This window comes from Hydractinia symbiolongicarpus, chromosome 13 (genome assembly GCF_029227915.1).
Source record: "Hydractinia symbiolongicarpus strain clone_291-10 chromosome 13, HSymV2.1, whole genome shotgun sequence".
NCBI classification, from domain to species: Eukaryota; Metazoa; Cnidaria; class Hydrozoa; order Anthoathecata; family Hydractiniidae; genus Hydractinia; species Hydractinia symbiolongicarpus.
The window spans coordinates 21,774,236-21,916,698 of record NC_079887.1 but is presented as its reverse complement, the minus strand read 5'-3'; the positions used below and the strand labels follow the sequence as shown (position 1 = coordinate 21,916,698).

At 36.1% G+C, this 142,463-nt stretch overlaps 16 protein-coding genes across 22 annotated transcripts; 6 read left to right on the top strand and 10 right to left on the bottom strand.

Annotated features, from left to right (window-relative positions):
• Positions 1-29,703: 29,703 nt before the first annotated feature.
• LOC130623222 (putative uncharacterized protein DDB_G0271606) lies at positions 29,704-31,797 on the top strand. Its single transcript, XM_057438699.1, has 2 exons — positions 29,704-30,964; positions 31,181-31,797. Exons 1-2 carry the CDS (start codon positions 30,376-30,378, stop codon positions 31,795-31,797), a joined length of 1,206 nt encoding a protein of 401 aa, XP_057294682.1. The 5' UTR covers positions 29,704-30,375.
• Positions 31,798-32,362: 565 nt separating this feature from the next.
• LOC130623221 (uncharacterized) lies at positions 32,363-33,094 on the bottom strand. Its single transcript, XM_057438698.1, has one exon. The coding sequence runs from the start codon at positions 33,092-33,094 to the stop codon at positions 32,363-32,365; it is 732 nt and encodes a 243-aa protein (XP_057294681.1).
• Positions 33,095-33,985: 891 nt separating this feature from the next.
• LOC130623219 (uncharacterized) lies at positions 33,986-34,618 on the bottom strand. Its single transcript, XM_057438697.1, has one exon. It carries the CDS (start codon positions 34,616-34,618, stop codon positions 33,986-33,988), a length of 633 nt encoding a protein of 210 aa, XP_057294680.1.
• A 2,135-nt stretch (positions 34,619-36,753) lies between these two features.
• On the top strand, positions 36,754-37,493 carry LOC130623821 (uncharacterized). Its single transcript, XM_057439347.1, has 2 exons — positions 36,754-36,874; positions 37,070-37,493. Exons 1-2 carry the CDS (start codon positions 36,788-36,790, stop codon positions 37,304-37,306), a joined length of 324 nt encoding a protein of 107 aa, XP_057295330.1. The 5' UTR covers positions 36,754-36,787; the 3' UTR covers positions 37,307-37,493.
• Positions 37,494-44,827: 7,334 nt separating this feature from the next.
• On the bottom strand, positions 44,828-46,082 carry LOC130624012 (uncharacterized). Its single transcript, XM_057439568.1, has 3 exons — positions 45,409-46,082; positions 45,193-45,328; positions 44,828-45,122 (listed from the first exon to the last, which is right to left on the bottom strand). The coding sequence occupies exons 1-3, from the start codon at positions 45,656-45,658 to the stop codon at positions 44,903-44,905; spliced, it is 606 nt and encodes a 201-aa protein (XP_057295551.1). The 5' UTR covers positions 45,659-46,082; the 3' UTR covers positions 44,828-44,902.
• A 3,988-nt stretch (positions 46,083-50,070) lies between these two features.
• Positions 50,071-52,549, bottom strand: LOC130624315 (piggyBac transposable element-derived protein 3-like). Its single transcript, XM_057439901.1, has 2 exons — positions 52,491-52,549; positions 50,071-52,167 (listed from the first exon to the last, which is right to left on the bottom strand). Exons 1-2 carry the CDS (start codon positions 52,519-52,521, stop codon positions 50,348-50,350), a joined length of 1,851 nt encoding a protein of 616 aa, XP_057295884.1. The 5' UTR covers positions 52,522-52,549; the 3' UTR covers positions 50,071-50,347.
• Positions 52,550-52,653: 104 nt separating this feature from the next.
• Positions 52,654-87,341, top strand: LOC130624313 (52 kDa repressor of the inhibitor of the protein kinase-like). 6 transcript variants are annotated; one of them, XM_057439898.1, is made up of 3 exons: positions 52,654-56,501; positions 78,836-78,982; positions 86,709-87,341. In XM_057439898.1, the coding sequence occupies exon 1, from the start codon at positions 53,399-53,401 to the stop codon at positions 55,559-55,561; it is 2,163 nt and encodes a 720-aa protein (XP_057295881.1). In that variant the 5' UTR covers positions 52,654-53,398; the 3' UTR covers positions 55,562-56,501; positions 78,836-78,982; positions 86,709-87,341. The 6 variants fall into 6 exon arrangements, with proteins under 6 accessions (XP_057295881.1, XP_057295880.1, XP_057295882.1 ...); XM_057439897.1 differs by having other exon boundaries at positions 86,696-87,341; XM_057439899.1 differs by having other exon boundaries at positions 78,836-78,994; positions 86,778-87,341.
• LOC130624317 (uncharacterized) lies at positions 67,991-69,086 on the bottom strand. Its single transcript, XM_057439903.1, has 3 exons — positions 68,605-69,086; positions 68,389-68,524; positions 67,991-68,318 (listed from the first exon to the last, which is right to left on the bottom strand). Exons 1-3 carry the CDS (start codon positions 68,852-68,854, stop codon positions 68,099-68,101), a joined length of 606 nt encoding a protein of 201 aa, XP_057295886.1. The 5' UTR covers positions 68,855-69,086; the 3' UTR covers positions 67,991-68,098.
• On the bottom strand, positions 73,536-75,748 carry LOC130624316 (piggyBac transposable element-derived protein 3-like). Its single transcript, XM_057439902.1, has 2 exons — positions 75,688-75,748; positions 73,536-75,364 (listed from the first exon to the last, which is right to left on the bottom strand). The coding sequence occupies exon 2, from the start codon at positions 74,806-74,808 to the stop codon at positions 73,546-73,548; it is 1,263 nt and encodes a 420-aa protein (XP_057295885.1). The 5' UTR covers positions 74,809-75,364; positions 75,688-75,748; the 3' UTR covers positions 73,536-73,545.
• LOC130623217 (piggyBac transposable element-derived protein 3-like) lies at positions 80,791-82,974 on the bottom strand. Its single transcript, XM_057438696.1, has 2 exons — positions 82,933-82,974; positions 80,791-82,609 (listed from the first exon to the last, which is right to left on the bottom strand). Exon 2 carries the CDS (start codon positions 82,051-82,053, stop codon positions 80,791-80,793), a length of 1,263 nt encoding a protein of 420 aa, XP_057294679.1. The 5' UTR covers positions 82,054-82,609; positions 82,933-82,974.
• LOC130624312 (52 kDa repressor of the inhibitor of the protein kinase-like) lies at positions 83,100-86,301 on the top strand. Its single transcript, XM_057439894.1, has 2 exons — positions 83,100-83,170; positions 83,418-86,301. Exon 2 carries the CDS (start codon positions 83,841-83,843, stop codon positions 86,073-86,075), a length of 2,235 nt encoding a protein of 744 aa, XP_057295877.1. The 5' UTR covers positions 83,100-83,170; positions 83,418-83,840; the 3' UTR covers positions 86,076-86,301.
• Positions 87,342-89,307: 1,966 nt separating the features above from the next.
• LOC130623791 (uncharacterized) lies at positions 89,308-90,875 on the bottom strand. 2 transcript variants are annotated; one of them, XM_057439313.1, is made up of 2 exons: positions 89,751-90,875; positions 89,308-89,649 (listed from the first exon to the last, which is right to left on the bottom strand). In XM_057439313.1, exon 1 carries the CDS (start codon positions 90,148-90,150, stop codon positions 89,800-89,802), a length of 351 nt encoding a protein of 116 aa, XP_057295296.1. In that variant the 5' UTR covers positions 90,151-90,875; the 3' UTR covers positions 89,308-89,649; positions 89,751-89,799. Both variants share the same exon structure in this region; 1 of them encodes a protein (XP_057295296.1).
• A 12,952-nt stretch (positions 90,876-103,827) lies between these two features.
• LOC130623216 (uncharacterized) lies at positions 103,828-108,181 on the top strand. Its single transcript, XM_057438695.1, has 5 exons — positions 103,828-103,886; positions 104,382-104,391; positions 104,744-104,875; positions 104,962-105,691; positions 105,808-108,181. The coding sequence occupies exons 1-5, from the start codon at positions 103,828-103,830 to the stop codon at positions 106,845-106,847; spliced, it is 1,971 nt and encodes a 656-aa protein (XP_057294678.1). The 3' UTR covers positions 106,848-108,181.
• Positions 106,868-107,920, bottom strand: LOC130623759 (P2X purinoceptor 7-like). The gene is made up of 3 exons (XM_057439276.1): positions 107,632-107,920; positions 107,126-107,246; positions 106,868-107,031 (listed from the first exon to the last, which is right to left on the bottom strand). The coding sequence occupies exons 1-3, from the start codon at positions 107,918-107,920 to the stop codon at positions 106,875-106,877; spliced, it is 567 nt and encodes a 188-aa protein (XP_057295259.1). The 3' UTR covers positions 106,868-106,874.
• Positions 108,182-108,627: 446 nt separating the features above from the next.
• LOC130623215 (uncharacterized) lies at positions 108,628-109,207 on the top strand. The gene is made up of 3 exons (XM_057438694.1): positions 108,628-108,694; positions 108,847-108,901; positions 108,994-109,207. The coding sequence occupies exons 1-3, from the start codon at positions 108,628-108,630 to the stop codon at positions 109,205-109,207; spliced, it is 336 nt and encodes a 111-aa protein (XP_057294677.1).
• A 24,743-nt stretch (positions 109,208-133,950) lies between these two features.
• On the bottom strand, positions 133,951-136,462 carry LOC130624187 (uncharacterized). The gene is made up of 2 exons (XM_057439754.1): positions 135,985-136,462; positions 133,951-135,910 (listed from the first exon to the last, which is right to left on the bottom strand). Exon 2 carries the CDS (start codon positions 135,760-135,762, stop codon positions 134,017-134,019), a length of 1,746 nt encoding a protein of 581 aa, XP_057295737.1. The 5' UTR covers positions 135,763-135,910; positions 135,985-136,462; the 3' UTR covers positions 133,951-134,016.
• Between the last annotated feature and the right edge of the window lie 6,001 nt (positions 136,463-142,463).

Below are 142,463 nucleotides of genomic sequence, written 5' to 3'. Positions count from 1 at the left end.
GGAGATGTGAAAGAAATAAGGTATACACACTATATGTATACGCTATATGTATACACACCATCCGGATAAACTATCTGAGTTCATCACTAACATATTGCCGCACGTAGTGTAGTGGGTTCGTTTGCGGCTCCCAGTTCTGGGGACCGCGGATCGAATCCCGCTCACTGCTTGGGAGTATAGTGATGAACAAAGTAGTTCTTCTTCAATAAGAAATAAGGTGTTGGTCGTTGCTCCTCCTTACTATCAGTAAAGTTCCAGAATCAATGCATGGGTACAAAAAAAATCCAAAAGGCCTTGATCGACGTGGTGGTGGGGCTGTGGTAACATTTAATTTGAAATAGCGTGCTATGATTTGACTTATACAAGAACTTTGGAGTACTTGGTGGAAGCATTTAGGAAAGGACTAGAAAAATTAAGTTTTAAAGAAATTGCGGAAAAATTGCATAAACGAAGATATATTATGTTTTAAAGTTGCGTTTTTATAGCTTTCCTTTTCGCTCTGTGTGTGTATTTACTTATTTAATATTATCATAGAGTTATTTACTCCCCTGATCGGGAGAGTGGTAAAGAATAAAACCTCGATCGAGTGAGCAAGTGAAAAAGTTTAAAATTTGCGCTGCTCTCCCAATCGAGTGGCTATTTACTACCTCGATCGGGTGATTACCCGCCAAGCTTTGCGCTATCACAATGGGGTGACTGCGGTCCGATCAAGGTAGAGTTTGCTTCATTACTAACTTTACTGCAAATAAAACACCCTAACGATATAAAAATGCGAAACTAACACGTTTATTTTTTAGCGCGAAAAAAATATGTCGATGAAAAGAAAACGTGGTGGATTTTTTAAGAAATGATTGATTTAAAAGCGAAAAAAAAGATAAAGCATAGTGACTATGAAAAATTATTAAAAACTGGAATGGTTGAAAAAGAGACACATTATATATGTAAACCGTGTTTTTCAGAAGTATTGTATAAAAAAAAGATGGAGAAGTAGTTCTCGATGAGGAAATAAGCGAAGATAATAACGACGAAAATAACATGGATGATTTCCTTACATTAGGGGAAACATTAAATAAAATGGTTAGAGGTGACATCAAAACCCTTCCAGGTGACAAATTGAAGTCTATTACTGAAGTTAATAGTTACAACCCAATTCAGCAGCTGCGTGGCTGTCCACAGGAACTTGTGCATTTGTTGTGTAGCATATGTGAAATACATCTTAATACAGCCAGCATACCAAAAGTAAAAGTAGTTGCAAAAGCAGTTGAAATTTTATACTACTGCATCATTAGTTTTGCCAAATCACTTTGTAGAGAACTTGGTGAGTTATTCCTTCACCAACTGTAAATCGTATCTGAACTTCATGGGGTATAGATGTCCAGGTGGTGCCTACAAGTACATTTGCAATTGGCTAGAAGAGCAAGTAAAGAACAGCTCCAATTTCCAACAGGTTTAGTGAAGTCGGTATTTGACAATAACCAAAAAGTAGGAAGGACATACCTTATTTCAGGAACAAACATCGTTCCAACAAGTGTAATAACGAGTCATCTATGGGTAACTTTGGACGAGAAAAGCAGAATTCAAGAGATGAGCTGCTACCAACCGAGTGAGTGGGCAATGTCTAAGGTTACCGATGATCAGAAAAAAGCATCAATGCGATCTTTGACAGTTACAAGTGATCAGTTCAGAAGCACTATGGATGCTTTTATTTAGAAATGTTTAGATGTGGTGAGTAGTCAACATGAGGATTCAACCACTGATTTTGTTGATTTAATTTTGGCAAATGAGGCAGAGATTCAAAACCAAAAGACATGCACAAAAAGTGGATGCGAATCATATGTGACGTACCGTATCTGTCGAAACTGTGGAGGCAAGAAGTAAGGGAGAATACCGACCAGCAAAGTCGCCAGTTGGCAGCTGACAACTAGTCAAATATGGATCCCTATTTTGCGTTTGCGGATTACACCCCAGTTTTGCCGGATAAAAAATGTCAAGCAGGTGAATCTGATTTTATTAACCCCATCGGGTATCATAACATCATCAAAGTTCTTGGTATTAAGCAATATGGAACGGGCGTCAGGGAGTGGCTGTTGGTAGAGTGCGATGGATTACCATACAATTTGATCAGGGAGATAATTATTAATGTATGGAAGCGTTAAGAATGCGTCACGTGCTACTACGGTATTACTGCTTTCCAGGGCCACAGATGCTACATTCTAAACAAAGTGATACATGTCCGTGAGTTCGACTGGTTCTCGTTTGCGGATTGTTACACCTGGAGATGAATCTAGGAAGATCTTTTACAAAATTAAATTCGGATGTCTTCATGGGAAGAATTGGTATCGTTCTCGGTTTCCAATCACCAAAATCTCAGGCGTATTTAAGAAAAGGCACTAAGCATCACAAGCTATGGCATATGTTAAAAATTTTGTACACTTCGTTCATGCTGGAGCTGGTTGTACCTTATATTAAAGAACGCAATTCTTCAAATACTTATCCTGTGAGGCATATTGGGGTTGGTGTGAAAACATTTCCGATATTAATTTCCTATACATGCAAAAGACGACCCAAACTTATTTGTACACTTTGATGAAGCTACGATCAGGTGAGTTTCAATTTAACGTTTGACAGACAGACAGATTTTTATTTTTTCTAGGCGTTGGAAAGTGTAACTCCGCATAAATTAACGATACTGCGTCTAAGCTGTCCCAACTGATTTATGGAAGAAACCATCCTATCTACCAAAACATACCTTATTTCAATGCATTAGATCGTATATTGATGCCACAAGAATTGCGTGAAGTCTTAGGAAAGTTTGTATCCGGGTCAAAGACAATGACAATTGGAAAATGCCAGGGTGGAGATGCCATGCTGGAAGAACTTAACAAAGAATCAAAATCTTGTTTAAAAATGGCAGGAATTCCTGGTGATGATCAGTGGCTTCGTGTGTTTCGCAATATTGACGGTTTGAACGTGGTAAGCTTGTTTTTTTGTCTAGCGATTTGATCAATTTCTCTAATATTGCGAAAGCAAACACGATATATTTTTATCAATGCTAGAGTGAAGAGTGAATCGATCAAACTCATGCCGGTTTATGTCACAATGGAAAAAGAACAAGAGGGCAACAAGATGGAAAAGAAATCTATCACTGAATTCGAAGTTTGCATATTTAAAAAAAGTCCTTACTCTCTGTCGAAAAGGAAGAATTACAAGAGGAAATTTATATGAAAACTGTCAAAAATAAGAAAAAAGTTGATTACATAAAGTTCTTCTATGAGGTTTACGAAATGTTAGAAAATAAGAGGCTGATGACACAGAGGAACAATGAACAAAAAAACATATTTTATATATATACTTACGTTTTTTCTCTTAGAAAAGCTCTTGCGGGCTTGAGCATCTTCAATGTATCTCCCAATTATTGGGCCTCGATGATGTTCACCTTTTTTAATATTTTTTACTAAAAAAAAAACAAACTTACTTAATAATTACTTTGCAACATTTTTGCTGGCGCCTTCAGCTCAAAAAATTACATATAGATAGATGGATGGATGGATGGATAGATAGATTAACTTAATCCTTAACTTTCCGCCAAAAGCACATGATCATATACATTTTCTTAATCTGCGCTTTAAACTCTGCACATCAGAGGCAACGCGAAAACAAGTTTCAAACTTTTTACTGCCGATGTCATTAAAATTCAAATAGAGGTTCTTTTCCATTGTAATCCTGCATAAAGTAAATTTTTCTACGGGCTTTATCAATTATCTATGATAATAAGGTGACAAAACAGCAAGCTGTAATGATAATACTTGTCCAAGGACGGGTGGTTATGGCTATGTAGAGGTTGTACCCTCTGAAGATTCCGAATTAATCTGAAATCTTCCTTGTTGCGAGGATTTGGCGAAATATACATTGACCACTTTGACTAACATAAAAGTAACAGAGTACACAAGTACCAAGAAAAACAAACTACGAATACAAATAATTGTGCACAGAAGACAAACAATAAAAACAAGCGATTCAAACTAAATCAAAGAGTACATGAAATAAATAAAACTTATTATACAGTGAATATCCTTAACCGAATGAATTTTAAAGAAATTCATAAGGAATTCGTAGGTACAAAAAGAAAAGCAGGCAACGATCTGTGCGCCAGAATACTAAGTGTCTGTGTATAGGATTATGTACTTTTGAAAAACGGTTGCAGAGTTATTGAAGTTTAAAGGTTATTTAAAGACCTTTGATGTGGCCGAAATTTTCTGTGAAATCGCCGAAAAAGTATTTCTTAATTTTTAACTGCATAGACGTTACGGCACGGCGTAAATGTATTTACACTGACGTGATTAAATAACAATAGTGAAATTATTACGTTGCACTTTTAAGTTTAAGGCTAAAAAACTTGGAAATGGTTGGAGATAACTGACGTCATGTCAGGGTTGATGACGTCATAAAAACATTAAAACCCTAACATCTCTGTAACTGTTTGTCAAAAGTACATGATACTATACAATTCCCTGATCAGCGTTTCAAGCTCTATACGATAAAGGCAACATGAATGCAACGTTTTTGTACTTTTGTAGGTCCTTGACGTCAACAAACATTTTTAATCCTCTTATCTCCTTAACCATTCGTCAAAAACATATAATCCTATAGATTTTCTTCGTCAGCGTTTTAAGCTCTGTAAAGTAGAGGTAACGGGTGAAATGTTTTTAAAACATATTGTTGGGGTAGCGAAAGGTCATTGTTCACGTCATCAAAATTCAAATAATGGATCTTTTTCATCGTTACTCCGTCAAGTGGATTTTTTTACTGGCTTTATCAACAAGTTGTAAAAAGAGAAAAATTAAATGTACCTATCGAGAGGGATGATCCTGCTTTTGAATAAGTTGAATTAAATTTGAGTAATCATGATTTTGACAAAACTGTATTTGTAAAAAGGAACTCTAGATTAAAGACTATCGAGAGGGATGATCCCGCTGTTGAATAAGTTGAATTAAATTTGAGTAATTATGATTTTGACAAAACTGTATTTGTAAAAAGGAACTCTAGATTAAAGACTCATTGGGTAAGCTGAATCCACTAATTGGGAGGATTGAATATCAATTTTTCGTGAAAGTGTTGACAGTGGTAAATATTTCTTCAACTTTATTAACCTGTTTGTTCGTTTCTTCAGTGGTAAAAAATATTTTCCTACATACTCCGATAAAAGATAATAAGAAAATAATTTACAAACAGGTGGCAAGCCACCGCAATGATGAACTCAACCTGTTATGTCTTTGGAAACAAGCTAGAAGGTTGTACTCCTCTAGAGAATATGCCTCTAAAAGCACAATTCTCCCTTTTTACAAGGAATTAATTAAAAAAATAAAATAAAAAGGACATTTGAAAAGATGAACAGAACTTTAACCAAGGGCAGGTAGGTTTCGACCCATATTTCTGAACCTAAGTACCCTGGATGTCTAGCTGGGTCACCTCGAAGAGGTCCGCGGACGGTCATCAGCAGAAAATAGACATCCCTATCTTCCTAAAATTAACTTTGACCACTTTCTGTTCAACTGTGCTATTCTTTGTTTTTAACTCAGGTAATAAGTGGAGTCGTTACTCTCCAAAGACAAGATCATGTGTGATCAAACCCCCCCCCCCCCCTGCTAATATTTTTATTTTTTTATCTGGGGTAACAAGTGGAGTCGTCACTCTCCAAAGACAAGACCTAGTATGATCAAACCCCCTTGCTAACTTAATTTTTATTTGATTTTGTTTTTTTTTGACTGTGGTAATAAGTGGAGTCGTCACTCTCCAAAGACAAGACTGAGTGTAGTCAAGCCCCCTTGCTGACTCATTCCGGTTAAAATATTCTTATCTCAGCTCTTCTAAAAAGAAAACATATGACTCGTGACTGTTAATAAGGCGGTCATCACAGAAAATTACTGCTCTATCGTTGCAATGTATCCACCTGTGTACCATTTGGTCGAAGGCTATGGTTGTGTAGTGACCATTATTTAAGTTGCCGCAATGGTTGATAATAGCCCTTAATTGAAAATTTTCACGAAATTTCACTTCTACATCTACGGGGAAAGGGTATGGAAAGGGTACCAGGGTAAGCAGTAATGCGAGAGGCAATTTTTGACACAAGGCCGTTGGCACTGAACGTTTTAGCTGTAAAATGAGATGGGAACCGAACGACACTACCTCTTTTTCAACTAGAGCAGTTTGATGAGCGTTGCAAACATGGCAGAAGTAGGCATTGGTGTCTGACAACTCCTCGCTTTCGAAGAAATTATCTGAGGAAGATTGTAACGTAGGGTGAAGAGAAAGTTGGATGCATGGTGCTATAACTTCTGAGGAGCTGGTAATATGACATGAATTGCAAGTGGTTGATGTCTTGATGCCAATACTAAAAAGACTTCCAAGAAATGGAAAGTCTAATTACAGACCAGGTAGGAGATATTCAAGAACCTCGGGGACGTCGTGCTGAGCAAAGATATTAAATGCACTTCCCTTCGCAGCTGAGATATGATGTTTCATGGCACGCAAAAAATGGGAGGGATCAACTGGACTTCTAGAAACAGCCAAACTTTGAAGAACACCTACAAATGCTTCGCCTAACTTTGAGGTTGTTTTGCTGACAGAAATGTCTTCTTTAACTTTTGGAAGGTTATAAAAACATTGTAGGATGGAGTTTGCATAACATGTGTTTCCGAAGTTTTTTAGACCGCTATTCCTAAAATCAGGGTTAGATGGCAATGCGACTGTTGTTTTGGAAGACCTTGTATCAAGTTTTGTGTGATTTGCAGGAGATTTTCTCAGGGGTTTTTGATTTCTTACATTCCATATTTGTAACAGAAGAAACTTCAGGAATGATTGAGGCCTTTTCAGGCTCAACCCAAGTGGTAGAATTTCGAGACATCCAGATGTAAAAAGAAGCACTTATGGAGGTAAAAGTTAGGGATTTTAATAGGGAACGTAAAGGCTTGTTAGGGAAACCAAGGCGACGAAAACAGGTCCTTACTGATTCTGAACAGAAACCTCTTGCACCCACCTCAATGGCAAAGAAATGCACGATCCATCCATTGTTTTTCATAGCATAACAAAGTGAAGAATATTTGCTTAGCTTTCGTTTGTGCCAATATTCCGTGTTCTCTTCACATGGACAAGTCAGTTCTAACACAATTACAGTTTTGGAAGAACTGGATATTAATAACACGTCTGGGCGTAGTTGTGTTATTGCAATGTATGGTGGAACAACCAAAACGGAATCTAAATCTGACAGTATTTTCCAATCGAAACCAAGGTGAAGAAAGCCTGGAGACTTTGTATGCCTCTTCTTAGATGGTGATTGACCGGCCGGAATGAAATTAACTTCGTTGCACTTGGAAACCTTAAGAGGTTCATATGATACCAAAAACTCTTTTAATGCCTTAACCAAAACTATTAAAACCGAGTCATGACGGTATGTGTATCTACCCTGCGTAAGGGAGGTCCTACAGGCACCCAATATGGGAGAGACATTTGAGGATGGTTTCTTGCACAGAATGCAACTTTTGTCTTTCTCAATTCCCCATCTCACAAGATTGGTTGGAGAGGAAAGGGTGTCGTAGGTTGCCCCTATACAAAAGGAAGTTAGACATTGTGGCAGTGAAAGAATTGTTCTCCAAGATAAATCATTTTTCACATAAGAGCACCATTTCGTCTAATTGCCTTGCAAATGCAACTGTACAGCTCTGGCATGGTAAATTTCTTCGTCATTTTTTTCAATGATATTGGAAACAAGCTTTCGGTAAGCATAAGTGCCTTTTGGTGGTATATTTTTGTGGTCTAAGAGCCCTAAGCCAGCTCGACCAGTCTGATGCAAACCTAAAATCCTTTTGAAATTGAGCTGACTATCCGCCGAAAGAACTGCCTCACTAACTTTCCAATTTCCAGCTTTCATTTTTTCCAATGATATTGGAAACAAGCTTTCGGTAAGCATAAGTGCCTTTTGGTGGTATATTTTTGTGGTCTAAGAGCCCTAAGCCAGCTCGACCAGTCTGATGCAAACCTAAAATCCTTTTGAAATTGAGCTGACTATCCGCCGAAAGAACTGCCTCACTAACTTTCCAATTTCCAGCTTTCAAATCTGGTACGCACTTAGACACACAAGGGTCGACAGAATCTCTTAGTAACAGACGTCCACTGATTTTGGCAGATTTGAGAACAGATGCAAGACTTTTCAGGGGAAGAGGACAAGGCGATGTCGAGGAATATAAGGAAATATTGGAAATTGAATGATGTAGTTTTAACCATTTCCTAATGAAAACAGAAAATCTTTGCTCTAGTTTTGTGACATGCCTACCCAATCAAGAGCTGTTGTACACCTGTTTAATAAATTTTGAGTACTTGGAATTGACGTGGACATTAAGAACATATCATCCATAAAAGCTTTTATTGGGGGTTGGTCTGGGATTTTGTTTTTATTACCTTCAGTATCAAGAAGGCTGGGGGTAACACACACATACTCAATAATAACGTTTATAGCTGCAAGAAATAGTATAATGGAAAGTGTACAGCCGATAAAAATTCCCCTACAGTGTTGATGCCAACTGGAAGGAGCAGAAGCCGAAAAAGACTTACTCCACAGGCTGTCGTAGTATAGCTGTATGAGCCTTATCCATGATTCTGGTACACCATAGCGTCTGAGAGCCATAAAAATCAGCTTGTGCGGAACTGAAGGGTTCGCATTAGCAATATCAAGCCATATTGCTGAAAGTGAAGAATGTTGTGCCTTCGCATTCTTAAGTGTGGACCAAACAATAGACATGTGTTCCCAGCAACCCGGAATTTTTTCCATACAACCTTTTTGAATGGAAGTATTAATGAAGTTGTTTTTCTTTATAATATGCGATTCTAACCCCTTGGAAATCAAACTAAAAAAGAGCTTTCCTTCAACATTCAGAAGAGCTATGGGGCGAAAATCCTTTATGTTGGATGGTCAAGGTGTGTTGTTTTTAGGTATATAAACTTCAGATGCAATTCTCCATTGCACAGGAACAAAAGACTTTTAGACAAGCTTGAAAAATGTTAAACAGAAACGATGCAATATGAGGACAATTCTTATATACTGTGTAAGGAATTTGGTTCAGCCCTGTAGAAAAAGCATTCCTACGAGAATGTAGGACAGCTTGGAAATCCTTGAACTTTAGCTTGGAAGAATCGAAAGCTGAGACTAGATTTGGTGGTGAAGGCAATCCAGGGAGATCAGAGAGGTATATGGCGTGAGGGATCGTTCAAGTTTGAATGTTTGTGTGAGTCCATTTTGTCCTGGGCAACTTCAAGTTTTATTGAACATTTGGGATCTAAAATATTTTTTCCAGCCTGATAAGGATTCTTAGAGAAAGCCCGGCGCGCATTCGATATTTTCCAACGTCTTTTCCTATTCCGCTCAATCCGAAGTAACCTTAACTTGGCCATTATATCATATAAAAGGTTTTGCATGTTGCTTTTCTCAACTGGGTCAGATGTGTTCTTAAGAGTTCGGAGTAGATTGTTCTTCTCGTTCACCAAACTGATGCTGCGTAAAGCTCTCCTGTTCAAACCTGATAGGTTGTGCTGGGGAAGTGACCTTACACCAAACAGGTGAGACGCATGGTAGTAAATTGTTGATTCCAACAGCTCCACTTTTTTGAATGAACGAGACTTAACAAAATTTTGAAGTGCTAATTCAATCAAATACTGTGGTGACACCTCCACAGTTAAATTTAATCCATGCTACTGATTATGGTAATATTGTGGTGTGTGTGGGAAGTTGATTAAAATCATGTCTACGGAGAAAAAATTATCGAATGCAAAAAACTGTTGTGTTGCAACGGCTGACGTACTATGTGACGAACTATACAAAATTGATGTCAGTGAACTTTCAAGATACACGAGAGTAGTTGGTTTTGATACCGATAAAGCTGAATTAACTCAGATGTTGATTGAAATTCGAGGTTTGACTATAGAAGTGGATACTGGACATAACTATCATTTAACTTGCTGTTTATTTGAATCACCAGGTTGTGTAGAAGAAGTCTTCTAGTTTAATTATTTTATTATGAAGGACATTTCGCTTATTGTACATTCTGTTTTATTAATTTAGTTTATATGCATTACCAGGTGTTGCGAAAGAAATGTTCTTTATAAGAACTAGCTCTGCTTTAAATGTCAGCACAACACAGGTTTGGTAATAGATTTTTATTTGTATACAAAACCAAAATGAGAATAATTGGGTTACTGTAATTTCATTTTTAATGACAAAATTTATCAACAAATTGATGGAGTGGCCATGGGTTCACCCTTAGGCCCCACATTTGCTAATGCTTTTTTGTGCTATCATGAACAAAACTGGTTGAACAATTGTCCAACAGAATTCAAGCTTGTCTACTTTAAAAGGTACGTTGACGATATTTTTGTGTTGTTTTTATCCCCGGACCACTTGCCAAAATTTAAAAATTACTTGAATAAATGCCATCCTAACATCCCTTTTACATCAGAGACGGAAAAGAGCAATAAATTATCTTTCCTTGACATATCCATTACCCGCGATGTGGACCGAAAGTTTATTACATCCATATATAGAAAGCCTACTTTTAGCGGAGTGTACACGCACTTCGATAGATTTATTCCTGAAAGCTATAAATTCGGCTTAATTTATACTTTGCTTCATCGTTGTTTTAAAATTTGTTCAAGTTGGTCAATTTTCCATCATGAGGTTATTAGAATCAAAGATATCTTTATTCGAAATGGTTATCCGGAACTATTTATTGACAAGGCCATAAAACACTTTTTTTCAATATCTCGCAAAACCAAAGAAGTCACCCACACAGCTAAGAAGAAAAACATTTTGATTGTTCTCCCTTTTTTAGGTAAAACATCTTTACAAACGAGAACGAAGTTAGAAAAACTTTTTAAATCTACTTTGATACCAATATTAGGACCAACAATGAGTATGTTTATTATTTTTTTTTTATTGACAATATATTTCGGATAAACATTATCCATCATCAGGTCTACAACGAAAGAGAATAAGTCACAGCCTGCGTATCAGTTTTCTAAAGAATTGTTTAAGAGCGAATATTATCCCAAAGTTTCTGAAGTTTCGAATACCAGAAAATGGTTGTTTCGACGATAGAATAGTAGAAGACTTTCAACTACGACTCTTGAGAAAGGAATTGTTTAAAGCTAAAGGTGAACAACAATCTGTTAACGAGAAACTGACGAAATCTAGAAACGCTTTAAAACAGAAAATCAACATAAAGCTTTTACCATCACTTATACTTCATATAAGAATTCATAACAGACTACATGAAAAAGAACATACTGACAAATTAAATGATAAACTCACTAGACTATCAAGTGAACAAGATAAACCGTTATTTAACGTTGATAACACTGTGATCTGTTACCAGTTAGACAAAAATCCGCCAAAATACGTTTTGGACACGTTAGCCCTGGGTCCGAGAAATGCTGTACTTGGAAAGTTTAATAAGAATGACGTTCTTACAGAGCTTGATGATCTGATTAGATTTTGCAGAGGACAAAAGGTGGAAGAAGATGTCATTACTGATATGAATATTAAAACACTAGCATATATCAAAAGATGCAGTAAACAAAAAGGATCCAGAAATTTGCAATTGACGAATAGATACCTTAAAGAGAATAACCTCGTTGCACTACCTTTCGATAAGGGCATCGGAATTTGCATCATGAAAGTAGAAACGTACAATAATAAAATGAGTGAAATCACCGATTTACCTCAATTTGAAAAACTCGTCGGAAGAAGGAAGAATGAGAAGCACCCAATGCTTAAAGAAGAAGAAAGAGTTTTATCCATGTTAAAGTTGTTGAAAGAAGATAATAAAATCTCGGACGCATTGTACGATAAGATGAAACCAGTAGGAAGCCAACCGCCACGTCTATATGGCCTAGCGAAGGTACATAAGAAAGATACACCAGAAAAAGGTAAAACTGTTCTTGAGAAAAATCAATATCCGAAAGCTTTCTATGACCCGATAATTAAAAGTACGATATCTAAGATTATGGAAAATAATGATAACGAGAATCCTGATGAAGAAAACGAGAAAGAAGAGTCTGAAGAGAAGATGATTTTCATTCAATATCGTGGGCGAGTTTCGGAGAAATTTGAAACTTCTATGAGAAAGTTGAATATTCCGTGCAAAATTATTTTCACATTGAAAAAGTTGAAAAGTTCTCTGCCTCCATTGAAACCTGTAATTGAAAAATGTTTCAAAAGTTGTTTGGTATACAAAATAGAATGTCCACGATGCAACTCGTGCTATGTCGGACAGACGAGCCGACATTTAATCAAACGACTTAAGGAACATAAAAGAACTGGTCCGGTGGGAAAGCATTTCGACGATTGCAATAATCTTTTAACAATGGAAAATGTATCAATTTTATGTTCATCAACACGGAACGTTTATCATTTAATGACTCTTGAGGCGACGAATATAGAAGCAGAGCATTGGTAATAAAAATTTAATTACCTTACTCTCTTCTAAACTCGTTTTGTTTTTAGATTTTCTTGTAAATTTGATTTGTTGTAGTGTGAGGTGTAGTTTACGTATGATATGTTGAATAATTTTATACTTGTTTTTAACTGTTTTTAACATTATTTATTTGCTTTTAGACCTGATGATGGATAATGTTTATCCGAAATATATTGTCAATAAAAAAAAATAATAAACATACTCATTGTTGGTCCTAATATTGGTATTTTATCGTGAAGCCACAATGTTTTTATCTTATTCGTTAAATCTACTTTGCATTGTTGTAAACTTTCTGTTGTTTTCAGAACTCACACCCGCTTATCTAACTTCTTCAGATTTAAAGACCTGTTGCCCAAAGAATTAAAGTCAGGCGTCATTTACAAATATAAGTGCAGTGGCTGCAACGCCACTTATATAGGTGAGACGTCGCGTCATCTTAAGGTTCGGGCAAGCGAGCACCTCGGAGTGTCTCCCTTAACAGGTAAGAAATCAACCTCATCTATTTGCACGGCAATTAAAGATCATCTTAAAGCCTGTCACACCACATCATCTCTTGCGATTTTAGTATACTCTCTAGAGGTAACAACCGGTATTTGCTAGAGATTAAAGAGAGTTTGTTCATAATGCGGGATAGTCCCCAGTTGAATAACAACATAAGATCTGCTCCATTGTATTTATACAATTAGTATTTAATCTGTAACTATGGTTGCTGTTAAACTTGTATATATCTAGGAGAACATTGTACGTTTTTGATTGCTTGAAAATGGGTGTGTGAACATCCGAAACGTCGCGAATAATGTAGTTTTTTTTTGTTGTCAATTATAGAAGGATTAGTATATTTTTATTTTCTTCAATGAGATTTGAAACAAGCTTTCGATAAGCATAACTACCTTTTGGTGGTATACTATTATGGTCTAAGCCAGCTCAACCAGTTTGATGCAAACTTAGAATCTTTTTTGAATTGTATCGACGAACTGCTTCACTAACTTTTTGATTTCCTGCCTTCAAATCTGTAACGCATTTATACACACAGGGATCGATGGAATCTCTCAAAGATAATTTTGGCAGATTTGAGAACAGATGTAATAAGGAAATGTTGGAAATTGAATGATGTAGTTTTAACATTTCTTAATGAAAACTTAGCAATCTTTCCTCCAGTTTTGTGATAGTAGATAGAGAAACTTCATAAATTAATAACGGGCAGCGAAGTTTAAGAATAAGCAGATGGTGCAAAAACCAAACTTTATGAAGCCTTTTTGTGAAAAGACTTGTCCATAGTCATAAGTTTGTCTTTAGGGTCATTTAAGAACTCTGGTATTGCAGCAGAATCAGACAACAATGAGTTTATTGTTCCGCCTAAAAACCTAATTGGATTAGAATGAATGGATGGGGTTTTCTCGCTGCCAACTGTGAACTTTAAACTACTTTCCTTTAGTAATGGCAATGCTGCGAGATATAGAAGGCCTAAACAAAAAGTATATCCAAATGAGAGCGGTTCCACATTTGTGTAATAAATTCTGAGTACTTGAAATTGATGTAGACATTATGAATATATTATCCATAAAGGCTTTTATTAGGGGTTGTTCTGGGATATTATTTTATCACCTTCAATAAAGGCATGGGGTAACACACATTTCAACAATAACGTTTATAGCTGCAAAGAATAGTATAATGTAAAGTGTACAGCCGATAAAAATTCCCCTACAATGTTGATGCCAACGTTAAGGAGTGAAAGCAGAAAAAGACTTACTCCAAAGGCTGTCGTAGTATAGGTCAATAAGCCCTATCCAGGGATATGGCACACCATAGCGTGACATAGATAGCGATAAAAATCAGCTTGTGCGGAACTAAAGGATATGCACTAGCAATATCAATCCACATGGCTGAAAGTGAAGAGTTTCGTGCTTTAGCATTCTAAAGTGTGAACCAGATAAGAGACGTGATCCCAGCAAACTTTTCCACGCAACCTTTTTGAATGGAAGTATTAATTTTTTTTATAATATGCGATTTTAACCGCCTGAAAATTAAACTAAAAAGAGCTTCCCTTCAACATTCAGAAAACCTATGGGGCCAAAATCCTTTATGTTAGATGGACAAGGTGAGTTCATTTTAGGTATGTAAACTTCTGATAAGACTTCTTTAGACAAGCTTGAAAAATGTTAAGTTAGAAAGCGAAAACACAAGGATTATTATTCAATATATATATTCGCTGAAAAAGTGTTTAAAAGCGCATGAACAACACATAGAGAGGAGACACTATAGTTTTGTTTTACTTGTAACAAGACAGACATACTTCCTAACACTTTCAGATCTAGCCGGCGTTGTTCAACTGAGATGAAAAGTAGGTTATTATGTCGCAGTGATAGATTGCATGGGATCGAGACACTCAATGATGCACAAGTAGGTTATTATGTCGCAGTGATAGATTGCATGGGATCGAGAAACTCAATGATGCACAAGTGTGCTGTTAAAAACGTCAAAAAACGTCACACCAGGATAGGTTGAATAATTTCACAGTTTGACGTCAGATGCCGCTAATTATATTCTGGAGATTAAAGAAAGTCTTTTTATTTAAAAAGACAAACCGATACTTAATAAAAATATAACTTTGGCTCCTTTGTACCTTTTTAATTAGGGTATTTATATTGCTTATTTCAATTATCAAAAAAAAGATACATACTTGTAATTTGATGTGATCATGGCTTGTGTTCAAGCCGAAAACATATATTTAAAAAATCCGTCGTATTTTGTTTAATTTTTAGACATTCACGTGGAAACAATTTACAATGTTACGTGTGTTGTATTATGTCAAAAACAAAACTGGCAGTAGAATTGTCGAACCAACTTCAAAAAAAGTTTAACCGAGAAAAATATTAAAACCACTATGGAAACAAGTATGCCAGCTGTGCCTTTCGTACTGAAGGCTGATATTGCAAATCCATTAAACTTAACAGGGTGGTCGAAATCTTTGGCACAAATGCCACACTTTACTGTGAAGAGATAAAAAAAACATATTCAAAAATCCACCGCAATAAAAAAACATTTCATACTGTGATAATGATCAATATATTGTCTTTATTCGTGTATGCAAAACACAATGCCTTGTTATTCTTAAAAGGTGTAGCAGCTGTTAAAGAAAGCAAACGCATGGTTATTTTTGGCTTTGAACAAAACCACAACTATTTATTATACGTATTGTCAATGCTCAGCAGGGAGCATTGAAACATGCTCTCATAAAACCTAAATGGGTTGTGAATAGAATATTAATGTTTACCGATGTGAAAGCTGGTACTTCTAAACCATGTGATTGGAATGTACTACAATCTAGACATAATTTAAAATATCCCTGTAATAGAATTGACAATCAAGTCACCAAATGCACAAAGAATAAAAATAGATAAAAATGATAATAGCGGCATATAAAAATATAAAAAAGGAATTGTTTCATCCTTATACGAGTCATTGTTTACGTTTTAATACGCTTTGTAATATGGAAAATAATTTACAAAGAGGTGGGTAGCCACCGCAATGATGAACTCAACCTGTTAGGTCATTGGAAATATGCTAGAGGTTTTGTACTCCTCTAGAGATAATGCCTCTAAAAGCACAATTCTCCCTTTTTTCAAGGAATTAATTAAAAAAATAAAATATAAATAAAAAGGACACAACACATTTGAAAAGATGAACAGAATTTAACTAAAGGCAGGTAGGTTTCGACCCATATTTCCGAACCTAAGTACCCTGGATATCTAGCTGGGTCACCTCGAAGAGGTCCACGGACGGTCATCAGCAGAAACTAGACATCCCTATCTTCCTAAAGTAAACTTTGACCACTTTCTGTTCAACTGTGCTATTCTTTGTTTTTAACTCAGGTAATAAGTGGAGTCGTCACTCTCCAAAGACAAGACCTAGTATGATCGAACCCCCTTGCTAACTTAATTTTTATTATTGACTGGGGTAATAAGTGGAGTCGTCACTTGTCCAAAGACAAGACTGAGTGTAGTCAAGCCTGCTTGCTGACTCATTCTGGTTAAAATATTCTTACCTCAGCTCTTCTAAAGAGAAAACATATGACTCGTGACTGTTAAGAAGGCGGTCATCACAGAAAATTACTGCACTGTGAACCTTTTGTTCGAAAGCTATGGTTGTGAAGTAACCATTATTTAAGTTGCCGCAATGGTTGATAATAGCCCTCAATTGAAAATTTTCACGAAATTTCACTTCTCCATCTACGGTGAAAGGGTATGGAAAGGGTACCAGGGTAAGCAGTAATACGAGAGGCAATTTTTGACACAAGGCCGTTGGCACTAGCAAAACGTTTTAGCTGTAAAATGAGATGGGAACCGCACGACACTACCTCCTTTTCAACAAGAGCAGTTTGATGAGCGTTGTAAACGTGGCAGAAGTAGGCATTAGTGTTTGTCAACTCCTCACTCTTAAAGAAATTATCTAAGGAAGATTGTAACGTTGGGTGCAGAGAAAGTTGGATGCATGGTGCTATAACTTCTGAGGAGCTAGTAATTTGACATGAATTGCAAGTGATTAATCTCTTAATGCCAATACTAAAAAGACTTCCAAGAAATGGAAAGTCTAATGACAGACCTAGTAGGATATATTTAAGAACCTCGGGCAAAGAGCAAAGATATTAAATGCACTTCTTTTCGCGGCTGAGATATGATGTTTCATAGCACGCAAAAAATAGGAGGGATCAACTGGACTTCTAGAAACAGCCAAACTTTGAAGAACACCTACAAATGCTTCGCCTACCTTTGAGGTGGTTTTGCTGACAGAAATGGCTTCTTTAACTTTTGGAAGGTTATAAAAACATTGTAAGAGTGAGTTTCCATAACATGTGTTTCACAAGTTTTCTAGACCGCTATTCCTAAAATCAGTGCTAGATGGCAATGCGACTGTTGTTTTAGGTTAACGAAGCGCTATACTGAAACTTGAAAGTGGGTGTACCCGAAAAGTTGTCAATGCGTTGTATTTATTTTTTTGTTCAATAGTCAAAGATTATTAAATTTGATAATAATCCCGAATATCCACTTGTTTCAATTTGGAGGTTAACTCATTCTAAGGCTAAAACAACTGAAACAATTTGCATACAAGATGAGCTACCAGTACGGATCTCGAAACATTTATCAAGGGACATCATATTTACAAAATTATCTGGACGCCACAACTAGACAAACTGTTGGTATCCATGGAACCAGATAATCCTGTGGACAAGTTTGCTGTAGCTATTATAAAGGACCAAAATGTTGTGGGCCTTTTAAAAACAGGCAAAACTGGAAGATTTGCAAAGACCGTGTTTTATTTCTTGCGTAGTGATCCATATTCAAAGTGTCATGTAAAGATCATTGGAAAAAGATGTAATCTTGGCGATGGGGAAGGTTTGCAAGTTCCCTGGACATATATATCCTGACAGGTGAAGTTTATTTCTATTATAAAAAACGAATTCTTTCCTTTAAAGTTCGAGTTATCCGAACGAATTGTCTGTGGGAGGACTCGAAAATGGTTCGAGTTAACCGAGCTTTGAGTTAACGAATGATTTTTATAAGAAAGTAATAGGGAAAGTTTAAGGGACCGGCAAAATAGTTTCAAATAAATAAAGTGGGAGTTATCTAAAGTGTACTGTATATCGATCTATATCTTGTCAATCATTGATTAATATAAAGCATTATAAGGTCCAAAAGATAAACATTCCCTTTTTTAAATCGAACGGAATTGACCATCGACTAGTAAACCAAAAAAAATGGACGGATGAAGAGATAGAGGCTGCTACGAAATTATTTGTGACAAGGGACTGTCTATCTTAGCCGCTTAACGTGAAACAGGAATATCAGGAAAAACCCTAACTAATAGAATTACTGGGAGGCACCCAGCTAAGATGGGCCACCCGAAGACGCTATGGCTGTGTACCATAGCAAAATGATCCAGAAAGGACTAAACATTTAACTTAGAAAACATTCAACTTAGAAAACGTTCCTGAGGTACTTGGTCGAATGAATTCAGAAAGAAGCATGCGAAGGATTTGACTGTGAGGAACCCAGATGAGCTGGATCGTGGACGTGCTAGAATGGCAAACGTGAAGGTGGTTCTTGAACATTATGCAAAATTAAAATCCTTGCTTGAAACCAGAACCTAGTAAACAAAGCCGCTAAGATTTTTGATATGGATAATTCTGCCTGAACTTGGAACTAAGAAAAGGCCAAAGTTGTTATTGGAAGGGACTCTAAGCATACATACTCGCAAGTTATTTCTCCAATGATTAGTTTTAAAAAGTCTTATCCCAGTGACAATTATGCAGAAAAGGGGACTAAAAATGTTTTGTTTGCCAAAAGTCCGAATGGATACATTGACGAGGAATCACTTGGTTCCAATGGCTTTTTGTTCCAGGGACAGAACATTTGGGAAAACGTGTTTTTATCTTCGACGTACATGGATCGCACCTAACGCCTTTTACAAAATACAACGCATACACAGAACAGTTATTGGATCTTAAATGAGCAATATTGGCCTACTCCTAGGGTGCCCTAATAAGAATAGGAGTAACTTCATCGCAATGCAGATATAACTAGCCTTATAAGACAGAGATGATCTGAAGAAAAGGAGGTTCTCTCCAAAGAAAAAAAGCCACTGGAGAACTTCTGTATTCTCCCCTTTACAGGGATGATCAAGTAATTGGGATAACATAATCAAGGCAGTCAAGGACGTATTCCGAATTCCAAGCCTACTACTTTGCATTGGCAGACCTCTTGAGCTATTTCTTGTACAAAGCGTGCATGGGGTGTTCGATCAAAAGAAAAAAAAACATCATTGATGATGCCAGGCTATTTTTAGACCTGTATTAAGAGTACTGGCATATTTATGCCAAACATGCTATTTCTACAATTGAGGCCAGAAAGGACAAGATATTGGTTAAATGCTCCCATTGACAGCCAATGTGCAAGAACTACGAGACTATTTGATCAAGGAGATAAGAAAATTAACAACCTTAGGGCGTGCCATGTCACTTTAAGAATGGACTTGGCTTCAAAAGCTAAATGCAAGACATGGCTGGGAGTGGACAAAGGTTTTAAAATCAGATTGGCTTCGATAAGATCAGTGGAAGTGACAGAAAGATACTGAGTCTCTCACCGCTCTTCCTGTACACTGGAAATGGTAAGCCCTTTCGTATTGTTGATTTTGTGTCTCGGCTGTGCCTCGTAAAAAAGTGGATAAATCTTAATAGTCAATGAATGGGAATGCAATGTCTGCTTATTATTCGATTATTATGTTGTAATACTTGACTGCGTACTATCTGAACAAACATATTTTACATATTTTGTCACATTCAACATAAAGATGGAAGGAAGAAGCACCGTTGTTTAATTTGCAAGCATACCAAGGCATGTCAAATTAAAACACAAAAAAGATCCGGGTTAAAAAAATATTAAGTATGTCAAACAAGCAAAAAGTACGGATATGTAAATCATCAACTATACTCCGTGCATTAATTGCCATGGTATATACAATAACAAAACCCTAATCAGTCATTTAAGTTTTTGTCACACAAGGAGAACGAATGGTGAACCTAGACTGTTATCACACTCCACAAATTTTAAAGCCACCAGAATACTTTTAAAAGAACAACTGGTTCGGGATGACAAGTTCAAAAAATTAAAAACTCAATTGCTTTCACGTATGGTGGAAGACGAAGTCATTGAAAATGACGAAGGTGTACTTTTATACAGATACACACTTTTGGAAAAGGGGAAAAAAGGGCCTTTAATGACATTTTCAGAAACTTGCATGGAATTGGTAGATTGATATTATCCTAAGAAAAGTACCTGGCATTCAGGATGGCAGTGCCTTTTGCACTAATCGACCCAAGTAATTGGGATAACATAATCAAGGCAGTCAAGGACGTAGCGCAACATAAAGGTGATAACGCTGTCCGAATCCCAAGCCTACTACTTCTCATTGGTAGACCCTTGAGCTATTTCTTGTACAAAGCGTGCATGGGGTGTTCGATCAAAAGAAAAAAAACATCATTGATGATGCCAGGCTATTTGTTAGACCTGTATCAAGAGTACCGGCATATTTATGCCAAACATGCTATTTCTACAATTGAGGCCAGAAAGGGCAAGATATTGCTCAAATGCTCCCATTGACAGCCAATGTGCAAGAACTACGAGACTATTTGCTCAAGGAGATAAGAAAATTAACAACCTTACGGCGTGCCATGTCACTTCAAGAATGGACTTGGCTTCAAAAGCTATTGTTGTGAGAATAGTAACATTTAATGCAAGACATGGCTGGGAGTGGACAAAGGTTTTAAAATCAGATTGGCTTCGATGCGATCAGTGGAAGAGACAGAAAGATATTGAGTCTCTCAGCGCTCTTCATGTACACTGGAAATGGTAAGCCCTTTCGTATTGTTGATTTTGTGTCTCGTCTTCGTCCTGTGGAGCATATAAAAAGGCATGAACTCGGCTGTGCCTCGTAAAAAAGTGGATAAATCTTAATAGTCAATGAATGGGAATGCAATATCTGCTTATTAGATTATTATGTTGAAATACTTGACTGCGTGCTATCTGAACAAACATATTTTACATATTTTGTCACATTTAACATAAAGATGGAAGGAAAAAGCACCGTTGTTTAATTTGCAAGCAATGAGTTTACAGCATACGAAGGCATCTCAAATTAACACACAAAAAAGATCCGGGTTGAAAAAATATTAAGTATGTCAAACAAGCAAAAAGTACGGATATGTCAATCATTAACTATACCCCGTGCATTAATTGCCATGGTATATACAATAACAAAACCCTAATCAGCCATTCAAGTTTTTGTCACACAAGGAAAACAAATGGTGAACCTTGAGTCTCGTCTTCGTCCTGTGGAGCAGGAGAAAGTTATTTCTACAGATTCTGGTTTGCACACTACGCTAATGTTGGCCATTGGTAATAAGAAGTCAAGACTAGAATCTGTTTTGATGAAACGATATAAAATAGCAAATTTACGAGTTTTTAGGAGTTATTGTCTTCTGCCAGATTGCCAACCTTCCGCCATGGTTTAGAGGCAGGTGTTCCCCTGGGTGTCATATCCTTATTGGGCGATTGAAAATTTAATAGCATGTTGTTTCTCTACCTCATCATGTCACTTCCTCAGTGGTTTTTTGCCTAAAAACGGATGGCATCACACGTTGCATGACTTGTTATTTATTTTACTTTGGACTCTCGGATTTTACATATTTTACGTTGTACGCTTTACTTGCTGTATATATTTTGTTACACTTATAAATATTACATAGAGATGTGTTTTTACCTTGCCTTCGTTGATGCCCAATATTATATGTTCTACTTTTATTTCATGCTATACATGTATTTTCAGCTATTACTATATATATATTTATGTATATATGTTTTGTAATTTTGTCCTATCTACAGCAATAAAACTGTACTCTGAGTTTAAGTAAGTGGAAAGATCCTCCGAAGGTTGTTCGATTGTCACAAAGGAAGGACTTAGGTTGGATATACTGTGGACTTTGTGTTAACATTTGATCATAGTCATAAGAAAAAGAGATAGTCTGGAAAAGAGAGCGCTATAACAATAGAAGCATTGTTTTGATCCTTTTGTGGCCGTAATTAAACTAGAACCCAGTTTTCTACAGGCACGGTAAATTAGAAATGGCGGTTTTTCTGGTTCAGATTACTCTTTTTTGTTGTAAACAAAGAATTTAATTTGATTTTTTTATTGATATGCCTGGAGATAATTGTTCAATATTTGGCTGTACAGTATCACGAAGAGCTAAGTACAAGGGAATAGCTATTTTTAAAGTCCCAACTAGTGATAATACGTTCGATTCCCAGTGGAGGAAAAAATTGATAGCTATTGTCACCAAAGATCGTGTGGTTGATAAAGCACTTCGTGACAGAATAGCAAATAAAAGGATCTTCATTTGTCAACGGCACTTTAATGAAAATCAATATTATCGTCATGAGAGCAGAGTTACATTGAATCCTGGTGAATTGCCTTGCCTCAATTTACCCATCAAAAGCATTCCTTCTTCTTCAGCCATAACAAAACCAAGGGAATCATCACAGTCAACTTTATTAAAGAGAGCTCAACATCCACCTCCAGAAATTAAAACACCTGAATATTTTGAATGTTATCAATCATTTTCTGAATTTTCTTCCCGTATTCAAAATCTCAGACTTGCCGAGTGGCAATATAATTATTCAGAGAACAATGTTCAATTTTATTTTAATGATGATATTCATATGGTACCAAAGTATGAGATTTATGTTGATACAAGTCTTCAGCTTAATGTCCGTGTGCTACTATGGAGTCTTCCTAAACAACATCAAATTTATAATATCTATGACCACTCAGTTAAAAATATCACAATTTCTAATTTGATTAGATACATTTCGGGTTTCTTTGTTTGTCCTGGTTTGCCAAGATCATTTTCTGGTAGTTGCATTGAACATACTGCACCTAAAAAATTTAACCCAACAATAGACATATTACCAAATCCTCTTTCTCAAACGAAATGGCATCGACCACCTTCCTGCCAATTATTAATTAACACTGAAGACAAATGTGAACCGTGTTTGAAAGCTGAATCTAGGGAAAAACTTAGTCTTCAAAGAAAACAAGACAATTTATCCACACCGGCTCATGATAAAGCTCCTGTTTCCTTAACATCTCCTGATCGTATAAAATTAAAACTTCAAAGTTATAGAATTGAGAACAAACAGTTAAAAGCTGACAAATTAAAGATGATGGAAGAAATCGTACAAAAGACAGTACCTGTTGATGATAGTTTGAGCAAAGATATGATGAATATCATGTCAAATGCAGATTACGAAAAGATGCCTGAATTTATGCAATTCTTTTGGAGTGAACAACAAAAATATCTTTCTTCATCAAAGACAGCTGTTAGATATCATCCTATGATTATCCGGTATTGTTTGGGTTTAGCTGCAAAATCGCCTTCGTTTTATGATGAAATTCGTTATGACGAGAAAACAAAAGCTGGTTTCGTTATTTTGCCCAGTCGTCGCCGATTAAGGGACTACAAAAACTATATACGACCACAACAAGGATTTAATAAAGATGTCATCTTAGAATTAAAAAAAATAGTGGAGAATTTTTCAGACATAGAACGATATGGTATTGTGTTAATGGATGAAATAAAAATACAAGAGAAATTAGTTTGGGATAAGCACACCGGTGACTTAATTGGATATGTGGACTTAGGCGATATGGAACTTAATTTGGCATCCCTTTAAAAATATGATGACATTGCATCACACATGCTGGTCTTTTTAAATTCGAAGTATTGTTAACCCCTTAAAATTCTCCCTTGCCAACTTTGCAACCACAAATGCTACATCTGTTCAGTTACTATTTACATTATTTTGGAAAGCTGTTGGCATATTGGAGGATAATTGTGGAATTAAAGTGGTTGGTGTTACAAGTGATGGCGCTTCTCCAAACCGCAGTATGTATCGGATGCATTTTAATATGACAAGAGTGGAAGATGTTAATGGAGACGTTGATGTAACCTATCGTACACTTAATGTGATGGCAACTGAAAAGAGATATATTTACTTCATATCCGACCCACCACATCTGATTAAAACTGCCAGAAACTCCTTAGCTAATTCAATGGCTGGAAGGTGCACAAGAAGTATGTGGAAAAATGGTAAATATCTGACATGGAATCACATATCAAAGCTTTTTTTTGATGATTTGGACTGTTGTCTCCACCTTGTTCCCAAAATCACAAATAACCATATTAAACTCACACCCTTTTCTGTGATGAATGTCCGACTAGCTGCACAGGTGTTAAGTGAATCAGTTTTTCATGCACTCCAAACATATGGACCACCAGAAGCAGAAGCTACTGCCACGTTTTGTATGATGATGGACAAGTTCTTTGATTGTTTGAACATCAGAAATACAAAAGAAGGCATCACTAAAGCAAAATCGTTTCTAAAACCATTCGAATCACAAGATGACGAGCGCTTTACATGGCTACTTGAAACATTTCTAAAATATTTTTCTGTTTGGAAGGACTCAATTGCCACAAGACCTGGAAATTTCACTGATAATGCCAAATCTAACATGTTCATCTCATGGCAAACATATGAAGGTATTAAAATCACAACATATTCATCGATCAAGCTTATTAAATATCTATTGTCACATGGTGTACCATATGTTCTTACAGAGCGCTTTTGCCAAGATCCACAGGAAAATTATTTCGGAAGACAACGATCAATGGGGCATAGAAAAGACAATCCTACTGTTAGAGATTTTGGATACAACGATAACACGGTTCGTACACAAAAAATATTCAGACCAATAGCTGGTAATTGTATTGCCAACGAAGCATTTCCCAAAATTGATGTTGAGTCTATGCCATGTCGTAAAAAAAAGAAATAATGAAGAAAATGATTAAGGCGCCGAGTCATCAACAAATCAAAGAAGAAGCAGCACACAAAAAACGGTTATTTTTATAGCCACACATCTTAAAAAACATTATTACTGGCTTCACCTTACTCTGTTTTTATGGTTCTGATGGTGAGTATGATTAGAAAAAATTCTGTGGGCCAGTATTCACAAATATAAGTTCCACATAAATTTTTGAGTCCCAATGGGCAAATATTTATCCAGCATTATTCTGAAGGTAGTATTTTGCAGCACACAATAAACTGAATGTGTATGAAATCATTTTCTGTAAGTTCCATACAAAAATACTTACTTTTAAAGGTTGAATATTTCCGTGTACTTCTCGTTCTTTCCAAAATAATGTTTTTTATAAGTTTGTAGCTATAAAAATAGCTGTTTTAACAAGTTTATAGTCTGTTGTTCAAGACTAATGTCCATGATCCAAAGTGCTTGATGCTTTTTTTACTTCAGTTCGCAACGATCGTGATTTTTTAGCCTTTGATTTAACATTGTGCCGTTGACATTTATCCTTCACAAGTGAATATACACGAACACGAATATACAACATGATAAGATGTTCCAGTAAATTCAAAGCTATCTCTTTACTAACTTCTTCAGTTGAAGCATTTTTTAATTTGTTGTAATTGCATAAAATTCTTGCATTATTTATGAGATATGATACCATTTTTTTACTGTCAATACTTCTATGCGTGGTGCTAGACTCTTGGCGGAAATGGGATTCAACTATGGAAAAAATTTCAAAAACTTCTGATGTTACTGTCCATAAGCCGCCTCGGTCTTTAATGCGAACTAGTGTATTGATTTCGGTATCGTGTTCCTGGTCAGTTGATTTACCAGCAATAAGTAGATGTATGCTTTGCAGATTCAAGATACTACGACTTTGTTTCGATCTACGTATACGTCTGTAAAGTGTTCCAAAAACATATCCTGTTAGATATTTAATAATTTGCTTTTCCTGTTAATTCGCTAACTCAAATCCTAGGATAACTGATGCTCTTTTTAATAAGTTTTTGAAAACAATATTCTCGGAAACACATTTGTAAAAAGAGGCATAAAATTTTTCGCTATTGTTTTTAAAACTGGCTACAACATCTTTAATAAATTCAAAGGTGTATCTAGCATCATCTAGTGTTGGCTTTTGAAACATCAAAAACCCCTTTCTCGTTTCTTCACTATAGCACTCATCTAGAGCTAGCTTGGAAGCACATTCTCCGATGTATTTCTTCAAGTATAGAGGGTGTAATTTATTTTCAGGCTTTTGGTGATGAGGTTCAGCCCCAGAAGTAGGGCCATGCTTGCTATTTTTATGTCTGGTTAAACCTCTTGATGTCTTGCATATTTTTTCGCACTGATCACATTTAAAACCCTCTTCTATGGAATCAGCAACAACCTCATCAACAATATCTGTTACAGGAACAGATAATTCTTTATCTTCCTCTAAAAGGTTGTCTTCGATAGCTGCAAGAATAGCATCGAAGTCATCACCATAAATAAAAGCGTCCGCTTCAGCCATTTTGTTCAAAATACGTCCCTGGTTGCTCCGGCCACCCCAATAATTTCATCATTGCGCCATAAAACAAAACAAACGTAAATAAACGGCCCGGGTACCCAGACTATCTCTTTTTCTGATGACTATGAATTGATCAAAAAAATATTATATTTAAAATTTTGTATCTATGTTCCAGACCCTTCTTCTAACAGGCAAAACTAAATAAAAACGTATGTTTTCTCTTGTAGAAGTCCAAATCGGTCCCTTGATTTAATAAACAAAGTATTTAAACAGCGGTATAAGTGAATTATATCTATTAGTTGGTAAGAATCGATCAATCAACAGCAAAAATCAGATTTTCCAATACCTAAAAACAAGGTTAAAAAAAAAATGTTTTTAATGCCAATGTTTAAATTGCAAAAACATATGGAAGATACGCAGTCTTAATTTCCGCCATTTCCCTTACGCATAGGTGAAATTATGAGTTGGACCAACTTGTTTGGCGTTTTGGGCACAAGACACTTAAGCTCTAGAGAACATGCCTCAAAATGCACAATTCTCCCTTTGTTAATTAAAAAAATATAGAAAAGTAAAAAGGACACAACACATATGAAAAGATGAGCAGAACTTAAACTAAGGGCAGGTGGGTTTCGACCCATATTTCTGAACCTAAGTACCCTGGATGTCTAGCTGGGTCACCTCGAAGAGGTCCGCGGACGGTCATCAGCAGAAACTAGACATCCCTATCTTCCTAAAGTAAACTTTGACCACTTTCTGGTCAACTGTGCTATTCTTTGTTTTTAACTCAGGTAATAAGTGGACTTGTTACTCTCCAAAGACAAGATAATGTGTGATCGAACCCCGCTGCTAATATTTTTCTTTTTTTCGATATCTAGTATTAGATTCTACTTCAGATTTTATTTTTAACATCCTATTACACTGCGTCGCTTTGCACTTACGTAATTTTGCGCCTGATAGTGGCGTGAATGCAATTTATATTTAGCTGGTGAAATTGTAACTACAGTGAAATTGTACCATGGTAAGCTATCTGGGTAACTGTATATACCATTTAGCACACTTACTCCTCGAAGTCCTAAAATTAAACGCCTCGTGCATTTTTACCCTAAGTTTACGCATAAACCTAAGGGGTGAGAAATTAGCAATCAAAATGCAAATCTATTTAAAGTCTAATAGAAACAAGTTTTTAGTCATTTCCCTTTTTAACTAGGCGCGTTTTGATGAATGAAAGTTGGTTAATTTGGCAGAAGCTGTAATTCTATTAAAAATTTGCTACACGATTATTTCTATTTTAAAGATATTTAAGCTAACGAGAAAAATCAAGTTGACCTAAATTCGCTTAAGTTTTTTTCCTTAAAGGCCGTTTTCCACTCAGCGGAAATTCCCGAGCGGGCAGGAAATTTGCAGCAAATGTGCCGAAAAAAAATCAATTCCGGCGGAAAAATTGTCTACGAGAAGGCGAAAATGAAAGTTCAAAATGTTGAACGTTTTTTTTTTTTTTTTTTTTTTTTTTTTTTTTTTTCCAATTTAGCCTTACATATATTTGCCACAAATAAATAAATAAACTTACAACAACACCAAAATAAAATAAAAAAGTTATTAACAATTTACAGGTCAACATGGTTTCACTTATAATTAACACACTTGATTATTCAGGATCGAATGAGTGATACAACATTTCCGAGTTCCATATCTGTCAGCTGGTGGTCCCGAGCGAAGGATCTGCAACCTCTCAGGCAAAGTAGTGTTGATCGCAGCAGACTAAAGGAAATTTTTGTTCTAATAAACTTCGTGGCTTCTGCGAATCTGATGTTTCTTTTTTCGGAAATCATTTCAGACAGTCTCTGATAAAATCGTTTACACTCTCTTCCCATACCACCGTTTGTTGCAAAAACAAGGGGAGTTAATGTTCCATTTTCTACTTGCATAACTCTTTCGTTGTATCCTCTCTTCTTCTCTTCTTCGTTTTTCTTGAAGCATTTGTCAAGAGAAAGACCCTTGTATCTCAGAGCGTTGAGGTCAAAGACCCGTACATCTAAAAATACTCGTTGACCAGGGGTCCAAAAACCGACTGCGCTGACGTCTAATCGTGCTTCCTGTGATAAAATACCGTTTTGATGGATTCTTTCACCGCTTAAACGTAACAGCAATGGTTCCTTTCTCACATCTTTACATACTTCCTCCAGTAATTTACCTGTAATATCTCGTATCTCATTGTGTCGTAAAGAGACGTAGCCACCTTTCTTGCATGATAGCGCATGTGTAACATTAAATTTGCTTCCACACACGCATTCTGATGGAAGTTTCGGGATTGTCCAATCGTATCGCAAACGTAGAGCGTCAAAAAACTGCTCCTTGTTCAGATCATAGTTCAGCTCTTTAATTGGTAAAGTTGTAAGCCAATTTGATACACCACTCTCCATATTTGACTCGTTCAATCGTGCAGCTTCAGGTGTCATACGTAATTGTAGATTTTTCAACTTTTCCAGATTTTGTTGTCTCCGGTTGTTTTTTACTGCCGTCAATGATACTATTTCTTCATCAACAACATTTTTACGAAGAATTTCGTTCTTCAAAGAAGCAGTTATGCTTTCTGAGTTTCGTAGCTCTGTGGGCGCTCGTTCAATGGGATTGATAATTCCCAAACCACCAAGTCGAGGAGGCAAAGACAGGAGTGTGCGTTCATCATCGTTTACAATGTGTCCACCAGTAATAGCAGGTAGCAATCGATGTCGTATGATTTCTTCAAGTGAATTCAGATACTTCTCAATCCCAGGTATTGTTCTGAGAAAGAATGAAAATTTGTGTTGATAACCACTTGTGTAACAGGCATAAGCAGCTTGTGGCTGTGATAGCGCAATATCTGAAAGTAAAGATATCTCCTTCACCCAGTTCGTTACCATTTTTTCACAGTACTCCTTCCTGAAGCTGTCACTTCCGATCGAGGCGCCAAGATGTCTTTCACCATCAGTACATATCTGGATATTCGTGCCCTCAAAAGTCGCTTTCGCCAGTTGTTCGTGTCCTGGTTTTACAATTAGGCAAGATTTGTGAGGTTGTGGATTGTAACCGAACAATGGTCCAATTTGCATCAATCTATCGTACCAAACTTTCAAATTTCTACATTTTCCACCTGCACTAACGTCATCAGCGAAAGCAGCAACAGTAGTTTAAAATATTTTGTCAGCCATCAGATTAAGTAGGGGTGTTAGACCAATTGCGTATATTGCCATCCCTAGCGGATCACCCTGCGTAGTACCCTCCTTGGATCTTATTTCTTTACTTCCAATGATGAAAAGCCTCGCATGAAATCTATAGCAATTGATGACATAACATGCAATAGTCGGGCAAACAATCTTGACGTTGTGCAGGAGTGCTTCTCTGTTGATACTATTGAAGGCATTTGCTGCATCAACAAGTAAAACAGCCTCTGTTTCTTCACTGTCAAATACCTCCCTCATCGCGTGGATTGCCGCTTCACTGCCAGACTTCTGACCCGAGCACATCTGAATTTCCGCACTTGATTTAAGGACGTCTTTCTGAAGAACTGCCATCACTACCTTGCCACATATTCTTCGCAAGACTTCTCCAACACCAATTGGTCTTACTCCAGGTTTTTTGTCTAGAGGTACGAGTCTGCAAGCAGTAAATGCTTCAAGCGATTGATCTTGAACATTTTCTATACATAACTTCTTTATAACGTTGGCTATAGCTCTTCTTAAATCCAAACCGCATTCACCAAAAACCTTTGAAGTTAAAGGCTTTCTCCATCCATCTGCGTCCATCCCAGAAGGCCCGGAACTTTTTCCGCCCGCCAAAAGAGACATTTGTTTTTTAACCAATCAGAATTCACCTCTGAGGAGAAGAAACTTCAAAATGGCGTCTGGATCTCTACCAAATGCTGTGACACGTTTCTACGAACAGCAGAAGCAACAACAACAACAGCAAGATCGTCAACAACTGAGACAAGAAGAGGGGAATGCTTTTATTCCCAGAGCAGCTACAGCTAGCAGCTTACAACAAACTTGGTTGCTGCAGCAACAACAACAACAACTTCAGCAACAACAACTTCAGCAACAACAACAGCAACTTGATGAACAACAAGAAGATGGCAACAATAATGCAGCTTTTCAGGAAGAAAGCTCCTACAACAGCGTCGAAACCGACCACTTGATAGAGAGCAACTTGAGATATGTTGAGCAATTACGCAGAGAGGCCCAAAATGTTGTCGATGATGAAACTCTGCTGCAACAACAACGACACCAATCTCAACAACAAACTGCTGTAGCACCAAATAATCTTTCTACAAGAGTAAGAGCATCAGTGGTAGATCCTGAAGTATTAATCGAACTAGTACGGCAATATCCATGTTTATGGAATACAAAGCTGAACGTGTACCGTGACCAAATTAAAAAGAAAAAAGCCTGGGAGATAATTTCGGCATCGTTAAATGGAGCTTTTACAGGTAATCCCATACTTTTGAACTTTTCTATCCACCTGGCTTCACTGTGACAGTTTGTTTTCATACATCAAGTAATTAGTGTGTTTGTATACATATATTTCCCTGGTGATCTTGAATACAGTATACATAATATGTGTTTTTGAATGAATAAAGTTGTTTTTGTGATTTACTTTATATACAACAAATGTTGCATATCTATTTTTATTTACTTCACTTCAGTTGATGTTTTGAAGAACAAGTGGAAACTTATTCGAGACAGTTATAGCCGTTGTATGCATAAACGAGAAGAACAAACGAGATCCGGTGCAGCTGTATCAAAGCTCGCAAAATGTAGAAATTTTGAGGCTCTTAGTTTTCTCAGAAGTGCAGTGTCATCAAACGAAAGTGATAGTAATGTGGATAATTCTTTAGCCAGCCCAGAGATGTCACTTCCAATCTCACAGCATTCAAATAAACAGTCAATTGATGATTCTTTAACTAGTCCAGAGGTGTCGAAAAGAAGATCAATTGAATCGGATGATGATGAAACTTCTTCGATAACATCCAGAACATCATCACGAACTGAACCGTATTACAAGCCAACATCCACTGCAACAAAACGAAAGAAAAAATTGGCCTCAGATGTCGATGTGATGTTGATCAATTCTTTGAAAGATGTCAGTGCTGTGTGCAGCAACATCAGTAAACCTGTCAAGCCAACACCAACCAATGTCAGAGAAGAAAAAAATGATGCTGATCATTTGTTTTGCATGAGTTTGATTCCTGTTTTGAAAAGTCTCCCAGCTGTGAAAAACAGACAAGCAAGATTGAAAATTCAAGAGATTTTTTCAAAATAGAGTTTGGGGAAGACCTACAGATGTAGATTTTGAACTAAAATGAGTCAATGTTTGGAAGTACCACCATTTCGGTTTAAATTTAAAAAAAAGTAACTTAAAATCCATGCATGAAATTGTGGCACTCCCAAATTTTTACAAACCTTAGTTTTAACTTCAGGGGAACTATCCCTTTGCATTCTTTGCACATAAAAAGCTGTCTTCGACTGTTCTAAAACATGATTAGTTGTATATATGAATAAAGGTGGTCAACTATGAAGTTGTACTTCTGAAAATTAATGAGTATGTGCCAATGTGTAATTTCTTTTTTTGATTTTAAGCAAGCTCAATCTTCCATATTTCGTGACCTGCAGAAAAGTAGGTCAGTTTGACTTTGTAGTCAAGAAATTTTGAAAGTCCTGAGTACCAATAGGTTCAATTCAAGTAGGTAGTGTAAGTTCAACGGACTTTCAAAATAAAATTAGGTTATTTTCTATCACTCTCCTTGCACGTGACAAACGATAGTTGAAAATTGTTTCTGATGAGTCGAGGACATTTCTGCGTGGGAATGGTCGCATCATGAATGTTTTCAGTGCGAATGCTTCATCAGCAACAAAGGTGAACGGGAACATTTTATTAGAGTGGTAGCCTGGTATCGCTCTTGGCGTTGGTATGTTAAGTAAATTATTATCAATTGCGTGTCCAAGTTGCTGCTAGTGTAAACTCCGCTATCACTCTGTCTACCATATTCTCCTACATCAACCAGTGTGAATTCATAGTTCGCATTACACACAGCGAGCAACACGATGCTATATGTTTTTTTATAATTGTAAAACATGGACCCGCTTCTCGGAGGAGCTTGTATAACGACGTGTTTCCCATCAATTGCACCAATGCAGTTCGGAAAGTTCCACGTATCTCTAAAATCATTAGCTATTTTTAACCATTTTTCCTTTGAGTTCGGAGCATCAAGATAACCTTTTTCTGACAAGACATTCCATAAAACCTGACAGGTTTCTCTGATAATTCTCCCAACAGTCGCTGGACTTATCCAAAATCGAGTGGCAAGTGAAATTTGAGCATCTCCCGTGGCTAAATAACGTAAAGTTGAACACAGTCGCTCGGCAAGAGATGTTGTTTCGCTTCTAAATGACGATTTTTTAATGAAAGGTCCAACCCAAGAAATCAAAGTTTCTAAAATATGGGGATGCATCCGGAAGGTTTGAAAAAAGTAAAAATGATCAAACATCATCATATCCTTTACCAAAATGTTGAATTCTCCTCTTCTCGCACGGTCCTTGAATAACTGCCTAACCCACATACTTTTTTTGTATTTTCCAATTCTTCCTCGAAATCTTCTTCTTAAAATGATCAAAATCAAGATTTTTTTTTTGCAACAACACAAGCTTGTTTATAGCAGCCATATTTGTTCATATTCATTGCCGTGCTTAAAATTTCCCGCTCAATGGAAATTGAAACTGAGAATCGCGCGGGCGGAAATTTCCTGCCCGCTCGGGAATTTCCGGCCTTAATTTGCACTTATATAAGTTAATAATGCCTATTCAAAGATTTAAAAATTCATCTCCGACACGAGGTAAACCATCCGTCATATTGTTTCATAAATTTCTTCACCCGTGAGTGCTCTGACGTCCCCTCTTAGAATATCGTAAATCATCTTCCGCACTGGAATTTTTTACTCAAACTTTACTAGTGAAATTCATTGGTGATGAGTATATTTACCCCGTGAAAATTTCAGGAAACTTTGAAAATGAATACTAACTTCGGTTGAGTAATCATCATTCAATTGCAATACCCAGAAGTTGTGAAACAAACAAAAAAATGAGCAACAGGGAAAATGTGGTAGGATTTCAATTTGAGCCTATCAGGCGAAATACTAAACCAAGTACTGACTCGGATTCCAGCTGGGAAAGCTGAGATGAGGATACTGATCAAGAAGAAGTCGCTGATAAAAACAGACACACAGAGTTTCTCACTCATAGAGTACTTTTTCTCTTATAAAAAACAAGCTGATCACAGAAAAACGTAGAGAATAAAAAAAATGTGCGTAATATAGTGCACGTGACAGTTCTACCATAAAATAATAGAACCACCGGTTCACAACTAAATAAAAGATAGCAAGTGAGCGTCACATATTTCAACACTCCCACTTGACGGTCACTCCGTCACGATAGTCATTTCGTCAATGTCAAATTCAATGTATCTTGGTCACTCCAAGTTCTAAGCGAAGCTTATCGAACTGTGGTCGAGGGAGTCCCTTTGTCAATAAATCGGCAATCATTTCCTGTGTTGGACAGTATTTCAGCGTAATCTCTTTGGTCGAGACAGCGTCGCGTATGTAATGGTACTTGATGTCAATGTGTTTTGTTCGTGAGTGATGTGCGGGGTTTTTCGCAAGAGCGATTGCACCTTGGTTGTCTTCAAAAATCGTAGTAGCATTTGCCTGTTTGAACCCCATACCATCAAGCAGGACTCGCAACCATACTGCCTCTTGTGTTGCACTGCATAATGAAACGTATTCAGCTTCGGTCGAGGAAAGTGCAACGATTGACTGACGTTTCGATTTCCATGAAATCGTGGAATTTCCGATTTGGAATACGTATCCGGAAGTCGATTTTCGTGTTACCACATCTCCAGCCCAATCAGCGTCGGCGAAGCCACGTAAACAGTTCATCGTTTCGTAAGCTTTACTCCCCTTGTACACCAAACCATAGTCGATGGTTCCTCTAACGTATAGGAGAACTCGTTTAACACCAACCCAATGTTGCTTTCCAGGTTTTGACATGTCTTGACTAAGCACTCCCACTGCAGCGGACAAGTCTAGCATCCAATGACAGATTGGTACTCTTTCAGATTGACTGGTTTTTCGTCATCTCTCAGCTTTTTGAACTTTGTGTTAGGTTCGAGTGGAGTAGCTTACTGGCTTGCAATCTTCCATTTCAAATCGTTTCAGCACAGATGATAAAAACGCGTGTTGGTCGATTGTAAGTACTCCATCCTTACGGTTTCGTTTGACGGCCATCCCAAGAATGTAGTGAACTTCCCCTTCGTCACCCATTTCGAAACGTTCACCTATCTGTTGCTTTTCGGAGAGGAGTTCTTTGTCGTACTTTGATGCAATCAGCAGGTCGTCGACGTATACAGCAATAAGGAGGATAACTTCCTGTCCGTCCTTGATGAATCGTTTGAGATAGATGCAAGGGTCAGCATCGTTTTGTATGTATCCTGATTCCTTGAGGTATTCGTCGATGGTTTTGTTCCAGCATCGTGCAGACTGTTTCAAGCCATAGACAGTTAGGGACAACTGCAAATTAGACTATTCCGCCTAAATAGGCTATGATAGACAAATTAGGCGAAATTTATCTCCTAACTAGGCTATCAGCACTAAATTTGCTTATTACAGTCTTCTGGTTCGTGGTCGCACCGATCTTTAAGGTTCAAAATGATCTAACAAACCTCCCACGGACGTAGAAGTATTATTTTCGTAAATGTTATGGTGCGTTTTTAAGATATTGCTTTTAGTTTGTTATGCCACTGATCCGCATGCGCACAACGTTTTTTTCCGGCGTGTTTTAAAAAACCGCCCAAATAGACTATTTTGATTTAAAAAAAGATGGCGGATGGGATAAACGCGCTTTGCAAATGTACTGATCACGACGTTTGGTATCTTTTCAAAATAAAAATAAATGTAATCCAGTTTATCATATAGAAAGAGCTAAAGTCAAATCTAGTGTAGTGGGTTATCTGCGGCTGCATAAATACATCCCAGATAGAGCTCTCTACCTCTGCAAAGCATGCATTTCAATGACTGAGTACATGATAAAAACGAAATCTGACGATGACAAAAATTGTCCATCAGCGTTCTTTGATGGTAACAGCATGGAGTATTTGATTGACAGATTAATTACTTTTTTGTCTGAAGCTATTATTGACATATCCGATACTAAATGGGTACTGCTGTTTTATTATCTTGGGAAGAGAGTTCTTGTTGTGATGGGCAACACTTAAGTAAAAGTTATAAAAACATATCATATTTGTGTGAACTTGATCCAAAGGAGTTTATATTCCAAAGGGAAAGCATTCTGGTGTCCTTTATAGAGGGAGTGTCAGGTCGAAACTTGAAAAATGAAGGGGATTCTGCCACAATATTTTATCTTGCATCGCTAATCGAGAATATATATTTCTTAGTAAATTTTAATTGGATACTTCCTCATTCATTTGTTTCTAATCTGATCCAGTCATGTATTTCGAAATCAAAAATTGTAACAACAATAAATGGAAAGATTTACCCAGCTGGTGGTTATTCATCGTACCTAACTTGGTTAAAAGATGTTGGTAGTGAAATGTTAAAAAACCCACCGGAGACGTAGAAACCTACTTTGACAACATAGGGAAGTATATAGTACGTAACCACCATATATCAAAGGAGAAATATTCAGGTGTAGATATTATAACGTCAACACTACACATTTGTTTACAAGGTGATCATGATTCAGTTATTTAAAAGTGAAACAAGTGACATAAGTAAACGCATCTCAGATTTACTAACTTTTCAGAAACGTCGATGTATAAATGAGGTAGGCTATTTTTCAAATACTCGTACTTTTTTGGTTTAACCTGTTTTAGAGATTTTAAACAGGTTCTGGAAATGTTGTGTATTGTTTGTCTTACCTTATTTGTTTTCTGTTTAATGTAGGAATGTGGAAAGACATATGACAGATGCAAACGAGTTTGTGATGTGTGTAGTTCAGTGGTAAAGAAAATCAATGAGGAACCTCAAAAATTAAGTCGAACAACCTCACTTGGTGAAAAATATCTAAACCTTGGAGAAAAATCGAGCTGTAACTACCCATTTATTCAGGTTGGAGAGCCCATATTATGTAATCCAAACAGTTACGACAACTTGAAAACTATCCTTACGCAGCTAAAAAGTTACCTAAACATTTCAAAAGACAGATTTTGGACATATTCGGGCTGTGATGGGCCACCTTATGTCATGACAAGTCGATTAATTGAGGCAGATAAATATGAATTTGATTGGATCACGTTGCTGCCAGGCTTGGGACATTTGAATATGAACCAGGTATGCAAACAATTTTTTTTAATAAGTGAAAGAAGATTTAACTGCTTCTAAAAGAAAATGCATCTTTTCTAAAAATATGTATATATATATAAATATATATTACAAGTATCATACATCATAAATATATTTTTTGTGTTTTTATAATATAATATAGATGTTACTAAATAATAATAAAATCAACTATTTCTCTTTTAGGTAAAAGGATACTTTAAGGTTCTTGACAACATATGTTTAGAGCCCCTGGGCCGAGATATCCTAAATTTCAAATCTCCAAAGGCATATTCATTCTTCAAAGACTGTAAAGACAACCACAAAGCATGGGAAGCTTTTGAGGTTTTTTTACATGGAACTATGTTAGAACAGTTTACAAATACTCTCAAGAAAGCGATAATGTTAGTGCTATGGGTTTCATGCAATGGCAACACAAAATAAATGCACCAACAGTTAAACTTATATTGCAGCTTGTTTTAACATACGGTTTGGGGATTTATACACAGAGAGTAGGGGACCGTAATAATGATATCATTATCAGTGATGCTGGTCGATATTCGTTTGATGACTGGTTCTTTGGCTTTAATCATCCGTATTACCGAGAAATCGAATACAGGGATTTGCAAAACAAAGCGATTTACCCACCTCAAGTAAAAGAACAGAGAGACAAAAATTCATCTTTTTCATTTACTAAGACAAAAGGCAGAAATCAAGGTGGGGATTTTTTGATGGAACAAAAAATTAAACGACAAAAGATGATGGCACCAAAAGGGAGTGTTGATAAAAGTACTTTGCAACGCATTTCTCGATGTGTAGATGCTTTTGATCGAATTTATGAGAACACATCAAATTTATTAGATTTAAAAGATGATGCAGGATCACGTAATATCATATTAGGTAATGAAATCATTCATCATATATATAAGTACATATATCAACAGAAATTTAAATTAAATTAAAAAATTGAAGAAATTAAAAAAAAACCTAAGAACACTCAATAAAATGACAAAAATTAACTTATCGCTTTAATTTTGATGCTGCCTTGACAATGTGTCTTTTCATATGAGTTGGACACCAAAAATCGCCAAACTTTTGAACATTTTGTTGGCTGAACCCAATGCATATTACATGCACCCAATATTTGCAATCTCTTGCACTACATCCAATCCAAGGGGAATCTAAGTCATTGTCAGTATTGTGTTTTTCATTACACATTTTACATGTATTTTCATCTATCTCGTTTTCTGTTACAGTAAGGGAAGAAGGTGTCAAAAAACTTAGTACATTGTCTAAATTTGTATTATTTCGTGTGGGTGTATGTTGTTCCATTTCTATCGAATTCAAAACAGTGGGTGGCTGATTCTGGGTTGAAGTTCGTGTTGAGTGCTGTGCAACTTTTTCTCAAAAATCAAAGCTGGGCATGTGCCATATAATTTTTTCACTTTCGATACTGCGTGTTGAAAGTCAACAGTGACATCATCACCTGTACACAACTTTAACAACGACATACTGTTTAGTATGCCATTCCGTCTTTTGTAGCAGCAGTCACTACGTGCTGCCTGGTCCACAACAAACTCTGTCCCACTTTTTCTTTTTTTTCCATCACTAAACCCAGGTTCAGCCACTCTTCTTTTATTTGCGTTGTTTACTTTGACTAGGTTTAGATTTTCATCAAATATATTTGCCATTTTATGTTTATACCTAATAAAATTCTATAAAACTCAATAATTACAGTGTTGTTACTTGTGTCACTCTTCCTATTTCAGAAATTACGTTAGTTACAGTGTCACAACTGTCTGTTTCAAAACAATACATGCACTCTAACTTAGGTCCTTTTCCTAATGTTGGATGGTCCCCGTGTAACATGCCACCTGTATAAAACGCTGTAGCCTGACGAATTTTTCCACTGTCAATAGCTGGTGAAAGTATCCCAGCAATAACTAAATAATAATAATAATAATAAATATTTAAAGTGGCTAGCCCAGAAAATCACAAAAACCTAAAGTTAGTGGATTGTTTCCACTGGGGGCCACTAGAACAAAAAAGAAACAAAAAATGATAAACCTTAGACTGCCTCAGCTCAATCAAACATAGTAACATTTATAATCTGTGAAAATTGAAAAGAAAAAGAATAAAAAACAAAAGTTAAAAAGTTAAAAAGTGATCTCCATTAGAATTTGCCAAATACATTAGAGATGGAAGTCTTAAACGAAAGCAGACTTCCATCACAGGTCACTTGGTCTGGAAGATTATTCCACACTTTTGCTGCTCTAAATGGGAAGGCTTTTTTGCCAAATTCCGTGTTGACCAAGGGAAGTGTGAACCTGTTTTTCGAAGCTCCTCTTGTTTGATGATTATGACAGCTTTTTGTCAAAAGGAATTTTGAGCGCATGTAATCAGGAGCAATGTGATTCATGGCTTTGAAAACTAATATGGCATCGTTTTTGATAAGTAAATTATTCATTGAATATTCCCTCTCTTTCCCAAGAAAGGTACGGACACATTTTAATCGTTTTTCTAGTTTTCCCAATCTACCTTGGGTGGCACAAGCCCATGCCGAGGAGCAGTAGTTGAAATATGGCATGACATGTGCATTAATTAAAAGGTTTTTTGTGTGAGGTGTTAAACAGGTTGCAATGGTTCTAATTTTAGAATATTTAATTAGTATTTTTCTATTTATGTCATTAATGTGCTTTTCCCATTGCATTTTTTGATCAAATGTTACCCCAAGATATTTAACTTTTTCGCTCCTCTTCAAAGGAATACCCGTATAGTTGATAGTTTTGTTCTCAACTTTTTTTAACTGGCTGTGGTTGCCGAAAAAGATTGTTTCAGTTTTGTCCGTATTAATAGTCATTTTGTTATTATTCAGCCAGAGGTCGACTTGCGAAAGTTCTAACTCGACCTGGGAGACAAGGGTATCCAAGTTTTTATAAGACGAAATAATTATTGTATCATCTGCATATAGATGGTGGTAGTTTGAATTGATGACAGATTTTAAGTCATCAATATACAAAAGAAAGAGCAGGGGCCCCAACACAGATCCCTGCGGCACCCCAAAAGCGTCTTCATGAAGCAGATCTGATCCTGTGTCGTTTACAAGAGTCAGCTGCATTCGGCCCGTTAAGTAGGACTCGAACCAGTCAAAGGCAGCATCTCTGATGCCAAAACACCATAGTTTTTTTAAGAAATTTTTATGATCAACAGTGTCAAAACCTTTTTTAAGGTCAATGAGCACAGCACAAACAAAGTTACGTTGGTCGAGCTCAGTAAGAATAAAATCAGAGACATCGACTACTGCAGTTTCTGTGGAAAAGAGTTTTAGAAATCCGGACTGTCTGTGATTCAGGAAGTTGTGCTCAGAAATAAAATGAGACATTTGCTCATGCACTAACTTTTCAAAAATTTTCATAGGAATTGGCAAAATAGATATAGGCCGATAATTAGTAGGATCTGTTTTATTGCCACTTTTAAAAATAGGCGAGACCCTTTTAGTCTTCCAACATTTAGGTACATAACCAGTACATAAAGATTTGTTGAAAAGACTTGATAAATAAATACTTAAAACTGACGAACCTGCTTTTAGCAGTCTTGAACCAATTCCGTCCAAGCCTGTAGCTTTATTAAGTTTTAGTGAACTAATTATTTTTTCGACACTTTTGGTCTCAATACGAGCCCACCGAAAATCGTGTCCGCTAACAGGTGGATTAACATAAGTAGTGTCAGAAGAAAATTTAGAGGCTAGTTTGGCACCAACACCGACAAAAAATGAATTGAATGTGTTGGAAATTTTTTTTGGGTGAGAAGTTTCTGTACCATCGTTTTGGACTACTCGTTTTATCGAGGTAGTATTGCCTGACTTATCAGGAACCAGTTTTTTTAGGGTTTTCCAAAGTTGTTTTGGCCGTTTTTGAAATTCCTGCAAAACGTCATTATAGTACTCGTTTTTAAGTCGATTTTTGAGACCTATTACCTGGTTCCTTTTTTGTTTGAAAGCTTCCCAGTCTATGATGGATTTTGTTTTTGATGCTTTCCGTTTCAAGAAGTCTCTTTCTTTGATGGCTATTATTAATTCATCAGTGACCCATGCCTCAACACGGCCAGAAAATCTATGTGTTTTGAAAGGGGCATGTTTGTCAGCCACTGTTTTAACATTTTTATTCAGTTTCTCACATGCTTCATCAAGGTCATCATAATTATTAAAATATGACCAGTCTAAATTCCTGAGGTCCTTCAGAAAAGCCTCTTCACTGAAGTTCTTGTAGCTACGAACCTTGCATGTTTTAGGTTCAAATTTTGACCTTTTGAATTTTCTGATCACATAAACTAAATTGTGATCACTGATGCCTAAATCCATGACACCAGTTTAGAAATACAAGAACTGTTAGAAAGTATCAAGTCTATAAGAGTGCTACTATTTTCAGTAACACGAGTTGGCTCCGTAATATGTTGTTTTAGGAAAAGAGTGGAGCATAATTCCTTTATTTTGGAGGAAAGAGCATATTTTGAAAGCATGTTACAGTTAAAATCTCCCAAGATAAAAACTTCTTTTTCTTTTGGGAGCTTGTTAAAACACTGTTTAAAATGAGTACACAGGTTTTCGGTACTCTGCAAATCACTACCTCCAGGTGGCCTGTAAACCCCACACACGTAAATAGGTTTAGTTTTTTTCAGGCACACTTTCACCCATAGTGATTCAACATTTTTGAAGTAAAGGTGTTTCAAAAGGTGGCTATCCAAGTTTTCATTAACAAAAATTACAACACCCCCACCTCGTCTATTCCGATCATTCCTATAACAAACATAGCCATCAATTTTACCGTCATTGTCAGTGATGGTGTCATCAAATTTGGTTTCACAGATGGAGAATACATCAAGTTTTGTTTGATGTAGCAGAAGTTTAACATAGTCTAGTTTGGATGACAGACCATCAATGTTGAGATGGGCCATTTTTAAGCCCTTCCAATTTCTGATTGCCTCAAAATCAAAGTTTTCATCAATAGTAATATTGATGTTGTCCGGAATTTCGTCACCAAATGACTCCTCATTAGCAAAGGGCAAATTTCGAGAAAAACAGGGACTGCAAACGAAAAAAAGTTTATCTTCAGGAGTCTTCATAAATTGTTGATATTTTTTTTATCAGAAATACGCTCACATTTTTTATGAGCCCATAATCCACACTTGTCACAAGAAAGTGCTTTGTGTGTTTTTGCCACAGGTTTTAAGCATGAAGAACAGGAATACTTAACAGGACCTGGGTTGAGGCAGATGTCCCCTGACAAGAGGATTAAAAAATAGAAATACTTGTGCCTGCTTGGCTTAAGTTTTGATAAAGCCATTAATTTTAATTGGAGAGTGAGCTGGCTTTCAGAAACTCTATTGCAGGCATCAAGTGAAGAGATAGAAAGAAACTCCTATCTAGTCGACTCATTTCATTGTTGTTGTGTGAGCTACTTTTGAACGAAGGTTTTGTATTGCTCAAAAATACAACAAACACAAAAATCAGTTTTAGCGTAAATGTGGGGTTTCCTACCTTGGTAAAGTTATTTTTAAGTCGTAGAGAGATCATTCTACGGTTATGTGCTCTTCCAAAACTATGTTTACAGGATCTGAGGCAAGCCCATTTCCTTACGATGTTACACAGAAGGAGCAGCAGGAACCCACAACACAGCAAGATAGATGGATAAAAAACTGACTGGGATAAAAACAATTTATTAACAAAGACAATAATTTAAAAACTTACAAAACAACAAATTAAAGAAATGAAAAGATATAAATGAAGTCAAGAAGGCAATACAATATATAATAAATCAAAAAGGACTTAGCTGTCAAAGCAGGAGCTCTTCAAGCTTTAGTCTTCTTTTTTCTTTCTTCGACTTAGCGCGCCAAGACCGGACCGTTTAGATACGTCCGACCCCAACGAGAGCTAAGCACGGAATGTGAACTTTTGGAACTCAGCCAACAGTACGCCCAGCTATGCGCCTAACAGTTTCTCCTGTGCGTTCTCTAACGACGATATCCAAAAGTTCGTGATTCAGTTCATGTATGGACTTTGAAAAATCTCTAGAGGGTTGCAACCTCTAACTATAGTAGAACCAGCTGTCATTAGACAAGAAATATCATTAGAGCTAGCTGTTTTGTCACCTCATCATCATTTAATTGCATTGCTGTCATATACAGTTTCTGGCTCCCGAACTAGTGTCATTGGCATTTCTATACCAATTCTAACTTGAAAATGATGATAACCATTTATCACACAAAACGCAATAAAAAACTCATGTTCGTGCTCACTGTGCCAAACTTGGCGAGTACGATACTCACAGTATCTATCAGCATACAACTTTCGTTCAGCATTGTCTAAACTAGCCATTTTTTAAGACGTGTATGTTACTTTCTAATAAGTTCAATAATAATGAAAAAGGAAACTTGTGGCGCGAAACCTTCAGTTTTTTTGCGGGAAAATAATATACTAGTTAGGCTATGATGTCCTAATTACGCTATCATAGACTAAATAAGCTATTTGGACAATCTCGCCCCGGACCTTGTTCTAGTCACATAGATATAATTTCTAGTCGATTGGAAACGAGTTTAGTTGGTGGGCACGTTTTCATGTATACATTTTATATCCGCCATGCAAATTCTATGAAATTTCACCTAAGCAAAGATGACTAAGTCAGCAAGTAGTACAGTAAAAATAATCGCGCGACCAACAAAGATTGCGAAGATATCGTCGATTAAAAAATTCCATCTCCTAAATAGACTTTTCTCTCTAAGTTAAGCTATTAAAAATCTCCTAATTTAGTTACTAGCTTATTTAGGAGAAATAGTCTAATTTGCAGTTGTCCCTAACTGATAGAGACTCTTTCGCAATCGACGGTTGCTTAACGAAAATCTCTTCCTCGAGATCTCCATTTAGGAATGCTGTTTTAACATCCATTCGGTGGAGGTTTAAATCAAGTTGATTGGCAATGGCTAGTACAGTACGAATAGAACTGTACTTTGCGACAGGTGAGAAAACTTCGTCATAGTTGACACCAAAAATTTACTACACGATTATTTCTATTTTAAAGATATTAAAGCTTACGAGAAAAATCAAGTTGACCTAAATTCGCTTAAGTTTTTTTCCTTAATTTGCACTTATAAGTTAATAATGCCTATTCAAAGATTTAAAGGGAATATAGCATGTTTTATAAATATTTGCATATAAAAACTTCATATAGCACGAAACAATAATTCAGCATTAATATATCTTAAAAAGTAATTCTTACGCACAATATTGTTCTTTAAAGTTTAACCTTCGCCACGAGAGTGGCCTTCTTCGACCGCCATGATAGTTTCTGATGAAAACACGATCAAGTGCGATATAGCATAATCGATTTACTGTGACGTAAGCAATTTTATAGAAAATACAGAAGCCTTCCTCTTCACACACACCGCACGCGAAGTTTGTTCTTAAACCTATTAATAATTTATAATAGAAACTTAGATTTATTTTATACAATTTAACCCCCGTCGATATATTTTAAAAACATTTATGCTCAAAAACTTTTTTTCGATATTTCTTAAAATGGCGTGGTGTGCTGCTGTAGGTTGTACTAATCATACGGCTAATAATCCCGAGAAAGTTCAAATGAAGATACGCGCAAAAAGTGGATACATGCTTTGCGGAGAAAAAATTTACCTAAAAGGGTCTTTGTTTGTTCAAAACATTTTGAAGAAAAATGCTTTGATCCAAGTTGGGACATGCAACACCAGATATTCCCGCAGATATACCTTGTTGACATACTCGGTAATATAATCACACGAGTTGAAGAAAATAGAAAGGTAACCACGGAAAAGCGCAGCAAACGTAAGCTCAGTTTGACTGTAGCACCATCAGAGAGAGAAGACCGTGAAGTTATCATTGAGCAATCAGCTAAGTATAGCAGATTAAAACTGTAGTGACTTTTTATTTTCTTAGCTTATATAATTATTTACATACTATTTTCATACATATATTATTTACATGGATATTTTACACGTATACTAATGAACGGTTTAGTCGCTTTCGTCTTCGTGAGCTGCAAATTGCCACACCATTTCAATCTCGGGAACATTCGTTCCTCCCTCTCTAAACCTAGTGTAATTACCACTTTCAGAAGGGAAGGCTGTTCTTATTTTAGCAACGACACAAGCAGGAATGACTCTCCGCACACCTCGTCCCAACCTAGTATGGATGAACCAACTAAACTGTCTGTACGATGCGTAGCGATATGATCTAAAATAGGTTATATATTTCATTTATGGATAATATAATATATTACATGTTCTTATATAACTCTACTTACTGGCTAGGTACGTTATCCCTATCACATGGTAAAGATGCATTTTCCCTGTCATATAACGATATCAAAGCAGTCCACAGAACACCCCTGTCCAGCATAACGTTTGAAAAGCTATCGTGCTCAGTGATACATCTGCAATCTAAAAAAGGTTTGGGTACTAGATTGTATGTGTAATTGTTTCACTGTTTATTTTGTAAATAGAAATAAACTAAAGCAAACCGTCTAATTTGAAATATTTTATTTCGTCTATCTCGTGGCAGCATATGCACTCTCTTTCCGTATCCAATACGACGCAGTGCCCACAAGTACACCAACCATCGACCCCAGCTTTCCTATCTCCCTCCGCTGTAATAGCTCGCAAGTTCGCATCATCCAAAGAAATATCAGAATATTCTTCAGGTTCAGAATGTTCTTCATCATCCTGAAATTCTGGTTCAAACTGAAAACCAAGTACCGTTGGTTGATCCATGATAAAATTTAATATGAATGTTTGTTATTTACTTTCTCAAAACATTACATATTTTTTCTAAAAAGAACCTTCTACTTTTACGGGGGCTCACTTTTTTTTCTATACAATTGCTTACGTAAGTCGCATAATTACGCATACTAATGTGATTGTCCAGATCTCTGACCGCGTTAAAACGACCTCGTTGAAGAAGGCGACTGTAATGTAAACATGTGAAACTTTTTATGTTGTTTGTTTTTTTTTTGTTTATCTTCAAAACATAAGAACTAGATATTCTTTTATGACTTTGAAAAGTGGTTTATATATGTAAAAATAATTTTTCACGCCATATTCCCTTTAAAAATTCATCTCCGACACGAGGTAAACCATCCGTCATATTGTTTCATAAATTTCTTCACCTGTGAGTGCTCTGACGTCCCCTCTTAGAATATCGTAAATCATCTTCCGCATTGGAATTTTTTACTCAAACTTTACTAGTGAAATTCATTGGTGATGAGTATATTTACCCCGTGAAAATTTCAGGAAACTTTGAAAATGAATACTAACTTCGGTTGAGTAATCATCATTCAATTGCAATACCCAGAAGTTGTGAAACAAACAAAAAAATGAGCAGCAGGGAAAATGTGGTAGGATTTCAATTTGAGCCTATCAGGCGAAATACTAAACCAAGTACTGACTCGGATTCCAGCTGGGAAAGCTGAGATGAGGATACTAATCAAGAAGAAGTCACTGATAAAAACAGACACACAGAGTTTCTCACTCATAGAGTACTTTTTCTCTTATAAAAAACAAGCTGATCACAGAAAAACGTAGAGAATAAAAAAAAATGTGCGTAATATAGTGCACGTGACAGTTCTACCATAAAATAATAGAACCACCGGTTCACAACTAAATAAAAGATAGCAAGTGAGCGTCACATATTTCAACACTCCAATAGTCGACACCGGGTTTTTGAGAGTATCCCTGTAGACGAGCTTTACACCGGGTGATCTCGCCTTTAGCATCACGTTTGTGCTTAAACACCCATTTAGTGCCAACAATGTTCTTACCGGGGGGTAAGTCAACCAAGTCCCAGGTTTGGTTCTGTTTCAGCGAATCAAATTCATTACGAAGTGCTTCAGACCATAGCTTTGAGTTCACACCGCTTAAAGCTTCTTCAATGGTCGTTGGCTCCTCAGTGTCCATAGCTGCGACCGATGCCACCTCCATCAGGTTCCACCAATTACCTGTCAGAACGTTCAGTCTGTCAGGTGGTCTCCTTGCTCGTTGTGGTCTGGCATCTTCTTCGACAGCGACTTGCGGTTCACCGATGTTGTTTCCTGGTTGTTCCGTTTCAGCTTCTGCCTCAGCTTCTCTGAATGTTCCAGTGAAAAATTCGTGAGTTACGTTGTCCGATTTTTCGATGTCAAAAGCGTTCTCTACGAAGATGACATCACGACTTCGAAGCATCTGTCTCGTTTCAGGATTGTACAGTTTGTACCCGTTTTCGTTCGCAGGGTATCCAACAAAAACGCATGGAAACGATTTCTTCTGGAGTTTTCCATTACATTTTGATTCGGGAATATGCACGTACGTTTTGCAGCCAAACACTTTCAGGCCACTAACTTCAGGCTTTTTACCGTGCCAAAGTACATAAGGCGTTGCTCCCTTCAGTGCAGCAGTAGGACTTCGGTTCCGTGTGTAGGATGCGGTAGATACAGCTTCAGCCCATAGGTTAAGGGGTTTTTTGCGTGATGCAGCATTGATCGTGCAGTTTCCAGTAGGGTGCGGTTCATGCGTTCAGCAACTCCGTTTTGTTGTGGAGAGTATGGAATGGTCGGTTCACGTTGAATTCCTCGATTGTTGCAGAATTCGTCAAAGTCCTTTGAGAAGTATTCACCACCATTATCTGAAGGCGTTTTATAGTTTTGTTCTCCACGTGTGATCGTTCGACTTTCAATCCAGTGCGATTTTCAACAAGGTTTACAAACTCCCCAAACTTTTCAAGCACTTCAGACTTTTGCTTCATCATGTAGACAGTAGTGTATCTTGAGAAATCGTCTATAAAAGTCACAAAGTACCTGGAACCTCCCACTGAAGGTACATCCATCGGTCCACACACGTCACTGTGAATCAGCTCGAGCAATCTGGTTGTGGTGCTTTGCGATTTCTTTGGGAATGATTTGCGATGCTGTTTCCCCATTGCACATCCTTCGCAGATTCGATCGACGGCTTCCTTGGTATCGATATTCAGGCCATTTACCATCTCTTTATCGTTTAAGAGTTTGAGGTTGTCGTATCCCAGATGACCGTATCATTGGTGGCACAGCTCGATTGAATCCTGTTTGATTGTTTTCCCGATACAGCACGTTTCCTCGTTTCGTGGCTTTATCGTGTTAAGTTTGTAAAGTTTACCGTACTTATGTCCAATAGTATACTGCTTCCCCTCCTTGGTGATATCGCAATCCTTGCCTTTGAACTGCACATCGACTCCCTTATCGGTTAGGTAAGATAGAGAGAACAGTTTGTTTTGGATCTTCGGCACGTAAAGTACGTCATGTAGCACAGTTTTGACCTTTTCATTTTTGCTCAAAATGGTCAAATGTACATTTCCTTTCCCGAAAGCATTCAGCACGTGATCATCGGCGAGTTTTACCTTTATAGGCGTTTCAAAACTGGAATAGTCTCTTAAGCTTTTCAAATTATGGGTCATGTGAGAAGAAGCACCAGAGTCAATCCACCACTCATCCTCGTTTCCTTCAGAGGATTTCAGAGCTAGTTCATTATCGTGATCATCGTTAGCGAGATTTGCGTTTTCTTTCTTCTGGTCACTTTTCTTCTTAAAACAGTCACGAGCATAATGTCCTGGTTTCTTGCAGTAATGACATTTACCGGATTTCTTTTTGTTGGGCTTTGACGAAAAAAGGGCATCACCAGAAGTTTCAGCTTCAGCAGGCTTTTTCTTTTCGCTTTCGTGAATAAGCCTGTCCCTCACATAAGCCCAGGTTAGATTGTCCTCAGCAATTGTTTCAGGCGCCGTTATTAAATAGTTATACTCTTCGGGTAAACTACTAATAAGAAGAATAACTAGGTCCTTTTCTGCAACAGCATCATCAATCGCTTCCAGGTGTTCTGACAATGTCTTAATGTTGTTTATGTGTTCAGTCATATTTTGACCTCTAGCCATCTTTGCTGAATATAATTTTCTCCGATAGAAAATCCTTTTTGAAAGTGTTTTTTGCTGAAAATGTTTTTCAAGATTTTCCCATGCTTCCTTAGCCGATTTCGTGGAGCGAACGTAAATTTGTAAGTTTGTTGAAATTCCCAAACAAATGGCGGCAAACGCTTGGTTCTCGCGTTTCTTGATTCGACGTTTCTCAGCCTCCTGCATATCATCCTCTATGGTTTCATCACCGGTTACAATCTCCCAAAGATCTTTTCCGATTAAATACATTCGGGGGCGGATTTAGACTTCGGCCACTTCGGCACTCGCCTAAGGAGAAATTTTGCCAATGAGAAAATCATGTGTATCTAAATATAGAAATTGATTTAAAGCAACGCATAATTTTTATTATAAGCGTTTAATAAGATTCCTTTGCGCCCAGGATCCGAGGTAATATTCTTATCTCCACTCAGGAGTGTTTGCCGAGGCTCGACTCTCCTTCGATGTTCTTTGCCGAAGTACTATGGTTCTTACGGTAGTCGAACTACATTTTGCCGCATTTCGCTGACTTTGTTTCTCTCGATTCCTTTGTTTTCTGCCGTAAAAACAGTCGATTTCGGCGGCTGCCGAGGTGTGGACTTTTGGACTCTCTTAAACAAAAGAAACACAAAAGAATTATGACGTCGAGAAAAATCTCGCCGAGGTGTGGACTTTTGGACTCTGGTTAAAACAAAAGAATTTGTGACGTAAAAAGAATCTCGCCGAAGTGTGGACTTTTGGACTCTCTTTAGTCGAAATTTACGGTGAAAGAAAGATTGATATTAGACGATGGGTGCGTAGGAATAATTTACTCTTCCTATAGTTATTGCCTCGCGGTAGCCGGTCTGTTTAATGGGTTCGGCCAGCTTCGGCCAACTGCAATTCTGAAGTTCTTTCTGATCCAACATGTCTTCTGATGGGAGCTTGCGCGATCGGGTTGTGCTTGCTGTAAAAAGCAATGATATTTGCGAATGTAAAAGTCTTTATAAGATATTGAAAGATAAAATAACAGAGTTTCCTCATTTTGGAACATTAGATCATTGGAGAAAGATTGAGAAAAAGTTGTTAACCCCTTTTTGCATGATTTTTTTTTTTATGAAACCTATGTTATTTCATTTATTTTAACCAACTAAAAACATATTTAAATCATAATTTGCAAAAAAAAAGAAATTTGCTGACATAATCAATTGATATATGATACATTATGCACAAAAAGTTATTAAAACACCAAAAAAATTTTTGGGAAAAAAGTGTTTTAAAAGCTAAAAAAGGCCAAAAATTGCCTCAAACTCGTATATGAATTGAAAATTTTATCATTTCAAATTTTTTTCCTAAAAGGACCAAATGTCAGAATTGGTGAACACCACCTGCTGGTGGCCAGTTGGCAGCACAAGGTGGAAAACGGGTAAAAATAAATGGAAAAGTTATGTCAATCGAAGATCAAAACATATATTATACAGTATAAATATTATAATTAGTAAATGTTACTCCACTCAAGCACTCTGTTAAAATCATGTATGGAATTTCTTAAAACAATTCCTGTCCTTATTTAAACATAAAGCGACATTACATTTCTCACAACATACATAGGTTAATGTAGAGCATTTCTGGTATTTGCAGCGAGTGCGAGAATCATTGAATACAGGCCAGTGAGCAAATTTATCGGTACGAACCTCCTGATGGGGCATTGGTGTTTTAGGTCCCAGACGGTCAACGCCATTATCAATTGATGGTCGACCACGCTTTCTATTTGGAGTTTTCTGGTAATGGCACAATAAATCAGCAACAGCTAGTTTGAACTTTACTAAAGGCACATTTGGATCTTGGTTTCTCCATAAAATCCAAGCATTGACTACCATCATATCAATTAAGTGGAAGAAAATTCTGTGATACCACTTTTTCGACCGGATTTTGTTGCGGTAATACCCTAAAAGCGAATCTAAAAAGTCTACGCCTCCCATATCTTTGTTATAAATCGTAACAAGGTTTGGGCACGGTATCTCGATATGTTTGTTTTCTTTTTTTGAAAACCTCTTGACATATCTTGTTGGTTCGCTACCAACAAAATTAGATAGCAGGGTTACCACCTTATTATCAAACCACGAGACAACGCAGACATCAACATCATCTATTGTTGCGACACGTTCTTCATGAGTTCCGCGACCTTTCTTTTTTATTTCTTTATCTGACGATACTGGACATTTTCCTATTCGGTTACGACGAACTGTCCCTACCATTTGTATACCTTTTGTATACATATACACGTTTAGTGGAATACTATTGAACCAATTATCAACATAAAGTTTGTAATTACAGTTTTCAGGAATAACTCGTGCTAATCGTACGACAACGTTACTGCTTGCACCAAGATCAGGCTCATTTTGGGCACATACATTATCTGCTCTACCAGTAAAAACTTCAAAATTATAACTAAAGCCTGAAACGCCACTCAAAACGAAAACTTTGAAGCCCCATTTATGTGGTTTCTTAGGGTTATATTGTTTGATGGAATGCCGCCCTTTGAAGGGGACAATCTGTTCGTCAACAGCTAAACTTTCTTCAATAGGTATTGTTCGAAGTTGCTCATTTAATTTGTTAACCAGTGGGCGAATTTTATTTATTTTGTCAGTTTTATCAGCAGTAGCATTATCACTAAAATGAATAAAACGTTTTATTTCTTCAAAGCGGTTGACTGTCATCACTTTTGCTACTTGGGGAATACCGATCGAGGACGACCAGTAATCTCGAGTACTCGGTAACTTGACGATTGACATATATAAAACACACGCAATAAATTTCTGAATGTCACCTTCTGTGATATCAACAGGTTTTTCTGGACGTGATTGAACTGAATATAAAACAGTTTGGCGTGCAATATCTTCGATCAAATCTTTTGGGAAAAGGTAGAAAAAATACGAAAGCTCTGATCCAAGACCCTCCAAATCATCATCTAGTTCATTTTGGTAGTCAACTTTAAACTCATAGTTCTCCTTTACTTCAAGATTCTTTTTCTTCCAATTAATCGGTATCTTTTTTTTTGCAGCAGCAGTTGTTTTTTTTGCATCCGTCGCTGTTTTTTTCGAGGTAGCCTCAATCGAACTCAGTGCCAAATTGTCATCGCTGTCACTTGATGAGTCATCATATTCTGATGACGTTGACTCAATTATTAAATCTTGTTGGTTTGCAGCATTGTAATATTCATTTTCGCTGTCTGAATCAAGATCGTCATCAGAAGATTCGTTTGGTTCAGGAATACCCCTAACATTTACAAATGGTTGTACTCGGTTAACGCCGACAGGTTTTCGCCCATAAAATGATCTTACGCCAATTGCTAAAAATAAAAATAATAATCTAGAAATGAATTACTATGCTAAACACATCAAATATACTCACTATAAAGGCTATTTGTGTGTATGGGCATCAAATAAAGATAATAAAAGAAATCACGTTTTTAGGCAAATAGCTAGCTAATATTCTTTTTTTGCATAGTGTATCATATATGATACAGTCTAAAATCTGGAGTTTATGAAGAAATTATAGAGAAAAACTTGTAAAAAACTTGTTCCTAGACATAAACAACCTACAAATAAACTGTATGAATTTATTCAGCTTCGTAGCATCAAATTAAATATGATTTTAAACATGTTTACTTACATGGACCTTGAGATTTGCTGCCGGACGCCATCTTGTAAACATATGAAAGTATTCAGAAACGGGAATTATGAAATTTTATTTAAACCTTGGTTTAACTTACTAAGAACTATCCAGAGAACCCGTATATCAAGTTTATTTAGCTTAAAATTAGATAGTGTGACCAGAGATAAAGCAGAAATTTCAGTGTTGAACATTTTATTCCTGGGTATGCAAAAGAGAAAGCATTCGTCGCTTTGAGGTAACTATCTATTTTTACTTTTGTTGATAATCCCTAAGGAATGTTTAAAAATAAATTAATTGTATTGTGGTGACAAAGCGCTATTAAGCTTTTAAACAATAAACAAAAGGGGGTTCACTACAATAAACAAAAAGTTTCTATTTGGGTCATCGAGACTATTTAATGACAATAATAGAGCCAGCTGTTATTCTTGTTGTAGATTTGCAGTAGAGTGAAGTGAACAAATTTTTTATGTTCACTTTTGTAGATCTGAAGCTTCTGGAAATTGTTTATACAGTTCAGCATCCTTGTGTTTGGGAAGTAACAATATGTTGGTGGACTTGCTACGACTTCTGGTATCGTTGGAACTTTTTCTCTTCCCAAATTTTTATTCCAATCATCCTCTATTTTCTTCCATCTTTCAAGAGCAGAGAGGTTCTTTCAGTTCTCTGAAAAATATTCTATTTTTCTGTGTTTCCCATGTTGCTTGTGACAGCAATAAAGAGGGGGAAGAGCTTATAAAAGAGGAAGCTGTCTTAAATTTAAATGACAAAAACTGGTCAAGTTTCCTTTGCCTTTTAGCTTTGTCCTCAGTTACAGGGAGAATTATATTCTCATATTACCCTGATATTGGAGAGGAAAAGTTTAAGGTCTGTATGAACCAAAAAATAATTCCCGTAAGCATGTTTCAATGAAGGCTGATCTACACATAATGTTTTTTTATGAAGGCCTTATGTTATCTTCAAAATTTCAGTCCAACCATTTCGTGCCTCTCGTTCATTCTTCTTTAAAACGAAAGACTGATCAATCACTTAAATTATGTTTTCCTAAAAAAGTATTTACTGACGGTAATATGTGTGTAGGTGGTAAATTACAGACAAAACTTAATTTCTTAACAAAACCTATAGTTAAAACATATGAATCACCTGCTATAACTTCCAGTATTAGCACAATTTCCAAAAATTGTTCCACTGTTGATAGTACAGAACCTGAAATGGTTTATGTTTGTGAAAATGATGTTGGATCTTTTCGAAAAAAAGTTGCTAAATTAAAGGAAAGTGATATTCGTAAACTTATTACAAATTTATTCATTCCAGATAACACTTACAATTTCCCTGTCAGTAACAGGAAATTTCAGTATAAATGGCTTTCTGATTTTTCATGGCTGGCATATTCGCCTACTATGGATGGTGCATTTTGTCTTCCTTGTGTCCTATTTGGAGACAGATTTCCCAGTAAATCTTATAAGGTCACCAAACTTTTTTCTGAACCTCAAAAACATTGGCCAGATGCAGTACCTTCTTTTAAACGTCATTGTTCGTCTAAGCAGGGTTTACATGTAAATACTTCTCTTCTCTTCAATTCTTTTATTGATAATATGTCTGGGGCAAGGCCATCAATTGACACATTGATTGACCAAAATTTACAGAAAAGTATTAACGATAACAGGCAAAAACTGATTCCAATCATTGATACAACTATTTTGTGTGGGCGAATTGGCATAGCTTTGCGTGGCCACAGAGATGGTCCTGATTCACAACCAAAAATAGGGGAATACTCGCAAGGGGGGGCTGGAAATTTTCGTGAACTTTTAAACTTTAGGGTACGTGCAGGAGACAATGTATTAAAAGAACATTTACAATCTGCCAGTAAGAATGCCACATACATCTCGAAAACGTCTCAAAATGCTTTGATATCATGTTGTGGTTCAGTGATATCTGACACTATTGTCAACGAGATTAAAAGAAATAAGTTTTTTTCCATAATTGCAGATGAGGCAGCTGATTGTTCTAATAAGGAACAAATGTCTCTGGTTTTACGTTTTGTGGACAGCAGTTGTGATATTAGGGAGGATTTTATAAGATATATTTATTGTGAGGAAGGGTTAGCAGGAAAAGATTTAGCCTCAGTTCTGCTAAAATGTGTTTCCAAAGATTTATCTTTGGATATTTTAAATTGTCGTGGGCAAGGATATGATGGGGCAGGGTCTGTTTCTGGACATATAAATGGACTGTCAGCTCACATTTTAAGAATAAATAGGAAGGCTATATACACTCACTGTCACAGCCATCGTTTAAATTTAAGTGTTTGTGGCTCATGCTCCATCCAATCTGTTAAAAATACCCTAGAAAGAGTAAAGGAATTGTCCTATTTTTTCAACCTGTCTCAAGTTAGGCAACAGCTCCTAGAGGCAAATATTTTACGACATTGTCCTGAAGCTAAAAAGAAAAAGTTAATTGATGTTTGTCGGACTAGATGGATTGAACGGATAATTGGCTTAGATATTTTTCAGGAATTATTTGTTGCAATTGTATACACTTTGGAGGACATGAGTATGAATCTTGATAAGAAATGTAACCGTGATACTTCTACAAAAGCTACCTCCCTTCTGCATCTTGTTACTAATTTTGATTTTATTGTTTCACTAGTTGTAACACGGTCAGTAATGGACTTATTGTTGCCAGTTACAAAGATTTTACAAGGAAAAACTATTGACCTTTTATCGAGCTTGCATCTTATACAAAGTCTTAAAAATATGTCCTTAACTATAAGAGCTTCTGCAAATGATTATCACAACAATTGGTACAAAGAGGCTGTTTCCCTAGCGTCTACAGTCCGTGTGCAAGAAAATAGACCTAGAGTTTGTTCTCGGCAGGTACATAGAAGTAATGTATCAGCTGATACTATATCTAGTTACTACCTGCGCAGCTTAACAATTCCAATTCTAGATCACCTAAGCACTGAACTTAGTAAACGATTTGAACCTAGTTCCTTAGCAGCTTATGCTGGTCTTGCAGTAATTCCATCCAACATGATTTCTCTTCTTTACCATCACCATCACCAAAAATCTTGAAAGGATAACTTCAGAAATTTTGTTCAGTTTTACGAAGAAGACATGCCTAATTCTTTAGCTATTGAAGCTGAAATGGACTTGTGGGAAGAATATTGGACTTCGTACAAATTTGATGCACCAGATAATGTTTCCTCTACACTTAAATTATTCATTTTCCTGGCTTTGAAAATATAACTGTGGCCCTAAGAATTTTAGGCACATTACCAGTCACCTCATGTGAATGTGAAAGGTCCTTTTCTGCACTACGACGATTAAAAAATTATAACCGCAGTACTATGTCTAACGATAGACTAAATGGCTTAGCTCTTCTCCACATCCATAAAGAAATAAACGTTGATATAAATGAAGTTATAAATAAATTTTCCATTGATAACAGAAGACTAAAATTTTAAGACATGACATGTTTTGAGATATATAACTAATGATAAAGAAATGTTAATAGATAGTACTTACCATGTTACCCCCCCACCCCGTTATCTTTTTTACCTCTCTGCTCTTTTTCTCTCTCTCCCCCCTCCCCTCGCCCTTTTTCTTTTCATCTGATTGTTAAATTTTTTAGATGTGATTGATAAGATTTAGGCTATTTCATAAATTCTGTATACATCCATGATAGTAGTATAAATAATATTCAGTTAATAAGGTAACAAAACAGCTAGCTGCAATGATAATACTTGTCTAAAGACGGTTATACTTTAAGTTAAGGTAACAAAACAGCTAGCTGCAATGATAATACTTGTCTTAAGTCAGCCTGGTGGTGCGAGTATTTCCCTAATGCAATGATAATAGTAAGTAGGTAAGGGAAGTAGGTAAGGAAAGTAGGTAAGCAAGGGAAGTAGGTATAGTAAGTAGGTAAGGGAAGTAGGTAAGGGAAGTAGGTATAGTAAGTAGGTAAGGGAAGTAGGTAAGGGAAGTAGGTATAGTAAGTAGGTAAGGGAAGTAGGTAAGTAAGTTGGTATATAAGGGAGTATGTTTTTTTATGCTTCATGTTGACCTGGTCTACTGAAATTTAGTTTAAAATTTTCAGTTTTGATTGTTGTTCATTCATTTATTCATTGGTTGGTTTTGACAATTGATCAATTTGACTCATTTCATGACAGATTCATTTTGTTCATGGTTGGTTATATTACCTGATGTGCAAGCTGGAAGAAAGAAGAAAGAAGATTTTGAATGAAGAAAGAAGATTTTGACTGGATTATTAATTTAATCCTCTAATCTTTAAAAAATGTTATTTTTCGATTTCATTTATCTGGATGTGAATCTGGAAGAAAGAAGAAATTTTGCTGGCTGGCTAATTTTAGCCTTAATTTTTCTGAAAACATTATTTGGCTTTTATTTATGAATTTTATGGTTGTTTTTTTTTCCAATAACATATAAGAAATGGACATGTGAAGGTCCTGTCTGCTGCATTTTTGAGTGCTGAAATAGATAAATAAGCTAAAGCTTCTCCCCAGACCCCACTTGGGGGGCTTACAGCGCCCCCCGAAACCCCCAGCTGTTTTATCACGCGCAATTTTTGCTACGCAAAAATTGCGCGTGGGCTTCGCTTCGCTTCGCAAATCCGCCTAAGGAGAAAAAAATCCTGTATCCGCCCCTGACATTTTCATGTTGAATTTCCATGAATGATAATTTTCAGCAATTAGCTTCTCAATTTTGAAAGTGGCGTCTTCAGTTGCCATTGTCAAAAATCAAATTCAACAAAACAAAATTATTTCAGTACTCGATATAACATTAAAAAGTGTCTGGTCCCATAACCTGATAAAACAGACACACAGAGTTTCTCACTCATAGAGTACTTTTTCTCTTATAAAAAACAAGCTGAACACAGAAAAACGTAGAGAATAAAAAAAATGTGCGTAATATAATGCACGTGACAGTTCTAACATAAAATAATAGAACCACCGGTTCACAACTAAATAAAAGATAGCAAGTGAGCGTCACATATTTCAACAGTCGCTTCACGTGTTGATGCTGCTGTGAGCATTTGGTGAAAGTGTGGAAAATGTAAGGAAATGCCGAGCGAAGCGGAGTGTCTTTGCTGTTGCGAGTTAGAATCTGCGAATATTTTTAATTTGATCGGTGAGTTTTGATATGCGATTTATAGGCACATGTCAGTATTGCGATTCCGCTATTGTGAAAATCATACTCATTTTTAGATAACTGCATTACAGAACATAAAAACTTCCACAGCATCATACTTTTGTAGGAAGTTTTATGGACCGCATTGGTAGGAATGCATGACACAAATGAGAGTCATCTACCACGACGAGAAAACGTAACCAACAAGTAAATATTTTTAACATAATTACAGAATTATTTTAACATAATTACAGAATTAAATATATAAAGTAAATATAAGCACTATTTTATATTTTCAGGACTTATAGGTACGCAAGTTATAGACAGTTTACTTGGTGGGTGCATAATAGGATAGGGAGAGGAGTTCGTCGAGTGATACCTAGTTGTGTTGTCAATAAAATAAGAGACGTGTTTCCTGAGCCGAGCGGAGTTTATGTTGGATATAAAGATGGTGAACCCATACCCGAAATTGCCATTGTATGGGCATTGAGGGAAAAAGAAGAATTGGATTAAAATTATATATAAATTTTAAGTATTATTTAAGTCACGAATACTTTGTAGATAGTTCGATGGTTGTTTCTCTACCTGGCTTTTCTACAGGTGTTACGAATAGCTGACGTTTTCTTGAGTCTGCTTCATTCTTGGAGCACATTTCGGAATCAAATAGCTTTGAGGATACATCGCATAAAGTAATACGATTTATAGTCAAGTCTGGTAATAAATACGCATTTACGGAAATTTAAAGCATAAATGTGTTTAAAATCGCTAACCAAAAATAAATAATATTTTAAAACGCAAGCAGTTTAGTTACTTTAAGATTCCAATTATTAGAATTTGCCTCCGTCTTGTATTACTCCTTTAAGTTGAGAAAAACATTGCGTATCTTTCAACTTCCCTTGCCATTAGAAAATACGCCGGTTGTTGTTAAAAAAATTCGCATGCGTACTTTATTCCGGTTGAGCGGATATTTAACTGGTCAAATAATAAAACAAATACGCGCTTCCAATTGAAAACTACGCACGGTCGATATTCTAGTTTTTCTTGATTAAATCACTTGTTTTGTGTTTGAAATTGTTTTTTCTTGTTATAGGTAACAAAATAAACAGTTATGATAATAAAAATCTCAGTTTTGGGAAACAAAGAAGTTAAAAATGCAGTCATTTGACGAGGAAATAGTGTTTTAACTTTGACACACATATTACATATCGATCATAATCAATTGTTTTCTGTCTATCTTTTTCACTCTATTAAAAAACATTTCGATGCTTGGATAACCAGGAACACTCCATTTGTTTCCTCGCTCTGGATACACCTCCAAAGGACCAGCTATTACATCGTGGACCTTAAAAAGTGAAATATCCCGCATGGTTCCTGTATACGAAGTATTGGCGTCGATTGATTGGTGCTTGCAGTTGAAGGAGCGTCAATAAAGGATGCTGAAGAAGCGTTAGCAAGAAGCGGCGATTGTGTGGTGTCGATTGATTGCGTTGGCGTTGTCGCCGCATTTACATTCGTTGGCTCTTTTATTTTTTTCGGCGTATTTGAAGCGCGAGCAAGTTCTTCCATAACGTCCTCTGGTTTTCCCATTTCGCACCATCTTTTTATATCTTTTAAGTAACCGTGGGTCAAATCTTTTCTCCGGGTACTTCGTTCTGTCGATCGGAAATATACCTAGATTAAAAACAAGTTGAATGTACTTTTCCACATTTCACAAGAGGAGAAGCAGTTTCACTTAATGACGTTTTTGTAAAATAAAATATGTATTATTATACCTGTTCGTCTAAATCCTGCTTTTATGTTATCTTCAGTAAGTGCGGTTTGTCAACACTGTCCAAGTTTCTCCACAAAGTCAGCTTTTCGAAGAGGACGCTTACCACCGTAAGAAACACACCATTCATTTAAGACACGTTCCCATTCTCTCTTCAGGGGACCAAAACATGCTACATCTAACGGTTGTAGAAGATCTGTCACATGCGGTGGAAATTTCATGATTGTCACATCTTCCTCCATGGCTTTTAAGATAAGACTGGCAGACACATGCAACAAATGGCCGTCAAAGAGAAGCAAAAGTGGCCGATCTGTTACTACTCTGCAAAAGTGTTTAAACCATTCGCCAAACACATCAGTGGTCATCCAACCATTATCTGAGCAACCATACAGTGTACCTGGCATACCTAACAAGATCCAAATAATGTTTTAGACAGCGGATACATAAAAAATAGTGTAGGAGGGAAAGGGGAGCAGAAGATTGGGTGACAATTAAGAATTGTATTTACTGTGTGGGACTTACTTTCAGGTGAGAACCAAGACTCCTGATGATTTTTTCCTGGGAAAACAACAAGTGGTGGTAATGCTTGTCCAGCTGCGTTCACAGCAGCTAAGGTTGTTGTATTTTCCCGACCAGCACCTGGTGTTACTCGATATGCGACTTCGCCACTTTTGCTGACCACTTTGCACCTTTTCGGATCTGTTGGAAATCCAGATTCGTCACAGTTCCAGATTTGGTTGGGTGGAAATTTTTTTTCTTTAACGATTTTTTCAAGCATGTCGTAAAAGTCATGCACAACGAAAGGATTTGCTGTCACGGCCTTACGCGCACTGCAGATCATTGTTGCCTTTTTTTAGGGAAAGCATGTTTCGTTCCATAAACAATCTTAGCCATTCCTTCCCAGGGCGGTTTTCAGCGAAAGGGGTTTTCATTTTTCTTGCCTCCACATATTCTTTGACAAGATTTTTGACTTGGTCTCGTGTAGGACTAAATCCGAGGCAGCATAGGACGCGGATTACTTCAGCTAATTCCGATTCAGTTGCTTCAGTAAGGGTGGGTTTTCGGCCAGACCCTACGAATTGTTTATTTTCCTTTTTATTTCTTTTTCTTAGGCGAATTGTGGCTTCGTTTACTCCGTATTTTTTAGCTGTTGCTCGGATAGACGAGATTCCGTTTTCGACCTCAGATAACGCGCTTGCCAGGTCTTCCTCAGTCCACTTTTTGATCGATTTTTTAGCCTAATGAATGTAAAAGAAAATTCAGAAACGAGACTTGTTAGAAAGTGTTTGACAATTTTAAATTTTAATCACGGTGGTTGCTTCTATATTAGGCAAACATGTTTTCGAATTACTTACTGTCTTTGACATTTTGATCTTGTTTCGTTCGCGTTTAAAAGAAAAAGAAAATGTTTTTTGAATGCATGTGAGCCAATCTATGGTAAATTTAGATCCCAGGCTCTAAAACAAAAGAATCAGTGTTGTCCTTTTGATTAAATGAAGAAAAGACTAATAAAATATTCATGGCGCATATTGCGCTTCTGGGTGCGTATTTTTAAAAAAAATCTCCCATTTAAAAATACGGAGTTTATATTCGTACGCACTTTATTATAGTGCGTACGTATATGTTCATCCGCTATTCGTACGTAAAGTGCGTATTAATAGTGCGTAGCGCTATTTGTACGTAATATATGATACGATATTTACAATTGTTAAAGTGCGTACGCAACGACACGAGGTGGGAACAGTCAAGATAAACATAAAGAACGCGAAGCTGATTGAATGGTATATGTCATTGTCAAATAAGTTTTACATTCTACAATTTACAATTTTTTACATTGATTTAATGGCTTCCTCTGCAGTAACGGCAAAACCAATGTTTTGTTTTAGGTGCTTTCTTTAAGTGTTGATTGCGCAAGTCGCAGCTTTCCATCCCGATGGCGAGAAGTACCTTTTAATGAGATTGAAATTGAAATCATCACCGATTCCAGGATGCTGAACTTCTTTCTCTTGTACCATGGCATGGCTAATCAGGCATTCTTCTTGGATAGCCAGGTCAGCATTCTTTTGCGAAGTGAACCACGACAGCATCTCTTTGAAAAAATGGGCATTAAAAGAATTAAAACAAGGAAAAAAGAAGTCCTCGTTTTAAACTTATTTTATAACATCACAAACATATAGCAAGTATGTTTAGATTTAAAATTACCTCTTTCCTTTTCTTTCGGGTGCATTCGAACGAAAGGAATTGGACCAGCAGACTTTTTGAATTTGGGAAGTCCAATCGTACACGTTGAGTCACCACTTGGTTTGCCACGTTTTCTTGATTGCGTTGGTAGCTTTATGTCTGCCACAGTAACAACTAAAAAAACATTAAACAACGAAAAACGGGTATAAATTTGCGTGAATCATAGTATTTGTGAGCAACTTTTCCGATTTGCATGCTCGGGCGAGTTAAGGCCAGTCCTAAAGTTGGTAATTTTCTACGCGCAGCCGATGGGCGAAAAACTAGAAAAATGGAGCTTTCCATACTTTTCTATGTTTTATTGGAGTCTTAGGAAAAGATAAGGCACAAGGTTTGTTCCACGTATCTGGTGTTTAGACCCTGAAGAAAAAAATTGACATTTGCTTCGAGCCGCTCGTACTCGGATACTACAATCGAAATCAACGCGACTTAGCTTTTTTTGACAGCCCCGCGTCACCGGGAAGCTTGTCGAAGAATGAATATGTAAACAAGCAACTATATAGCGTCAAATAAGCTCAACAATGGCCTTATATTTTTCATGTAATTTCATGAGAGCTGCAGTATTAAATAGTTTGAAAATTGAAGAAAAGGCAACACGATATTCCAAGTTTATGGAACAATTTCCTCATCTGGAAAAATTGAAGAAAAGTACTTTTTCAGTCAAATTTCTAACTTGCTTCTCTTCCTGCGTAAAAAAAAGTGGCCCTATCGAGAGAAACTGGGATATATTAAGAATTACGGGAGTGATAAATGGGATAAAGTGGAAGAAAACAACAAAACTAAACACAGTCTTCGGAAATGTAACGAATGTCTTGTAAAAAACAATGAAAATAATACATTTCCAACAGCTGCAGGACATATAGAAAGGTGAAAAAAAATTGCAAAAAAACAAACTCTGATATCACTACTACACCTAAACCGACCATAACTATAAACCCTAATATCACACCATTACAAAATATTACAAACTTAACTCCCAAAAATAAACACTCTATCCATGAAATAAAAGAAGCTTTCGATACTGCGTGTTGAAAGTCAACAGTGACATCATCACCTGTACACAACTTTAACAACGACATACTGTTTAGTATGCCATTCCGTCTTTTGTAGCAGCAGTCACTACGTGCTGCCTGGTCCACAACAAACTCTGTCCCACTTTTTCTTTTTTTTCCATCACTAAACCCAGGTTCAGCCACTCTTCTTTTATTTGCGTTGTTTACTTTGACTAGGTTTAGATTTTCGTCAAATATATTTGCCATTTTATGTTTATACCTAATAAAATTCAATAAAACTCAATAATTACAGTGTTGTTACTTGTGCCACTCTTCCTATTTCAGAAATTACGTTAGTTACAGTGTCACAACTGTCTGTTTCAAAACAATACATGCACTCTAACTTAGGTCCTTTTCCTAATGTTGGATGGTCCCCGTGTAACATGCCACCTGTATAAAACGCTGTAGCCTGACGAATTTTTCCACTGTCAATAGCTGGTGAAAGTATCCCAGCAATAACTAAATAATAATAATAATAATAATAATAATAATAATAATAATAATAATAATAATAAATATTTAAAGTGGCTAGCCCAGAAAATCACAAAAACCTAAAGTTAGTGGATTGTTTCCACTGGGGGCCACTAGAACAAAAAAGAAACAAAAAATGATAAACCTTAGACTGCCTCAGCTCAATCAAACATAGTAACATTTATAATCTGTGAAAATTGAAAAGAAAAAGAATAAAAAACAAAAGTTAAAAAGTTAAAAAGTGATCTCCATTAGAATTTGCCAAATACATTAGAGATGGAAGTCTTAAACGAAAGCAGACTTCCATCACAGGTCACTTGGTCTGGAAGATTATTCCACACTTTTGCAGCTCTAAATGGGAAGGCTTTTTTGCCAAATTCCGTGTTGACCAAGGGAAGTGTGAACCTGTTTTTCGAAGCTCCTCTTGTTTGATGATTATGACAGTTTTTTGTCAAAAGGAATTTTGAGCGCATGTAATCAGGAGCAATGTGATTCATGGCTTTGAAAACTAATATGGCATCGTTTTTGATAAGTAAATTATTCATTGAATATTCCCTCTCTTTCCCAAGAAAGGTACGGACACATTTTAATCGTTTTTCTAGTTTTCCTAATCTACCTTGGGTGGCACAAGCCCATGCCGAGGAGCAGTAGTTGAAATATGGCATGAAAAGTGCATTAATTAAAAGGTTTTTTGTGTGAGGTGTTAAACAGGATGCAATGGTTCTAATTTTAGAATATTTAATTAGTATTTTTCTATTTATGTCATTAATGTGCTTTTCCCATTGCATTTTTTGATCAAATGTTACCCCAAGATATTTAACTTTTTCGCTCCTCTTCAAAGGAATACCCGTATAGTTGATAGTTTTGTTCTCAACTTTTTTTAACTGGCTGTGGTTGCCGAAAAAGATTGTTTCAGTTTTGTCCGTATTAATAGTCATTTTGTTATTATTCAGCCAGAGGTCGACTTGCGAAAGTTCTAACTCGACCTGGGAGACAAGGGTATCCAAGTTTTTATAAGACGAAATAATTATTGTATCATCTGCATATAGATGGTGGTAGTTTGAATTGATGACAGATTTTAAGTCATCAATATACAAAAGAAAGAGCAGGGGCCCCAACACAGATTCCTGCGGCACCCCAAAAGCGTCTTCATGAAGCAGATCTGATCCTGTGTCGTTTACAAGAGCCAGCTGCATTCGGCCCGTTAAGTAGGACTCGAACCAGTCAAAGGCAGCATCTCTGATGCCAAAACACCATAGTTTTTTTAAGAAAATTTTATGATCAACAGTGTCAAAAGCTTTTTTAAGGTCAATGAGCACAGCACAAACAAAGTTATGTTGGTCGAGCTCAGTAAGAATAAAATCAGAGACATCGACTACTGCAGTTTCTGTGGAAAAGAGTTTTAGAAATCCGGACTGTCTGTGATTCAGGAAGTTGTGCTCAGAAATAAAATGAGACATTTGCTCATGCACTAACTTTTCAAAAATTTTCATAGGAATTGGCAAAATGGAGATAGGCCGATAATTAGTAGGATCTGTTTTATTGCCACTTTTAAAAATAGGCGAGACCCTTTTAGTCTTCCAACATATAGGTACATAACCAGTACATAAAGATTTGTTGAAAAGACTTGATAAAAAAATACGTAAAACTGACGAACCTGCTTTTAGCAGTCGTGAACCAATTCCGTCCAAGCCTGTAGCTTTATTAAGTTTTAGTGAACTAATTATTTTTTCGACACTTTTGGTCTCAATACGAGCCCACCGAAAATCGTGTCCGCTAACAGGTGGATTAACATTAGTAGTGTCAGAAGAAAATTTAGAGGCTAGTTTGGCACCAACACTGACAAAAAATGAATTGAATGTGTTGGAAATTTCTTTTGGGTGAGAAGTTTCTGTACCATCGTTTTGGACTACTCGTTTTATCGAGGTAGTATTGCCTGACTTATCAGGAACCAGTTTTTTAGGGTTTTCCAAAGTTGTTTTGGCCGTTTTTGAAAGTCCTGCAAAACGTCATTATATAGTACTCGTTTTTAAGTCGATTTTTGAGACCTATTACCTGGTTCCTTTTTTGTTTGAAAGCTTCCCAGTCTATGATGGATTTTGTTTTTGATGTTTTCCGTTTCAAGAAGTCTCTTTCTTTGATGGCTATTATTAATTCATCAGTGACCCATGCCTCAACACGGCCAGAAAATCTATGTGTTTTGAAAGGGGCATGTTTGTCAGCCACTGTTTTAACATTTTTATTCAGTTTCTCACATGCTTCATCAAGGTCATCATAATTATTAAAATATGACCAGTCTAAATTCCTGAGGTCCTTCAGAAAAGCCTCTTCACTGAAGTTCTTGTAGCTACGAACCTTGCATGTTTTAGGTTCAAATTTTGGCCTTTTAAATTTTCTGATCACATAAACTAAATTGTGATCACTGATGCCTAAATCCATCACACCAGTTTAGAAATACAAGAACTGTTAGAAAGTATCAAGTCTATAAGAGTGCTACTAATTAAGTCGTAGAGAGATCATTCTACGGTTATGTGCTCTTCCAAAACTATGTTTACAGGATCTGAGGCAAGCCCATTTCCTTACGATGTTACACAGAAGGAGCAGCAGGAACCCACAACACAGCAAGATAGATGGATAAAAAACTGACTGGGATAAAAACAATTTATTAACAAAAACAATAATTTAAAAACTTACAAAACAACAAATTAAAGAAATGAAAAGATATAAATGAAGTCAAGAAGGCAATACAATATATAATAAATCAAAAAGGACTTAGCTGTCAAAGCAGGAGCTCTTCAAGCTTTAGTCTTCTTTTTTCTTTCTTCGACTTAGCGCGCCAAGACCGGACCGTTTAGATACGTCCGACCCCAACGAGAGCTAAGCACGGAATGTGAACTTTTGGAACTCAGCCAACAGTACGCCCAGCTATGCGCCTAACAGTTTCTCCTGTGCGTTCTCTAACGACGATATCCAAAAGTTCGTGATTCAGTTCATGTATGGACTTTGAAAAATCTCTAGAGGGTTGCAACCTCTAACTATAGTAGAACCAGCTGTCATTAGACAAGAAATATCATTAGAGCTAGCTGTTTTGTCACCTCATCATCATTTAATTGCATTGCTGTCATATACATTTTCTGGCTCCCGAACTAGTATCATTGGCATTTCCATACCAATTAAAGGTCTAACTTGAAAATGATAACCATTTATCACACAAAACGCAATAAAAAACTCATGTTCTGTGCCAAACTTGGCGAGTACGATACTCACAGTATCTATCAGCATACAACTTTCGTTCAGCATTGTCTAAACTAGCCATTTTTTAAGACGTGTATGTTACTTTCTAATAAGTTCAATAATAATGAAAAAGGAAACTTGTGGCGCGAAACCTTCAGTTTTTTTGCGGGAAAATAATATACTAGTTAGGCTATGATGTCCTAATTACGCTATCATAGACTAAATAAGCTATTTGGACAATCTCGCCCCGGACCTTGTTCTAGTCACATAGATATAATTTCTAGTCGATTGGAAACGAGTTTAGTTGGTGGGCACGTTTTCATGTATACATTTTATATCCGCCATGCAAATTCTATGAAATTTCACCTAAGCAAAGATGACTAAGTCAGCAAGTAGTACAGTAAAAATAATCGCGTGACCAACAAAGATTGCGAAGATATCGTCGATTAAAAAATTTCATCTCCTAAATAGACTTTTCTCTCTAAGTTAAGCTATTAAAAATCTCCTAATTTAGTTACTAGCTTATTTAGGAGAAATAGTCTAATTTGCAGTTGTCCCTAACTGATAGAGACTCTTTCGCAATCGACGGTTGCTTAACGAAAATCTCTTCCTCGAGATCTCCATTTAGGAATGCTGTTTTAACATCCATTTGGTGGAGGTTTAAATCAAGTTGATTGGCAATGGCTAGTACAGTACGAATAGAACTGTACTTTGCGACAGGTGAGAAAACTTCGTCATAGTTGACACCAAAAATTTAGTTGACCTAAATTCGCTTAAGTTTTTTTCCTTAATTTGCACTTATAAGTTAATAATGCCTATTCAAAGATTTAAAGGGAATATAGCATGTTTTATAAATATTTGCATTTAAAAACTTCATATAGCACGAAACAATAATTCAGCATTAATATATCTTGAAAAGTAATTCTTACGCACAATTTTGTTCTTTAAAGTTTAACCTTCGCCACGAGAGTGGCCTTCTTCGACCGCCATGATAGTTTCTGATGAAAACACGATCAAGTGCGATATAGCATAATCGATTTACTGTGACGTAAGCAATTTTATAGAAAATACAGAAGCCTTCCTCTTCACACACACCGCACGCGAAGTTTGTTCTTAAACCTATTAATAATTTATAATAGAAACTTAGATTTATTTTATACAATTTAACCCCCGTCGATATATTTTAAAAACATTTATGCTCAAAAACTTTTTTTCGATATTTCTTAAAATGGCGTGGTGTGCTGCTGTAGGTTGTACTAATCATACGGCTAATAATCCCGAGAAAGTTCAAATGAAGATACGCGCAAAAAGTGGATACATGCTTTGCGGGGAAAAAATTTACCTAAAAGGGTCTTTGTTTGTTCAAAACATTTTGAAGAAAAATGCTTTGATCCAAGTTGGGACATGCAACACCAGATATTCCCGCAGATATACCTTGTTGACATACTCGGTAATATAATCACACGAGTTGAAGAAAATAGAAAGGTAACCACGGAAAAGCGCAGCAAACGTAAGCTCAGTTTGACTGTAGCACCATCAGAGAGAGAAGACCGTGAAGTTATCATTGAGCAATCAGCTAAGTATAGCAGATTAAAACTGTAGTGACTTTTTATTTTTTTAGCTTATATAATTATTTACATACTATTTTCATACATATATTATTTACATGGATATTTTACACGTATACTAATGAACGGTTTAGTCGCTTTCGTCTTCGTGAGCTGCAAATTGCCACACCATTTCAATCTCGGGAACATTCGTTCCTCCCTCTCTAAACCTAGTGTAATTACCACTTTCAGAAGGGAAGGCTGTTCTTATTTTAGCAACGACACAAGCAGGAATGACTCTCCGCACACCTCGTCCCAACCTAGTATGGATGAACCAACTAAACTGTCTGTACGATGCGTAGCGATATGATCTAAAATAGGTTATATATTTCATTTATGGATAATATAATATATTACATGTTCTTATATAACTCTACTTACTGGCTAGGTACGTTATCCCTATCACATGGTAAAGATGCATTTTCCCTGTCATATAACGATATCAAAGCAGTCCACAGAACACCCCTGTCCAGCATAACGTTTGAAAAGCTATCGTGCTCAGTGATACATCTGCAATCTAAAAAAGGTTTGGGTACTAGATTGTATGTGTAATTGTTTCACTGTTTATTTTGTAAATAGAAATAAACTAAAGCAAACCGTCTAATTTGAAATATTTTATTTCGTCTATCTCGTGGCAGCATATGCACTCTCTTTCCGTATCCAATACGACGCAGTGCCCACAAGTACACCAACCATCGACCCCAGCTTTCCTATCTCCCTCCGCTGTAATAGCTCGCAAGTTCGCATCATCCAAAGAAATATCAGAATATTCTTCAGGTTCAGAATGTTCTTCATCATCCTGAAATTCTGGTTCAAACTGAAAACCAAGTACCGTTGGTTGATCCATGATAAAATTTAATATGAATGTTTGTTATTTACTTTCTCAAAACATTACATATTTTTTCTAAAAAGAACCTTCTACTTTTACGGGGGCTCACTTTTTTTTCTATACAATTGCTTACGTAAGTCGCATAATTACGCATACTAATGTGATTGTCCAGATCTCTGACCGCGTTAAAACGACCTCGTTGAAGAAGGCGACTGTAATGTAAACATGTGAAACTTTTTATGTTGTTTGTTTGTTTTTTGTTTATCTTCAAAACATAAGAACTAGATATTCTTTTATGACTTTGAAAAGTGGTTTATATATGTAAAAATAATTTTTCACGCCATATTCCCTTTAAAAATTCATCTCCGACACGAGGTAAACCATCCGTCATATTGTTTCATAAATTTCTTCACCTGTGAGTGCTCTGACGTCCCCTCTTAGAATATCGTAAATCATCTTCCGCATTGGAATTTTTTACTCAAACTTTACTAGTGAAATTTATTGGTGATGAGTATATTTACCCCGTGAAAATTTCAGGAAACTTTGAAAATGAATACTAACTTCGGTTGAGTAATCATCATTCAATTGCAATACCCAGAAGTTGTGAAACAAACAAAAAAATGAGCAGCAGGGAAAATGTGGTAGGATTTCAATTTGAGCCTATCAGGCGAAATACTAAACCAAGTACTGACTCGGATTCCAGCTGGGAAAGCTGAGATGAGGATACTAATCAAGAAGAAGTCACTGATAAAAACAGACACACAGAGTTTCTCACTCATAGAGTACTTTTTCTCTTATAAAAAACAAGCTGATCACAGAAAAACGTAGAGAATAAAAAAAAATGTGCGTAATATAGTGCACGTGACAGTTCTACCATAAAATAATAGAACCACCGGTTCACAACTAAATAAAAGATAGCAAGTGAGCGTCACATATTTCAACACTCCAATAGTCGACACCGGGTTTTTGAGAGTATCCCTGTAGACGAGCTTTACACCGGGTGATCTCGCCTTTAGCATCACGTTTGTGCTTAAACACCCATTTAGTGCCAACAATGTTCTTACCGGGGGGTAAGTCAACCAAGTCCCAGGTTTGGTTCTGTTTCAGCGAATCAAATTCATTACGAAGTGCTTCAGACCATAGCTTTGAGTTCACACCGCTTAAAGCTTCTTCAATGGTCGTTGGCTCCTCAGTGTCCATAGCTGCGACCGATGCCACCTCCATCAGGTTCCACCAATTACCTGTCAGAACGTTCAGTCTGTCAGGTGGTCTCCTTGCTCGTTGTGGTCTGGCATCTTCTTCGACAGCGACTTGCGGTTCACCGATGTTGTTTCCTGGTTGTTCCGTTTCAGCTTCTGCCTCAGCTTCTCTGAATGTTCCAGTGAAAAATTCGTGAGTTACGTTGTCCGATTTTTCGATGTCAAAAGCGTTCTCTACGAAGATGACATCACGACTTCGAAGCATCTGTCTCGTTTCAGGATTGTACAGTTTGTACCCGTTTTCGTTCGCAGGGTATCCAACAAAAACGCATGGAAACGATTTCTTCTGGAGTTTTCCATTACATTTTGATTCGGGAATATGCACGTACGTTTTGCAGCCAAACACTTTCAGGCCACTAACTTCAGGCTTTTTACCGTGCCAAAGTACATAAGGCGTTGCTCCCTTCAGTGCGGCAGTAGGACTTCGGTTCCGTGTGTAGGATGCGGTAGATACAGCTTCAGCCCATAGGTTAAGGGGTTTTTTGCGTGATGCAGCATTGATCGTGCAGTTTCCAGTAGGGTGCGGTTCATGCGTTCAGCAACTCCGTTTTGTTGTGGAGAGTATGGAATGGTCGGTTCACGTTGAATTCCTCGATTGTTGCAGAATTCGTCAAAGTCCTTTGAGAAGTATTCACCACCATTATCTGAAGGCGTTTTATAGTTTTGTTCTCCACGTGTGATCGTTCGACTTTCAATCCAGTGCGATTTTCAACAAGGTTTACAAACTCCCCAAACTTTTCAAGCACTTCAGACTTTTGCTTCATCATGTAGACAGTAGTGTATCTTGAGAAATCGTCTATAAAAGTCACAAAGTACCTGGAACCTCCCACTGAAGGTACATCCATCGGTCCACACACGTCACTGTGAATCAGCTCGAGCAATCTGGTTGTGGTGCTTTGCGATTTCTTTGGGAATGATTTGCGATGCTGTTTCCCCATTGCACATCCTTCGCAGATTCGATCGACGGCTTCCTTGGTATCGATATTCAGGCCATTTACCATCTCTTTATCGTTTAAGAGTTTGAGGTTGTCGTATCCCAGATGACCGTATCATTGGTGGCACAGCTCGATTGAATCCTGTTTGATTGTTTTCCCGATACAGCACGTTTCCTCGTTTCGTGGCTTTATCGTGTTAAGTTTGTAAAGTTTACCGTACTTATGTCCAATAGTATACTGCTTCCCCTCCTTGGTGATATCGCAATCCTTGCCTTTGAACTGCACATCGACTCCCTTATCGGTTAGGTAAGATAGAGAGAACAGTTTGTTTTGGATCTTCGGCACGTAAAGTACGTCATGTAGCACAGTTTTGACCTTTTCATTTTTGCTCAAAATGGTCAAATGTACATTTCCTTTCCCGAAAGCATTCAGCACGTGATCATCGGCGAGTTTTACCTTTATAGGCGTTTCAAAACTGGAATAGTCTCTTAAGCTTTTCAAATTATGGGTCATGTGAGAAGAAGCACCAGAGTCAATCCACCACTCATCCTCGTTTACTTCAGAGGATTTCAGAGCTAGTTCATTATCGTGATCATCGTTAGCGAGATTTGCGTTTTCTTTCTTCTGGTCACTTTTCTTCTTAAAACAGTCACGAGCATAATGTCCTGGTTTCTTGCAGTAATGACATTTACCGGATTTCTTTTTGTTGGGCTTTGACGAAAAAAGGGCATCACCAGAAGTTTCAGCTTCAGCAGGCTTTTTCTTTTCGCTTTCGTGAATAAGCCTGTCCCTCACATAAGCCCAGGTTAGATTGTCCTCAGCAATTGTTTCAGGCGCCGTTATTAAATAGTTATACTCTTCGGGTAAACTACTAATAAGAAGAATAACTAGGTCCTTTTCTGCAACAGCATCATCAATCGCTTCCAGGTGTTCTGACAATGTCTTAATGTTGTTTATGTGTTCAGTCATATTTTGACCTCTAGCCATCTTTGCTGAATATAATTTTCTCCGATAGAAAATCCTTTTTGAAAGTGTTTTTTGCTGAAAATGTTTTTCAAGATTTTCCCATGCTTCCTTAGCCGATTTCGTGGAGCGAACGTAAATTTGTAAGTTTGTTGAAATTCCCAAACAAATGGCGGCAAACGCTTGGTTCTCGCGTTTCTTGATTCGACGTTTCTCAGCCTCCTGCATATCATCCTCCATGGTTTCATCACCGGTTACAATCTCCCAAAGATCTTTTCCGATTAAATACATTCGGGGGCGGATTTAGACTTCGGCCACTTCGGCACTCGCCTAAGGAGAAATTTTGCCAATGAGAAAATCATGTGTATCTAAATATAGAAATTGATTTAAAGCAACGCATAATTTTTATTATAAGCGTTTAATAAGATTCCTTTGCGCCCAGGATCCGAGGTAATATTCTTATCTCCACTCAGGAGTGTTTGCCGAGGCTCGACTCTCCTTCGATGTTCTTTGCCGAAGTACTATGGTTCTTACGGTAGTCGAACTACATTTTGCCGCATTTCGCTGACTTTGTTTCTCTCGATTCCTTTGTTTTCTGCCGTAAAAACAGTCGATTTCGGCGGCTGCCGAGGTGTGGACTTTTGGACTCTCTTAAACAAAAGAAACACAAAAGAATTATGACGTCGAGAAAAATCTCGCCGAGGTGTGGACTTTTGGACTCTGGTTAAAACAAAAGAATTTGTGACGTAAAAAGAATCTCGCCGAAGTGTGGACTTTTGGACTCTCTTTAGTCGAAATTTACGGTGAAAGAAAGATTGATATTAGGGGATGGGTGCGTAGGAATAATTTACTCTTCCTATAGTTATTGCCTCGCGGTAGCCGGTCTGTTTAATGGGTTCGGCCAGCTTCGGCCAACTGCAATTCTGAAGTTCTTTCTGATCCAACATGTCTTCTGATGGGAGCTTGCGCGATCGGGTTGTGCTTGCTGTAAAAAGCAATGATATTTGCGAATGTAAAAGTCTTTATAAGATATTGAAAGATAAAATAACAGAGTTTCCTCATTTTGGAACATTAGATCATTGGAGAAAGATTGAGAAAAAGTTGTTAACCCCTTTTTGCATGATTTTTTTTTTTTTATGAAACCTATGTTATTTCATTTATTTTAACCAACTAAAAACATATTTAAATCATAATTTGCAAAAAAAAAGAAATTTGCTGACATAATCAATTGATATATGATACATTATGCACAAAAAGTTATTAAAACACCAAAAAAATTTTTGGGAAAAAAGTGTTTTAAAAGCTAAAAAAGGCCAAAAATTGCCTCAAACTCGTATATGAATTGAAAATTTTATCATTTCAAATTTTTTTCCTAAAAGGACCAAATGTCAGAATTGGTGAACACCACCTGCTGGTGGCCAGTTGGCAGCACAAGGTGGAAAACGGGTAAAAATAAATGGAAAAGTTATGTCAATCGAAGATCAAAACATATATTATACAGTATAAATATTATAATTAGTAAATGTTACTCCACTCAAGCACTCTGTTAAAATCATGTATGGAATTTCTTAAAACAATTCCTGTCCTTATTTAAACATAAAGCGACATTACATTTCTCACAACATACATAGGTTAATGTAGAGCATTTCTGGTATTTGCAGCGAGTGCGAGAATCATTGAATACAGGCCAGTGAGCAAATTTATCGGTACGAACCTCCTGATGGGGCATTGGTGTTTTAGGTCCCAGACCGTCAACGCCATTATCAATTGATGGTCGACCACGCTTTCTATTTGGAGTTTTCTGGTAATGGCACAATAAATCAGCAACAGCTAGTTTGAACTTTACTAAAGGCACATTTGGATCTTGGTTTCTCCATAAAATCCAAGCATTGACTACCATCATATCAATTAAGTGGAAGAAAATTCTGTGATACCACTTTTTCGACCGGATTTTGTTGCGGTAATACCCTAAAAGCGAATCTAAAAAGTCTACGCCTCCCATATCTTTGTTATAAATCGTAACAAGGTTTGGGCACGGTATCTCGATATGTTTGTTTTTTTTTTTTGAAAACCTCTTGACATATCTTGTTGGTTCGCTACCAACAAAATTAGATAGCAGGGTTACCACCTTATTATCAAACCACGAGACAACGCAGACATCAACATCATCTATTGTTGCGACACGTTCTTCATGAGTTCCGCGACCTTTCTTTTTTATTTCTTTATCTGACGATACTGGACATTTTCCTATTCGGTTACGACGAACTGTCCCTACCATTTGTATACCTTTTGTATACATATACACGTTTAGTGGAATACTATTGAACCAATTATCAACATAAAGTTTGTAATTACAGTTTTCAGGAATAACTCGTGCTAATCGTACGACAACGTTACTGCTTGCACCAAGATCAGGCTCATTTTGGGCACATACATTATCTGCTCTACCAGTAAAAACTTCAAAATTATAACTAAAGCCTGAAACGCCACTCAAAACGAAAACTTTGAAGCCCCATTTATGTGGTTTCTTAGGGTTATATTGTTTGATGGAATGCCGCCCTTTGAAGGGGACAATCTGTTCGTCAACAGCTAAACTTTCTTCAATAGGTATTGTTCGAAGTTGCTCATTTAATTTGTTAACCAGTGGGCGAATTTTATTTATTTTGTCAGTTTTATCAGCAGTAGCATTATCACTAAAATGAATAAAACGTTTTATTTCTTCAAAGCGGTTGACTGTCATCACTTTTGCTACTTGGGGAATACCGATCGAGGACGACCAGTAATCTCGAGTACTCGGTAACTTGACGATTGACATATATAAAACACACGCAATAAATTTCTGAATGTCACCTTCTGTGATATCAACAGGTTTTTCTGGACGTGATTGAACTGAATATAAAACAGTTTGGCGTGCAATATCTTCGATCAAATCTTTTGGGAAAAGGTAGAAAAAATACGAAAGCTCTGATCCAAGACCCTCCAAATCATCATCTAGTTCATTTTGATAGTCAACTTTAAACTCATAGTTCTCCTTTACTTCAAGATTCTTTTTCTTCCAATTAATCGGTATCTTTTTTTTTGCAGCAGCAGTTGTTTTTTTGCATCCGTCGCTGTTTTTTTCGAGGTAGCCGCAATCGAACTCAGTGCCAAATTGTCATCGCTGTCACTTGATGAGTCATCATATTCTGATGACGTTGACTCAATTATTAAATCTTGTTGGTTTGCAGCATTGTAATATTCATTTTCGCTGTCTGAATCAAGATCGTCATCAGAAGATTCGTTTGGTTCAGGAATACCCCTAACATTTACAAATGGTTGTACTCGGTTAACGCCGACAGGTTTTCGCCCATAAAATGATCTTACGCCAATTGCTAAAAATAAAAATAATAATCTAGAAATGAATTACTATGCTAAACACATCAAATATACTCACTATAAAGGCTATTTGTGTGTATGGGCATCAAATAAAGATAATAAAAGAAATCACGTTTTTAGGCAAATAGCTAGCTAATATTCTTTTTTTGCATAGTGTATCATATATGATACAGTCTAAAATCTGGAGTTTATGAAGAAATTATAGGGAAAAACTTGTAAAAAACTTGTTCCTAGACATAAACAACCTACAAATAAACTGTATGAATTTATTCAGCTTCGTAGCATCAAATTAAATATGATTTTAAACATGTTTACTTACATGGACCTTGAGATTTGCTGCCGGACGCCATCTTGTAAACATATGAAAGTATTCAGAAACGGGAATTATGAAATTTTTTTTAAACCTTGGTTTAACTTACTAAGAACTATCCAGAGAACCCGTATATCAAGTTTATTTAGCTTAAAATTAGATAGTGTGACCAGAGATAAAGCAGAAATTTCAGTGTTGAACATTTTATTCCTGGGTATGCAAAAGAGAAAGCATTCGTCGCTTTGAGGTAACTATCTATTTTTACTTTTGTTGATAATCCCTAAGGAATGTTTAAAAATAAATTAATTGTATTGTGGTGACAAAGCGCTATTAAGCTTTTAAACAATAAACAAAAGGGGGTTCACTACAATAAACAAAAAGTTTCTATTTGGGTCATCGAGACTATTTAATGACAATAATAGAGCCAGCTGTTATTCTTGTTGTAGATTTGCAGTAGAGTGAAGTGAACAAATTTTTTATGTTCACTTTTGTAGATCTGAAGCTTCTGGAAATTGTTTATACAGTTCAGCATCCTTGTGTTTGGGAAGTAACAATATGTTGGTGGACTTGCTACGACTTCTGGTATCGTTGGAACTTTTTCTCTTCCCAAATTTTTATTCCAATCATCCTCTATTTTCTTCCATCTTTCAAGAGCAGAGAGGTTCTTTCAGTTCTCTGAAAAATATTCTATTTTTCTGTGTTTCCCATGTTGCTTGTGACAGCAATAAAGAGGGGGAAGAGCTTATAAAAGAGGAAGCTGTCTTAAATTTAAATGACAAAAACTGGTCAAGTTTCCTTTGCCTTTTAGCTTTGTCCTCAGTTACAGGGAGAATTATATTCTCATATTACCCTGATATTGGAGAGGAAAAGTTTAAGGTCTGTATGAACCAAAAAATAATTCCCGTAAGCATGTTTCAATGAAGGCTGATCTACACATAATGTTTTTTTATGAAGGCCTTATGTTATCTTCAAAATTTCAGTCCAACCATTTCGTGCCTCTCGTTCATTCTTCTTTAAAACGAAAGACTGATCAATCACTTAAATTATGTTTTCCTAAAAAAGTATTTACTGACGGTAATATGTGTGTAGGTGGTAAATTACAGACAAAACTTAATTTCTTAACAAAACCTATAGTTAAAACATATGAATCACCTGCTATAACTTCCAGTATTAGCACAATTTCCAAAAATTGTTCCACTGTTGATAGTACAGAACCTGAAATGGTTTATGTTTGTGAAAATGATGTTGGATCTTTTCGAAAAAAAGTTGCTAAATTAAAGGAAAGTGATATTCGTAAACTTATTACAAATTTATTCATTCCAGATAACACTTACAATTTCCCTGTCAGTAACAGGAAATTTCAGTATAAATGGCTTTCTGATTTTTCATGGCTGGCATATTCGCCTACTATGGATGGTGCATTTTGTCTTCCTTGTGTCCTATTTGGAGACAGATTTCCCAGTAAATCTTATAAGGTCACCAAACTTTTTTCTGAACCTCAAAAACATTGGCCAGATGCAGTACCTTCTTTTAAACGTCATTGTTCGTCTAAGCAGGGTTTACATGTAAATACTTCTCTTCTCTTCAATTCTTTTATTGATAATATGTCTGGGGCAAGGCCATCAATTGACACATTGATTGACCAAAATTTACAGAAAAGTATTAACGATAACAGGCAAAAACTGATTCCAATCATTGATACAACTATTTTGTGTGGGCGAATTGGCATAGCTTTGCGTGGCCACAGAGATGGTCCTGATTCACAACCAAAAATAGGGGAATACTCGCAAGGGGGGGCTGGAAATTTTCGTGAACTTTTAAACTTTAGGGTACGTGCAGGAGACAATGTATTAAAAGAACATTTACAATCTGCCAGTAAGAATGCCACATACATCTCGAAAACGTCTCAAAATGCTTTGATATCATGTTGTGGTTCAGTGATATCTGACACTATTGTCAACGAGATTAAAAGAAATAAGTTTTTTTCCATAATTGCAGATGAGGCAGCTGATTGTTCTAATAAGGAACAAATGTCTCTGGTTTTACGTTTTGTGGACAGCAGTTGTGATATTAGGGAGGATTTTATAAGATATATTTATTGTGAGGAAGGGTTAGCAGGAAAAGATTTAGCCTCAGTTCTGCTAAAATGTGTTTCCAAAGATTTATCTTTGGATATTTTAAATTGTCGTGGGCAAGGATATGATGGGGCAGGGTCTGTTTCTGGACATATAAATGGACTGTCAGCTCACATTTTAAGAATAAATAGGAAGGCTATATACACTCACTGTCACAGCCATCGTTTAAATTTAAGTGTTTGTGGCTCATGCTCCATCCAATCTGTTAAAAATACCCTAGAAAGAGTAAAGGAATTGTCCTATTTTTTCAACCTGTCTCAAGTTAGGCAACAGCTCCTAGAGGCAAATATTTTACGACATTGTCCTGAAGCTAAAAAGAAAAAGTTAATTGATGTTTGTCGGACTAGATGGATTGAACGGATAATTGGCTTAGATATTTTTCAGGAATTATTTGTTGCAATTGTATACACTTTGGAGGACATGAGTATGAATCTTGATAAGAAATGTAACCGTGATACTTCTACAAAAGCTACCTCCCTTCTGCATCTTGTTACTAATTTTGATTTTATTGTTTCACTAGTTGTAACACAGCTCTTCTCCACATCCATAAAGAAATAAACGTTGATATAAATGAAGTTATAAATAAATTTTCCATTGATAACAGAAGACTAAAATTTTAAGACATGACATGTTTTGAGATATATAACTAATGATAAAGAAATGTTAATAGATAGTACTTACCATGTTACCCCCCCACCCCGTTATCTTTTTTACCTCTCTGCTCTTTTTCTCTCTCTCCCCCCTCCCCTCGCCCTTTTTCTTTTCATCTGATTGTTAAATTTTTTAGATGTGATTGATAAGATTTAGGCTATTTCATAAATTCTGTATACATCCATGATAGTAGTATAAATAATATTCAGTTAATAAGGTAACAAAACAGCTAGCTGCAATGATAATACTTGTCTAAAGACGGTTATACTTTAAGTTAAGGTAACAAAACAGCTAGCTGCAATGATAATACTTGTCTTAAGTCAGCCTGGTGGGTGCGAGTATTTCCCTAATGCAATGATAATAGTAAGTAGGTAAGGGAAGTAGGTAAGGAAAGTAGGTAAGCAAGGGAAGTAGGTATAGTAAGTAGGTAAGGGAAGTAGGTAAGGGAAGTAGGTATAGTAAGTAGGTAAGGGAAGTAGGTAAGGGAAGTAGGTATAGTAAGTAGGTAAGGGAAGTAGGTAAGTAAGTTGGTATATAAGGGAGTATGTTTTTTTATGCTTCATGTTGACCTGGTCTACTGAAATTTAGTTTAAAATTTTTAGTTTTGATTGTTGTTCATTCATTTATTCATTGGTTGGTTTTGACAATTGATCAATTTGACTCATTTCATGACAGATTCATTTTGTTCATGGTTGGTTATATTACCTGATGTGCAAGCTGGAAGAAAGAAGAAAGAAGATTTTGAATGAAGAAAGAAGATTTTGACTGGATTATTAATTTAATCCTCTAATCTTTAAAAAATGTTATTTTTGGATTTCATTTATCTGGATGTGAATCTGGAAGAAAGAAGAAATTTTGCTGGCTGGCTAATTTTAGCCTTAATTTTTCTGAAAACATTATTTGGCTTTTATTTATGAATTTTATGGTTGTTTTTTTTTCCAATAACATATAAGAAATGGACATGTGAAGGTCCTGTCTGCTGCATTTTTGAGTGCTGAAATAGATAAATAAGCTAAAGCTTCTCCCCAGACCCCACTTGGGGGGCTTACAGCGCCCCCCGAAACCCCCAGCTGTTTTATCACGCGCAATTTTTGCTACGCAAAAATTGCGCGTGGGCTTCGCTTCGCTTCGCAAATCCGCCTAAGGAGAAAAAAATCCTGTATCCGCCCCTGACATTTTCATGTTGAATTTCCATGAATGATAATTTTCAGCAATTAGCTTCTCAATTTTGAAAGTGGCGTCTTCAGTTGCCATTGTCAAAAATCAAATTCAACAAAACAAAATTATTTCAGTACTCGATATAACATTAAAAAGTGTCTGGTCCCATAACCTGATAAAACAGACACACTTCTCTCGATTCCTTTGTTTTCTGCCGTAAAAACAGTCGATTTCGGCGGCTGCCGAGGTGTGGACTTTTGGACTCTCTTAAACAAAAGAAACACAAAAGAATTATGACGTCGAGAAAAATCTCGCCGAGGTGTGGACTTTTGGACTCTGGTTAAAACAAAAGAATTTGTGACGTAAAAAGAATCTCGCCGAAGTGTGGACTTTTGGACTCTCTTTAGTCGAAATTTACGGTGAAAGAAAGATTGATATTAGGGGATGGGTGCGTAGGAATAATTTACTCTTCCTATAGTTATTGCCTCGCGGTAGCCGGTCTGTTTAATGGGTTCGGCCAGCTTCGGCCAACTGCAATTCTGAAGTTCTTTCTGATCCAACATGTCTTCTGATGGGAGCTTGCGCGATCGGGTTGTGCTTGCTGTAAAAAGCAATGATATTTGCGAATGTAAAAGTCTTTATAAGATATTGAAAGATAAAATAACAGAGTTTCCTCATTTTGGAACATTAGATCATTGGAGAAAGATTGAGAAAAAGTTGTTAACCCCTTTTTGCATGATTTTTTTTTTTTTATGAAACCTATGTTATTTCATTTATTTTAACCAACTAAAAACATATTTAAATCATAATTTGCAAAAAAAAAGAAATTTGCTGACATAATCAATTGATATATGATACATTATGCACAAAAAGTTATTAAAACACCAAAAAAATTTTTGGGAAAAAAGTGTTTTAAAAGCTAAAAAAGGCCAAAAATTGCCTCAAACTCGTATATGAATTGAAAATTTTATCATTTCAAATTTTTTTCCTAAAAGGACCAAATGTCAGAATTGGTGAACACCACCTGCTGGTGGCCAGTTGGCAGCACAAGGTGGAAAACGGGTAAAAATAAATGGAAAAGTTATGTCAATCGAAGATCAAAACATATATTATACAGTATAAATATTATAATTAGTAAATGTTACTCCACTCAAGCACTCTGTTAAAATCATGTATGGAATTTCTTAAAACAATTCCTGTCCTTATTTAAACATAAAGCGACATTACATTTCTCACAACATACATAGGTTAATGTAGAGCATTTCTGGTATTTGCAGCGAGTGCGAGAATCATTGAATACAGGCCAGTGAGCAAATTTATCGGTACGAACCTCCTGATGGGGCATTGGTGTTTTAGGTCCCAGACCGTCAACGCCATTATCAATTGATGGTCGACCACGCTTTCTATTTGGAGTTTTCTGGTAATGGCACAATAAATCAGCAACAGCTAGTTTGAACTTTACTAAAGGCACATTTGGATCTTGGTTTCTCCATAAAATCCAAGCATTGACTACCATCATATCAATTAAGTGGAAGAAAATTCTGTGATACCACTTTTTCGACCGGATTTTGTTGCGGTAATACCCTAAAAGCGAATCTAAAAAGTCTACGCCTCCCATATCTTTGTTATAAATCGTAACAAGGTTTGGGCACGGTATCTCGATATGTTTGTTTTTTTTTTTTGAAAACCTCTTGACATATCTTGTTGGTTCGCTACCAACAAAATTAGATAGCAGGGTTACCACCTTATTATCAAACCACGAGACAACGCAGACATCAACATCATCTATTGTTGCGACACGTTCTTCATGAGTTCCGCGACCTTTCTTTTTTATTTCTTTATCTGACGATACTGGACATTTTCCTATTCGGTTACGACGAACTGTCCCTACCATTTGTATACCTTTTGTATACATATACACGTTTAGTGGAATACTATTGAACCAATTATCAACATAAAGTTTGTAATTACAGTTTTCAGGAATAACTCGTGCTAATCGTACGACAACGTTACTGCTTGCACCAAGATCAGGCTCATTTTGGGCACATACATTATCTGCTCTACCAGTAAAAACTTCAAAATTATAACTAAAGCCTGAAACGCCACTCAAAACGAAAACTTTGAAGCCCCATTTATGTGGTTTCTTAGGGTTATATTGTTTGATGGAATGCCGCCCTTTGAAGGGGACAATCTGTTCGTCAACAGCTAAACTTTCTTCAATAGGTATTGTTCGAAGTTGCTCATTTAATTTGTTAACCAGTGGGCGAATTTTATTTATTTTGTCAGTTTTATCAGCAGTAGCATTATCACTAAAATGAATAAAACGTTTTATTTCTTCAAAGCGGTTGACTGTCATCACTTTTGCTACTTGGGGAATACCGATCGAGGACGACCAGTAATCTCGAGTACTCGGTAACTTGACGATTGACATATATAAAACACACGCAATAAATTTCTGAATGTCACCTTCTGTGATATCAACAGGTTTTTCTGGACGTGATTGAACTGAATATAAAACAGTTTGGCGTGCAATATCTTCGATCAAATCTTTTGGGAAAAGGTAGAAAAAATACGAAAGCTCTGATCCAAGACCCTCCAAATCATCATCTAGTTCATTTTGATAGTCAACTTTAAACTCATAGTTCTCCTTTACTTCAAGATTCTTTTTCTTCCAATTAATCGGTATCTTTTTTTTTGCAGCAGCAGTTGTTTTTTTGCATCCGTCGCTGTTTTTTTCGAGGTAGCCGCAATCGAACTCAGTGCCAAATTGTCATCGCTGTCACTTGATGAGTCATCATATTCTGATGACGTTGACTCAATTATTAAATCTTGTTGGTTTGCAGCATTGTAATATTCATTTTCGCTGTCTGAATCAAGATCGTCATCAGAAGATTCGTTTGGTTCAGGAATACCCCTAACATTTACAAATGGTTGTACTCGGTTAACGCCGACAGGTTTTCGCCCATAAAATGATCTTACGCCAATTGCTAAAAATAAAAATAATAATCTAGAAATGAATTACTATGCTAAACACATCAAATATACTCACTATAAAGGCTATTTGTGTGTATGGGCATCAAATAAAGATAATAAAAGAAATCACGTTTTTAGGCAAATAGCTAGCTAATATTCTTTTTTTGCATAGTGTATCATATATGATACAGTCTAAAATCTGGAGTTTATGAAGAAATTATAGGGAAAAACTTGTAAAAAACTTGTTCCTAGACATAAACAACCTACAAATAAACTGTATGAATTTATTCAGCTTCGTAGCATCAAATTAAATATGATTTTAAACATGTTTACTTACATGGACCTTGAGATTTGCTGCCGGACGCCATCTTGTAAACATATGAAAGTATTCAGAAACGGGAATTATGAAATTTTTTTTAAACCTTGGTTTAACTTACTAAGAACTATCCAGAGAACCCGTATATCAAGTTTATTTAGCTTAAAATTAGATAGTGTGACCAGAGATAAAGCAGAAATTTCAGTGTTGAACATTTTATTCCTGGGTATGCAAAAGAGAAAGCATTCGTCGCTTTGAGGTAACTATCTATTTTTACTTTTGTTGATAATCCCTAAGGAATGTTTAAAAATAAATTAATTGTATTGTGGTGACAAAGCGCTATTAAGCTTTTAAACAATAAACAAAAGGGGGTTCACTACAATAAACAAAAAGTTTCTATTTGGGTCATCGAGACTATTTAATGACAATAATAGAGCCAGCTGTTATTCTTGTTGTAGATTTGCAGTAGAGTGAAGTGAACAAATTTTTTATGTTCACTTTTGTAGATCTGAAGCTTCTGGAAATTGTTTATACAGTTCAGCATCCTTGTGTTTGGGAAGTAACAATATGTTGGTGGACTTGCTACGACTTCTGGTATCGTTGGAACTTTTTCTCTTCCCAAATTTTTATTCCAATCATCCTCTATTTTCTTCCATCTTTCAAGAGCAGAGAGGTTCTTTCAGTTCTCTGAAAAATATTCTATTTTTCTGTGTTTCCCATGTTGCTTGTGACAGCAATAAAGAGGGGGAAGAGCTTATAAAAGAGGAAGCTGTCTTAAATTTAAATGACAAAAACTGGTCAAGTTTCCTTTGCCTTTTAGCTTTGTCCTCAGTTACAGGGAGAATTATATTCTCATATTACCCTGATATTGGAGAGGAAAAGTTTAAGGTCTGTATGAACCAAAAAATAATTCCCGTAAGCATGTTTCAATGAAGGCTGATCTACACATAATGTTTTTTTATGAAGGCCTTATGTTATCTTCAAAATTTCAGTCCAACCATTTCGTGCCTCTCGTTCATTCTTCTTTAAAACGAAAGACTGATCAATCACTTAAATTATGTTTTCCTAAAAAAGTATTTACTGACGGTAATATGTGTGTAGGTGGTAATTTACAGACAAAACTTAATTTCTTAACAAAACCTATAGTTAAAACATATGAATCACCTGCTATAACTTCCAGTATTAGCACAATTTCCAAAAATTGTTCCACTGTTGATAGTACAGAACCTGAAATGGTTTATGTTTGTGAAAATGATGTTGGATCTTTTCGAAAAAAAGTTGCTAAATTAAAGGAAAGTGATATTCGTAAACTTATTACAAATTTATTCATTCCAGATAACACTTACAATTTCCCTGTCAGTAACAGGAAATTTCAGTATAAATGGCTTTCTGATTTTTCATGGCTGGCATATTCGCCTACTATGGATGGTGCATTTTGTCTTCCTTGTGTCCTATTTGGAGACAGATTTCCCAGTAAATCTTATAAGGTCACCAAACTTTTTTCTGAACCTCAAAAACATTGGCCAGATGCAGTACCTTCTTTTAAACGTCATTGTTCGTCTAAGCAGGGTTTACATGTAAATACTTCTCTTCTCTTCAATTCTTTTATTGATAATATGTCTGGGGCAAGGCCATCAATTGACACATTGATTGACCAAAATTTACAGAAAAGTATTAACGATAACAGGCAAAAACTGATTCCAATCATTGATACAATTATTTTGTGTGGGCGAATTGGCATAGCTTTGCGTGGCCACAGAGATGGTCCTGATTCACAACCAAAAATAGGGGAATACTCGCAAGGGGGGGCTGGAAATTTTCGTGAACTTTTAAACTTTAGGGTACGTGCAGGAGACAATGTATTAAAAGAACATTTACAATCTGCCAGTAAGAATGCTACATACATCTCGAAAACGTCTCAAAATGCTTTGATATCATGTTGTGGTTCAGTGATATCTGACACTATTGTCAACGAGATTAAAAGAAATAAGTTTTTTTCCATAATTGCAGATGAGGCAGCTGATTGTTCTAATAAGGAACAAATGTCTCTGGTTTTACGTTTTGTGGACAGCAGTTGTGATATTAGGGAGGATTTTATAAGATATATTTATTGTGAGGAAGGGTTAGCAGGAAAAGATTTAGCCTCAGTTCTGCTAAAATGTGTTTCCAAAGATTTATCTTTGGATATTTTAAATTGTCGTGGGCAAGGATATGATGGGGCAGGGTCTGTTTCTGGACATATAAATGGACTGTCAGCTCACATTTTAAGAATAAATAGGAAGGCTATATACACTCACTGTCACAGCCATCGTTTAAATTTAAGTGTTTGTGGCTCATGCTCCATCCAATCTGTTAAAAATACCCTAGAAAGAGTAAAGGAATTGTCCTATTTTTTCAACCTGTCTCAAGTTAGGCAACAGCTCCTAGAGGCAAATATTTTACGACATTGTCCTGAAGCTAAAAAGAAAAAGTTAATTGATGTTTGTCGGACTAGATGGATTGAACGGATAATTGGCTTAGATATTTTTCAGGAATTATTTGTTGCAATTGTATACACTTTGGAGGACATGAGTATGAATCTTGATAAGAAATGTAACCGTGATACTTCTACAAAAGCTACCTCCCTTCTGCATCTTGTTACTAATTTTGATTTTATTGTTTCACTAGTTGTAACACGGTCAGTAATGGACTTATTGTTGCCAGTTACAAAGATTTTACAAGGAAAAACTATTGACCTTTTATCGAGCTTGCATCTTATACAAAGTCTTAAAAATATGTCCTTAACTATAAGAGCTTCTGCAAATGATTATCACAACAATTGGTACAAAGAGGCTGTTTCCCTAGCGTCTACAGTCCGTGTGCAAGAAAATAGACCTAGAGTTTGTTCTCGGCAGGTACATAGAAGTAATGTATCAGCTGATACTATATCTAGTTACTACCTGCGCAGCTTAACAATTCCAATTCTAGATCACCTAAGCACTGAACTTAGTAAACGATTTGAACCTAGTTCCTTAGCAGCTTATGCTGGTCTTGCAGTAATTCCATCCAACATGATTTCTCTTCTTTACTTGTGGGAAGAATATTGGACTTCGTACAAATTTGATGCACCAGATAATGTTTCCTCTACACTTAAATTATTCATTTTCCTGGCTTTGAAAATATAACTGTGGCCCTAAGAATTTTAGGCACATTACCAGTCACCTCATGTGAATGTGAAAGGTCCTTTTCTGCACTACGACGATTAAAAAATTATAACCGCAGTACTATGTCTAACGATAGACTAAATGGCTTAGCTCTTCTCCACATCCATAAAGAAATAAACGTTGATATAAATGAAGTTATAAATAAATTTTCCATTGATAACAGAAGACTAAAATTTTAAGACATGACATGTTTAGAGATATATAACTAATGATAAAGAAATGTTAATAGATAGTACTTACCATGTTACCCCCCCACCCCGTTATCTTTTTTACCTCTCTGCTCTTTTTCTCTCTCTCCCCCCTCCCCTCGCCCTTTTTCTTTTCATCTGATTGTTAAATTTTTTAGATGTGATTGATAAGATTTAGGCTATTTCATAAATTCTGTATACATCCATGATAGTAGTATAAATAATATTCAGTTAATAAGGTAACAAAACAGCTAGCTGCAATGATAATACTTGTCTAAAGACGGTTATACTTTAAGTTAAGGTAACAAAACAGCTAGCTGCAATGATAATACTTGTCTTAAGTCAGCCTGGTGGGTGCGAGTATTTCCCTAATGCAATGATAATAGTAAGTAGGTAAGGGAAGTAGGTAAGGAAAGTAGGTAAGCAAGGGAAGTAGGTATAGTAAATAGGTAAGGGAAGTAGGTAACGGAAGTAGGTATAGTAAGTAGGTAAGGGAAGTAGGTAAGGGAAGTAGGTATAGTAAGTAGGTAAGGGAAGTAGGTAAGTAAGTTGGTATATAAGGGAGTATGTTTTTTTATGCTTCATGTTGACCTGGTCTACTGAAATTTAGTTTAAAATTTTTAGTTTTGATTGTTGTTCATTCATTTATTCATTGGTTGGTTTTGACAATTGATCAATTTGACTCATTTCATGACAGATTCATTTTGTTCATGGTTGGTTATATTACCTGATGTGCAAGCTGGAAGAAAGAAGAAAGAAGATTTTGAATGAAGAAAGAAGATTTTGACTGGATTATTAATTTAATCCTCTAATCTTTAAAAAATGTTATTTTTGGATTTCATTTATCTGGATGTGAATCTGGAAGAAAGAAGAAATTTTGCTGGCTGGCTAATTTTAGCCTTAATTTTTCTGAAAACATTATTTGGCTTTTATTTATGAATTTTATGGTTGTTTTTTTTTCCAATAACATATAAGAAATGGACATGTGAAGGTCCTGTCTGCTGCATTTTTGAGTGCTGAAATAGATAAATAAGCTAAAGCTTCTCCCCAGACCCTACTTGGGGGGCTTACAGCGCCCCCCGAAACCCCCAGCTGTTTTATCACGCGCAATTTTTGCTACGCAAAAATTGCGCGTGGGCTTCGCTTCGCTTCGCAAATCCGCCTAAGGAGAAAAAAATCCTGTATCCGCCCCTGACATTTTCATGTTGAATTTCCATGAATGATAATTTTCAGCAATTAGCTTCTCAATTTTGAAAGTGGCGTCTTCAGTTGCCATTGTCAAAAATCAAATTCAACAAAACAAAATTATTTCAGTACTCGATATAACATTAAAAAGTGTCTGGTCCCATAACCTGATAAAACAGACACACAGAGTTTCTCACTCATAGAGTACTTTTTCTCTTATAAAAAACAAGCTGAACACAGAAAAACGTAGAGAATAAAAAAAATGTGCGTAATATAATGCACGTGACAGTTCTAACATAAAATAATAGAACCACCGGTTCACAACTAAATAAAAGATAGCAAGTGAGCGTCACATATTTCAACAGTCGCTTCACGTGTTGATGCTGCTGTGAGCATTTGGTGAAAGTGTGGAAAATGTAAGGAAATGCCGAGCGAAGCGGAGTGTCTTTGCTGTTGCGAGTTAGAATCTGCGAATATTTTTAATTTGATCGGTGAGTTTTGATATGCGATTTATAGGCACATGTCAGTATTGCGATTCCGCTATTGTGAAAATCATACTCATTTTTAGATAACTGCATTACAGAACATAAAAACTTCCACAGCATCATACTTTTGTAGGAGGTTTTATGGACCGCATTGGTAGGAATGCATGACACAAATGAGAGTCATCTACCACGACGAGAAAACGTAACCAACAAGTAAATATTTTTAACATAATTACAGAATTATTTTAACATAATTACAGAATTAAATATATAAAGTAAATATAAGCACTATTTTATATTTTCAGGACTTATAGGTACGCAAGTTATAGACAGTTTACTTGGTGGGTGCATAATAGGATAGGGAGAGGAGTTCGTCGAGTGATACCTAGTTGTGTTGTCAATAAAATAAGAGACGTGTTTCCTGAGCCGAGCGGAGTTTATGTTGGATATAAAGATGGTGAACCCATACCCGAAATTGCCATTGTATGGGCATTGAGGGAAAAAGAAGAATTGGATTAAAATTATATATAAATTTTAAGTATTATTTAAGTCACGAATACTTTGTAGATAGTTCGATGGTTGTTTCTCTACCTGGCTTTTCTACAGGTGTTACAAATAGCTGACGTTTTCTTGAGTCTGCTTCATTCTTGGAGCACATTTCGGAATCAAATAGCTTTGAGGATACATCGCATAAAGTAATACGATTTATAGTCAAGTCTGGTAATAAATACGCATTTACGGAAATTTAAAGCATAAATGTGTTTAAAATTGCTAACCAAAAATAAATAATATTTTAAAACGCAAGCAGTTTAGTTACTTTAAGATTCCAATTATTAGAATTTGCCTCCGTCTTGTATTACTCCTTTAAGTTGAGAAAAACATTGCGTATCTTTCAACTTCCCTCGCCATTAGAAAATACGCCGGTTGTTGTTAAAAAAATTCGCATGCGTACTTTATTCCGGTTGAGCGGATATTTAACTGGTCAAATAATAAAACAAATACGCGCTTCCAATTGAAAACTACGCACGGTCGATATTCTAGTTTTTCTTGATTAAATCACTTGTTTTGTGTTTGAAATTGTTTTTTCTTGTTATAGGTAACAAAATAAACAGTTATGATAATAAAAATCTCAGTTTTGGGAAACAAAGAAGTTAAAAATGCAGTCATTTGACGAGGAAATAGTGTTTTAACTTTGACACACATATTACATATCGATCATAATCAATTGTTTTCTGTCTATCTTTTTCACTCTATTAAAAAACATTTCGATGCTTGGATAACCAGGAACACTCCATTTGTTTCCTCGCTCTGGATACACCTCCAAAGGACCAGCTATTACATCGTGGACCTTAAAAAGTGAAATATCCCGCATGGTTCCTGTATACGAAGTATTGGCGTCGATTGATTGGTGCTTGCAGTTGAAGGAGCGTCAATAAAGGATGCTGAAGAAGCGTTAGCAAGAAGCGGCGATTGTGTGGTGTCGATTGATTGCGTTGGCGTTGTCGCCGCATTTACATTCGTTGGCTCTTTTATTTTTTTCGGCGTATTTGAAGCGCGAGCAAGTTCTTCCATAACGTCCTCTGGTTTTCCCATTTCGCACCATCTTTTTATATCTTTTAAGTAACCGTGGGTCAAATCTTTTCTCCGGGTACTTCGTTCTGTCGATCGGAAATATACCTAGATTAAAAACAAGTTGAATTTACTTTTCCACATTTCACAAGAGGAGAAGCAGTTTCACTTAATGACGTTTTTGTAAAATAAAATATGTATTATTATACCTGTTCGTCTAAATCCTGCTTTTATGTTATCTTCAGTAAGTGCGGTTTGTCAACACTGTCCAAGTTTCTCCACAAAGTCAGCTTTTCGAAGAGGACGCTTACCACCGTAAGAAACACACCATTCATTTAAGACACGTTCCCATTCTCTCTTCAGGGGACCAAAACATGCTACATCTAACGGTTGTAGAAGATCTGTCACATGCGGTGGAAATTTCATGATTGTCACATCTTCCTCCATGGCTTTTAAGATAAGACTGGCAGAGACATGCAACAAATGGCCGTCAAAGAGAAGCAAAAGTGGCCGATCTGTTACTACTCTGCAAAAGTGTTTAAACCCTTCGCCAAACACATCAGTGGTCATCCAACCATTATCTGAGCAACCATACAGTGTACCTGGCATACCTAACAAGATCCAAATAATGTTTTAGACAGCGGATACATAAAAAATAGTGTAGGAGGGAAAGGGGAGCAGAAGATTGGGTGACAATTAAGAATTGTATTTACTGTGTGGGACTTACTTTCAGGTGAGAACCAAGACTCCTGATGATTTTTTCCTGGGAAAACAACAAGTGGTGGTAATGCTTGTCCAGCTGCGTTCACAGCAGCTAAGGTTGTTGTATTTTCCCGACCAGCACCTGGTGTTACTCGATATGCGACTTCGCCACTTTTGCTGACCACTTTGCACCTTTTCGGATCTGTTGGAAATCCAGATTCGTCACAGTTCCAGATTTGGTTGGGTGGAAATTTTTTTTCTTTAACGATTTTTTCAAGCATGTCGTAAAAGTCATGCACAACGAAAGGATTTGCTGTCACGGCCTTACGCGCACTGCAGATCATTGTTGCCTTTTTTTAGGGAAAGCATGTTTCGTTCCATAAACAATCTTAGCCATTCCTTCCCAGGGCGGTTTTCAGCGAAAGGGGTTTTCATTTTTCTTGCCTCCACATATTCTTTGACAAGATTTTTGACTTGGTCTCGTGTAGGACTAAATCCGAGGCAGCATAGGACGCGGATTACTTCAGCTAATTCCGATTCAGTTGCTTCAGTAAGGGTGGGTTTTCGGCCAGACCCTACGAATTGTTTATTTTCCTTTTTATTTCTTTTTCTTAGGCGAATTGTGGCTTCGTTTACTCCGTATTTTTTAGCTGTTGCTCGGATAGACGAGATTCCGTTTTCGACCTCAGATAACGCGCTTGCCAGGTCTTCCTCAGTCCACTTTTTGATCGATTTTTTAGCCTAATGAATGTAAAAGAAAATTCAGAAACGAGACTTGTTAGTTAGTTTTAAAGTGTTTGACAATTTTAAATTTTAATCACGGTGGTTGCTTCTATATTAGGCAAACATGTTTTCGAATTACTTACTGTCTTTGACATTTTGATCTTGTTTCGTTCGCGTTTAAAAGAAAAAGAAAATGTTTTTTGAATGCATGTGAGCCAATCTATGGTAAATTTAGATCCCAGGCTCTAAAACAAAAGAATCAGTGTTGTCCTTTTGATTAAATGAAGAAAAGACTAATAAAATATTCATGGCGCATATTGCGCTTCTGGGTGCTTATTTTTAAAAAAAATCTCCCATTTAAAAATACGGAGTTTATATTCGTACGCACTTTATTATAGTGCGTACGTATATGTTCATCCGCTATTCGTACGTAAAGTGCGTATTAATAGTGCGTAGCGCTATTTGTACGTAATATATGATACGATATTTACAATTGTTAAAGTGCGTACGCAACGACACGAGGTGGGAACAGTCAAGATAAACATAAAGAACGCGAAGCTGATTGAATGGTATATGTCATTGTCAAATAAGTTTTACATTCTACAATTTACAATTTTTTACATTGATTTAATGGCTTCCTCTGCAGTAACGGCAAAACCAATGTTTTGTTTTAGGTGCTTTCTTTAAAAGCACACACGATAAATGGTACCAATGCAGACATCTGTCACACTGTATTGATGTTTCTTCTTTAACATCAAACGTCTTGAAACAGCCGTTGCAAGAATAGCGCGATGATTTTTTTTTTGAAAAAGTGTTGATTGCGCAAGTCGCAGCTTTCCATCCCGATGGCGAGAAGTACCTTTTGATGAGATTGAAATTGAAATCATCACCGATTCCAGGATGCTGAACTTCTTTCTCTTGTACCATGGCATGGCTAATCAGGCATTCTTCTTGGATAGCCAGGTCAGCATTCTTTTGCGAAGTGAACCACGACAGCATCTCTTTGAAAAAATGGGCATTAAAAGAATTAAAACAAGGAAAAAAGAAGTCCTCGTTTTAAACTTATTTTATAACATCACAAACATATAGCAAGTATGTTTAGATTTAAAATTACCTCTTTCCTTTTCTTTCGGGTGCATTCGAACGAAAGGAATTGGACCAGCAGACTTTTTGAATTTGGGAAGTCCAATCGTACACGTTGAGTCACCACTTGGTTTGCCACGTTTTCTTGATTGCGTTGGTAGCTTTATGTCTGCCACAGTAACAACTAAAAAAACATTAAACAACGAAAAACGGGTATAAATTTGCGTGAATCATAGTATTTGTGAGCAACTTTTCCGATTTGCATGCTCGGGCGAGTTAAGGCTAGTCCTAAAGTTGGTAATTTTCTACGCGCAGCCGATGGGCGAAAAACTAGAAAAATGGAGCTTTCCATACTTTTCTATGTTTTATTGGAGTCTTAGGAAAAGATAAGGCACAAGGTTTGTTCCACGTATCTGGTGTTTAGACCCTGAAGAAAAAAATTGACATTTGCTTCGAGCCGCTCGTACTCGGATACTACAATCGAAATCAACGCGACTTAGCTTTTTTTGACAGCCCCGCGTCACCGGGAAGCTTGTCGAAGAATGAATATGTAAACAAGCAACTATATAGCGTCAAATAAGCTCAACAATGGCCTTATATTTTTCATGTAATTTCATGAGAGCTGCAGTATTAAATAGTTTGAAAATTGAAGAAAAGGCAACACGATATTCCAAGTTTATGGAACAATTTCCTCATCTGGAAAAATTGAAGAAAAGTACTTTTTCAGTCAAATTTCTAACTTGCTTCTCTTCCTGCGTAAAAAAAAGTGGCCCTATCGAGAGAAACTGGGATATATTAAGAATTACGGGAGTGATAAATGGGATAAAGTGGAAGAAAACAACAAAACTAAACACAGTCTTCGGAAATGTAACGAATGTCTTGTAAAAAACAATGAAAATAATACATTTCCAACAGCTGCAGGACATATAGAAAGGTGAAAAAAAATTGCAAAAAAACAAACTCTGATATCACTACTACACCTAAACCGACCATAACTATAAACCCTAATATCACACCATTACAAAATATTACAAACTTAACTCCCAAAAATAAACACTCTATCCATGAAATAAAAGAAGCTTTCGATACTGCGTGTTGAAAGTCAACAGTGACATCATCACCTGTACACAACTTTAACAACGACATACTGTTTAGTATGCCATTCCGTCTTTTGTAGCAGCAGTCACTACGTGCTGCCTGGTCCACAACAAACTCTGTCCCACTTTTTCTTTTTTTTCCATCACTAAACCCAGGTTCAGCCACTCTTCTTTTATTTGCGTTGTTTACTTTGACTAGGTTTAGATTTTCGTCAAATATATTTGCCATTTTATGTTTATACCTAATAAAATTCAATAAAACTCAATAATTACAGTGTTGTTACTTGTGCCACACTTCCTATTTCAGAAATTACGTTAGTTACAGTGTCACAACTGTCTGTTTCAAAACAATACATGCACTCTAACTTAGGTCCTTTTCCTAATGTTGGATGGTCCCCGTGTAACATGCCACCTGTATAAAACGCTGTAGCCTGACGAATTTTTCCACTGTCAATAGCTGGTGAAAGTATCCCAGCAATAACTAAATAATAATAATAATAATAATAATAAATATTTAAAGTGGCTAGCCCAGAAAATCACAAAAACCTAAAGTTAGTGGATTGTTTCCACTGGGGGCCACTAGAACAAAAAAGAAACAAAAAATGATAAACCTTAGACTGCCTCAGCTCAATCAAACATAGTAACATTTATAATCTGTGAAAATTGAAAAGAAAAAGAATAAAAAACAAAAGTTAAAAAGTTAAAAAGTGATCTCCATTAGAATTTGCCAAATACATTAGAGATGGAAGTCTTAAACGAAAGCAGACTTCCATCACAGGTCACTTGGTCTGGAAGATTATTCCACACTTTTGCAGCTCTAAATGGGAAGGCTTTTTTGCCAAATTCCGTGTTGACCAAGGGAAGTGTGAACCTGTTTTTCGAAGCTCCTCTTGTTTGATGATTATGACAGTTTTTTGTCAAAAGGAATTTTGAGCGCATGTAATCAGGAGCAATGTGATTCATGGCTTTGAAAACTAATATGGCATCGTTTTTGATGAGTAAATTATTCATTGAATATTCCCTCTCTTTCCCAAGAAAGGTACGGACACATTTTAATCGTTTTTCTAGTTTTCCTAATCTACCTTGGGTGGCACAAGCCCATGCCGAGGAGCAGTAGTTGAAATATGGCATGAAAAGTGCATTAATTAAAAGGTTTTTTGTGTGAGGTGTTAAACAGGATGCAATGGTTCTAATTTTAGAATATTTAATTAGTATTTTTCTATTTATGTCATTAATGTGCTTTTCCCATTGCATTTTTTGATCAAATGTTACCCCAAGATATTTAACTTTTTCGCTCCTCTTCAAAGGAATACCCGTATAGTTGATAGTTTTGTTCTCAACTTTTTTTAACTGGCTGTGGTTGCCGAAAAAGATTGTTTCAGTTTTGTCCGTATTAATAGTCATTTTGTTATTATTCAGCCAGAGGTCGACTTGCGAAAGTTCTAACTCGACCTGGGAGACAAGGGTATCCAAGTTTTTATAAGACGAAATAATTATTGTATCATCTGCATATAGATGGTGGTAGTTTGAATTGATGACAGATTTTAAGTCATCAATATACAAAAGAAAGAGCAGGGGCCCCAACACAGATTCCTGCGGCACCCCAAAAGCGTCTTCATGAAGCAGATCTGATCCTGTGTCGTTTACAAGAGTCAGCTGCATTCGGCCCGTTAAGTAGGACTCGAACCAGTCAAAGGCAGCATCTCTGATGCCAAAACACCATAGTTTTTTTAAGAAAATTTTATGATCAACAGTGTCAAAAGCTTTTTTAAGGTCAATGAGCACAGCACAAACAAAGTTATGTTGGTCGAGCTCAGTAAGAATAAAATCAGAGACATCGACTACTGCAGTTTCTGTGGAAAAGAGTTTTAGAAATCCGGACTGTCTGTGATTCAGGAAGTTGTGCTCAGAAATAAAATGAGACATTTGCTCATGCACTAACTTTTCAAAAATTTTCATAGGAATTGGCAAAATGGAGATAGGCCGATAATTAGTAGGATCTGTTTTATTGCCACTTTTAAAAATAGGCGAGACCCTTTTAGTCTTCCAACATTTAGGTACATAACCAGTACATAAAGATTTGTTGAAAAGACTTGATAAAAAAATACGTAAAACTGACGAACCTGCTTTTAGCAGTCGTGAACCAATTCCGTCCAAGCCTGTAGCTTTATTAAGTTTTAGTGAACTAATTATTTTTTCGACACTTTTGGTCTCAATACGAGCCCACCGAAAATCGTGTCCGCTAACAGGTGGATTAACATTAGTAGTGTCAGAAGAAAATTTAGAGGCTAGTTTGGCACCAACACTGACAAAAAATGAATTGAATGTGTTGGAAATTTCTTTTGGGTGAGAAGTTTCTGTACCATCGTTTTGGACTACTCGTTTTATCGAGGTAGTATTGCCTGACTTATCAGGAACCAGTTTTTTAGGGTTTTCCAAAGTTGTTTTGGCCGTTTTTGAAAGTCCTGCAAAACGTCATTATATAGTACTCGTTTTTAAGTCGATTTTTGAGACCTATTACCTGGTTCCTTTTTTGTTTGAAAGCTTCCCAGTCTATGATGGATTTTGTTTTTGATGTTTTCCGTTTCAAGAAGTCTCTTTCTTTGATGGCTATTATTAATTCATCAGTGACCCATGCCTCAACACGGCCAGAAAATCTATGTGTTTTGAAAGGGGCATGTTTGTCAGCCACTGTTTTAACATTTTTATTCAGTTTCTCACATGCTTCATCAAGGTCATCATAATTATTAAAATATGACCAGTCTAAATTCCTGAGGTCCTTCAGAAAAGCCTCTTCACTGAAGTTCTTGTAGCTACGAACCTTGCATGTTTTAGGTTCAAATTTTGGCCTTTTGAATTTTCTGATCACATAAACTAAATTGTGATCACTGATGCCTAAATCCATCACACCAGTTTAGAAATACAAGAACTGTTAGAAAGTATCAAGTCTATAAGAGTGCTACTATTTTCAGTAACACGAGTTGGCTCCGTAATATGTTGTTTTAGGAAAAGAGTGGAGCATAATTCCTTTATTTTGGAGAAAAGAGCATATTTTGAAAGCATGTTACAGTTAAAATCTCCCAAGATAAAAACTTTTTTTTCTTTTGGGAGCTTGTTAAAACACTGTTTAAAATGAGTACACAGGTTTTCGGTACTCTGCAAATCACTACCTCCAGGTGGCCTGTAAACCCCACACACGTAAATAGGTTTAGTTTTTTTCAGGCACACTTTCACCCATAGTGATTCAACATTTTTGAAGTAAAGGTGTTTCAAAAGGTGGCTATCCAAGTTTTCATTAACAAAAATTAGAACACCCCCACCTCGTCTATTCCGATCATTCCTATAACAAACATAGCCATCAATTTTAACGTCATTGTCAGTGATGGTGTCATCAAATTTGGTTTCACAGATGGAGAATACATCAAGTTTTGTTTGATGTAGCAGAAGTTTAACATAGTCTAGTTTGGATGACAGACCATCAATGTTGAGATGGGCCATTTTTAAGCCCTTCCCATTTCTGATTGCCTCAAAATCAAAGTTTTCATCAATAGTAATATTGATGTTGTCTCGTCACCAAATGACTCCTCATTAGCAAAGGGCAAATTTCGAGAAAGACAGGGACTGCAAACGAAAAACAGTTTATCTTCAGGAGTCTTCATAAATTGTTGATATTTTTTTATCAGAAATACGCTCACATTTTTTATGAGCCCATAATCCACACTTGTCACAAGAAAGTGCTTTGTGTGTTTTTGCCACATGTTTTAAGCATGAAGAACAGGGATACTTAACAGGACCTATTTTGAGGCAGATGACCCCTGACAAGAGGATTAAAAAATAGAAATACTTGTGCCTGCTTGGCTTAAGTTTTGATAAAGCCATTAATTTTAATTGGAGAGTGAGCTGGCTTTCAGAAACTGTATTGCAGGCATCAAGTGAAGAGATAGAAAGAAACTCCTATCTAGTCGACTCATTTCATTGTTGTTGGGTGAGCTACTTTTGAACGAAGGTTTTGTATTGCTCAAAAATACAACAAACACAAAAATCAGTTTTAGCGTAAATGTGGGGTTTCCTACCTTGGTAAAGTTATTTTTAAGTCGTAGAGAGATCATTCTACGGTTATGTGCTCTTCCAAAACTATGTTTACAGGATCTGAGGCAAGCCCATTTCCTTACGATGTTACACAGAAGGAGCAGCAGGAACCCACAACACAGCAAGATAGATGGATAAAAAACTGACTGGGATAAAAACAATTTATTAACAAAAACAATAATTTAAAAACTTACAAAACAACAAATTAAAGAAATGAAAAGATATAAATGAAGTCAAGAAGGCAATACAATATATAATAAATCAAAAAGGACTTAGCTGTCAAAGCAGGAGCTCTTCAAGCTTTAGTCTTCTTTTTTCTTTCTTCGACTTAGCGCGCCAAGACCGGACCGTTTAGATACGTCCGACCCCAACGAGAGCTAAGCACGGAATGTGAACTTTTGGAACTCAGCCAACAGTACGCCCAGCTATGCGCCTAACAGTTTCTCCTGTGCGTTCTCTAACGACGATATCCAAAAGTTCGTGATTCAGTTCATGTATGGACTTTGAAAAATCTCTAGAGGGTTGCAACCTCTAACTATAGTAGAACCAGCTGTCATTAGACAAGAAATATCATTAGAGCTAGCTGTTTTGTCACCTCATCATCATTTAATTGCATTGCTGTCATATACATTTTCTGGCTCCCGAACTAGTATCATTGGCATTTCCATACCAATTAAAGGTCTAACTTGAAAATGATAACCATTTATCACACAAAACGCAATAAAAAACTCATGTTCTGTGCCAAACTTGGCGAGTACGATACTCACAGTATCTATCAGCATACAACTTTCGTTCAGCATTGTCTAAACTAGCCATTTTTTAAGACGTGTATGTTACTTTCTAATAAGTTCAATAATAATGAAAAAGGAAACTTGTGGCGCGAAACCTTCAGTTTTTTTGCGGGAAAATAATATACTAGTTAGGCTATGATGTCCTAATTACGCTATCATAGACTAAATAAGCTATTTGGACAATCTCGCCCCGGACCTTGTTCTAGTCACATAGATATAATTTCTAGTCGATTGGAAACGAGTTTAGTTGGTGGGCACGTTTTCATGTATACATTTTATATCCGCCATGCAAATTCTATGAAATTTCACCTAAGCAAAGATGACTAAGTCAGCAAGTAGTACAGTAAAAATAATCGCGCGACCAACAAAGATTGCGAAGATATCGTCGATTAAAAAATTCCATCTCCTAAATAGACTTTTCTCTCTAAGTTAAGCTATTAAAAATCTCCTAATTTAGCTACTAGCTTATTTAGGAGAAATAGTCTAATTTGCAGTTGTCCCTAACTGATAGAGACTCTTTCGCAATCGACGGTTGCTTAACGAAAATCTCTTCCTCGAGATCTCCATTTAGGAATGCTGTTTTAACATCCATTTGGTGGAGGTTTAAATCAAGTTGATTGGCAATGGCTAGTACAGTACGAATAGAACTATACTTTGCGACAGGTGAGAAAACTTCGTCATAGTTGACACCAAAAATTTGCTACACGATTATTTCTATTTTAAAGATATTAAAGCTTACGAGAAAAATCAAGTTGACCTAAAATTCGCTTAAGTTTTTTTCCTTAATTTGCACTTATAAGTTAATAATGCCTATTCAAAGATTTAAAGGGAATATAGCATGTTTTATAAATATTTGCATATAAAAACTTCATATAGCACGAAACAATAATTCAGCATTAATATATCTTAAAAAGTAATTCTTACGCACAATATTGTTCTTTAAAGTTTAACCTTCGCCACGAGAGTGGCCTTCTTCGACCGCCATGATAGTTTCTGATGAAAACACGATCAAGTGCGATATAGCATAATCGATTTACTGTGACGTAAGCAATTTTATAGAAAATACAGAAGCCTTCCTCTTCACACACACCGCACGCGAAGTTTGTTCTTAAACCTATTAATAATTTATAATAGAAACTTAGATTTATTTTATACAATTTAACCCCCGTCGATATATTTTAAAAACATTTATGCTCAAAAACTTTTTTTCGATATTTCTTAAAATGGCGTGGTGTGCTGCTGTAGGTTGTACTAATCATACGGCTAATAATCCCGAGAAAGTTCAAATGAAGATACGCGCAAAAAGTGGATACATGCTTTGCGGAGAAAAAATTTACCTAAAAGGGTCTTTGTTTGTTCAAAACATTTTGAAGAAAAATGCTTTGATCCAAGTTGGGACATGCAACACCAGATATTCCCGCAGATATACCTTGTTGACATACTCGGTAATATAATCACACGAGTTGAAGAAAATAGAAAGGTAACCACGGAAAAGCGCAGCAAACGTAAGCTCAGTTTGACTGTAGCACCATCAGAGAGAGAAGACCGTGAAGTTATCATTGAGCAATCAGCTAAGTATAGCAGATTAAAACTGTAGTGACTTTTTATTTTTTTAGCTTATATAATTATTTACATACTATTTTCATACATATATTATTTACATGGATATTTTACACGTATACTAATGAACGGTTTAGTCGCTTTCGTCTTCGTGAGCTGCAAATTGCCACACCATTTCAATCTCGGGAACATTCGTTCCTCCCTCTCTAAACCTAGTGTAATTACCACTTTCAGAAGGGAAGGCTGTTCTTATTTTAGCAACGACACAAGCAGGAATGACTCTCCGCACACTTCGTCCCAACCTAGTATGGATGAACCAACTAAACTGTCTGTACGATGCGTAGCGATATGATCTAAAATAGGTTATATATTTCATTTATGGATAATATAATATATTACATGTTCTTATATAACTCTACTTACTGGCTAGGTACGTTATCCCTATCACATGGTAAAGATGCATTTTCCCTGTCATATAACGATATCAAAGCAGTCCACAAAACACCCCTGTCCAGCATAACGTTTGAAAAGCTATCGTGCTCAGTGATACATCTGCAATCTAAAAAAGGTTTGGGTACTAGATTGTATGTGTAATTGTTTCACTGTTTATTTTGTAAATAGAAATAAACTAAAGCAAACCGTCTAATTTGAAATATTTTATTTCGTCTATCTCGTGGCAGCATATGCACTCTCTTTCCGTATCCAATACGACGCAGTGCCCACAAGTACACCAACCATCGACCCCAGCTTCCTATCTCCCTCCGCTGTAATAGCTCGCAAGTTCGCATCATCCAAAGAAATATCAGAATATTCTTCAGGTTCAGAATGTTCTTCATCATCCTGAAATTCTGGTTCAAACTGAAAACCAAGTACCGTTGGTTGATCCATGATAAAATTTAATATGAATGTTTGTTATTTACTTTCTCAAAACATTACATATTTTTTCTAAAAAGAACCTTCTACTTTTACGGGGGCTCACTTTTTTTTCTATACAATTGCTTACGTAAGTCGCTGTCCAGATCTCTGACCGCGTTAAAACGACCTCGTTGAAGAAGGCGACTATAATGTAAACATGTGAAACTTTTTATGTTGTTTGTTTTTGTTTTTTTTATCTTCAAAACATAAGAACTAGATATTCTTTTATGACTTTGAAAAGTGGTTTATATATGTAAAAATAATTTTTCACGCCATATTCCCTTTAAAAATTCATCTCCGACACGAGGTAAACCATCCGTCATATTGTTTCATAAATTTCTTCACCCGTGAGTGCTCTGACGTCCCCTCTTAGAATATCGTAAATCATCTTCCGCATTGGAATTTTTTACTCAAACTTTACTAGTGAAATTCATTGGTGATGAGTATATTTACCCCGTGAAAATTTCAGGAAACTTTGAAAATGAATACTAACTTCGGTTGAGTAATCATCATTCAATTGCAATACCCAGAAGTTGTGAAACAAACAAAAAAATGAGCAGCAGGGAAAATGTGGTAGGATACAATTTGAGCCTATCAGGCGAAATACTAAACCAAGTACTGACTCGGATTCCAGCTGGGAAAGCTGAGATGAGGATACTGATCAAGAAGAAGTCACTGATAAAAACAGACACACAGAGTTTCTCACTCATAGAGTACTTTTTCTCTTATAAAAAACAAGCTGATCACAGAAAAACGTAGAGAATAAAAAAAAATGTGCGTAATATAGTGCACGTGACAGTTCTAACATAAAATAATAGAACCACCGGTTCACAACTAAATAAAAGATAGCAAGTGAGCGTCACATATTTCAACACCCCAATAGTCGACACCGGGTTTTTGAGAGTATCCCTGTAGACGAGCTTTACACTGGGTGATCTCGCCTTTAGCATCACGTTTGTGCTTAAACACCCATTTAGTGCCAACAATGTTCTTACCGGGGGGTAAGTCAACCAAGTCCCAGGTTTGGTTCTGTTTCAGCGAATCAAATTCATTACGAAGTGCTTCAGACCACAGCTTTGAGTTCACACCGCTTAAAGCTTCTTCAATGGTCGTTGGCTCCTCAGTGTCCATAGCTGCGACCGATGCCACCTCCATCAGGTTCCACCAATTACCTGTCAGAACGTTCAGTCTGTCAGGTGGTCTCCTTGCTCGTTGTGGTCTGGCATCTTCTTCGACAGCGACTTGCGGTTCACCGATGTTGTTTCCTGGTTGTTCCGTTTCAGCTTCTGCCTCAGCTTCTCTGAATGTTCCAGTGAAAAATTCGTGAGTTACGTTGTCCGATTTTTTGATGTGAAAAGCGTTCTCTACGAAGATGACATCACGACTTCGAAGCATCTGTCTCGTTTCAGGATTGTACAGTTTGTACCCGTTTTCGTTCGCAGGGTATCCAACAAAAACGCATGGAAACGATTTCTTCTGGAGTTTTCCATTACATTTTGATTCGGGAATATGCACGTACGTTTTGCAGCCAAACACTTTCAGGCCACTAACTTCAAGCTTTTTACCGTGCCAAAGTACATAAGGCGTTGCTCCCTTCAGTGCAGCAGTAGGACTTCGGTTCCGTGTGTAGGATGCGGTAGATACAGCTTCAGCCCATAGGTTAAGGGTTTTTTTGCGTGATGCAGCATTGATCGTGCAGTTTCCAGTAGGGTGCGGTTCATGCGTTCAGCAACTCCGTTTTGTTGTGGAGAGTATGGAATGGTCGGTTCACGTTGAATTCCTCGATTGTTGCAGAATTCGTCAAAGTCCTTTGAGAAGTATTCACCACCATTATCTGAAGGCGTTTTATAGTTTTGTTCTCCACGTGTAATCGTTCGACTTTCAATCCAGTGCGATTTTCAACAAGGTTTACAAACTCCCCAAACTTTTCAAGCACTTCAGACTTTTGCTTCATCATGTAGACAGTAGTGTATCTTGAGAAATCGTCTATAAAAGTCACAAAGTACCTGAAACCTCCCACTGAAGGTACATCCATCGGTCCGCACACGTCACTGTGAATCAGCTCGAGCAATCTGGTTGTGGTGCTTTGCGATTTCTTTGGGAATGATTTGCGATGCTGTTTCCCAATTGCACATCCTTCGCAGATTCGATCGACGGCTTCCTTGGTATCGATATTCAGGCCATTTACCATTTCTTTATCGTTTAAGAGTTTGAGGTTGTCGTATCCCAGATGACCGTATCATTGGTGGCACAGCTCGATTGAATCCTGTTTGATTGTTTTCCCGATACAGCACGTTTCCTCGTTTCGTGGCTTTATCGTGTTAAGTTTGTAAAGTTTACCGTACTTATGTCCAATAGTATACTGCTTCCCCTCCTTGGTGATATCGCAATCCTTGCCTTTGAACTGCACATCGACTCCCTTATCGGTTAGGTAAGATAGAGAGAACAGTTTGTTTTGGATCTTCGGCACGTAAAGTACGTCATGTAGCACAGTTTTGACCTTTTCATTTTTGCTCAAAATGGTCAAATGTACATTTCCTTTCCCGAAAGCATTCAGCACGTGATCATCGGCGAGTTTTACCTTTATAGGCGTTTCAAAACTGGAATAGTCTCTTAAGCTTTTCAAATTATGGGTCATGTGAGAAGAAGCACCAGAGTCAATCCACCACTCATCCTCGTTTACTTCAGAGGATTTCAGAGCTAGTTCATTATCGTGATTATCGTTAGCGAGATTTGCGTTTTCTTTCTTCTGGTCACTTTTCTTCTTAAAACAGTCACGAGCATAATGTCCTGGTTTCTTGCAGTAATGACATTTACCGGATTTCTTTTTGTTGGGCTTTGACGAAAAAAGGGCATCACCAGAAGTTTCAGCTTCAGCAGGCTTTTTCTTTTCGCTTTCGTGAATAAGCCTGTCCCTCACATAATCCCAAGTTAGATTGTCCTCAGCAATTGTTTCAGGCGCCGTTATTAAATAGTTACACTCTTCGGGTAAACTACTAATAAGAAGAATAACTAGGTCCTTTTCTGCAACAGCATCATCAATCGCTTCCAGGTGTTCTGACAATGTCTTAATGTTGTTTATGTGTTCAGTCATATTTTGACCTCTAGCCATCTTTGCTGAATATAATTTTCTCCGATAGAAAATCCTTTTTGAAAGTGTTTTTTGCTGAAAATGTTTTTCAAGATTTTCCCATGCTTCCTTAGCCGATTTCGTGGAGCAAACGTAAATTTGTAAGTTTGTTGAAATTCCCAAACAAATGGCGGCAAACGCTTGGTTCTCGCGTTTCTTGATTCGACGTTTCTCAGCCTCCTGCATATCATCCTCTATGGTTTCATCACCGGTTACAATCTCCCAAAGATCTTTTCCAATTAAAGGGGAACTCCAGTAAAAATCACTTTTTTCTTTTTTGTTTTATACGTACTCAGAAAAGCATAAGAAATCAAAAAAAACTTACTTCACTTGTTTTCCTTATTTAAAATCGTTGTACTAGCCTTCGCATATTCAATTTTTTTCTTATAAAAAAACAGACAGGCGCGATTTCATTTAGGACTGGACCCGATTATAAACAATGACATCACATCGTGCAGAAAGTTTAAGCGAGCGCAGAGAACGTTCATGTTAAGACCTCTGGCTTACATTTAAATCGCTTTTTGTATGTAAATTACGTTTAAATCTTTAAAAAATGGTTAGTTGCTCTGCGTTTGGATGTACCAATCGATCAGAAAAGTGTAAAGAAGTCAGTTTTCACAGAATCCCGTCTGTGAAAAAGAAAGAACTCAGACAAAAATGGCTAAACAAAATACGTCGTACAGGTGATCTACCAAGCGATCGAAGTTTTTATATTTGTTCGTCGCACTTCACAGATAGTTCTTTTAAAAGGGATCTCCAGGTAATAATCTTCCATATTAAAATATTGCCACTTCGTAAAAATGCCATTTTAGCTAGTCAACGCGATCAAAGTTTCTCATTTCTTCTTCATTTCATTATTTGTACTTATATCCACAACACAACCAAATAACGTTTTCTACATATTTATATTATAAAAGAACACTATACCAATTTCCAATACAAAGTTATCTAGTTAGACATGTATCTTTCGTAGCGCTCGTAAGTTTCTATTCTTTGTTTTTCAAAAAAGAAGCTTTTTGATGGAAGGACCTGCCGAATATTTTCAGGGGGTAAATGTGCCCATTTTATTAGCATCATTTCATCGGCGCTACTTCTAATCTTTGTTTATTTAGGCTGAACTTACTGGTATCAAAAGAAAGAGACAGCTGACCGAGGATGCTGTTCCAACAATTTTTTCTTTTAGTAAGCCTGAAAATTCAAGAGAATCGACATCAAAAAGATTGGAAACTTTCGCTAAAAAACAAGTGTGTTTTTAAAATTTATGCTATTGCCAAAATGTGAGTTGTGCCTGTCTTTTTTCTTGGAAGTTATTCTGATCATTTTTTTCTAGTGTGTTGCAAAGGCTTTAAGTGTGGAGGATGATGTTGACCTTGAAGTATACGCTGAACAAGAAATAATTTCATTGGTTAAGGAACAAGGCGTTAGTGCAATTGTGGAAACGGTAGAGAAATCGGTTGGTGCCAATACTTTTACCAGGTCCGTTAGAACACAATGTGATCCCTTAGAGGCAATTCATCCTGAGATACAACCAACGAAGGATGTTTTAAAAGTGAAATTTACTCTTCCGCACGGACGATGTAAGTCTACTAACACCGACCTATCCTTTCCTCCGCAAGCTGACGTGACATTCTTGCTGAATGCAAATATGGAAAGTGATCATGATATCGTCTCTGGTGATGAGTGCCCTTCTGATGATTCTTTATACTCACCGCAATTACAAATTCACATCGACGACAGTTATGATGAAAATATCAGCGAAGAAGAGTCTTTTGACACTGCTGAATGTAACCCAGGGCTCAAAAGCGACGCACAATTTCTTGTTTTCTGGTCTTGTCTGTTGACATTATTTCAAGTTTGTTTCACGTGTTTACAAAAAACGTGCATTACTCGTGTGGTAAAACGTGGAACTCTTATCATTGTTACTAGTATTTGTCCAAATAAACATGTTTTCAGCTGGCAGTCTCAACCTATCGTAAATGGAAGAGCAGCAGGGAACTTATTACTTTCTGCAGCCATATTGTATTCCGGAAACACATACGCCCGCATTGCCGAAATGATGAGTATTTTGAGGCTTCAGTTTATCTCTAAGTCCACCTTCTATGATATTCAAAGGTCCGTTCTTTTTCCAAAATTAAACACTTTTTATAAAAAATATCGAAATAACATTTATTCTGAGTGCGCTGCGAAAGAGGGAATTTGATTGGTGATGGGCGAAGTGACTCTCCAGGTTACAGTGCAAAGTATGGTACGTACACTCTAATGAGCGTAGACATCAATAAAATCATCGACTTTCAAGTTGTTCATGTTAGAACTGCAGGGAATTCTAGTCGAATGGAGAAGTGGGGATTAGTAACGCTACTAAATAAGCTGCGTGACCACAAAGTGACAGTTTCAGCATTAACAACAGATCGCCATGTTCAAATCCGCGCATTCATGAAGAAAGAACATCCTGAGATAAACCACCAGTTCGACGTTTGGCACTTTGGAAAAAGCTTGAAAAAAAGCTTGACTGCTGCTGCGAAGCGCAAAGAATGTCTTGAGCTGATACCTTGGATCAAATCCATTATAAATCATTTATGGTGGTGCTGCGCTTCATGCGACAAAAATGAAAACGTTTTACGTGAAAGGTGGCTTAGCATTCTTTATCATATTCGTGGAATCCACTCTTGGCAAGGCAATGAATATTTCCATGAATGTGCGCACCCCACATTAGACCAGCAACGCAAATGGTTAAAGTTGAATTCACCTGCATATGAAGCAGTGGAGACTATTGTGCAAAATAAAAAAACTCTTGCCGACATGAACTATTTGGCGCACTTTTGCCATACGGGAAGCCTAGAGGTATTCCATTCTTTGCTTACCAAATATTGCCCGAAACGTATTCATTTCAGCATGGAAGGTATGATCGCGCGCACGCAGCTGGCTGTCCTTGATTTTAACTCGGGGACTAATTGTGAACAGGCTGTTACCAAAAAAGGAGTACTCCGCTATAAACAAGTCTTTTCACGAGTAACACAATCCTGGGTCGTAAAAAAAATTACCGAGAAGAAAGAAAAGGCGTATTTAGCAGAATTAATGACGGCTACTTTGGAACCAATCGACAACGAAAAAGATAAGTTACCACAAACAGGAGAAATTGCTGAAAGAATAACAGAGGTTGAAAAACCCGACAAAAGCGATGCCATTAAAGCCATCAGGACAAGATTTAAAACGTGACTTTTTTATTTTTTTTCAACTTTTTATTCAACTTTCTTTGAATAAAACATATTTTTCATCTTCTGCCGGATATTTTCTTCGAATTGCCCATACTACACAAGAAGGAATCACTCTTCTCACCCCTTTTCCCAATCGACTGTGTATCCACCAAGTGAACTGTTTATAACCAGCGTAACGATAAGATCTATATAGAAAAATAAGGGAGGCATTATTGTCAGTTTTTTACCTTCTTTTTCTCGGACAAAAGAAGGGCTTGGAAACGAGGTTGAGCTACTTACTCATTTTTTAATTCTAAAGTGTCTCCTCTCAAATCATGCAATGCAGATAACGCAGTTTCTAAAACAGCTTTTGTCAAAACAACCACTTGAAAATCAGCAGCTTCTGTAACGCATTTATGACCTATGATAAGAGTGATTTTCAATTATACAATATTTATACCCCCGTTTTACTAACTTATCATTTCCACACGAACCTTATTCGATCTTTCGATCACGCATTTCAATGTTCTCCATCACGGAGAAAATGTAACATTACATAAGATTTCTTTGCATTTGTGTGCAAAAAAAAGCGCATGCGGAGGAATTAGATTGTTGAACCGTGAAATAAAAATAAATTGGCTTGTGAAGTAAAAAAAAAGTGATGAAAGATTATTTTATTGAAGCAAAAGATAAAGTTTTTGACGAAAAGAATGTAAAAGAAAAGCGATGAAATATATTTTTTATTTGTTTAAAAAGGAAAATTTCGCTTAGAAAAAAATTATATTTGCAGTATATATCCTACCTACCTTGGAAAAACTCATCAGGAATTTCGTTTGAGTCGACACAGCACACGCTTTCAGTATCGGTTTCCATTGCTCTACAATTTCCACATTCACACCAATTTGCATTACCCGTACGTGGCTCTGCATCAGTAAAAGAAACCTCGTCATTTTCTACACCGTTACTAACTTCTTCCTCGTCAGACACAAGAGGTTCAAATTCGTATGGCTGTAGCTTTGTAAAGTCTTTTTCATGAAGAGAATTATCCGATTCTGAGCTTTCTAAGTTATATTCTTCGTCATTATTACAAGACATCTTATCAACGAACAATGTAAACAGTAAGTAAACAAAACTTTTAGAAGGCGTGCTGCTGAGCTCACGGACTTTTTGCACGATGTGACGTATGCTAATTTATTCGGACCTAGTCCTCTCGACTTTACGCGACCTTGCAAATTTATTTGAAATTGAAGATGTTTACGGACGCGATTAAGGTATAAATAAAGATTTTTAACGATTGTAAAAGGTTTATTTTGACATATTTATGTATTGTCTTATAAAAATAACATTTTTTTCAAATATTTTTTTTTCACTGGAGTGCCCCTTTAAATACATTTTCATGTTGAATTTCCATGAATGATAATTTTCAGCAATCAGCTTCTCAATTTTGAAAGTTGCGTCTTCAGTTGCCATTGTAAAAAATCAAATTCAACAAAACAAAATTATTTCAGTACTCGATATAACATTAAAGTGTCTGGTCCCATAACCTGATAAAAACAGACACACAGAGTTTCTCACTCATAGAGTACTTTTTCTCTTATAAAAAACAAGCTGATCACAGAAAAACGTAGAGAATAAAAAAAATGTGCGTAATATAATGCACGTGACAGTTCTAACATAAAATAATAGAACCACCGGTTCACAACTAAATAAAAGATAGCAAGTGAGCGTCACATATTTCAACAGTCGCTTCACGTGTTGATGCTGCTGTGAGCATTTGGTGAAAGTGTGGAAAATGTAAGGAAATGCCGAGCGAAGCGGAGTGTCTTTGCTGTTGCGAGTTAGAATCTGCGAATATTTTTAATTTGATCGGTGAGTTTTGATATGCGATTTATAGGCACATGTCAGTATTGCGATTCCGCTATTGTGAAAATCATACTCATTTTTAGATAACTGCATTACAGAACATAAAAACTTCCACAGCATCATACTTTTGTAGGAGGTTTTATGGACCGCATTGGTAGGAATGCATGACACAAATGAGAGTCATCGACCACGACGAGAAAACGTAACCAACAAGTAAATATTTTTAACATAATTACAGAATTATTTTAACATAATTACAGAATTAAATATATAAAGTAAATATAAGCACTATTTTATATTTTCAGGACTTATAGGTACGCAAATTATAGACAGTTTACTTGGTGGGTGCATAATAGGATAGGGAGAGCAGTTCGTCGAGTGATACCTAGTTGTGTTGTCAATAAAATAAGAGACGTGTTTCCTGAGCCGAGCGGAGTTTATGTTGGATATAAAGATGGTGAACCCATACCTGAAATTGCCATTGTATGGGCATTGAGGGAAAAAGAAGAATTGGATTAAAATTATATATAAATTTTAAGTATTATTTAAGTCACGAATACTTTGTAGATAGTTCGATGGTTGTTTCTCTACCTGGCTTTTCTACAGGTGTTACGAATAGCTGACGTTTTCTTGAGTCTGCTTCAATCTTGGAGCACATTTCGGAATCAAATAGCTTTGAGGATACATCGCATAAAGTAATACGATTTATAGTCAAGTCTGGTAATAAATACGCATTTACGGAAATTTAAAGCATAAATGTGTTTAAAATCGCTAACCAAAAATAAATAATATTTTAAAACGCAAGCAGTTTAGTTACTTTAAAATTCCAATTATTAGAATTTGCCTCCGTCTTGTATTACTTCCCTCGCCATTAGAAAATACGCCGGTTGTTGTTAAAAAAATTCGCATGCGTACTTTATTCCGGTTGAGCGGATATTTAACTGGTCAAATAATAAAACAAATACGCGCTTCGCTTGAAAACTACGGTCGATATTCTAGTTTTTCTTGATTAAATCACTTGTTTTGTGTTTGAAATTGTTTTTTCTTGTTATAGGTAACAAAATAAACAGTTATGATAATAAAAATCTCAGTTTTGGGAAACAAAGAAGTTAAAAATGCAGTCATTTGACGAGGAAATAGTGTTTTAACTTGGACACACATATTACATATCGATCATAATCAATTGTTTTCTGTCTATCTTTTTCACTCTATTAAAAAACATTTCGATGCTTGGATAACCAGGAACACTCCATTTGTTTCCTCGCTCTGGATACACCTCCAAAGGACCAGCTATTACATCGTGGACCTTAAAAAGTGAAATATCCCGCATGGTTCCTGTATACGAAGTATTGGCGTCGATTGATTGGTGCTTGCAGTTGAAGGAGCGTCAATAAAGGATGCTGAAGAAGCGTTAGCAAGAAGCGGCGATTGTGTGGTGTCGATTAATTGCGTTGGCGTTGTCGCGGCATTTACATTCGTTGGCTCTTTTATTTTTTCGGCGTATTTGAAGCGCGAGCAAGTTCTTCCATAACGTCCTCTGGTTTTCCCATTTCGCACCATCTTCTATATCTTTTAAGTAACCGTGGGTCAAATCTTTTCTCCGGGTACTTCGTTCTGTCGATCGGAAATATACCTAGATTAAAAACAAGTTGAATGTACTTTTCCACATTTCACAAGAGGAGAAGCAGTTTCACTTAATGACGTTTTTGTAAAATAAAATATGTATTATTATACCTGTTCGTCTAAATCCTGCTTTTATGTTATCTTCAGTAAGTGCGGTTTGCCAACACTGTCCAAGTTTCTCCACAAAGTCAGCTTTTGGAAGAGGACGCTTACCACCGTAAGAAACACACCATTCATTTAAGACACGTTCCCATTCTCTCTTCAGGGGACATCTAACGGTTGTAGAAGATCTGTCACATGCGGTGGAAATTTCATGATTGTCACATCTTCCTCCATGGCTTTTAAGATAAGACTGGCAGACACATGCAACAAATGGCCGTCAAAGAGAAGCAAAAGTGGCCGATCTGTTACTACTCTGCAAAAGTGTTTAAACCATTCGCCAAACACATCAGTGGTCATCCAACCATTATCTGAGCAACCATACAGTGTACCTGGCATACCTAACAAGATCCAAATAATGTTTTAGACAGCGGATACATAAAAAATAGTGTAGGAGGGAAAGGGGAGCAGAAGATTGGGTGACAATTAAGAATTGTATTTACTGTGTGGGACTTACTTTCAGGTGAGAACCAAGACTCCTGATGATTTTTTCCTGGGAAAACAACAAGTGGTGGTAATGCTTGTCCAGCTGCGTTCACAGCAGCTAAGGTTGTTGTATTTTCCCGACCAGCACCTGGTGTTACTCGATATGCGACTTCGCCACTTTTGCTGACCACTTTGTACCTTTTCGGATCTGTTGGAAATCCAGATTCGTCACAGTTCCAGATTTGGTTGGGTGGAAATTTTTTTTCTTTAACGATTTTTTCAAGCATGTCGTAAAAGTCATGCACAACGAAAGGATTTGCTGTCACGGCCTTACGCGCACTGCAGATCATTGTTGCCTTTTTTTAGGGAAAGCATGTTTCGTTCCATAAACAATCTTAGCCATTCCTTCCCAGGGCGGTTTTCAGCGAAAGGGGTTTTCATTTTTCTTGCCTCCACATATTCTTTGACAAGATTTTTGACTTGGTCTCGTGTAGGACTAAATCCGAGGCAGCATAGGACGCGGATTACTTCAGCTAATTCCGATTCAGTTGTTTCAGTAAGGGTGGGTTTTCGGCCAGACCCTACGAATTGTTTATTTTCCTTTTTATTTCTTTTTCTTAGGCGAATTGTGGCTTCGTTTACTCCGTATTTTTTAGCTGTTGCTCGGATAGACGAGATTCCGTTTTCGACCTCAGATAACGCGCTTGCCAGGTCTTCCTAAGTCCACTTTTTGATCGATTTTTTAGCCTAATGAATGTAAAAGAAAATTCAGAAACGAGACTTGTTAGTTAGTTTTAAAGTGTTTGACAATTTTAAATTTTAATCACGGTGGTTGCTTCTATATTAGGCAAACATGTTTTCGAATTACTTACTGTCTTTGACATTTTGATCTTGTTTCGTTCGCGTTTAAAAGAAAAAGAAAATGTTTTTTGAATGCATGTGAGCCAATCTATGGTAAATTTAGATCCCAGGCTCTAAAACAAAAGAATCAGTGTTGTCCTTTTGATTAAATGAAGAAAAGACTAATAAAATATTCATGGCGCATATTGCGCTTCTGGGTGCGTATTTTTAAAAAAAATCTCCCATTTAATAATACGGAGTTTATATTCGTACGCACTTTATTATAGTGCGTACGTACTTTATTATAGTGCGTACGTATATGTTCATCCGCTATTCGTACGTAAAGTGCGTATTAATAGTGCGTAGCGCTATTTGTACGTAATATATGATACGATATTTACAATTGTTAAAGTGCGTACGCAACGACACGAGGTGGGAACAGTCAAGATAAACATAAAGAACGCGAAGCTGATTGAATGGTATATGTCATTGTCAAATAAGTTTTACATTCTACAATTTACAATTTTTTACATTGATTTAATGGCTTCCTCTGCAGTAACGGCAAAACCAATGTTTTGTTTTAGGTGCTTTCTTTAAAAGCACACACGATAAATGGTACCAATGCAGACATCTGTCACACTGTATTGATGTTTCTTCTTTAACATCAAACGTCTTAAAACAGCCGTTGCAAGAATAGCGCGATGATTTGTTTTTTGAAAAAGTGTTGATTGCGCAAGTCGCAGCTTTCCATCCCGATGGCGAGAAGTACCTTTTGATGAGATTGAAATTGAAATCATCACCGATTCCAGAATGCTGAACTTCTTTCTCTTGTACCATGGCATGGCTAATCAGGCATTCTTCTTGGATAGCCAGGCCAGCATTCTTTTGCGAAGTGAACCACGACAGCATCTCTTTGAAAAAATGGGCATTAAAAGAATTAAAACAAGGAAAAAAGAAGTCCTCGTTTTAAACTTATTTTATAACATCACAAAACATATAGCAAGTATGTTTAGATTTAAAATTACCTCTTTCCTTTTCTTTCGGGTGCATTCGAACGAAAGGAATTGGACCAGCAGACTTTTTGAATTTGGGAAGTCCAATCGTACACGTTGAGTCACCACTTGGTTTGCCACGTTTTCTTGATTGCGTTGGTAGCTTTATGTCTGCCGCAGTAACAACTAAAAAAACATTAAACAACAAAAAACGGGTATAAATTTGCGTGAATCATAGTATTTGTGAGCAACTTTTCCGATTTGCATGCTCGGGCGAGTTAAGGCCAGTCCTAAAGTTGGTAATTTTCTACGCGCAGCCGATGGGCGAAAAACTAGAAAAATGGAGCTTTCCATACTTTTCTATGTTTTATTGGAGTCTTAGGAAAAGATAAGGCACAAGGTTTGTTCCACGTATCTGGTGTTTAGACCCTGAAGAAAAAAATTGACATTTGCTTCGAGCCGCTCGTACTCGGATACTACAATCGAAATCAACGCGACTTAGCTTTTTTTGACAGCCCCGCGTCACCGGGAAGCATGTCAAAGAATGAATATGTAAACAAGCAACTATATAGCGTCAAATAAGCTCAACAATGGCCTTATATTTTTCATGTAATTTCATGAGAGCTGCAGTATTAAATAGTTTGAAAATTGAAGAAAAGGCAACACGATATTCCAAGTTTATGGAACAATTTCCTCATCTGGAAAAAATTGAAGAAAAGTACTTTTTCAGTCAAATTTCTAACTTGCTTCTCTTCCTGCGTAAAAAAAAGTGGCCCTATCGAGAGAAACTGGGATATATTAAGAATTACGGGAGTGATAAATGGGATAAAGTGGAAGAAAACAACAAAACTAAACACAGTCTTCGGAAATGTAACGAATGTCTTGTAAAAAACAATGAAAATAATACATTTCCAACAGCTGCAGGACATAGAAAGGTGAAAAAAATTGCAAAAAAACAAACTCTGATATCACTACTACACCTAAACCGACCATAACTATAAACCCTAATATCACACCACAACAAAATACTACACAAATCAGAACACCATTACAAAATATTACAAACTTAACTCCCAAAAATAAACACTCTATCCATGAAATAAAAGAAGCTGCTGGATCTATTTTGCAAAACATCAACAATCAATGGGATGAAATTTTTGACACACCATTCACCAAAATATTAACGAAACTTCCAGACACCAATTTAAAAGAGAAAGAAAGTGCCACAGAGAAAAAACAAAAAATGAGAAAAATGCATCAAAATATGAAAAATGCAATTGAAACATGATGGCAAAAAGAAAGTCTTGATGTTGAAACTGTATTTGGTACACGGCAGTCAAAAGCTTGTTATATGAAAAGCAGAGCAAGCATGCACTTCGAAAAAAAGTCATCTGCTGTGGCCAGAACTTTGAAAGGTATAAAAACCTGTTTTGGCTAATTTATTAGGAGAAATTTTTTTGATCATTTTTGACAACGGCCACATGCAGTAAATCTTCTCCTGATAAAATATCCAGTAATTCAATTGTGTCATGTTCTTTTCACTTTGTTTCACAAAATCAATTTCTCAATTTTTTTAAAAAAATAAACAATTAACTTTTAGAAAAATTCTCTTCACCTGATGATGAAAACGTATCTCACGGAAAACGAAAACGACATTCACCTGACCCTTCAAAGGTTGAATTTGACAAAAAAGGTCTATTAGATGAAGTAGAAAATATGAAGGCTGGTGAAAAAGTACGTATATAATTAAAATACCTCAACTTCTCAATTGTCAAAACTCATAACAAAACAAAATAGTTTCTCTCGCAAAAGTTTCTACAAGCAAGCAAAATAAGATGTATATACCAAAATTTGCTCACACTCATGTATTATATTTCAGATGAATCTCTCTCATCTTGCTCGAGAACATGGTATACCAGGTCCTTTGGGTAACATGATAGTCAGAGAATATCTTGAACAGAATGATGTTGATTTATCACAATTTGAAAATCCGCTGTTCAATCCAACGAAGTGTCGACGGAAGTACAATAAAATGCCAGGTGAATGAATCTAAACAAAATTTATAAATACATCATAAAAAGGAAGTTTTCAATACTTTTCTGAAAGAACCACTTTACAAATGAAATATAATAAACAAACTTTAATTTTTTAGGGGGAAGCGAGATTTCTGTTCCAATTCCACGTCCGTATGACAAACTGAAGAGTGAAATGATGGAGAAGGTGGAAAGCGGTGAATATTTGCTGGGATCATTGATCAAACGGAAAGAATACCAAAGGTTAACAGTAAAAAATGGAGAAATTAGATAATTATGAAGGAACAAAGCTGAATGAAGGTCTCAACCAACGTTTACTACAGGCACATCTGGAACGACTGAGTGACTACCTTGAATGCGGAGAAGGAGTATGGTGGCATATTGAAGGAATGTATATAGTAATTTATGATGCTGATTGTGATCCAGATTTTAGGTAAGCGTAGAAAAAGCTTCAAAAAAAACTTTTGCGGTTTTCCATTTTCGAATTAAAATTCGAGAAAGCTTATATTTCTACAACAGTTTTCAGAAAGTCTCATCTGCAAAAGCTTTTGTTGATTCTTCATGCTGAAAAACTTTCAGATTGTGAACTGTAATAAATTTTTTGCGGTCAATTTGACAACAAAAGTTTAGCTGCATAAAGTATCAACGTTTTTTAAATGTATATACGGTACATGTGAACATTTAACCAGCCTAAAAACAAATAAGAAGTGAACGAAATTACTCTAATGAATGTTGACGGGAGACAAAAAAATTATAAATCCAATGCCACTCAACATGTAGATTTTCTTTCATAGAAATGAAGGACCGAGGATGATGAGTTTCACAGAAAACTCTATGATATCTATTTACCCATACTTGGAAAGGTAAGGAAATGTTTTCATTACTAATATTTTAATCACAAAACATGTGTTCCTAGTTGATAATGTACCCTGCAGTGTCTGTATGATTTAGAGACAACTTTCTCTTTCTTTAAGATGCTGGAGAAACATTATCGAGAATAAGGTTGAAATACCGTTGAAAGATATTGTTATATTCAATGAAAATGGCGACTTCCTAAATCGCATTGAACAACACCAAGTTCAGGGGGATGTGGCGAATACGATACTAAAAAATAATCCAGTCATTGAACAAAATGAAGAAGAAAGTTCACAAGAAGAAGAAGAAGTACCAGAGGAACCACCAGAGATGGATTTGATGCTGGAAGAGAGGAAAAGTGTTGTTGAAGAAGTACATGACGGCGTAGAAGAAATTCCAAGTGAAGTAGATTTTCAATGCGAACAGAAAAACAAACCCACAAACGAGGGTGGCAAAGTAGTATACAGGGTTCTTGGTGATGGCTATTCAAAGCAGTTGGAATTGTTTGATAAACATCATATTCTTTTCAAAAATGAGAAGTACGAAAGCTCAAGAAAAATATGTCAAAAAATTCTTCCAACTCTACAAAATAAAGTAAGAGAAAAAATGATGCATTATGAAGAAGCAGTCAATGCCTGGGAAAAGGATTTCTTTTCAAAAAATGAGAAAGTACCCTCACTGAGTGAGATCGAAAAAGATGTCAACCATTACGAAAATTACAAACAGCTTCTTCGTTGTAAAAATATGATGAAGTTTTGGGGTTTGAAAATATAGTTGACATACAAACCATTACCTGTACATAATTTTTATAAGTAGATCCTTCTTTCAAACTTCCAGCCAGCCAGCCTTCGCTTAGATCTTCGTTGATTTGATTTTATAAATCTCTGTCCCGGTAGCCGAATTCAACATGTTTTCCGACACGTCGACAAAAACATTGAGGACGCTGATCAGAGGATCGCGGGCGGTGTAAAATATTTTGACGCGCCTTAACTCGCCCGAGTGGAGCAGTTACTATGTATTTTCGCAATAAAAAAGTTTTCTATACTTTCTCTTCTAACTTCAAACATGAAATCATATAAATTACCTTTTTTCAAATTTTCAAGCTTTACAGATTTCTTTTCCCTACTATCCACCTCTTGTCCATCTTTATGCAAGGAGAAATTTTCCATATTCTTCTTTGCTTCGACGCTTTTCGCTTTCAACTTAAAAACCTTAACGTAATCAGTTATCCCTCCTTCATCCAAATACACCTCTGACTCTTGTCGACCACACCCAAACACATTCATGTATACTTAAACAAAGCATTCTGGCAGGAGAACCTTCGTACGATAATCAAGAGAACATTGAGGAATGTTGACATCGTTCGCTGTAAGATGGCACAACGTTTCAATTTGATCGTCGTTGAGTGCCCCGCAATCAAAATATTGACTTAGATGTCTCCGTCCAATTTCCGATTCTTCTCTCTTTATGTTGAAAAAGACTTTGTGGCGCCAGTTTTCTCTCTCTCCGTTCATTATTTTTGACAAATGTTGTCCAAATGCATTGATTTTTGTATATATCTGATAATGTGTCTCGATCGATGTTCATGATGACATTATCCATCTCCTTAATCTTCTTTTCTCTCTCTCGTTCCAATCTCTCCTTTTCTGAATCTTCATCATCCGATTCGTCTGAAGTTCAAAAAATAATTTTTACAACTGTATTAATTAAAAAATGGTATAGGGCCATATTGGACATCACATACCCATGACAGTATCTTGTACATCAGATTTTGCGGGTGTATCATTTTCAATATCTTGTACATCAGATTTTCCAGGTGTATCATTTTCGATATCTTGAGACGACGCTATAAGAGATAAAATGATATATTCATGACACTTGCAATTGTAACACTATATATTCTACAGCTTTCAATCAAGTCGTACTTACATGGTTCACGTTCCCTGATCTCTCTCATCATAGACTCTATACGATCCTCCATACTACTTTCAGTCAAAGCTTTAGAGAAATATTTTAATTTTTAAAATCACAATAAAATTGGAACTACGCTTAGAAATAGTGGAAAAAACTTACGAGCAACGCTGAATTGAATTTGAGCAGGATCAATTTCCTCCGTTGAGTCGATTGGTTGTTGCATTGAATTGATATCATCAGATGATTTTGTTTAATGTTTAAGAATTGTATATTTAAAGAGATTGTAGACAAAAAATAAAGTGTTTCGCTGGTTTTTTTAACCTCACCTGGATTTGTATCAATGTGTTTGTCAGTTTCTAAATCGTGAAAAACAATCCCAAACTCCTTCTGTTGTTTGATAGCATCTCGAACGGCTTTCAATTGTGATAAGTAATGTTGGAAATGGCGACTTTCTAGCGATGGCATAGCTGATGAAATTTCTAAGCAAATTGCCTGAGCTGTTTTCAATTTTTTACCCTGAGTCGGCTTTGAGTTTTTGTTAATGAAGGTAGAACAAACACTTGTAGTACTTGATGATGCAATTCGTGATGGAACTCGTAACAGCTTAGCAGAGTTATCCTTGAATGCACCCAGAAGCCATCGTTTATTTATGAGAGATTCATCGAACATTCCAACTCCCTCTTTTTTTCGAACAGCAAAGATGTGTTTGCACGGTAAATCCATGTTACTTCGGAAGAAACAGAGACAGGAATTTTTTGTTGTTTTATAAGTCGCCAATTTATCTTCTTGACATATCGTTAATAGCGAGTACTGTTCTTTCACGTGCTTGAAAGCATATGGTGTCACAAAATCAATAAATTCCTTCAAATTTTCGTCTGCAACTTGAATGGAGACCTTTTCACTCATCATAACTGCTCTGTGATTACGCTCAGTTCGAAGACACGAAATAACAGCCAAGATTTGATCGAAACAAGTATTCAGGTCAGCAGTACTGGTACACACACTTTTAAACTTTTGATTGAGACTTTCTAGACGATTGTTTGTAAGATTCATGTAAGATACTCCATTGATAAGACCGAACACCCATTCATGTCTCAAAGGATGCCAGTTTGACATGAAGTACTCTGTTACACTACGAACCTTCATATCTTTCAGAGCTTTAAGATTTTTGTCGTATTGTTCTTGAGATTTGCTATATATCAAATCACGTAAAATGGCAGGACAAACTTGACGTTCGTGCTCCGTTATTCCCAGTTTCGCTGTTGTAACCTCCCGTCTAAATGTTCTCTGTACATGGAATCTGCAAATTATTAGGTTCGCTCCTTCAAATTCTGATGCAAAAACTTCACGCTCCGTAAAGTCTTTATCACTTATTACAGTTTTCACTAGTGAGCTGTTTTCGTTATGCTCTTTAAAAATCATCGTCATCCTTCTTATAGTTTCTTCGCTTTCTGTAATAACGAGGAACAGAGCAGCCAATTCACTTTCGCCATTACCATCTTCCACAACGAGGAGGTAGAGAGGCATTTTCAGAAGAATATAAGGAAGAATATAAAACGGGTTTGATAATGACATTGATTTTTCGGATATTTAAGATTGTTTCTGATTTTTCTAGGTTTCACTTAGAAATGCAAGATCTTAGAAACATTCTGTTAAGAAATGGCTACCCGTCAAGTTTGATTGATCAATGCATCAAGTCTTTTCTCGACAGAATGTCTCAAGATAAGAAAGTTTTCAGTACCGTGCCTAAGTTAGAAGTTCTTATTATTTTGCCATATTTGGGTAATATATCGTTGAAACTGCGAACTCACTTAGTTAAAACATTTGATAAGCATCTTCCGTGCTGTAAGCTTAGGGTTATTTTCAAATCGGGTTGTAGAATTGGCAATTTTTTCCGGTTTAAGGACCGTGTTTCAAAGGCTCTGCGTTCAAAAGTCGTATATAAATATCAGTGTGATGGCTGCAATGCCATCTATTATGGGAAAACTATGCGACATTTGAAAGTTAGAGCCTGCGAACACATGGCCGTTTCTGCCTTGACTGGAAAATCCGTCAAATCTATTAACCCTAGTGCGGTTTTGGAGCATGTTGTTTTCTGTAAAAATAGACCATCTTTAGATAATTTTTCTATTATCTCCTCCGCATCTAATAATTTTGATTTGGAATTGAAGGAAAGCTTGTTAATCCGTAGGGATAAGCCAATTCTTAATAGAAATATTGCATCAATGCCATTATTTCTATTTTCAGATAATTGACTTGCCCCTACGGAATATTTGATCGTACGATGATATATCGTACGATATTTTGTATATAGTGTTGAATTTGTCAATTGTAAAAAGCTATACTTGAAAATGGCCGTCGTACGGCCGAAACGTCGTTAAAGAGTTGTGTTCGTTTTTAGTTCCAAAAGGCATTTTCAGGTTGTTCATTTTATGTGTGGCATCCACCATCAACAAATCAGGATAAGATGCAAAAGATTCTATAAAAGCATGCATTTATAATGAGAAGAAAAAAATTTAAAGCATGAATAATACTATAAATAGACTGCACTTACGTTTTATATGCAGATGCTGAGAGAAAATTCCAAATAAAGTATTATCTTCATCAGTAAGTATCTCCACTGTCGATTCTAGAGAAAAATAAATATGCGTATCTCTATCAATGGTAAGGGGTCCTGGGACTGAAGTTGTTCTTCACCTACTGGAAAAAATATTCATTTATGATAAAAGACGCTATCAAAGAACTGTTAGAAACAGCTTACCCTCGTCGGCTTCCAGTTTTTGAACCAAACTTTCCAGGTCATTGCGTGACGATTTTTTAAGCATTTTCGTATTGTGATTTGACAAATCACGTAACGTACATTTTTGACCCGTTTTAGTTTCAACATGGTTTTGTAATAACTTTTTATTGCAATTTAATTTCAATAAAGATTCCACTTCCACGACTGTATCTTGGTCCAATTTCCTTGCCTGTGGCAAGTACTGGTAACTTTTCTGTGAAAAAGAGAATGAGTATGAGGTTGTTTTAACTATGATTGATAACTTATACATTTTTTGAATAATTAATCAGGTGCGCATAATGTTATTATTGTGTGCTATGTTTAATTGATCTTTTGATCAACTTTCAATGAGAAAAGATAAGAAATAAGAAAAGAAAAAAGGAAAGTATTACGAATGTAAATTTTAATTTTTACCTCGTTGATAACATGACAGTGATCTTCGTTAATTTCTTTTACAAAAAGATGCTGTCCGTCTTTTGATAAGCAAATTTTTATAAACATCTCACACCCTTGCTGGAAAGTGCTGAAAAAGAAAATGAGATTAAAATCCACGTATACAATAAGTATATATCATCTAAGTAAGATTTCACAAATGTGTAGTAGTGTCACAGTAAATCAATTTACCTCTGATGTGGACGAGCGCCAGTTGAAGTTGTTTTGAATTTCTTTCCACCTTTACTGCAGTGGTATACAATTTTTTGGTATATCAAATCTTTATTGGGAACGCGTTTTTTTCTTTTTTCACGGTTAGAATCATCACCTTTAACCAATGAAATCTTTTTAGAATCGCGAATATACAAAGCTATAAATTTTTCTTTCTGATTTTCTATAGCTTCGTTTAAATCTTTTAAAGAATAAAATCTTGAACCTATCTTCATGTTTGCGAAAACAGTTTTGAAAAGAAAAATATTTTCCACGTGCGTGTGTTATGTTTTCTTTTTTTCCCGCGTAAATATGTCATATATTACTTACGAATAGCGCTACGCACTATTAATACGCACTTTACGTACGAATCGCGGATGAACATATACGTACGCACTATAATAAAGTGCGTACGAATATACACTCCGTTTTTAATATGACATCAGAGCTGAAATTTCTCCTTACCCGATCAAACTTTAAGATAAATTACTTTTTAGGAGCTAATGGAAAAAGTGAGACCCTTCATATAGCGAAATAAAAAAGACGTTTAAGGGAACCAATTGGTGCGGAAGAAAAGCTAGCTATAAAATTAAGATATCAACCATAATGTTTCTAACTTAGTGTGACTGAAAAAATTATTATTATGGTATGCCGCAGTAATAATAAGAGAAGATATATTACCGTCATATCGTCCACTTAAGCCCGCACAAAAATTTAAAGGGAAATTTAGTCATTACCGCATTAAATTAGAGGAGATAAAATAACATCTATCTTTTTAATCTTTTTTTTCTCATTTTTCCTATTTATTTGTTTCATTTTTGTCCATTTAATTCATTTTTGTATTCCGCTCATCTTCCTTTTTTTTCCTTTTCCCCTCAAATGTTTCAATCTCAGCCAATGTTTTTGAGAAAAAAGATTTTCGTTTGAAGTTTGAAATGTAAATACAAATCATATACCCCAAGAGATCCTGCTGGCTGCACTTCCAAGTGTCTGCATCAACAAGCCGTCTACAGGCATGATAAGGAAATACTGGGTTGCGTAAGTAGCAAAATGATTGAAAAGCAATGATCAAATTCCTCCACCCAGTCGTCAAGATATGGTTGATTGGGTAGAGGAAGCTTACAACACCATTCCACTCGACACCGAGATGGTAAAAAGATCTTTTGATGTCTGCGGCATTACAAAGATAAAGTTCGAAATGGTTCCTTTTATAAAAAAAAAAAATTGGAAATGCTTGAAGATAATGCTGATGTTGATGAAGACATCCTTTAACATTGTAAATTCATGTTGTAGTCAATCCGCAACATAATTAGAGGAAATCTTGACCAATACTTTACCCGCACTATTAATTAGACGGCAAAAAATTATTAAAAATTCGCAAAAATGGTCATCCGCACTAAATTAGAATAATTACGGTAGCAACTGGCGAATAAATGGAAAGTTTGATGTAGCAATACCGCGTCCATAGTGTAACAATAGGTCGTTTTATTGTTCCCATATGCCATGCTATATCTCTGACTGATGATGTGGTGAGTATACCAAACGTCCAGAAACTTAAGAGTTTTCTAAGCAAAACCAGTGAACGATGGCAATTTCCTAAATGCTTTGGAGCTGCCGACAGCAAGCATAACAGTGGTTCGTAATATTAAAACTACAAAGGTTACCGTTTCATTTATGCTGATTTTGGTTGTCAAGGACGTATTGGTGAGGAAGGAGTGTTAATTTTATGTTGTTGTTGCAAGTTGCAGGTAAAATCTGTGAATTAAACAAACCTCCAAGAATACACAGACACAGAAACTTTTTACAGCGAAGTGCATAAAGCTGTTTATATGTCACCCGGGGCGCGACGATTACTAGAGTAAGCTAACAAACAGCGTAACTTGCTACTTCCTTCACCTTTTTATGGAAACAGCCTACCAAGACGAAAAATTGTCTGTAAGGATAAGAAACATCTCATAAATTACTCACAATCAAAACTCCGTCTTGGCAGGACAAAAATCGTACGCTTGAAATAAATAAATAAAATAACGTTTGATTAGCCGATATCCCGAATTTCACTTCTCACAGACCCTTAGTGTCACATCACAGTGACGGGATTGCTTTACACCTCCAGATAAACCAGGCCAAAAATGTGGATATTAAACGATTGTTCTTCTACAAAAACTTGACAACGAACGTATTTGCCAGAAAGATCAGTCAGTGTGTTTTATTCCCTCTCGTTTTCCATATCGTGTGTTGAACAATCCATTTAGTTGTTGAATTGTAATTCGGTTGCAACACAATTTCTAGTTCTCTAGCATATTTTTAAAACAATTGTTCTGTTACAAGCGAACATAGTGTTACAGTAGGCTCTTTGGTTCATTGATTATTTAAAACTAACTGAATAATGAGATCGTCAGTTGATTTCTACCGTCATCGGAGTTTTCGACCCAGTCCTAATCAAGATTGATGATGTGATTGTGAAGATTATAGTAACAATTAATACTAAAAATAATTGTTAAAATTTTATCTGGTAATGTACTATCCATTACGATAAATGAATTAAGATGAATTGCTTCTATAAACGAGATATAGATTAAGTTTCCTCAAAAAAGCGATAACAGTGGTTAAAGCGACGATTATAAAATTAAAATAGGAATTAACCATGCCTGAGTACTAATACTGAGTACTAATCGATTTCACCTATCGCATGTTGGAAGTTCTGTATGCAGGCCCTCCTACCTTAAAAAACGGTTTGTATGGCTTCGTATACAGATCTGAGAAAATGCGAGATAGCTCGGTTTTAATTTGCTTGAGAAGTTGCGGTATAACTTAAAAGGTCTCTAAGATATCTAAAGCAGAATGAGGATAATTATTTAATGATTTTACAGTTTATCTGGGTCTAAGAATAAGATCGATAGCGGGATAGCGGGATTCGAAATAGCGGTACAAATTTTAGTTAGCGAGGTTGAAAATGCTGAGATATATTGAATATAAGCCCATCGAAAAAGTCATTTCACGATATATTACAATTATTTCACTAAAAATGAATTTACAAAGGAAAAATAAAGTAGAAAAATTTAAAAGCTAAGCAAAATCAAAACTAATTCATCATCTTGGTTTTCCGTATTCCCAGGCTCGTCAAAATCGTTTTCGTCGTCTCCGAGATCTTCTATTTCTTTGTCTGAGACAAATTCATCTTCGGACTCTGACAAAATTTCGAAATCAGCATCAAGTTCCTCATCGCTACTACTGTCGCCATTCATCTCCGTAGTTCCATGTTACATCCTGTTACCTTTTTAAAATACATATACGCCTTATCCAGACAGTTTTGCACATTTTGCATACTTCTGTGAAGGACAGCAAGCGTAGCCCTGTTCAGTTTATCCTATGATCAATATGATTAAAATTTAGGAAAGGTAATATAAATGCAAGGAAGTAATTTTTTTTACATTTGTACATACCTGATGCAATTGTGGAGCGATGTCATCAGCTCTACCTAGAAAGAAAAGGTTTGACATTACCATTTACGTAATCATCACTGCAGTAAATGTTATTATATCTTAGGATAACTTTCCCTAACCCCTGTCAGATGACTCCAATAATTGTGTCTCGTTTAGCAAGGTATCTTTCGTATTTACATATTGTTGAATATATCGCGCCATTTCTTTCATTGTTAAAGTCACTTCTTCTTCATTGCGACGTTTCTCCATGGATGCATCAACAACAGCTTTCTTCATACTAATTGAACCTGTGCATGAAGATCGAATACGTTGTTATTCTACCTTCTCTAAACAACAACAACTAAGAATTATTGAGTTTTAAGGGGATTTAACGATAAATAACACAATTACCTTCCCCTCGAATTGCGTTATCAGTACTAGTTATCTTTTCTCTGTTTATGCCGCATGTCTCTATCAATGAGTTATAATCTTGGACAAACGTTTTAACTTTTTCTCGTTCTTTGTCTAAAATACGTCGGAGCCGTATCCTTTGTTTGCTGGTGCCTATGACAAAAGTATTAATTAAGGTTGAAGCACTGATGACGTTTAATGTATGTAGTGTTCAGTGTTAATGATGCTATAATTACTTAAAAAATGCTCGTTCTGTGATATCAAACTTACTCGCTAATTTATTAATAAAAGCCGCTTTCATTGATATTTCAAAGTTACATTGATCGATTAAACGTACAATTTCATCAATAATTTTGTTGGCCACATTTACTGTTGCGTTGAACGACGAGACATCGAAGGAAGTGTCTTTCTCCTTGGTGCTAGAAAGGAGCAGCTTATACTTGCCAAGAATAACCGAAGCATTTTTTTTAGTTTCCTTTGACCAAATATGACACGGGTAACAACTTTTGAATGTTATCTTCATAGGGTAAAATACCGTTACGTAGTAACTGAACCCGATATAGTACGCACAAATCTTTATCACTAATTGACGTGCTTGTTTTTGTACCTAGAAATATTTTGTCATAAGTTGTGACATAGAACAAATCAATTCAATAATCATAGAGCAATAACTGACGAAATCGTACTTGCTGCCCAGCATTTCACCTCCTCAATTAAACCTTGCAGTGAAATGTCCGAAATATCTATGTTATTTTCCTGCGATAAAGATCTTGTCATTTCTTCACAACGCTTTATATTCTCTTTTGCCTAAATGATTATATGAAAGGATGCAACTTAAATAACAATGAAAAAGTCTATACGTTAATTCTAACTTTATTCGCACTGGAATACCTACTCTTTTCCATCTTTTAAATAATGACTCAGGTAAAAGATCAATTTTATGCTCGTTTCAGTCCATCGCGAATTCTGTAATGTAGTCTTCGCGGTCTAAGCAAACATAGATACGTCATACGTAGTTATGTCATTTTCCACAAATGTAGGTAACTATTTTGGCAAAGCAATTAGGCTGGCAATGTTAATAAGAAATAACTATATAAAACACATACTTTGTTTTAACATGTACTTGGTGACATTACCGATACGTGAAAGGTAACTATTGACTTGTTCAGCCTCCTCTCCAGTAGACATTGCTGCTCCAACCTGCCACCTTCCTCCCCATTTTATCTAAATTAAAATAAACGCTATGATTTAAACATAAGAATGAGACGAGATAGTTCCAATAATATTTACGTGAATTAAGAATGTTTCTCTTTTGATTTTGTTTCAAGACATCAAACAACAGTCATTAAGTACATTTCTTTTCATTAAACATTGACAAGAATACTATTATGCAATAAAAATCGCAGAATATAACACCTGACAGGAAAGCTTGTGGATTTTCCCATGCATTACTGATAAAGCTGGTTGCATTTGTTCTGCAAGAAATGGGTCATTAGATTTTAACCACACCCAGTACTTGCACATCACATCGTACCACATAAACTGGGTATGTTGCTCTATCATAAATGTTTTCTGCAAAAAGTGAGCATAACCAATTATCTCTCCTCTGAACATGTTCACAGCTTTCTGTGCTACACCATGTCGGCATACGCAGTATTCAAGGCCAGTCTCATCAAGAGCTGCTTTTTTCCTAATTGTATCTTGAGCTGCTTTGAGGGTACTATTACCGCAATGTACTGGTTGCTGAAAGCAAAGTCAAAATCAATACTCTACAATCAAGCTCAAAACCACATTAATTCGAGTTAAAAGTTTGGCGCAAAAGGTAAATACCTTCGTAAAAGATCCTTTCTTGTACAAATTTAACAAGTCTAAATGAGCGTCAACAGCTACGTTTTTAGCAAAAAACAATCCCTGATAATAAGATTCCCCAGAGGCTCTGAATAAATATAACACATGACATTACTTAAATTTATTATACAAAATGTTCTGCATAACGTACTTCGCTTAATTAAACAAAAGTGATAACATACCGCCCTGAAGATTTATATCGGTATAATTTACTGTTTCCATCAACGTGACAAGAATGTTGTTGATTATAACATGATAGGCATTGAAATAAGTTTTCCCTTTCCACTTTCGATAGTTCATAATTAATATAACACCACTCTCTGTAAGTTCGTTTGAACAAAACAGGGCTAACAACATTTTTCTAAAAATAAATGAAGGTGTCTCTGGCCTAATGGAAAACTAAAGCAAAACAAAACTTCATCAAATTTTAATATTGTGATTTTAGCTCTCGCATTTTATACAGACAAAGAGAAGGCTTGAATAAATATCAGTCTCTCAACACTAACCCTCCCGTTTTTACTCGAAATGTCTTTAAGACTGCGGGTGAAGCTATTGAGAGATGAACCAGGCATTCTTTTGGAAAATCGATCCCACATCTCAAAGCAGTTTTCTTGGTACACACAGTTGATATGCTTTAAGGATGCCGGCCAATATCTTGATTGTATCAGAAATGGCAGGGTGAATGGATCAGTTAGATGATCACATTGACAGCAATGCACAGAGTGCTTGTTTAAATCAAATCTTCCTGATAAAAATAACAGAAAGATAAGGAATAATTATATCATATCCAAAACTGAGGAGATAATCTACAAAAACAGTACTAAATATTACATATGGACAATATAGATGAATTGCATAATACCATTTGTGGTGATAACTGCGATTAAACTGTCGGACATTTGGATTTCACACTGACTGCAGCGATGATGGCATTGTGTACATCTGCTCATGGGAAGGGAAAACGTTTTTTCTATAGAAAAAAACAAAACAAATCACACCGACTTGTTTACATCAATTCCTAACTTTACAGTAAAACAACAGGGCGTACCAATGGTGATAACTTGCATATTATGAAATGACTCTCTGGCACGAACGAGACATAACAGTTTCCATTAAAAGCCTTTCTATTATGAAATGGATCCATTTGGTGCAACGCGTAATCACATGCCACACAAAAGTTGCAGTAAGGTGCACAATCATTGCATACAATCGAAGTTGGATTTTTTCCACAATTCATGCATACATCTGTGTTAAGGACTTCACGTTCCATCATACTCGACAATAAAGTCTGTCTAGCATCTGCCCAGTTAGATTCTGCTCTTGAAATGCGGATATTCCATGCATTATCTTCTGTGGACACAGCTGATATTGCCTCTAACATTTGATCTAGTGCTACATACATATAAACCACTGTCAAAAAAATGTGCAATCAGTGTGAAAAGGCAAGTACAATGCTCTAGCATTGAGCTACCATCTGGTTTAGATGAATTGGATTTGAACCAATATCCCTTGTACCCATTCCACTTTTTGTTAGCTTTATTAATATTTTATATTACATACCTTTGATACTTGAGTCGTTGCTCTCTCCATTGTCACCAAAAACGGCAGCACTCGAACTAATGTCTTCTTCTGAACTTGATTCTAAAACAAATCATGGTTTAAAAAAAGATTTAAAAAATTGATAGAATAAATAGTATATATATACAAAATATAATGTACAAAACAACAGTAACAATAACAAATAGTGCTCTTATCTTCTTTCTGTGTATAAATTTTCTATTCAATATATACTTTAGTGAATATATACTTATTACCTTGTAACAAAGGATTAGGTCTCTTAATACTTGGACCCCCTTTACGTCTGACAGCTTTATTTTCCACCTTTGCATTTCCAGCAATATACCAACTGTCTTTTTTTTTCCTTTTGGTTGACTTTTTAGAATAATTAACAATGGCACTTTCCATTGCTTTCTTTGCCTTTTCTATTTTCTTTACTTCTTTTCTTTCTATTTCTTTTACCTTTTCTTTTTCCTCATTTTCTTTAATCACCCCCAATAATATCTGTTGACTTTGTACATTTGAAGACGACCCCTCTCCCTTTTCATGTTTCTTGAGCTTCCTGTCCATTCCGTCAATATATATACTTCAAAATAAAAATATATATATATGTTCTGTTTAATGTGTGAAGTTTGCAGAACCAAAATGATCACAAAAACAAACTTTATATTTTGCCACACACAAACGTGATATATACCAAGATCCTCCCGGGAAAATCCACAAGGATTTCATTCAGGGCAAATCAAAAAAGACTATTCACCCCAATGTTCAAACAGCTTTGCAAGTTGAAGTGTATCGGTATACACCCCACCCAATATAAAATTACACTTTGGTGTAAATATATCCCCTGATCAGGGTGTTAGCTAGCTATATAATCAGGATTCTCATACTGCCTGGTCATAAATTAATCATTCTCATGAATGTAGAATTAGAAAAATAGAGAAAAGTAACGTTGCATAGTGACCAGATGTGCAACAACAGTGTGCCACTTATGTATATAAATGAACTAGCAAAGTGCTGGGAATCCCCCAGTCTATAAATACATAGTATATATATATATAGCTATATATAGCTATATATATATAATTTTATAAATGTGGAATTTGGGGGATTCCTCAATTGTGTGTTATCTCTGAGTTCACTCAATTTTATGCCTTAACAATAAAAGCTAGTATAGCCAGCTAGCTAATTATAATGGAAAACCAAATAGTTGCTATGTATTATATGTCACCCTCTCAGGGGGCTCTAGATGGTGGCAAAAACCTAAAAATATTATTAGTGATGGGGAGGGAGGGAGTGGAAGAAGTGAAGAAGGATGTCCTGGCTAAAATAATTTCCGAAAACTAATATATAAAGTATGGTGAGCATTATTGGAGACTTAAGAATAGCTAGCTAGCTAGCTAGCTAGCTCTAGCCACACCAGTACACAGCAAACCCACTACATTAGCTATACTAGCTGCACTAGCTAGCTTATCCGGCAGTTACATGAGTTAGCTAAAATAAATTTAAATAGCTAAACTAGCTAGCTTCGTTACGTGCAGAAACTTCTTGTTCATCGAAAAAATAACCTGATAACAACAACCCTAGCTACGCTGGCAGGATTGATCCTGCTGTCCATAATGGCACCTTCCGTTTTGTAAATATACTGTGTATGTATTAATTGACTTTGCCGTAAATATACCGTATATGTATTACTAAGGACGGAATACACTTATACTATATTAGTATATTTTGCCCAGAGAATGTGTTGTATGACAAGGTATAAATCAAGAGCTTAAGAATTAATGAAAGTAATTTAGACAAGAATTGTAAGTAAAAACTATGGTTAAAAATCTTTAGAAACACCGAACAGACAAGCTACAAAAGCTTCCAACCATTTTGTAATCTATTGGTGTTAATATAAAGTTGTTGAGATAAAAAAAAATTGGGAAATGGGTACAAAAAAGAAGAAAATGCTTCTTAAGATTCCACCATTGATGGGAAACGTTTTAAGGGAAATGATATTGTTAACTTTTCACCATTTTTTTGTGCCAAACATATCAAAATATCATTTTTAAATTGAAATGTTTTAAATACACGAACAAAAAACACTAAATATTTTAATGTCTGCAGGCAATCCAAAGGTGGCGGTTATAACTGGTCATACCCATAACACCATGTATTCATGTTATGGTAAAACATGTTCCTGAATCGCTTGTAAGGTTCCGCACCTTGCTCCTTTGTTTGTTACGTATAAAAATTTTTTAAACTACCGAATGCCAAAAAAATTAATCCCTTAAAATTTCCTTTTTTAAATGAGTAGAAGAAAAGAATGATAACTTCTGCAATATTTTCTTGCGAAAGAATAACAGATGGAGTGCGTGCAAGTCAATATGTTGCAGGTGGAAAAAAGAATAGGAAAGCTTGAGTCGAGTGGCTTCAAACGCACCAAGAGAGAATACACTTGCACATCATCAAGCCTTATGGTAGCAAGTTTAGATAAAATCGAGGCAACCAATGAAGCAGAAGTTGTCAAAAAAAATTTCAGCACCACCAAACGTGAATAGAGAAAAAATGAAAATGAAGGAGCCAGGTGACATTTACAAAGCTGCCACCGGACAAATTTTCACAAACCGTATGCAGAAAGCAATTTTAATTGACAGTGCTTCAACATTCCACATAACATATACATTATTTGGTGAGAAACGTTTTTGACTCAATACTGCTACTTGCAGTAAATTACTGATTTTTATAAAGATGTGTATGTTGCTTAAACTTTGAATTTTACTTTCTACTGCTCACTCTTTGTTTGGAACTTTGTGTTTGTGATGAGATGTATCTCTTTAAAAGAAATTCAAGAATTTGGTTGTCTTCTTCTAGAAAGTAAACCAATAACCTTTGTACAAGACGCCGTTTCTTTCGCTTAATACTATCCTGTCCATCTGAAGAATACACTTGAGTAGATTTAGATAAAAAAACTTTCATGTACACTAGAAAATGGGCAATCCTCTTAGTACCTCGTTTATTAATTAGAACCTCATCCCAACCATTAGTAAAACAAGGTAGGCAAAAGTCTTCGCGGAAGTAAAAACCTTCTTATAACACTTCCCTTCCCTAAAAATAGGAACCTAAAAATATGGATAGAGAAATCGAGATATTTCGAAGAAGACAACCTCTCCTTTATTGCAGACTCAAAGATAGAAATTAATCTTTCTACCAAGACATTAAACTTCCCTTGCTTCAGACTAGGGGGTTACTCCAATGACTAAAAAAATATAAAAATGTTTCACTCCAATGACTGAAGAATATATATAAAAATGTTCGTATATATATATATACATATATAGCTTTGGGTTTATTTAGAACTTAACTGATTAGATTTTCCTCACTGCAGCTACGACCTACTTTATATAGAAAATAAGTAGTCTATTACTTTGTAATTTGTTCGGCAGCTAGTTAGCTAACTAAACAGTTAATCCTAATTTATTTAAATCTATATAATGTTGTGTAACTGTTATGTAACTTTATGCGACAAGATAACAAGTTTTAGAAAACAAACAAGTGATAAACAGCACATCTTTTGTCTACAGCTTTGCTCCATCTCTGTGAAAACTCTACTTACTCTAATAATCGGTGATCCAAAATGTTATCTTTAGGCTCCCAAAAGCAATCCCAAGGAAGCCACTTCACCAAATAATAGGTTCGTCGTCCAATCCAGCAAAAGTGGAAAAACATATCAGCTACCTTTTCCTCAGCCCTTTGCTTCAGCAGCATAAACATTTCTTCTTCTTTTATGGGAAACGGAGTGCATAACTTCTCATTCTGTGGCAGTTTCCACTGGTTCGAAAATTTAAAGGAACTCTTTTTGCTACCAACACGTCTGTTGCCTGCATCTTAGTGAAGAAGAGAAACCGTTAGAAACATTATCAGCGACCATACGAGCTTAAGTATTTCATAACGAAAACTTCACACATAATTATATTTCATTGTTTTTTTAACGAATCAAAATATAGCATTTATACAGTGTCCAAGGGTTAAGGAAGGAAGTACGTGGGACTACCAACACTACATACAATGGAATCTATTCGTAACAAGCTTGAAAAGGAGATAAGGTTAACTAAATCAATTTTTCTGAGAAAACTTCTTAAAAATAAAAGCACAAAAGATGTGTGGAAAGTCATTAACAAAATTCTTCACCCAAATCCGAAAAATTTAAATGTAAATCCTGTTGCCATTAACGAATTGCTGCAAAAACAACTGGAATAAACGAACACCTTCCAGGGACAACAACTGCTCAGATAAACTGTTCTTCTAATAAACCTAACTCTTTTCAATGTTATAAATGCAATTAGATCGTTATGACTTGACTGCTCAATGGGATTTGGTAATATTCCCGCAAGGTATATAAAATATGTTGCTTACTATATCGCCTCGCCGTTAACGCACATTATTAACTACTGTATTGAAAATTTCACCTTTCCAGAGCAATGGAAAATTAGTTGTATTTGTCCGATCCCTAAACTAACAAATCCTTCTAATCTGGCTGACTACCATCCAGTAAGTGTCGTACCCCAAAGTATTCAAGGGGATTATATTGATGCAAATCATTGTCTTCATCGAAAAAAGCTCAGTCTACCGCTAAACACAATCTGGATATAGAAAAGGACACTCTACGACTACTATTTTGGTAAAACTAAAAGATAATATTTTACATGCCATGAAGAAGGGTGAAATCACGCTTTCTATATTTGCAAACTTTTCTAAAGCATTTGACACTGTTGACTATCCTATCTTCACCAATTAGGTTTTTCGAAACATTTTATTAGACTAATTGATGATTAACTCAGTAATAGATACCAGTTTGTGCAGGTTAACGATAAAGTATCGCAGAAATTGTTTGTAAAATTTGCACTACCTCAAAGGAGTGGTTCAGTCAAAAAAAATTTTTTTTAAATTCATGTGTAACTGATTCTGTTAACGTAAAGAAAACAAAAAAACTTTTACTAAAGTAATAAATAATTCATAACAATTGATCTTTTGAACCAATTTCATAAGCTATTTTTTTAAACCTTTTTTTCTGACGTCATTGAGGCATATGTGTTAATGTTTAAGAAAGAAATGTGCTGAAAAGAGTTTAAAAACAGAAAACAACCCACACTTAAACTATACTTAAAAATTGTCTGACTCAGAAAATTTTTCAAATGATGAAATATTTTTTGAACAAGAAAGTGAAGATGAAGATGTTGAAGAAATGGAAGGAATGATGAAGTCGTTGAAACCATATCTTTTTGAACCAGAAATAGATATCTCTTCCTCTGAGTCGGCAGCTTCAGACGAGGAAGAATTTTTAGATTTAACTAATGATGAAGTTTCAGCAGAAGAAAAGACAAGAACTGGAAATACAGAGTGGTGCACCTGTGGAAAATGTAAAGTAGAGCAAAGAGATATTGATTGTTTGTGTTGCCAAGAAGTTGGGGCTTTGCAAGACAAAATTGAGCAGCAACTATGTGTAACACAATTAGACCAATTTAAGACGTTTTAAAAAATGTTCTTGTTGGATTACACGAATCAAAAGGAGACCATTTAGAAGAAAACATAAAAAATAGGTCAATGCGATATGCTGCATACAAACAGTTTACATGGTGGCTGTACCAACATTTGGGGAAAGGAAATCGACGTGTTATTCCGTCTTGTGCCTTGTGGGAACTACGAAACTTATATCCAGAGCTTGATAATAATTATGTTCCTTACTCCAAAGGAAAGAAAGACTAACATGGAAATTTAAGACTTGTGTCATCTTTATATTTAATATGGTGAATTAAATATAAATGTCTAGAAAAAAATAGTTTTATTTCTGAAATCTAGAGACCTGGTTTGTGATCAGCTCCTTTTTGTTCGGCTTGGGAGTTTTAGCAATGTTCTTTGGCAGGTTTTGTGGCACTTTTGGAAGCTCTAGTGTCAATCCGTTTGAAGCGCATTCAAGGGTCTGTTCAACCATTTTGTGCAAATATGAATTGTTTTTATCAGCTTTAATTGGTTTTGATGACCATGTTCCAGTGATTTTGGAAAAATTAACATTATATCTTTTTTCTCCTCCACTTGTAGTTGCTTGTTCCAAGTTGCTACCTTTGTTAAAATCTAAAACTGCCAACTGGCTTCTAGTGATCATTCCAAGATGTGAAAAATGTTGACTTTTTGGTGCCCATTTATTGTACAATGAATGGTACACTTCCAATGTACCTGTGTGAGAAAATCTTGTAAGATGTTTTAAGTCCGCTAATAGCGTTTTATTTAAAACTATTGACTGCAAAGCAAGAAATGCGTCGGAATTTGCTTTAATCCATTCTTTAGCTTTTGCTTTTTTTCTTGGCAAAGGAGGGTGCTCACATTTCGTGAACTTATTACTGCCTGTCCATTTGTGCTTGTTTTGGATATGAAATAAAACACTTATCCATTTTTCACGCAAAAGCTCCTCGTCTTCATTACAAGTAGCACACGCCCACCATAGATGATTACAAATAGATTTTATCCATTTCTGGATAATGTTGCAGGAAGATTTTTTGCTGGCAGCTACAAGTTTTGCTTTAATGTTTTTGCAAAAGTGCCAAATGTCAAATTGATGGATAATATCAGGTTGTTCTTCTCTTATATACTTTCGTATTTGTTTATGCCTATCTGTTGTTATCTGTTCTATTACAGTGTTTTGACTCTTCAAGTAGGTAAGAGCTTTCGTACACCCTAGTTTTTTCATTCTGTAAGAATTCCCTGCTTCAGACACCTGAGTGATTGATAATGCAATAATTTCATTGGTCTTCTGGTTCATTAGTGAATAAGTAAGATATTTTGCATTGTGGCCAGGGCTGTCACATCTTCCATCGCCACTGAGATGACATGGACCCATTAATTTTATTTCATTTATTAATTTTGTGTTCATTCTAAAATAATTTTCATGCACTACTCCTGCTAAGAATTTTCTTTGAATTGTGTAATAACTAGTTTTAGTTATCCATTGAATGCTTGCAAGGTTGAAATATTTAGCTATTCGTTTGAACGTATTTGCACTAAAAAGTACCGCTGCTGCTTGCGTTAAGTTTGCCTGTAAATACCGATTGATAATTGGTTGAGACCTCCAGGTATTATTGTGATTATTCACACAGAGCAATTTTACCATTAGCTGAGAACCCTTTGTACTGAAGCATTTCACGAAAGCAGGCATTGAACAAGTTAAACATCTTTGAAAGAATACCAATAATGATGACCAATATACTATGAAAGCTGCTTTTTGGGGAACTTGCGTGTTGATATTATATTCATGATCACTGCTATATTCACTTTCATTTAGATACTCACAATCAGTTTCGGTGTAACTACTTTCTGAATCACTGCTACAAGTGATTTCACCAAGGTCATTATTAGCTGCAACTTGAATGGGCTTATAATCACATTGAACTGCAACATTCACTTTATTTGCGTTACTTTGTTTTTCCGTTTGAGTAGATACACAATTTGATCCAGGTGTAAAGTCAGCTTGTGTACCTTTAGAATTCATCTCAAGTTCCAAGTGTTCTACTTCTTCATTGTGAATGATTTGCATCTTCACATAGTTTTCGTTTGACTGCAGTCTCCTCTCTTAGAACGCTGGATCTTCGCTTTTGTGGTTGTTTTCCTGAGTTGTGAGGAAATAAAGTTGGAATAGCGTCATCTTTGAGCAAACGTCTGAGTGGTTTGTTAAGAAGTTCGTTCTAAATAAGACAAAGAATTACTTATTATAGTTTTATTTCAAAAGTTAGAACAATTTAATATGTGTTATACAGACCTGTAAATCTCTTGTAAAACATGAATTCTCAAAATGCTGATGACAAATCTTCGCCTTTTTAGGTGGGTTTTCTCTTTTAATGTTAGCTAACCATTTCTTTTTCAAGGTAATATTTGACGGAAAACGAAAAAAACTGATATTTTTTTCTCTATTTTTTGTAAAAGTATTATTACTACAACCAACAACAACACACCAGCCCATTTTAATTAGAAAATTGCTGTCTTTTTAATGTTGTTTTTAATTTCGTTTAAACTTTCACTTTCTTAAACCTTTTGACACTATCTCCTCACATGCTGTTTTTTTCAACATATGCCCCAATGATGTCAGAATATTTAATTAGTTTAAAACCACTGTAAAAATACTTATGCATATTAGGCCTTAATTGCATAAACTTTCGTTAAAAAGAAAAATAAATATACTTTTATAAATATATTAAGCATTTAAAACAAAATTTAAAGAAGAAAAATTTAATGAATTTTAAGTGAACCACTCCTTCAAGGTAGCATACTCGGTCCTGTTCTTTTTAATCTTTATGTACTTTGCTAAGCAACAATGGACCAAGTACTTATCTTCAATATGCCGACGATACAACACTACAACGGCATGTTAAAGTAGACAAAATAAAAGATGACATATTATCAATGCAACACGAAATGGAACGTATTTATGATTCGTCCTAACGCTTCAATTTACGTCTTAATGTCAGTAAAACAAAAAGAAAAAACGAAAGCATAATTTGTTTGATTATAATGTCACCTTGGTAAATGACAATGAATCTATTGGTCGTGTTACTGCATTTAAAATATTTGGAGTGCATTTTAGCGAACATTTGGCATGGAATTTACATGTGAACGCAATTATTATAGCACTTTCGCGCTGTTGTCTTTATACGGTAAAAAGTTAACAACAATCTCACTATATTTTATTGCTAATCCAGCTCTCTCGCAGTCTTATGTAGCATTTAGTTAACTTAAGATAGCGCCACTATAAAAAAATAAAAAAGTCGGTAATGTTGCAATGATTAGGAAATATTACAATATTTTTCTGGTAAGTTATTATCTTGAGTTAACTCAAGTTATCTTACAACCAGGACATTAATGTGAATATTCACGCATTCCAAAATTACATTAATAGAGTTATCCTACGATATCACATGTTATCTTAAGATAACTGTATTAATGTGACTGTGGAATGCCAAACAGATGCATTTAAAAACGCTGGTTCTATATCACTTGTTTTCAATTTAGAGGTACACTTACAATGGTGTTGTCTTAAAACTCGCTCGTTGTTATGCAAATGTGTTATTTACTGTATGTATGTGCGGAACAAGCTTCATGCTTAATAACCAGAGCTGATGTGAGACAAAGTTTACAGTTTCCTGGTAACAGGTGTTTGTTTGCTTGAATTACCTTAAGTTCCCGTTTAACCAAGTCCACAAATAGCAAATTCAAGTGTCCAATATTTTATTCTTCATAACTATTGTTCCATATACCTTCAGCTTAATCGTTATTGTTGTAAGTCAAAAGAAATGAGTAATAGTCAAACTTAATATAATGAAAAATGAACAACTACCCTTTACTTAACAAAGTGCATGAATTAAAAACTCAGGTGGAGTGATAGCTACTGTTCTATATCATTTCAAAGGGACGTTTGCATAGGGTGCTGTCTTTAAACTCGCTCGTTTTTATGTGATTAAATTTTAATCACGGTGGTTGCTTCTATATTAGGCAAACATGTTTTCGAATTACTTACTGTCTTTGACATTTTGATCTTGTTTCGTTCGCGTTTAAAAGAAAAAGAAAATGTTTTTTGAATGCATGTGAGCCAATCTATGGTAAATTTAGATCCCAGGCTCTAAAACAAAAGAATCAGTGTTGTCCTTTTGATTAAATGAAGAAAAGACTAATAAAATATTCATGGCGCATATTGCGCTTCTGGGTGCGTATTTTTAAAAAAAATCTCCCATTTAATAATACGGAGTTTATATTCGTACGCACTTTATTATAGTGCGTACGTACTTTATTATAGTGCGTACGTATATGTTCATCCGCTATTCGTACGTAAAGTGCGTATTAATAGTGCGTAGCGCTATTTGTACGTAATATATGATACGATATTTACAATTGTTAAAGTGCGTACGCAACGACACGAGGTGGGAACAGTCAAGATAAACATAAAGAACGCGAAGCTGATTGAATGGTATATGTCATTGTCAAATAAGTTTTACATTCTACAATTTACAATTTTTTACATTGATTTAATGGCTTCCTCTGCAGTAACGGCAAAACCAATGTTTTGTTTTAGGTGCTTTCTTTAAAAGCACACACGATAAATGGTACCAATGCAGACATCTGTCACACTGTATTGATGTTTCTTCTTTAACATCAAACGTCTTAAAACAGCCGTTGCAAGAATAGCGCGATGATTTGTTTTTTGAAAAAGTGTTGATTGCGCAAGTCGCAGCTTTCCATCCCGATGGCGAGAAGTACCTTTTGATGAGATTGAAATTGAAATCATCACCGATTCCAGAATGCTGAACTTCTTTCTCTTGTACCATGGCATGGCTAATCAGGCATTCTTCTTGGATAGCCAGGCCAGCATTCTTTTGCGAAGTGAACCACGACAGCATCTCTTTGAAAAAATGGGCATTAAAAGAATTAAAACAAGGAAAAAAGAAGTCCTCGTTTTAAACTTATTTTATAACATCACAAAACATATAGCAAGTATGTTTAGATTTAAAATTACCTCTTTCCTTTTCTTTCGGGTGCATTCGAACGAAAGGAATTGGACCAGCAGACTTTTTGAATTTGGGAAGTCCAATCGTACACGTTGAGTCACCACTTGGTTTGCCACGTTTTCTTGATTGCGTTGGTAGCTTTATGTCTGCCGCAGTAACAACTAAAAAAACATTAAACAACAAAAAACGGGTATAAATTTGCGTGAATCATAGTATTTGTGAGCAACTTTTCCGATTTGCATGCTCGGGCGAGTTAAGGCCAGTCCTAAAGTTGGTAATTTTCTACGCGCAGCCGATGGGCGAAAAACTAGAAAAATGGAGCTTTCCATACTTTTCTATGTTTTATTGGAGTCTTAGGAAAAGATAAGGCACAAGGTTTGTTCCACGTATCTGGTGTTTAGACCCTGAAGAAAAAAATTGACATTTGCTTCGAGCCGCTCGTACTCGGATACTACAATCGAAATCAACGCGACTTAGCTTTTTTTGACAGCCCCGCGTCACCGGGAAGCATGTCAAAGAATGAATATGTAAACAAGCAACTATATAGCGTCAAATAAGCTCAACAATGGCCTTATATTTTTCATGTAATTTCATGAGAGCTGCAGTATTAAATAGTTTGAAAATTGAAGAAAAGGCAACACGATATTCCAAGTTTATGGAACAATTTCCTCATCTGGAAAAAATTGAAGAAAAGTACTTTTTCAGTCAAATTTCTAACTTGCTTCTCTTCCTGCGTAAAAAAAAGTGGCCCTATCGAGAGAAACTGGGATATATTAAGAATTACGGGAGTGATAAATGGGATAAAGTGGAAGAAAACAACAAAACTAAACACAGTCTTCGGAAATGTAACGAATGTCTTGTAAAAAACAATGAAAATAATACATTTCCAACAGCTGCAGGACATAGAAAGGTGAAAAAAATTGCAAAAAAACAAACTCTGATATCACTACTACACCTAAACCGACCATAACTATAAACCCTAATATCACACCACAACAAAATACTACACAAATCAGAACACCATTACAAAATATTACAAACTTAACTCCCAAAAATAAACACTCTATCCATGAAATAAAAGAAGCTGCTGGATCTATTTTGCAAAACATCAACAATCAATGGGATGAAATTTTTGACACACCATTCACCAAAATATTAACGAAACTTCCAGACACCAATTTAAAAGAGAAAGAAAGTGCCACAGAGAAAAAACAAAAAATGAGAAAAATGCATCAAAATATGAAAAATGCAATTGAAACATGATGGCAAAAAGAAAGTCTTGATGTTGAAACTGTATTTGGTACACGGCAGTCAAAAGCTTGTTATATGAAAAGCAGAGCAAGCATGCACTTCGAAAAAAAGTCATCTGCTGTGGCCAGAACTTTGAAAGGTATAAAAACCTGTTTTGGCTAATTTATTAGGAGAAATTTTTTTGATCATTTTTGACAACGGCCACATGCAGTAAATCTTCTCCTGATAAAATATCCAGTAATTCAATTGTGTCATGTTCTTTTCACTTTGTTTCACAAAATCAATTTCTCAATTTTTTTAAAAAAATAAACAATTAACTTTTAGAAAAATTCTCTTCACCTGATGATGAAAACGTATCTCACGGAAAACGAAAACGACATTCACCTGACCCTTCAAAGGTTGAATTTGACAAAAAAGGTCTATTAGATGAAGTAGAAAATATGAAGGCTGGTGAAAAAGTACGTATATAATTAAAATACCTCAACTTCTCAATTGTCAAAACTCATAACAAAACAAAATAGTTTCTCTCGCAAAAGTTTCTACAAGCAAGCAAAATAAGATGTATATACCAAAATTTGCTCACACTCATGTATTATATTTCAGATGAATCTCTCTCATCTTGCTCGAGAACATGGTATACCAGGTCCTTTGGGTAACATGATAGTCAGAGAATATCTTGAACAGAATGATGTTGATTTATCACAATTTGAAAATCCGCTGTTCAATCCAACGAAGTGTCGACGGAAGTACAATAAAATGCCAGGTGAATGAATCTAAACAAAATTTATAAATACATCATAAAAAGGAAGTTTTCAATACTTTTCTGAAAGAACCACTTTACAAATGAAATATAATAAACAAACTTTAATTTTTTAGGGGGAAGCGAGATTTCTGTTCCAATTCCACGTCCGTATGACAAACTGAAGAGTGAAATGATGGAGAAGGTGGAAAGCGGTGAATATTTGCTGGGATCATTGATCAAACGGAAAGAATACCAAAGGTTAACAGTAAAAAATGGAGAAATTAGATAATTATGAAGGAACAAAGCTGAATGAAGGTCTCAACCAACGTTTACTACAGGCACATCTGGAACGACTGAGTGACTACCTTGAATGCGGAGAAGGAGTATGGTGGCATATTGAAGGAATGTATATAGTAATTTATGATGCTGATTGTGATCCAGATTTTAGGTAAGCGTAGAAAAAGCTTCAAAAAAAACTTTTGCGGTTTTCCATTTTCGAATTAAAATTCGAGAAAGCTTATATTTCTACAACAGTTTTCAGAAAGTCTCATCTGCAAAAGCTTTTGTTGATTCTTCATGCTGAAAAACTTTCAGATTGTGAACTGTAATAAATTTTTTGCGGTCAATTTGACAACAAAAGTTTAGCTGCATAAAGTATCAACGTTTTTTAAATGTATATACGGTACATGTGAACATTTAACCAGCCTAAAAACAAATAAGAAGTGAACGAAATTACTCTAATGAATGTTGACGGGAGACAAAAAAATTATAAATCCAATGCCACTCAACATGTAGATTTTCTTTCATAGAAATGAAGGACCGAGGATGATGAGTTTCACAGAAAACTCTATGATATCTATTTACCCATACTTGGAAAGGTAAGGAAATGTTTTCATTACTAATATTTTAATCACAAAACATGTGTTCCTAGTTGATAATGTACCCTGCAGTGTCTGTATGATTTAGAGACAACTTTCTCTTTCTTTAAGATGCTGGAGAAACATTATCGAGAATAAGGTTGAAATACCGTTGAAAGATATTGTTATATTCAATGAAAATGGCGACTTCCTAAATCGCATTGAACAACACCAAGTTCAGGGGGATGTGGCGAATACGATACTAAAAAATAATCCAGTCATTGAACAAAATGAAGAAGAAAGTTCACAAGAAGAAGAAGAAGTACCAGAGGAACCACCAGAGATGGATTTGATGCTGGAAGAGAGGAAAAGTGTTGTTGAAGAAGTACATGACGGCGTAGAAGAAATTCCAAGTGAAGTAGATTTTCAATGCGAACAGAAAAACAAACCCACAAACGAGGGTGGCAAAGTAGTATACAGGGTTCTTGGTGATGGCTATTCAAAGCAGTTGGAATTGTTTGATAAACATCATATTCTTTTCAAAAATGAGAAGTACGAAAGCTCAAGAAAAATATGTCAAAAAATTCTTCCAACTCTACAAAATAAAGTAAGAGAAAAAATGATGCATTATGAAGAAGCAGTCAATGCCTGGGAAAAGGATTTCTTTTCAAAAAATGAGAAAGTACCCTCACTGAGTGAGATCGAAAAAGATGTCAACCATTACGAAAATTACAAACAGCTTCTTCGTTGTAAAAATATGATGAAGTTTTGGGGTTTGAAAATATAGTTGACATACAAACCATTACCTGTACATAATTTTTATAAGTAGATCCTTCTTTCAAACTTCCAGCCAGCCAGCCTTCGCTTAGATCTTCGTTGATTTGATTTTATA

Excerpts from the sequence above, each read along its gene's own strand:
- LOC130624316 (XM_057439902.1), bottom strand. The coding sequence starts at position 74,808 with ATGTCAATCGTCAAGTTACCGAGTACTCGAGATTACTGGTCGTCCTCG.
- LOC130623217 (XM_057438696.1), bottom strand. The coding sequence starts at position 82,053 with ATGTCAATCGTCAAGTTACCGAGTACTCGAGATTACTGGTCGTCCTCG.
- LOC130624317 (XM_057439903.1), bottom strand. The coding sequence starts at position 68,854 with ATGGATCAACCAACGGTACTTGGTTTTCAGTTTGAACCAGAATTTCAG. Across the intron at positions 68,525-68,604 it reads AAAATATTTCAAATTAGACG|ATTGCAGATGTATCACTGAG; the intron begins GTTTGCTTTAGT and ends AACCTTTTTTAG. Across the intron at positions 68,319-68,388 it reads AGGGATAACGTACCTAGCCA|ATCATATCGCTACGCATCGT; the intron begins GTAAGTAGAGTT and ends AACCTATTTTAG.
- LOC130623216 (XM_057438695.1), top strand. The coding sequence starts at position 103,828 with ATGGTTTCATCACCGGTTACAATCTCCCAAAGATCTTTTCCAATTAAA. Across the intron at positions 104,876-104,961 it reads AAACTTTCGCTAAAAAACAA|TGTGTTGCAAAGGCTTTAAG; the intron begins GTGTGTTTTTAA and ends ATTTTTTTCTAG. Across the intron at positions 105,692-105,807 it reads CCGCATTGCCGAAATGATGA|TGCGCTGCGAAAGAGGGAAT; the intron begins GTATTTTGAGGC and ends ATTTATTCTGAG.
- LOC130623759 (XM_057439276.1), bottom strand. The coding sequence starts at position 107,920 with ATGTCTTGTAATAATGACGAAGAATATAACTTAGAAAGCTCAGAATCG. Across the intron at positions 107,247-107,631 it reads TCCTGATGAGTTTTTCCAAG|GTCATAAATGCGTTACAGAA; the intron begins GTAGGTAGGATA and ends CTCTTATCATAG. Across the intron at positions 107,032-107,125 it reads ACTTTAGAATTAAAAAATGA|ATCTTATCGTTACGCTGGTT; the intron begins GTAAGTAGCTCA and ends TTTTCTATATAG.
- LOC130624312 (XM_057439894.1), top strand. The coding sequence starts at position 83,841 with ATGAAGGCTGATCTACACATAATGTTTTTTTATGAAGGCCTTATGTTA.
- LOC130624012 (XM_057439568.1), bottom strand. The coding sequence starts at position 45,658 with ATGGATCAACCAACGGTACTTGGTTTTCAGTTTGAACCAGAATTTCAG. Across the intron at positions 45,329-45,408 it reads AAAATATTTCAAATTAGACG|ATTGCAGATGTATCACTGAG; the intron begins GTTTGCTTTAGT and ends AACCTTTTTTAG. Across the intron at positions 45,123-45,192 it reads AGGGATAACGTACCTAGCCA|ATCATATCGCTACGCATCGT; the intron begins GTAAGTAGAGTT and ends AACCTATTTTAG.
- LOC130623222 (XM_057438699.1), top strand. The coding sequence starts at position 30,376 with ATGGCGTCTGGATCTCTACCAAATGCTGTGACACGTTTCTACGAACAG. Across the intron at positions 30,965-31,180 it reads GTTAAATGGAGCTTTTACAG|TTGATGTTTTGAAGAACAAG; the intron begins GTAATCCCATAC and ends ACTTCACTTCAG.
- LOC130624187 (XM_057439754.1), bottom strand. The coding sequence starts at position 135,762 with ATGCAAATCATTCACAATGAAGAAGTAGAACACTTGGAACTTGAGATG.
- LOC130623791 (XM_057439313.1), bottom strand. The coding sequence starts at position 90,150 with ATGCCAGGTACACTGTATGGTTGCTCAGATAATGGTTGGATGACCACT.
- LOC130623821 (XM_057439347.1), top strand. The coding sequence starts at position 36,788 with ATGACAAGTCGATTAATTGAGGCAGATAAATATGAATTTGATTGGATC. Across the intron at positions 36,875-37,069 it reads GACATTTGAATATGAACCAG|GTAAAAGGATACTTTAAGGT; the intron begins GTATGCAAACAA and ends TTTCTCTTTTAG.
- LOC130623215 (XM_057438694.1), top strand. The coding sequence starts at position 108,628 with ATGCCGAGCGAAGCGGAGTGTCTTTGCTGTTGCGAGTTAGAATCTGCG. Across the intron at positions 108,695-108,846 it reads GAATATTTTTAATTTGATCG|GAATGCATGACACAAATGAG; the intron begins GTGAGTTTTGAT and ends CCGCATTGGTAG. Across the intron at positions 108,902-108,993 it reads CGAGAAAACGTAACCAACAA|GACTTATAGGTACGCAAATT; the intron begins GTAAATATTTTT and ends TTATATTTTCAG.
- LOC130623219 (XM_057438697.1), bottom strand. The coding sequence starts at position 34,618 with ATGCTAGACTTGTCCGCTGCAGTGGGAGTGCTTAGTCAAGACATGTCA.
- LOC130624313 (XM_057439898.1), top strand. The coding sequence starts at position 53,399 with ATGAAGGCTGATCTACACATAATGTTTTTTTATGAAGGCCTTATGTTA.
- LOC130623221 (XM_057438698.1), bottom strand. The coding sequence starts at position 33,094 with ATGTGGGTTAGGCAGTTATTCAAGGACCGTGCGAGAAGAGGAGAATTC.
- LOC130624315 (XM_057439901.1), bottom strand. The coding sequence starts at position 52,521 with ATGGCGTCCGGCAGCAAATCTCAAGGTCCAT. Across the intron at positions 52,168-52,490 it reads CAGCAAATCTCAAGGTCCAT|CAATTGGCGTAAGATCATTT; the intron begins GTAAGTAAACAT and ends TTTTATTTTTAG.